A 144,179-nucleotide genomic window follows, 5' to 3' on the forward strand; every position below is an offset into this window, starting at 1 on the left:
ATGATCCTGCAGTCCCACTCCAGGGCATGTATCTGGAGATAGCCGTAATTTGAATAGAAACACGCACCCCAAAGTCCATTGTAGCACTATTTACAATAGCCAAGACATGGAAGCAACCTAAATGTCCATTGACAGATGAATGGATAAAGAAAATGTGGTATTTATATACAATGGAATATTACTCAGCCATAAAAAAGAATGAAATTTTGCCACTTGCAGGAACATGGATGGATTTGGAGGGCATTATGCTAAGTGAAATAAGTCAGATAGAGAAAGAAAAATTCTGTATGATATCACTTGTATGTGGAATCTAAAAAATACAATAAAACAGTGAATATAACAAAAAGCAGCAGACTCACAGGTATAGAGAACAAAATAGTGGTTACCAGTGGGGGGTGGGATGCTGGGCAATACAGGGGTTGGGGGAGTAGGAGGTACAAGCTACTGGGTTTACGATAGGCTCAAGGATGTATTGTAAAACACGGGGAATATAGCCAATAATTTTGTAATAGCTATAAGTGGAAGTACCTTGAAAAATTGTATAAAAAATTTTTTTAATAAAAAAACATTAGTGATCCATGGAATACTGAATGTGGCAGACACCACAGAAATCATTAATTTCAATTCCTTTCTCTCTAGCCTTTAATGTTTTACTCACTTATTTTCTCACAGATGAGAAAAGGGAGCCCAGACAGGGTGATTCTCCCAAATCCACAGAGCCAGTTAGGGACACATCTTGATCAACAGCACAAGTCTTCTGTCTCCTGACACAGCTTTTTTTTTTTAAGGTGGTTTATCACTGCCCACAACAGTTTATGGGTATAACTTGAAAAGGCCAATTAAATTCTGAGTTGGAACTAAGTTAAGATGTAATTTCAGCATTTCAACAAGGGTTTCAAATGAAATAATGAGAAAATAAATTTAATCTCTCAGCTCTCATAAAATTAGGACCAATATTGTAGAATGGGGGCTATTCTGAATCCTTCCTAACTCTGACATATGTTATAGACTACACTTCAGGGTATACTTCACAGAGTTGAGGGGATCAATTGTTTAAGGGGACACCAGATTATAACCAATATGTTTTGGGCTGTTGCTTTCAAAATGGCTGTTGTGGAAGAGACTGAAAATACTCATGAATATTGATGAGCTCCCTATATTTCCCAGTCTTCTATTTGACTAGTTCTGGTCAATAAAATGTGAGTGAAAATTTTGGCTCTCACTTCTAGGCCTGGGTGATAGTGTATTCTGTGTATCCTCCTCAGGCCCTCTCTCTACATCCCCATCCCCCAACCCCCATCCATGTGGTGGGAAGCAAAGAATTCTAAGACAGTGGGTAAAAATACAAAAAGGAGCCAGGTAACAGTCATGGGTAAGAGAAGAGACACCCAGTAAAACTGCCCAGCTCCAGTGGATTTCATGTGAAGGAGAAGTTCTGTGATTGTGCTCTCCAGGTTGGGGAGTGTTTGTTACAGTGGCTCATATTAATTACCTAGACACATCCAACTGTCTTTTAAATTTTAGTTATGTATTCATTTGACTATGATGACCTAGGAATTAATATGAAGTGGTGGCTTTAGAGGATATGAGAAAATTTCTCTAATATAATTCTCTTTTGTCATATTAAATGCAGATTTCCAGACTATTGTGTAGTTTGTAATGTAATATTGCACATCTAAAGTTTAAGTCCACAGTTTTTTTCCTCAGTAGCTATTATTCCCACATAGACTGCACAGTCCCTGAGGTTGTATGATATAGTTTCTCTGGTCATTCAAATACAGATATTTAAACCTTTGTGTCTTCCTTCCAGAGGCTGATGACTTTATAATGACTCCTTGTATTTGTTTGCACACAGACTAACCTGCTGTAACAGAGTCCTCTTCTTCACCCCCAAATGCTCTGATTCAAACAAGATAGGAGTTTATTTCTCTCTCATTAAATAGTCCAGAATAGGCCCAGAGTGAGGTTGCCCAGGGGCCCAGGCTCTATCCATCTTGTTACTTTTCCATCCTAGGTGGATTCTAGCTCATCAGCATCACGTCTGTATGTCTGAGTCTGCACCATGGAGTGCAAGCAATCTCCTTCCTAAACTACATGACCCAGAAATTGTATATATGGCTTCTGTTCACATTCTATTTGCTGAAAAATAGTCATATGTCCACCCCTGGCTGGAAAGTGTGTCTCAAGATGAGTAGCCATGTGCCCAGACAAAACTCAGAAATTCTTTTATGAAAAGGAAGAAGAGGAGAAGGGACATGGGAACACAGCAGCTTTTACCTAACCACATTGGGACCTTTGGCCATGTTTCAGTATCAGAAGGGATCTGTTTGCCATATTTTGTACTGTTCTATAGTAAATACCCTTACAAATGAGAAGCATTGACGTTCCCTGAAATTAATCAATACCTTTATCATACAGCAATCTTATATTTTTTTCCCATTATTAAGGGATGAAGACATGGAAAATATACTTTCCTGTGATATTTTTTAAAGTGTCATTCTGTGAGCCTCCACTGTATTTTCCCTCGGATTTAAGCAGTTCTGGAAGCAGGAGACTAGCCAAAATATTTCTTACTAATCAATCAGGATGGGTGCCAGCTGTAAACAGACGGCACACCCATATAGACACCTATCAGCTGACTGTTAGCCCTGTCTAGGATGTGGAAAGCTCAACAGGAGTTTGTTTAGAGTGAAGTGAAGAGCCTCATAGAAATAATTTACCCTCAGGGAAGTGGGAGTCGAGATTCAAAAGTTTGGCTTGGAAGAAGGGAGATTGTGCATTGTCTGTCACTCAGAATGTTGTCATGAGTTCAAATTTTAAGTCCTAAGTCAAGGGGTCTGCAATAACAGGGCAAATACTATATAGATAGCAACTATATTATATGGCATCATTATATATATATATATGTGTATATATATATTTTTCCCTCTTCCCCAATAAAAATAAAAGTCTTTGTGGGATGTGGGAACACAAGATGTCAATAACATGGTAGTTGATGCAATGGAAAGGTTCCATGCTGGAGTCTTTGGCAGTAACAAGAGACAGAGCCCTTCAGTCAGATGACAATGTCCTCAGTGTCTGGCTCAACACTCTGAGAGCTGTATCACTGGGGACACGGCTGTGCCTTTGTGGGGGTTAGCAGCAGCAGCCCCCTCTGTGATCATAGGAGCATAGCTGCTGCATAAGGAATTGGCATTAACAGAAGCCTTTGCAGAAAAGTGGAGCCAGAGAGAATTCTTGAGTGGTCAAGAGTACTGAACTTGGTTTGACATGGTACATGTGTGAGGTCCCTATAGGACTCTCAGAAATATTTGAGAGGAAGTTGAGGGGATCAGGAATTTGTTCCTACATGATGGATGGGAGTGAAGACAGGGAGACTGTTTAGTGACACTTCCTGTGACACTTTCTCTACCATCTCTCCCTGTTTTATAAATAGGGACCTCACAGCTAATGTTCTTGATCTATTTGATCTAGGGCTTGAGGCCTTATCTGGTAGAGCTCCAAACCTTGCTACCCTACCACCCTTGGTCTTTGTTATTGATTTGCTTGGACTATCAGAAGAGGGAAGGGCTCCAGCCTAAAACACTTTCTATTCAAGGAACAAATGATCCTGAGGCTGAAATTAAATGATCCTGTTTACTAAAGTATCCTCCCATTTCATTGAATTCCATTGTTTCTTCTGTTGTCTTGGCCACTCTTTGAGTACCATTTTGCTGGTTCTGATTCAAGGCTCTAGTGACAGAATGAGGACCATACTAATAAGCAAGTCTCCCTCATTCTAGCTTTTTGTCACAATTTTCTATGCTAATTATGTCTCCTTATCATTAGTCTTGCATCTTAATTTTAACCTCTTAATTTTAATTTGGCAAAATACCTTACCAGAGGAAAGAATGTAAAAGTCACTTTATAAAATGACTTAAGAAATGGTTTAGTATTGGATTAGTTGGGATGTATTAAAAGTATTTTAACAAGTGTGTTTTGTGGTAGAAGAATTAAGGACAATGGCATAAACTCAGCTCATGGTACCCAAACAGAAAAAAATTTGAGTGCTGTGATGAACTGGGTGCTATACCAAGCCCTGAAAGTACAATGGTGAGTAAAACAGATGTGAATTCTCATGTTGTTTACTAGGTCTCTTGTTTCATGTTAGTACAACCCCCTTTCTGGCAGAAAATCAGGCTTTAAAAACACAAATGCACTTCCAAGTTTAAACTTCTTTGTTTGGAATTCTAGATCCCTACAATTAGACCACAAACTACCTTGAGAAGCGAATTTTCTTCTGGTTAGTTTGAGACAACCCAACTGGCTCTTTGAAGAACTGTCCCACCTACCAACCATGATCCAGGTTGTTCTATTCTCTTGGAATTCCTGTCTTGCTACTTTCCCTGAGGAAGGTCTCTCCATCTTTAAAACCTAGCTCAATGATGCATCTTCCTAAAGCCTTTGCAAATATTTGCAAATAGATGTGGTCTCCTCATTGGAACTCCTTCAGCATTTGTATCACGATTAAATCCTATACCACAGTTATTCTGACTTAACTCCCTTAAATGACCATTAGCCCACACATTGCCACTGGGTGAATTAGAAAAAAGTACCCCTTCCTCAAGATACTTTAGTTTCATCTATTAGAATATTGTTGTTACATGTTAGAATAAAAAAAATACAGCCATCTGTGGAAAAAGTTACCACTATACAAATCTACTATATCTAAGACATGTGAGAAGTCCCCTAGATAGTGTTGGCCTTTAGATGGTCACTCTGGTTTTACTTACTAGGTTGTGATTTGCCATTGGTCATGGTCAGTGGTGTGCTGGTAAATTTTGAATAGCTGGCTCTCTGGGAAAATCAACCAATCAACCAACCAACCAACTAACCAACCAAACAACCCTGATTTGTAGTGTTGGCTGATGTCAGACTACCAAGATGACATCAACTGGCTTGCAAAAGCCGTGCAAATTTAAAAATGGGCTCTCGGGCTTCCCTGGTGGCGCAGTGGTTGAGAGTCCACCTGCAGATGCAGGGGACACGGGTTCGTGCCCCCGGTCCGGGAAGATCCCACATGCTGCGGAGTGGCTGGGCCCGTGAGTCATGGCCGCTGAGCCTGCGCGTCCGGAGCCTGTGCTCCGCAACGGGATAGGCCACAACAGTGACAGGGCCGCATACCACAAAAACAAAACAAAACAAAACAAAAAAATAAATAAAAATGGGCTCTCATGAGCTAGTAAGAGCTGACTCCTGCACATCATGGGTTGGGCTTTGTTCATTCATTTTTGCTATCTACAGAACTCAATAAATATTGAAGAAGCCCTAAGTAACATAAATATGAAACTTACAGGTATTGTACATTAAAAAATTAGGAACATTCTTGGTATTGCTACCAAGGACAACAGCACTTGCCAGTGTAACTATTTCTTTAATATTTGAGCATTGGGGCAACATATCTTTTTTACGACACACTTCTGAGGCTGAAGTACAGAAGTTCCTGAGAATATAGCAATTCATTAGCTTGCCTAAGGTAAAAATAATACCTATAAATAATCATTCAGGAAAATGCAACGTGCCAAGTACAGTAAAATCTTAAGGTTGCTTTGTTAGTACTTCCATGGTCCTGGGTTTCTATTTTCTCAAAGCTTTGCCCAAACAATTTATATTTTAGCTACTTTAGTAGATAAAGCTATAAATATTTTCCTGGCATATTAATGCTTATACAAGTAAGGTCCTCTTTGGGGTTAATTAGTTTGCATGCTGAGATGAAAGGTGGGTGATAGGCAAGGCTCGTTAAGTGTCAAATACCTAACTTCTGTAAGATGGATTATGTTTATTTTATAAAGGCCAATGTTTTAGTCTTTGCATGAGTGAATCAATTATGTCTACTCACATTAGTTGAAAATACTGGTAACTCATATCTAGTTATCTCAAACTGGTGGTGTATCCATATACTTCACAATATAATAACAGATAAGTAAAGAATAATAAATATTTTTGACCAACTTTTTATAGTTGCATATATTTTACCATTAGAAGATAATATCTAAGCTTGGCATAATTTTCAAAAAGTTTAAATAATTCTGAAGTATTATGCAGTGAATATTTATTTATATCGTGTATTTTCTACAGCTGCTGCAACAAATTACCATGAAGTTAATGACTTAACATAAATTCATTACGTTACAGTTCTGTAGATCAGAAATCGGACAGTGGTCTCCTTTGGCCAAAATAAAGGTCTTGGCAGGGCTGGTTCCTTTCGGAGGCTTTAGGGAAGAATCTGCTCCCTCACCTTTTCCAGCTTCTAGAGGCTGCCTGCACTCTTTGGATTGTGACCTGCTTCTTTCATCTTCAAAATCAGCCACAGCTGGTTGTTTTCTCACATCACATGGCTCTGACTTCTACCTCTCTCTTCACTTTTAAGAACCCTTGTGATTACATTGGACCCACCTGGATAAGCTGGGATAATCTCACCTTAAGGTCAGCTGATCAGCAACCTTAATTGCATCTGCAAGCTTTAATCACCTTTTACCTCGTGCCCTAACATATTCACAGGTTCTGGGAATCAGGATGTGGATATCTTTGAGTGGGGAGGGGGGCATTATTCTACCTACTACATAATCACATGACAAAAATACATGTACATTTTTACACTTTACTTCTGAGCAAACTAAGTTTCAAAGGGGTTAAATAGCTTTCCCAAGATCTCTGGGCCAATGTCATTTTCTGAGCAAAGTAAAGGTACTTGCATAAACTGTTTTCCCCCAAATTGTCATCTCGCTGAAAACTTCACTTTTTTTTTTTTTTTTGCGGTACGCGGGCCTCTCACTGTTGTGGCCTCTCCCGTTGCGGAGCACAGGCCCTGGACACGCAGGCTCAGCAGCCATGGCTCACGGGCCCAGCCACTCCGCAGCATGTGGGATCTTCCCGGGCTGGGGCACGAACCCGTGTCCCCTGCATCGGCAGGCGGACACTCAACCACTGCGCCACCAGGGAAGCCCTCAATTTTGTTTTGAGTGTGCTGCTTTTGCTTTTTTTACTTTTGAAGAAATCCTCTGCTATTTAAAGGATTGCACATTTTGTGCCTTTTCTGTTTCAAGAGTGTCTAGTGAGAAAAATGATTCAACAGGGATTAAGTAAGCGACTCACCTAGAGCAACAGAACAGACAATATGGTAAAAAGAAAAAAATAAAATTCTAGTCTTTAAGCCAAAAGTCCTCATGTTTTTAAAGACCTACAGGCTTAATCAAGATATTAAACTTCAATGTGGTTGAAAATACAATTTGCTGGCAACTGGTACAATACCCTTTCCAGAGAGGTACAGTGATTATGACCATTCTGAAGAGGAGGAAATTGAAGCTTAGAGGAGTCAAATGCTTGCCATGTAGCCATGTGGCTGGTCTTTGCTTTGACCCTGCGTGTCCCTGGGTCTATATGGATCACTCCGGATTCAAGGTTTTCCATGACACTGTGCCCTAGTTCCACACTCTGATATCTTTCACCATCTCCAAAAGGTTCGATTTGCAAAACATTTCAACTGCCTGCCTTCTGGTTTGGAAAAGGGCTTGATCTTTACTCTGATTTTAATTCTGAGTCAATGAAAATGCAGAGAAATTAGTTATTTGCTCAATGCAGTGACTTAGCAACAGGACTGGAATAAGAGTAGTATTCTAAATTCCCAAGAATAGAAACAAACGTTATCCTATCACCCAACTCCTAGCAAATGCAAGAAATGCACAGAACTTCTTTCAAAGTAAAATGATAATGCATAAACTTTGAGAACAGCATAAGATACTTGAAAAAATTTAAAAAGCTTTTCTTGGTATAAGACATGTCAAGAGCCAACTGTGAATAATGAACAATTGTGTCAATCTCAGAGTGCATACTCCTCTTGGCTGTCTCCTACCAGAATTAGCATTTCTACCTAGACTAATTTGGTTCTTGCTCTTTAGTTGCCTAATTTTGTATATGAGGTGTACACAGCAATATTTCCTTATCTCCTTCTTCAATTGTCAAAACCCCATCCATACTGTCAAATGCAACGTGTTACTTCCATCGGATGTCTTTGCCATACTAGGAAATTCTCCTGAATTCTCAAATTGTGTTTTCTCTGTATCTCTTGACACATCACACATTCAGCTGTATAATGTGTCTGTGTACATTTTAATGTCTCTACTAAATTAAAAGCCCAGCTGTTTTCATTTATTTTTATCTTCCAATGACCCCAGTAGAATATAATCTTCTAAGGACTCTTTTATATGTGATATAGTGCATCACACATAAAAGGTGCCAAACATTTGGTCAATGAGTAAGTGAATGGGTATAGTGGACAATTGTAGTGCCAACCAAAAATATCAGTTTATCTTGTTTTTCTTTTCTAGCTATTTTTATTTTTCCTTTTAATATAGTACCTTGAACATAGCAGATGCTCAGTGTGTTCACTGTTATAATTGTTTAAAACACTAAACATCCTTTTAAAAATAACAAAGGCTTATGTAAAGTAATAAATTAGAAAATATATTGTTTCTTATAAAAGGTATGTTTTGGGAATTATTAGCTACAAATGAGTTGATTCTGATAGGCTAAAATGCATTTTTTAGTGACATAGAAAACTCTGACAGTAAATTTATATAGATTTTGGACTTCAACATACCTTGATTTGGTCCCTTGTCATTTACTATCTTTGTGAATCTGGGCAAATCAGTTAACCTCTCTGAAACTCAAATTCACCATCTGTAAAATAGGAGTACTAACATTAACTCACAGGAAAGTCACATTAAATGGAAACTTTATACAAACAACCTAAATCATGGGCCTTACTCACAATAAATAAAATGTATTATTTCCTTCCTTCCCACCCTTTATTATTTTTATTTTTTTTTTGCGGTACGCGGGCCTCTCACTGTTGTGGCCTCTCCCGTTGCCGTCTCCTCTGGACACGCAGGCTCAGCGGCCACGGCTCACGGGCCCAGTTGCTCCGTGGCATGTGGGATCCTCCCGGACCGGGGCACGAACCCGTGTCCCCTGCATCGGCAGGTGGACTCTCAACCACTGCGCCACCAGGGAAGCCCCACCCCTTTTTATTAAAAACTTTTTTTATTAAAAATTAAATCTAAGTAAAATGCATGATATCTTCATTTTGGTCAAACAAAATTAAAATTGACACATTTGAAATTTAATATGCACAGTGTAATCCAAACTGAGATGTTTTGCAAAGCTTTTAAGAAATATCTAGTATAACTTGGTGTTTTGGACATCTGTGTCTTTTCCTTTCTCTTCTAGGAATGGTGCTTTTCTTCTTCGGGGAAACTGCCCTTCTCCTACTCTGTAGGGGATCAATGATCATAATTTCTACAACCTTCTCACTTCCCCATGGCCTATTCACATGGGTAGGCATGTTTCCAAAATGGGCTAATTGGTTTTTCTCCAGGATTTGTCAAAGGTACTGCAGTTAGAGGCTGTGCTTCCCCTGGGAAGGAAGCAGAGAATCTTTGAGCCTGTCATGGTTGACCAGCATGGCTTCCTTTTGGAGAAAGTCAACCGGCAATCATAAAGTAGACCACATGGAAAGAAGGCCCAGTTACTCTTACTTGCCCCAAATTTAGTTATGGGGATCAACACAATCTCCAGTTTTGGCTAAACTAGCATGAGTTTGATTTTCACATTTGTAACCAAAGTCAAATATAAGCAGTGAATCGCCTAGAATTAGCTGTATCCTGCTCCCTCCTCCCTGATCCACCTCTAAACGTTAGCATCTGACCCCCAGGTAAATCATGGTGCCTACCAGGTGGAGCATTTAGGTCTGATCACTGTATAATTTACTGCTTTCTGTTTCACAGTCATAGACTGTATCCTTAAATTTTGTCAGTGTTTGGCAAATGCTAGGGTTTTGTATGGAGGGAGACCAATGGAAGAGTGTGGCTGGATCAGTTCAGCCCTTTAGCATTTTCAGGGGTAAAAGAACCCAAACAGACCCCTCTAGAGTACAGGCTCTGTTCTCATAGAACCACTTCGAGTAGTCAGTGGGAAGTCCGCCAAATCCCTCTGCCCTACGTTAAGCTGTGTGTATAAAAGCCACCCCATAAATCTGAGATCTGGCCTGTCGTGGGGTGGGGGGGAGGCTCCTGACCCAAATTCTCTGCCCTGAATTCCTTGAATCTAAGTAGACTGCGATACCAAAGTGAATAGCTTCTAAAATAAATCAACACAGCTTAAACCCAGGGGAATTCTATTTCTCTTTTTGGTCAACTTTTCCATCATTCCCTCCCTTCCATCTTTTCTCCCATGCTTCCTCTTTTCTTCCAAAATGACATTTTAAAAATGGTTCTAAAAATGTATTGTTTTCACATTATAGAAATATTTAAAATTCAGGAAAGAAGGGAAATAAGAATCACCTGTAATATCACCAGAGATATTCCCTATTAATTTTTTGCATATATTCTTCCAACTCTTTTCCTATGCAACAGTATTTTAACATGATTGAAATCATTATGCATACTCAGCACTATGTCCTTTTCATACTTTCTTTGAACAAATCTGAACATTTTCTGCTGTTTAGTTTTTTCTTTGATATCATGGATAAAGCTGCTGTGACCATCTTGCCATTACATCTTTGACGACGTACTGTAGGGAACATAGAGCTTGGATAGCATATGTGTTGAAGGATTAACACCAAGGTAATTGATAATATAGGTGACCCCATTTTTGTCTTCTGGATGTAGAGTAAACTTTCAGGATGCATTATAATTTGAGATGATCAAGTCAGAAATGACAGCGAGTGTACTTACAGAAGTGGAATCAGATGTTAATATGCCTGATAGACCTGAAAAAATTGTTAGTTTTGGCTAGAAAGGAAATCCAGAAGTATAAAAATTAGTCACAATGGCTGAACTTCGTCTTTCTTCACTGCCCAGGATGAGAGCTCAACCTTGTTTCCAGCAAGAGCCAATGCTCATTCTTCTGCCAGACTTCACTTGCACAACCTAGAGGATCTGCTTTATCAAACAAAATAGAAGCAGTTTGGCTATGAGGATGAAAACGCTAGTGGAGTTTCTCACTGTTTTAGAGGAAATGCAAAAAAAAAAAAAAAGGAGTTGAAATTAAGAAAACACTGTTAAAGAATAGAATGCAATAAACATGTGCCACTTGGACACCAGTCACATGTGGCTCCTCTCTTCACCTGATCAACCAAAAGTCCCCAGGCACAGTGCACAAAAACAGTTTTGGCTCCCGCCTAAGTCATGTGATTATGCCTGTAATTTCCTATAGCTTTTGGCCACCTTTTTTTCTTAACTTTTGAAAACAAATCAGATCAGAAAACTGTGGTATCTTTGCAAGAATGGGGTGGTGAAAACAAGAAAATATTGGTCAAATAGTTTCTATCATTCTTTTTTTTTAAATAAATTTATTTATTTTATTTTTGGCTGTGTTGGGTCTTTGTTGCTGCACATGGGCTTTCTCCAGTTGTAGCGAGCGGGGACTATTCTCTGTTGCAGTGCGCGGGCTTCTCATTGTGGTGGCTTCTCTTGTTGCAGAGCATGGGCTCTGGGCATACAGGCTCAGTAGTTGTGGCACATGAGCTTAGTTGCTCCGTGGCATGTGGGATCTTCCCAGACCAGGGCTCAAACCCGTGTCCCCTGCATTGGCAGGAGGATTCTTAACTGCTGCACCACCAGGGAAGCCCTATCATTCATTTTTAAAAGATTCAATTTGAAGCTAGCAGGAAGTGTAAGGTTACAGAGATAAAAGCTCCATTTGGCCTTAACATTTTTCAAGACATAAATGCTGTGAGGATTTACATGGGGGGTGGTGGGGTGGGAGGGATGGTGGTGGGGAGGCTGGAACAGAGCCGACTAGGAATAAAAGCAATAGTATGAAAAATATTTGATTTTATTTTGCATTTTTAGACTGGAACCTGATAAAACTTCCTGATTTTCCATCTTTGGCAGGGTGGAGTCTTATTTCCAAACTAACAGTTATTGTCTACTTGGAGAACTACATCTGGGACAACAGGAATGATAAAGGTTTTTGAGGAAAACCTAACAAGAGCACAGACCCAAACTCGATGAAACTTTGGTCTTTGTTCTTTGGATTATAATGTGGTTTAATTGGACTCAGACATTTACATGGGAGTTTTGAGATTATTTTATCCAATGGGTCTTAACTGGGGAATAGATTAATACAGCACTGGACGTATTCTCCTTCTTTTACTAAGAACTACTAACAAAACTTAATTCTCTTTATTGCAAGTGGGGAAAGCAGAGGCCCAAGAGAAGAGATCAAATGTCCAAGGTCACTCTGTCATTAGTGGCAGAATCAGATTAGAATAAGAAAAGACTCTTCTCCCAGGATAGCGTCCTTTCCACCTTGCATCTAGAATTTACATAGACGGTGCAGCATGGAGCAGACACCTTACCAGTGATGTTGCCAAGAACTTTTTCTATCTTCATCCCTGAGTGACATCAGCTCCCAACCCTTGGGGTCTCAGCTCATTAACTCTTTTCTTGACCCAGAGTCGGGCATGGTTAGACTTAACGTGTGAGATCATTACAGATAGGTTTTAACTGATGGGATAACACCAAGTGATTGGGAGTGGTTATGAGAGACCATAACATCCCATACAACTCTACAACTGTGCCGCGTATACTTAGTGATGTCCGCACGCTTGAGGGCTGGGGAGGTATTGGTATTCTGACTTTGGTCTAGCCCTTGGCCTAAGAAAGTCTTATATTTCTGGAGATAAAAGATCCAGGCCCTGGAGAAACTGTTTTTTCCAGAAAACTTCACTCAGATTATTTCATAAGGATGGGAGCCAGATGTTTTATAGAGCTGGCAGTGGGGAGTCTAGTGTCTTTTTCTAATCTGTACTAGTCACTCTACAGTTCTGGTTCTTCAGCTGCTCTGACAGGATGGAAATTAAATAATTCAGAGATAGCTTTTCTCTTCAGCACTGGATGCTCCAACTATTAATACTACTTAGGAATGTCTTAAGTTTACTTTAAGGAAATAGACACATAAGTATACTTTGAATTATCCACAATAAAGGTGGTAGTGATAAAGGGGAAAAAGATAGTTTTATCCATGAATAGCTTGAAAGTGTATTTTCAATATTTATAATAATTTTAGGAAGGATTTGTGGAAATGAGTCCATTAAAATCTCAAGTACATAAAGATGATAATACACAAGGATGTTCATAACTGCACTATTTGTAACAGCCCCAAACTGGAAACTTCTCAAGTGGATCAACAGTGGAAGGGATGAATTGTAGTGTAGTCACACAACAGAATATTGTTCAGCAATGAGAACAAAGAATCCACAATCACATGCAACGATACAGATGAATCTCACAAACGGAAAGCTGAGTGAAAGAAGCCAGACACAAAAGAATACGTGCTGAATGATTCTATTTACATAAAAGACAAAAACAGGCAAAACTAATGGATGATATTAGAAGTCAGGACAGTAGCTGTCTTTGGAAGAGTGAAGTGGTAGTTGGGAGAAGGGGCTTCTATGGCGCTACTAATGTGCTGTTTCTCAGAAGTCCTGGCTACAGGGACATGTTCAGTGGGAGAAAGTTCATTGAGCTGTACACTTATGCTTTTAAATTTTGGTATATATGTTATATTTTATACCATTTTTAAAAAAAACATGTAAATGGACATTTTTCAAGAGGCAGGAAAGCCAACACTCATATTTTGGATGTTCCTTCATTTTCATGTTTTGTTAGGAAAAATAAGGATTTTGGACTCCTTTTGTAAAATATTAATCAAATAATGAAATGAACTAAACTTGCATACAGGACAGGAAAACAGAACATAAAAGCCTTAAGAGCTGAGTTGCTATTAGGGACTAGACCTCCCCCTCCCAGAACTCTAGATGAGTTAGAATTTTAGAAGCAAGTCCATTGGATGTGTAGAAGCCTCTCATTTCTGTTCAGAAATGTGGTTTCCAAAGCTAGACGGCTGGCACAATAAGCTTAGTGAGTAATGGCTTCACAATTTCAATTTATTATCAAAATATTTCCATCAGATGACAAACCTGAAAAGATAAGGAGATGCAGAGCTACATAGATGCAGTTTTGCCCTTTTATCATGGCCACCTTCAGGGACAGATTTAATTTTGAAAATCCTGCTTGTAAACCACAACTCTTAGGTATCTTTAGACCACTGTCCAATGGCAATTTTTAACCCAAAGTTTGTGCTTAAAGCTTTTCATCAATATGATTTATAAGTTTAAAAAGTCTCAAATCTTCATCTGTACATCACTTTACAGATCTTGGTTTATAACTATTTATCTTGGTCTGAAGCTTCAATATTCAATGATTACCTATAATAACAATTCCTTAGTCATAAGTGTAATTAATAATTAAATATAAAAATTATTATTTACACATTACTACAAATCCCTTAAAAAGACAAAGTTTTGAGAGACAGAGAACAAGAAATTGCTTAGAAAATTGCAGGGAGCCTCAAGAATCTCATTATCAGTCAAAGCAGGTACAACAAAAAACAGTTTTAGACACTCATTTTTGCCCTAAGAGTGCTTAAAATACAATGCGTTCAGAATGAATAACTGATGATTGGCAAAATTAGATTAAAACTACGTTAAGTCCCAAGGCCCCAATATGTATAAGAATTCTTTGGAAGAGTTTTGAAGGAGCATAAATTTTGCAAATAAGAGTAAAAATAAGTACATCGGCAACATGTTTTTAACTCTCACGTCACTGCTGTGCTTTTGGTGCCAACTGAATTCTTCCACCTCTTCTTTCTCCCTTTGATTAGAAATGCCAGTCTACACCAAGAGAAAACGTCAAACTGGCAGATCATATGAGAAACAGAAATGATTGGCAATATTCTCTTTAGAGATTAAGCATTATATACACAGTGAGAAGTGATTGATTTGACAGACGTTAGACCTCTCCTCCCTCCACATTTTTCCAGAGTAACCTAGCTTCATTTTTATTGCTCTCATCCCCATGAACTACCTCCACGTAATCAGTGACCTCTCTGGCCCTTTTTCTCTCAGACAGAGTTCCCCACTTCTGTGATGTGGGCAAGTCTAGCCAAGGACTGCACCGCTTCTTCAGAAGATTACCAAACCCGGCATTTATTTTCTGGATTCATGTATGAGTCCTTGCGGCAATGAAAGGCTTCTGAAAACTCAGGAGAGTTCTGCAAAGTCCCAATAATCCTGTGAAACAAACAAAAGTCACCATCAGCATTTGATACTCATGTCCATACCATGCAGGAGCTCTACAGAATTTTTTTATGTAGGCCAGCTGTGTGGGTTTGGAACTTTCAGTTTAAAAAAAACAAAAACAAAAAAACTGGTAGAATGAGCCCATTCCTTTTCATTAACAGAATGTTTAAATGGAGAGGTAGCAAACTACAGGAGTTAAAAGCAGATTTTGAAGACAGATTGCATGGTTTGAACCCTGGTTATGAGTTGTATTTATTTAGCTTCTCTGTGCCTCGGTTTCCTTTTTGGTAAAATGCATATAATAATATTACCTGCATCTTAGGCTTGGTATGGGGAGTCAATTTATAAACACTCATATGTGTTTGTAAGATAAGTGAATAATTCATATTTGGAATTGCAGTTATTTTAAGAAGAATTTGGTTAAAGAATAAAATTATGATTTCTTACTGTATCTTGAAAGGCTTCAAACAATACCTTTCAATATAATAGACTTTAAATAGATATTTGATTGAATAGGGAAGCTAACAATTATTTTCGTTTTTCCCAAAAGAACCCCATAGATATCAGAAACTGGATTCAGCCTGAAAGCGTTGGCAAAATGTCAATTTCCTCTTAACTCTAACCCCAGTAGGCAAAAACAACACTGTCCAGCCCATTACTGGCACCAAGCAGCATTTGAGGGGCGGACAGGTCAGTACAGTGATGCAGAGGTGATGTTTTCCCATCAACCCTGAACCAGCTCCTTCCCTTCTCTTCCCACTGGGACCATCCCACCTCAGCCACCTTGGGCTTACTGAGATCTCCCTACATGGTAGATGTGTGGACATGTATATGTCCTAGCGCTTCTCTCCCCTCTGACCCCTTCTCCACACAGCAGTCAGAGTGAGCTTTAAAATTTAAATCAAGTTCAGTCATTCTCTTACTTAAAACCCTCCAGGGGCTTGAAGGATATTCAAACTCCTCTCCATGGTCTCCAGCGTCCTTATGGCTCGAGCCTACCTTCCAGGCCTCCTCATGGTCTGTCTCTCCTCCTGTTCCTCATGAAGCTGAAACTACACAGATTCACTTTCCATTATGCAAACTCACCAAGCTCTTGCCCTCTTCTGGACCTGCTGTTCCTGCCAAGCACACTCCCTGCAAAGTTACTCCCTAGTGCCTACATGGCTAACTCTTTCTCAGCCTTCATGCCCCTGCTTCAACACACTTCCTCAGAGGTCTTCTTGGAATACAGTCCACGTGAGTCTCTCCCACCTGTGCTAGCCTGTCACAGCACTTATCACGATGTGCAATGATTTTTCTCTCCTTCTTTACTTCCTGACATACTCTCTACACTATAATCTCTATGAGGACAAAATACTGTGTATACCTTGCTCCCGGCTGCACCACCAAAGACCAGCACAGTGCTTTGCTTATTGCAGGACTCCGGAAGTAACGAATGAGCCCGTCACCTGGCCATGGTGATTATAGGCAGAGAGTAACAGGGCATTATGAAGAAAAACACTGCTCAGTGTTTTTGGTTTATTTGCTACTATGGACCAACCAGAGAGAGGAAGAAAGCATTTGCTTTCCCTATCTCCATTCCATGTCGAATTTCTAGAAGTTCTCCTTCCTACTGTGTCACCCATCACCACATCAGCTCTTTCTCAACTCCCCTATCCTTCAGGGAGGAAAACTTTTTTGGTTGTATGTTTTTGAGGACTCCTAGAGGAGTCTTAAAGATGGAAAGGAATCTCTCTGGTATGAAGGGCTGGGGGGTTGAGGTTGGGGAGGGTAGAGCAGAGGAATTTACATCTATTCGTCCACTGGCTGGAGAGGGAGAAGACTGGCCTCCCCAAGACTGAAGAGGGGCCCAGTAAAGGCAGGTTATATGAATTACAAGGACGTGCCTGTCACTCTGAGCAGGGCCCTGAGAGGACTTCTGATAGGATGGTACGTGGCTGTCGAGGAGGCTGAACGTCCAGAGGGGAGGTTCTTGCCTCCCTTGACCATGACCAATGGAAGGAAATGGAGCCACCCAACTTCCGATAGGGCGATCAGACTGCAAGGATGTCAGCACCCATCGCAGGCTGGGAAAGGAGGTTATTCCCTAATTTCTAGGCTCATGAGATACCTTTGGATTCCAGTATAACCCTAGAAAGGAGTACACTGAAAATGACTGAAATTAAATTTCTCACCTCTTGGCTTAGGGTGGGAGCCTAGAGTTTGAATTAATTTGATTAATAATAATAATAATAATAATGTGTCATTTCTTACACCTGAAAGTTCGAACAAGTTCACTTGATACATGGTCAAAGTGATCATATATGTAAGAATATAAAGATTTTAGACATCGGGGATTTATATTAGTACCTAGTCTTTAAGGTTCTAGGCTCACAGACTCTGAGTTACAGAGGTGCTTTGATTCATTTAATCTAATCCTCTTCCTAATTTAGGAAGCCCTATACACTGGCTGAGGGACAGTATTCTGGTGGTCTGACTGTTCCTCTAGCTGGGGAGCAAGCTCCCTGATGGACAGGGTAAGCATTTGAGGGTCATTGGCTGAAAGAGCTGCTCTTTTTTTTTTTTTTACTTTAATAACATTTTTTCAAGGGATTGTTGTCTTAGGTATCACCATATGGAGATAAATACTTCAGTAAAAATGTCCAAACCCAAGACTTAATTCTACATTTCTCTTAAAAATATTAAAGAAATTTAAAAAAAAACACACACAAACCTTAAAACAAGAAAGTCTTCACAAGACACCACTGGGATTTGGCCGTGCAGCAACACCCAAACTAATGCACACTCAGCCCTCTGTCTCCATTCCAGCTCCTCTCTTTCCATCCAAAAGCTTCCATTTAGATAATATGATTCTGAATAATTAGGTCAACAATGTACCAGGGCTTCACTTATTTTCCTAGGACTCTAATTAGTGTTTGGTTGTTTATAACATCAAATCTTTGGATGGATGACATAATCTATTTCAAAATGTGGATACATTACTAAAGTGAATCCCTTCACTAAGAGTGGGATCATATTTCATTAACATTTTTACATGAATTTCATGCTATATGAAAGCTATGTAGTTTTTGTGTTGTGTTTATAATAACAGAAGATAATAAAGGTTTTTATTGATTATTTCCTAAAGTAGGTTACTTGAAAATTTTACTTTAATATATAAAATATATACTGCTGCTGTTTTATCATACTACTGCTATTTATTCCCATGGCAAATAATCACTTGTATTGAAAATACCTAAGATATGTGGAGTTGAACATCATGTAACCAACAATGAACTTTATATCTGACAACTCCTGCTTGAATTTAACTGTTTTTTTTTTCTTTTTCATTACCGAATGAGCTTTTTACAATGAATGAGTTCTCTGACAATCTTTTGCTACGTCTCTTAAATAAACAACTGGGCTACAAGGTTAACCAGCTTCATTCATGAGTAAACTGTCCAATTTTTATCATTAACTGATGTTCAGGATTCTTTTAAAGTAAGGTCACATTGGTCTACACATGTTCCTCTAAAGATTCATGAAGAAATAAATGCCTGAATAGATTCCCAGGTATGGGCTAAAGATTAATAAGTGCTAATAGAAATTCTACAAGGCCCACCAAAATCCACACCATTTATAAAATATCAGAAACTAATGCTAATATTTAAGGAAAATGGAGGAAACATCAGTGTTTCAAAGAGGGTTTAGCTTAGGCATGCTAAATCATAGAATAATAAGGAACAAAATAGCCATATTACTTTAAAATGTCTAAATAAAACACTAGAAAGAATATTTTTTAAAAGTATTAGATATTAAGCTGTGGAAAACATTTCTAGCATTATTAGTGGTGTAGGTTCTATAAAGTGTCCTTTATTCTGACTGGAAGATGATCTCAAGCAATATAGGTATCTAAATTAGCACCATTACTATTCAGGTAGCAGACATTGATATCATTTTGTCTATTTGGACTTACTTTAAAAAATTATCAGGGACTTCCCTGGTGGCGCAGTGGGTAAGAATCTGCCTGCCAATGCAAGAGACATGGGTTTGAACCCTAGTCCAGGAAGATCCCACATGCCACAGAGCAACTATGCCTGTGAGCCACAACTACTAAGCTTGTGCTCTAGAGCCCATGAGCCACAGCTATTGAGCCCTCATGCCACAACTATGGAACACCGCGTGAGTAGAGCTCGTGCTCCGCAACAAGAGAAGCCAGAATGATGAGAAGCCTGCACACCTCAACGAAGAGCAGCCCGCACACCGCAACGAAGAGCAGCCCCCACTCACCACAACTAGAGAAAGCCTGCACACAGCAACAAACACCCAATGCAGCCAAAAATAAATAAATAAATAAATAAATTTATTTATTTTAAAAAATGATCAGACCCTTACATCTTATACAGAAATATTATATCTATACACCATGATCAAGTGGGGTTTATCCCAGGAATGCAAGCATTCTTCAATATATACAAACCAGTCAGTGATACACCATATTAACAAACTGAAGGAGAAAGACCATATGATCATCTCAATAGATGCAGAAAAATCTTTCGACAAAATTCAACACCCATTTATGATAAGAACCCTCCAGAAAGTAGGCATAGAGGGAACTTACCTCAACATAATAAAGGCCGTATATGACAAACCCACAGCCAACATTGTCCTCAATGGTGAAAAGCTGAAACCATTTCCTCTAAGATCAGAAACAAGACAAGGTTGTCCACTCTCACCACTATTATTCAACATACTTTTGGAAGTTTTAGCCACAGCAATCAGAGAAGAAAAAGAAATAAAACGAATCCAAATCAGTAAAGAAGAAGTTAAGCTGTCACTGCTTGCAGATGACATGATACTATACATAGAGAATCCTAAAGATGCTACCAGAAAACTCCTAGAACTAACCAATGAATTTGTTAAAGTAGCAGGATACAAAATTAATGCACAGAAATCTCTTGCATTTCTATACACTAATGATGAAAAATCTGAAAGAGAAATTAAGGAAACACTCCCATTTACCATTGCAACAAAAAGAATAAAATACCCAGGAATAAGCCTACCTAAGGAGCCAAAATACCTGTATGCAGAAAACTATAAGACCGTGATGAAGGAAACTAAAGATGATACAAACAGATGGAGAGACGTGCCATGTTCTTGGATTGGAAGAATCAATATTGTGAAAATGACTATACAATCCAAAGCAATCTACAGATTCAATGCAATCCCTATCAAACTACCAATGGCATTTTTCACAGAACTAGAACGAAAAATTTCACAATTTGTATGGAAACACAAAGGACTCCAGATAGCCAAAGCAGTCTTGAGGAAGAAAAACGGAGCTGGAGGAATCAGGTTCCTGGACTTCAGACTATACTACAAAGCTACAGTAGTCAAGACAGTATGGTACTGGCACAAAACCAGAAATATAGATGAAGGGAACAGGATAGAAAGGCCAGAGATAAACCCACGCACCTATGGTCACCTTATTTTTGATAAAGGAGGCAAGAATATACAATGGAGAAAAGACAGTCTCTTCAATAAGTGGTGCTGGGAAAACTGGACAGCTACATGTAAAAGAATGAAATTAGAACACTCCCTAACACCATACACAAAAATAAACTCAAAATGGATTGAAGACCTGAATGTAAGGCCAGAAACTATCAAACTCTTAGAGGAAAACACAGGCAGAACACTCTATGACATAAATTACAGCAAGATCCTTTTTGACCCACCTCCTAGAGAAACGGAAGTAAAAACAAAAATAAACAAATAGGACCTAATGCAATGTAAAAGCTTTTGCACAGCAAAGGAAAGCATAAACAAAATGAAAAGACAACCTACAGAATGGGAGAAAATATTTGCAAATGAAGCAACTGACAGAGGATTAATCTCCAAAATTTACAAGCAGGTCATGCAGCTCAATATCAAAAAAACAAAAAACCCAGTCCAAAAATGGGCAGAAGACCTAAACAGACATTTTTCCAAAGAAGATATACAGATTGCCAACAAACCCATGAAAGAATGTTCAACATCATTAATCATTAGAGAAATGCAAATCAAAACTACAATGAGGTATCACCTCACACCAGTCAGAATGGCCATCATCAAAAATTCTACAAACAATAAATGCTGGAGAGGGTGTGGAGAAAAGGGAACCCTTTTGCACTGTTGGTGGGAATGTAAATTGATACAGCCACTATGGAGAACAGTATGGAGGCTCCTTAAAAAAGTACAAATAGAACTACCATACCACCCAGCAATCCCACTACTGGTCATATGCCCTGAGAAAACCATAATTCAAAAAGAGTCATGTACCACTATGTTCATTGCAGCTCTATTTACAATAGCCAGGACATGGAAGCAACCTCAGTGTCCATCGACAGATGAATGGATAAACAAGATGTGGCACATATATACAATGGAATATTACTCAGCCATAAAATGAAATGAAATTGAGTTATCTGTAGTGAGGTGGATGGACCTAGAGTCTGTCATACAGAGTGAAGTAAGTCAGAAAGAGAAAAACAAATACTGTATGCTAACACATATATATGGAATTAAAAAAATGGTTATGAGGAACCTGGGGCCGTAAAGGAATAAAGACGCAGACATAGAAAATGGACTTGAGGACGTGGGGAGGGGGAAGGGTAAGGTGGGATGAAGTGAGAGAGTGGCATGGACATATATACACTACCAAATGTAAAATAGATAGCTACTGGGAAGCAGCCACATAGCACAGGGAGATCAGCTCGGTGCTTTGTGACCACCTAGAGGGGTGGGATAGGGAGGGTGGGAGGGAGACGCAAGAGGGAGGAGATATGGAGATATATGTATATGTACAGCTAATTCACTTGTTATAAAGCAGAAACTAACACACCATTGTAAAGCAATTATACTCCAATAAAGATGTTAAAAAAAGAAATATTATATCTAAATAACTTTAGAAACACATTTATAGATCACATAGTAAATATTATCATAACAACCGTTCCCTGAAGTGACTGTAGACAGCTAACAGAAGCTGGATTTCCAAAATGAAGTCGTTTAAATTTCTAGAATATGAGAGGGAAATGGTTTTGCTTTAAATACTAAAGTTTTAGAAGTTTAATTTTTTTTTTTTTTTTTTTTTTTTTTTTTTGCGTTATGTGGGTCTCTCACTGTTGTGGCCTCTCCCGTTGCGGAGCACAGGCTCCGGACGCACAGGTTCAGCGGCCATTGCTCATGGGCCTAGCCGCTCCAGGGCATGTGGGATCTTCCCGGACCGGGGCACGAACCTGTGTCCCCTGCATCGGCAGGCGGACTCTCAACCACTGCGCCACCAGGGAAGCCCTAGAAGTTTATTTTAAAGTACAGAAAACTTTAGTTAGGAAGAATAAAATAATTATAGCTTAGACCTAACATGGTTTTATAGATTCAGCTTTATATGGTTTTATAGATTCTTTATAGTTATACTTTGCCTTTTGCTTTTGATACTGTGGTTATTTAAGCATAAGGTTACAAAATCGCCCTTTGTTTCAGAAATGTTTCTACAGAAACCACCATGCACAATTTTTCAATAGCAACTCAATGTCTATTAGTTTTTAGTGTTCTTTAAAAAAATGTGTTTTACTTTGTACAGCCAGGAAGCAGCCTTTTTCAAAAACTACGTGTGACCTCAACCTTTTGCCAAGGAAATCCTTTTACATCCAGAGAAAATAATAATTTCCTTGACAAAACGTTGGCATTCCATTTACCCTTTTAAAAAATCAACACATACTTCTCTTATTATGAATGAAAAATAGTCGAAGAGGCATCTTTTGGACCAGAACAAAGAAAATAAAAGTTACAAATAATTCTACATTTTTCTAATAAAATACTTTTTTCAATTTAAAATTGGGGGTAGAGAACAATTACATATTTACCTACATGATCACTTAACCAGTGATCAGTTACTGACATTTTGAGCTATGCAGACATAAGAAATGAGGAAAAAAAAATCCCTTAACTGTCAGCTAATATGGAATGTTGCAAAATCCATATACTTTATCCACAGGAACTCTTATTCTGTTCATATCTCTCTCATGTAAAAGTAATTCAAGTACTAATTTTCAAACACATATATGTAATAAGCACTTCATATATATTAACATTAATCCTCCTAGCAGCTCTCAGGATAATTTAATCCTCACTTTATATATCAAGAAATTGAGACCCAGAGGTTAAGGAATATCTCATAAACGGGAGAGCCATTGATGGAACTCAAGGGTTTCTTACTTCAAAGCTTGCATTCATTTTTTACCATAAAGTATAATGATATGTTTTCTGAGATAATTGGAATGGAGGAGTGGCACAGCTGAATGCAGGCAATACCTTAACAAGAAAGAGAACTAGGGAAGAGACAAATAGAAAAACTCTAATAAAAAACTAAACTGAAAAGTCAAGAAAATCACCATTAATGGCTCGGTAGTGTAGGAATAAATAACTCCACATGTTATAGCTTCTGAGGCTTTCACTAACCTAATAAAACAGTGAAACCATAAGTAAGAGTCATAACAGAAGTCTGTGTCATCAAAAAAAGAAAACTTAGGTTTTCTTCAGGATACTGTGTTAATAAGGCAGGAAGTTAGAAATGTTATTTTAAACAGAGAAATTTTAATCCACGGGTTAAGATAAAAATGTTAATACTCAAGAGACAAATGTTAGCTGTCAAAAATTAATGTGCCACCTCTTGTTCTCTGAGGATGCCAGATGTAGAAGGTACTATATTAATATCACTTAAATTCACCTAGGCTTTTTATGGATATATGCTTTGGTTCATGAGGATATGTAGGGCAGACCTTTGACAAATTGTTATGGTCATTTGTGTGAGCTTATAAATACTCTGTTATCCTCAGATTGTTAGATCTTAACCTCTGAAACTTTAGTAAGGAAAAAGACAACTTTAAAAAATTAAAGCTATTGAATCATTGTTGTACACCAGGAATTAACATGGTGTTGTAAGTCAATTATACTCAAAAACAAACAAACAAGCAAATACACTCAGAGAAAACGGTATCAGATTTGTGGTTACCAGAGGTGGGAGGTGGGGAGGAGGGGAATTGGCTAAAGGTAGTCAAAAGGTACAAACTTAAGGTACAAACTTCCAGTTATAAGATAAATAAGTACCAGGGATGTAATGTACGACATGATACATATAATTAACACTGCTGTATGTTATATATGACAGTTAACAGAGTAAAACCTATGAGTTCTCATTACAAAGAAAAAATGTTTTTTTCGTCTAATTTTGTATCTGTATGAGATGATGGATGTTCAATAAAGTTATTATGGTAATCAATTCATGATGTATGCAAGTCAAACCCTTATACTCTACCTCTTAAACTTATACAGTGCTGTATGTTAATTATCTCAATAAAACTGGAAGAAAAATTTTAAAAAGAAAAGAAAAATTAAAACGAAAAGTTACAAAACCATAATGACAATTGATCCAGGGACTTTCGTTGCTCATTACCGAAAAAGAAGCTAATTTGTATATCCTAGCAAGACTAAATTTAGCTTGCATTATACATATAATAGGCGTACAATAATCAATTGTTGAGTGAATGAATTTTGAAAAAACTCTTAAGGCAAACACCAAATGATGATGATGATGATGATGATACTAGAACAAGCTGAGTAAATTCTTTAATTTTAAATGTGCTATTTTATTGTTTCACAATTGCATGAGTTCTTTCCCCAGGAGTGAATGATCTGGCCAGTATGTTCATATCTATTTTAGGAAGATCTTTTAAAATTGGCCCATTAGTTTTCTTTTGTTCTCAAACTCTGTTTTCCAACAAACCTACAAAATTGTTAACTTGTTTTTCACACACTCATGACTGAGAGGTGCTGCTGTTGATCAGTGAATCGGTGATGAAGATTTTAGTGCCTGCAGAAGAGGTAGGAATTAGGAATTCAGTCCTAAAATAGATATATGGGGGTCTAGAATTTGACATTCAAATGCTGGCTGGTTGATTCTCTTTCAATCCAGTGTTCTCTTAGGTTTTTTGATTTGGGATGGATTTTAAATATCTTATAACTCAACTTTCCACTCTGCACAGAATTTTTCTCTGGCATCCCTAGCAGATTGTTCTCTGACCTCTTCTTCATGGTACTCTCTCCTGGAGCTTTGGGGATAACTTTGCTCCAAAGTTATTAGAGGTTGGGACCTCTAATTACTGGAAAGTTTCCCTCTGTGTTGAATGGAAATCTTTCTTTGGAACAGCTACTCATTGGTTCTAGGCCTAAGCCTTTTGCAACCTCTTAGAAATGTCTCTCTAGCTTTAAATAGAGCCACTCTTCTGAGGTGACATCTTTGTTGGAATTCATCAAGCACTGGGCCTAGGTCACATACATTCTGAGGATAACAGCAGTCACAGCTATGCTTGTGTAAACATGACATTTATCCTGAAGTGTTTTGTTACTCCTTTCTGAGACACTCAAAAAGAAAAAAGAAAAAAAAAAAAAGAAGGAAAAAGAAAAGTACTGGATTTCCAAATTTTACAGAATCAGAGTTAGAAAAAACCCTCCAAATTTGGAATAATGGAGCCAGTATTGGAGCACCTCAACAGATATTCATAACCACGCACCTAAAATTGCCTGGACTGTGCACATCTGTTTTAATGGAGTTGACTGCATACTCTGGCCTATAGGTCCCACACCACACCTAGGGACAGAAATAGAAAAAAGAAAGCAGCATACTTAGGTTCCATCAAGGATTATTGGTTTGGGCAATCTGGAGGAAAAGCAAACTTTCTATTGCAAAAATTAAATTGGAATTCTGCATTCCTCAACCAATTACTCTTCAAATAATGTTCAATAATAGGCAGCCAGGAACATAATTATCATTAATACGGTCTGACAGTCTGTTACACACAGTGAAAGTTAGTCAATCAAATGCTCTGCCACAATTGATTAAGACAAGAAAACTCAGCATGCAATACCTAACTTACTATGAAATTATAACTCAAGATGATTTTCATATCTATCAATCAAGAAAGGTACAATACCTGGGCAAAATTCAAGAAGAACAGTTGTTTGTGATTTAGGTCAAGTCCAGGAAGTAATTTTTCTTCACCATGCTTTTTAACATAATTTTGATAGGCCTAGGCAGTTAATGAAAGAGAAACATGATGTTTATAATTTCCAAATTTATATATAAATCTATGCAAAGATCATATAACCAAGTAATTAACCTTTTATATCAGAATCACCATAATGATATATTTAGTTATGGCAACCTACAATTATTTAATGGATTAGAAAGAAAACTAGAATTTACTTACAAATGCTCTGAAAAGAACAAGATTAATGATTAACAGATGATAAAAAGCCTAGCATATGTCAGATGATCAGCAAATGTTAGCTGAATGAATGGATGACTTAAATAGTGATGAAAAACTTATCTAAATGTTGTTGTATAGATGGGTGAGTCTAGCCAGTTGGAAGAAAAGATTGCCAAGGGAGTCTGTAATTGCTGTACTTGGCTTGGTTACTACTCTCAGCAAAAGAGACTCACACCAGACTTCATATGAGTGATTCCTGACAAAAGTCAAAGGAGTCTCTTAACAGCCCTTAGAGGCCTAGCACCCTATGATTCTAAGAATAAGGATGTGCAATTATTATGGCCCCCTGAAGACAGGGCAAAATAGATTGAACCTCAGTCACATTAAGAAGAAGGAATTTAGATTACTTGAACATCAGGAAATTTTCTTAATTCTTAAGGATCTATAGACACTGTTGAAAAATGTAGTTTTCCTCTACTAAATACACTTAAGAAATGGATTGACAACAAACTTTCTGAGATGTGTTAGTTTCAGTTTAATACAAAGAAAGGTGATATTAGATACACAGAAGATATATTTCTTTTCTTCTTACTTGCCATCAACATAGATTTATTGAGTCTGTAATGTGTAAAGATGCTGGGGATATGGGAAAGACTTGAGCCTACTCCTCTTAGGGAGCTCATAATCTAGCAGGGAGCGTTACAAGTCAAGATTTCATGTATAATAACATATTTGTACAATTGTAATTTGCTTCATTATTATAAATCTGTACTTGTTCTACATGAGGATCTCCATGCAAGTACCCTTAACCCAGACTTTGGCCGAATTTTTACAGCAGTGATTCTCAATCTGGTTGTGTATTAGAATCACCATGGAGTTTAAAAGACCCAATGCCTTCCACTTCCAGGCAAGATGGAGTGACAGGGACTGAATTTACCCTACCACTGAAATGACCAAATGATAGACAAAATATATTAAACAATGGTTTGCATGACACTAGACATCAGGCAAAAAGGAAATTCATCTCTGGGAGATGGTAAACAAATAGGAGGAGCCTTACGATTGCCCCAGCTTTTTGACTTGAGCATTTCCAGGCCAACAAAATAGAGCAGGAAACCCCAGTGGGAGCCTGGCAGACTCCTTGAGAGGGTGAGAAGGTGCTGAGAAATCAGGGACACCAAGGAAAGGGTAATGAAGAGGAGAAAGCTGCAGAGAAAGAGACTCTCAGAGATCAGTGGCCCCTCAGCTATTCAGCTGAGTACCTGAGTATGCATGTGAGCAAACTACCCAAGGCTAGGGAAGGAACTACAGAAAAGGATTAGAGATAAAAATGTCTGGTATCACACAAGATAAGAATGAAAGACCTCAAGATTCACACTGTAGGTTTTTGCCTCAGCAGTGAAGAATAATTATCCCTAGACTGAGCACTATCCCAGACATGCCTAACAAATTGTAAAAGCAAGATCTAAAAGGACCAAGCCATTTCTGAGGAATTTAATGGCATCCTAGAATAAAGCTCAAGAATATTTAGAGGAAAACAAAAGTATCCACCACCCAAAAAGGTAAAATGCACAATGTCTGGCATCCCGTAAAAAAATTTCCAAGTATTCAAAGAAGCAGTAATCTACCATCTCCCAGGACTTGGCTGGAACTCATTCTTTTGGAAACTTTGCAGCCAGATTAATCTCCCAAGCCTCACACTTTGATCATCCAGGGTCACTGCCAAGTCACAGGCCCCACCAGTCAACTCTCCCGCATTGTTCTGATAATTCCCTCCTTCCCTCCAACCCAAACATCTCGATGGAGAATAACCTTATATCCTCCCCCACTCCAATGAATATTCCATCCGTCTTTATGTCAGTAGCCTGATTCTATCCTGTGGACACCTTGTCCCCTGTACCCTCTCAAGTAGACTCTGTTTTTTCTCCCACATGTGGGCTACCTCAGTGTTGGGAAAACAACTCAAAATCATGCTCACTCCTTGCTGCTTCCAAGACCATTATTCCTCCACTGTTATGTGAAAACCCCTACTTTTTCTTGTGCACATAGTATCCACTAGACCATCTTTAATCCTTGTTCAAATCATCAAATAATGGCATATTTTATGGAGGATGCGAAGCTGGATCTCCAGTACCAAGTGCCAAACACATAGTTAAGCCCTCAGAAAGTATCGTCGAATGCTAAGAATGAAGGGAAGTCCAAATGAGATTCTAAGGGATGCTCCAACACTACACTCCTCTGAGTCTAATGGTTTAGACCATTACAAGGCTACATGCTGGGACCATATCACTTCAGTCCCTCACTATCATTGTAATGGACTGTAGTTTAATATTATGCCTGTGGTTTATGTTGATTATTGTTCCCAAATACTGCTTCATCTGCCATGAAACTGAGGGTCATGCTCAGTACATCAATCAATGACTGTGAAATAAACCTTTCTATATACTATCTTTTCTAAAAAAAACTATTTCAGAGGTTATTTCTTAGAAAACTATCGCCTCCTCTGTGGAACTTGCTTATCTCAATTCTATCATTAAAATATTCTGTGTTTCCTTTTCTCCTTGGCTTCTTCAAAGTTTAGAGACTGGTATTCAGCTCAATCATATCAACTGTATTGCCCCTTCTGGTTAGCATATTTACAATCCCCTTTCTCCTTGTGAATTTTCCATTTTCTAGTCATCCATTTATTGCTTACATTATATGTCTTTTGCAAAAGGCTTTAAATGAGTGATTAAATATGATCAATATACACTCCAATCACTAAAAGGGGAAGAAAATATTATTACTCACTCTGTATGCTTGGCCAATACCACCATTATCAGCAATGTTTTCTCCTAGTGTGTTAATTCCATTGAGCTGTTCAAAAAAAAGACACTTAAAGACCCTTAATTGGATTGTTAAGAAAGCTTTAATAATTCACTTAAGACTGAATATAACTTTTCAAGAGAATGCTGATGACATACATGCTCTCCATTTGCTAGGTCCCAGGAGAAGTTTCCATACTGGTACACCATGCATTGGGATAGGTCTTTAAAATTATTTGCAGATTGTTGAGTCCACCAGTCAACAAGGTCTCCATCCTTGTTAAAGTTTCTGCCTGGAATATATATTTATTTAACTAAAATGGGAACTTACTACAATTGCAATAAGATATCTTTAATTCAAAGTGCAAGGACTGAAATACCAGTATGTGAGAGAACATTAAACTGGACAGATGATGAAATAAACTGTTCTGCTTTCTGATCCAGAATTGATGAAACCCAGGCTGCTGGGACTCTCTTTGCTGATATGCCTTAGTATTAATCCAGGTATTTCACCCACTTGGCTGCTGATGTCTCAGCCGAGGCCACCAGACAAACATGACTTGCTTCTGTTGGATGGTTTTCACCTGAACCAAATCTGTTTAATTTGGTGTTCTGAGATTGTAAAGATGAAAATATTTCACTCTGGCATTCATTTCATATCTCAAACCCTTCATTAGACATTGCAGGTTCATAGTTTTGCTATACTTCAAGTACAAAGAAAAAGTCACCTTTTCTCCTGGAGCTTTCTTGCTAATTTTTTTTTTTTACTTTTTATTTTATATTGGAGTATAGTTGATTAACAATGTTGTGATAGTTTCAGGTATACAGCAAAGTGATCCAGTTATACATGTATCTATTCTTTTTCAGATTCATTTCCTATTTAGGTTGTTACATAATATTGAGCAGAATTCCCTGTGCTATACAGTAGGTTCTTGTTGGTTATCTGTTCTAAATATAGCAGTGTGTACATGTGAATCCCAAACTCCCTAACTATCCCTTCCGCCCAACCCTTCCCCGATGCTAATCTTAACTACACTGATCTTTCTCCTTTTGAGCTTTAGCAGCGTTTATATATGTCATATGTTTGATACTTGATTTTATTATCTTTTAAACAGTTATCTATGATGTAATGAATAAGAAAAGGGCTATAAAGACAAGCTACCTGAACCCACATCCTGGTTCCACCAATTCCCAGTTTTGTAATTTGGAGCAAGTCTTATGTGCATCTATATTTTTCTGTTTGAAAAATGGAAATAGTATTAATACCTACCTGTGAAGTTTGTTGTATAGTTTGAGTTAACAGAAGCTTAGTTAAGTCCTTCCTGTCTCCTTTTCTTCCTCTGGCTCTCTAAAGTTGGATTAAGGCTTCATTATTTTTCCTCTACTCTTGTTATTTTCTTTCCACTTGTGAATCGATCTTTGTTATAACTTCAACTATTACCTCTTTACATATTTCACATCCTTACTTCTATTCCTCTCAAATTTCATTTCTAAAACTATTTTGCATTTTGGGCAGCATGTAAACATTTAATTGCCTACTGTTTTCAAGGCCCTGAACTAGGTAGTAGGTGTAAGATGAAGCAAAAAAATATGTCTCTGACCACAAGCAGTTAAAAGTCCTGTGGGCACCTTACTTTCTGAGTTTACGTCTGATTTTTAAGACACGGACTCTGCCCTCTAAAAGTCTAGAGAGATAAGACATAAACAATCATGAAATAAGACCAAACATTATCATTGGTGTTGACAAATATCACAATGTTTTCTCAATGTGAATATTTGTTTTATTCTGTTAGAGTAACAAGCACACATTGCTAACCTCACTAATAGAAAATTCTGATCTTCTTAAGCAATAATTTAAAAGGAACACTAAAAGTGTGGTGATTATTAGATCAATGATATGCTGATGAATAAATGTGTTTTTGTATTGATAAGTTATAATAACTCCTAATGAGGTTTACTAGGGTATATCTCAGCCAAAGAAAAGCATCAGTTGCACTTTACCATTGTCATCGAAGCCATGGGTGATTTCGTGTCCTATGACCATGCCGATGCCCCCATAGTTCAATGAGTTAGACTGCTGGGCACTGAAGAACGGGGGCTGCAGAATGCCAGCTGGGAAGACTATGAGGAAAGAAGACAGTTAAGACTACTTGTGGTTTTATTCTGTGATGACAGGCCTGGGGCTGGCTTCTTGCCTGCTAAGCTGTTTTCCAGTATGTCAGTTTCACTTAATTGTGTACAAAAATCTTCTGTGATAGAAACAAATGCAGGTCTTTTATTGTTGATGACAGTAAAGAGTTCATCCCAGAGTGGCACCACATCTGTGATTTATAATCATAATTGACTTTGTAACATCTATTAAGATTGTTTTCCCACTGTAAGGAGTTTAGAGCAAAGGAAAATTATCATCTTCATTCAGAAGGTCTTTTCCCCACTGCAAATATTTGGGAGAAATAGTTACTTAATAATGGAAGTATTACTTTTAACGTGTCTAACATTTTATCCAACTACAATAGCTTAGTAAATAAACAGAGCCACTCAATCGAAAGTATCCCCCAATTACACCACCCTTATTTATTTTCATCAAGGCATGTGTGACTGTTTATTTATTTATTTATGGTTGTTTGGTCCTTCTTTTTCTTGTCTGTCCCCGTGGCACCTCAAATATTAGCTCCTTGAGAGCAGAGATTTGTTTGTACATACATGTGTTTGCTTGTTTTTGAGTCCATTTGAATTCTCAGTTCATTATCTCCAGCACCTAAAACTGGATGGTGCCTGGAACATAACAGGTGCTCAGGAAATGTGCTGAATAAATGAATAATCAATGATGATGAATGAATGAATGAGTGAGTGAATTTCCTACGGTGTCCTAAAGACTTTGCAAATAAATAAACTGTAATTTTTATGTCTACCCTGACATCTGTCTTAACTTGCTAACTTTCTACACTTAGGTGTCTCACACTATTTAAATTTCATGTGTCAAACATCAAACTCATCATTTTCCCTTCGAAGCCATCACTCTGACTTTATTATTTTTGCTAATAGCGTGTGAAGGTTCTCAGTCACCCAAACTGAACATTTTTCTGTCTATCTTCAATGTCTCCTTTCTTTTACAAAGTCTCGTATGATCTATTTAGGAAAAGATCAGGTCATGTACCTTCTTTCCAGTATCATCTCTTCTGTTTATCTCCTCCTATCAGTCCTACTGCCACCTTCCTAGTTTACACTCTCATTCCTTGCCTCAAGAACTTAATTTCCTAATCGGTCTTCTTACTAGCAGTCTCACCCTACTACAATCTATCCTAAATCCAACCTATCTTGTCTGCCAATTAAAGTGCCACTGTAGTCATTATCTCTCCTCTGCTAAAATACCATTGATGGCTTATCATTGCTCCCTAACTAGATACAGCCTCTTCTTCCTGGCCTTTGTCTCTATGGTCTTCTATTTCTCCGCCTCCCCCAAACTCTCCCCTTCCCTCATAACGTCCATGGTTTTGTAATTTTATCTTTCATGTTCTACAATTCTAGTATCCACTGAAGCATTATGTTCTGTAATCGAAAAAAAAATCATTAGTTTCAACACCTACTATGCATGCAAAGCCCCGGGCCATTGCTACATGGGATATCAAGAATACAAGAGAAAGGCCCTGACCTTAAGAAATTTAAGACCTAGTTAATACAGAGTAGCAAATGTTGTTTCTTTGTCATTCAGGTGGGGTGAGTATGACATAACCTTGGCAAGGGTTTCAGGGATAAATATTAGATATTTACAGAGGAGACTTTAAAATACACTGGGCAATTTAAGGGCTCTCCAGATCTTTAAAAAAAATCTGGAGAGTTGCCATAACATTCAAAATGACAAAATTACAAAAAAAAATACTTTTGTCCTTGGAGAATTTTGATGAACGTTATACCTCACATGTAGCTGCCTGAGCTATCAACAGTGCCAAGAAATTATTTTTAGCTTGAAGTATAAAAATTATGTGCAGTACTTTATTAACTTAAAGTGAACACTATCTCCCACACTATGTACTTTGACGAAAATCCATCCATTATATAAAATGCTCTTATGAAATGTGCTATCAAGACTAAACATTAACTGTAAAGATCCTGCTGCTTTAATTATACCCTGATATGCCATTCTTCAGGTAAGTGATAAGATTTTTATGGCTCATATTAAATACTAGTCTTCAAGTTCAACTTTGCAAATTATGATTTCTCCTTTTACTCTGTCAGCTAAATGTCTATGATGAGGATTTTCCCCATTAGCCTTATCACAGTTACTAGTAGATATCACAACTCTTGATAATAACCAACTGCTTAGTTGTGCCCTTTTTATGTTCATGATTGTCAACAAGTTAGTTAATTAAATAAGTCATTGGTCCATGAAACAAAAGGCTGTTTCTCCCCACCCCCAGCCCCTCACTGCCCTGTTTTTTAAGGCTGCAAGCAATTCGACTTTAGATTCTTTGATATAAAGCTCAAGAGTGCATTCAGATAAACTCAATTTTGGTGGAAAAAATTAAACATTGTTTTTTATATTAAATGAAATAGCAATATGTTCAGAAACATTTACTCTTAATTCTCAAGTCTGAAAATAAGACTCCTAAGAGTGACTAAGACAAGTTTAGAAAATTTAATTATGTCAAGGTAGTCATAGATCACCCAGACTGAATACACTAAATAATCCATAAATTTCCTAAAATTGAAAAAAATTTTCTTGTTAATGGAAAAGGAGAATGCAGCAGTAGTAAGACTTCCCAAATGACTTGATCATTTCCTTGGAAACGACTTGAAAGTTTAATAGCATGATTGAGTGGTGTCTGAAACTTACAGAGAAACATTTGACAAAACTTTCAAGCACAGCTTTCTTAAGGGCATGAAAGATTCCTAAAGCTCCATGGAGTAACTATGCAAGGAATAGGAACCAGTGAATTTAACACTTTCAGCATGCCTTCCTGTCCTGGAGGTTGGCTTTTTTTATTTATGTGAAGTGGTGAGGGTACATAAAAATTGGAATGTAGCCTACATGTGTGAGTTATGACAAAAGTGGTGGGAATTGAATTAAACAGTAGAAATTACTAATATGAATAACTCCCTACACAATAATAAAACAGGTTATCTTTCACCATAACATAAAAAGACCAATCCCATTAGAAATTGTATGTAATCTAGCTTAGGGTATTTGTGTGAAGGTAGGAGGATCACTTATGAGACATGTTATTCTATACCAATTCTAATTCTGTAATGCACATCATATCAAGTTCATTAAGATAGTGCTGCAAAAGTTATATCTCTAGGTATAGATAGACACACAAATACACTTTTATCAAGAAGAAAGATACAGATCTGGATCTTCAATTGTTTTTAGTTAAGACAATCCCCACTCTGGAGATTTAAATGAATCGTTAAGGAGAAAACGTACACATGTCAAATATTTCTCCTCTTGCATGACACTTTCCCTTTCTCTGAACTGCTTTTATTAGCAGATAAGCATATGAAAAGCATATAAAAAGAGGTTAGCAATTTTTCGGATTTCTTATTTCCATCATATGAATTTATCTTGAGTATCTTTAAAAGGTCTTTCTTATATATTAAGAATGCTTATCAGAGCCATTTCTTGACTATTCAGAGGATATTTGTCTACTTTGTGAAATGTTGGCACATTTTTACCTTCTTTTTCCTTTTGCTGGATGCTTGTTTGGTTTGAGGGTATTAAATTCAAAATGAGAACATTCCCAGGTCTTCTCAGATCAGGGAATCTCTGAGGTGGGCCAATTTTGATCCAGCCTCAGGGATATGGGGTAATTCAAAGCCAAACTAGGCCCATCTTGACCTAAACTGGGTGGACCTGCTCTAGAGAAGAAATGAAAGGATGAACATGCCAGAACGGTCCCACAGAAGGTCCGTATGGCTCTTCTTATGGGGATGAATCAGTGTCAGGTCTGATAGGATCCTGAGCTGGATTAAAATAAAGCAATATCCCTTAGTCTGCCCTAATGCAGAATTCAAGTCAAGGCCACCTCAATTTGCCCTGGGATTCCATTAAAAGTCAATTAGCCTGTTCTGTCCAAGTCTACAATGAACTAGATCTTACACTGACAGACCTCAAGAGGTTTTCAAAGTGAAAACTCTCCCGAGATAATGGCGCTTCTAAGAAAAGGTCTGAATGCTGTCTTATAATACATTATAAAGGATAGACTGCATGGGTTCTGAGTTGATCATTAAACAGGCTCTGATCTAGGTTTAGGTAATCATTTCACTAGCTGGGAGATGTATTACCCTAGACTTTGAACTAACTGACTTTAAGCCAGTACACATGCCTTAATTATTACCTATTTGTTATGTAAAGAAAACTTCTCTGATCATAATTCATTTGCATCTCATGTACCAAAATAAGCTCCAGATAGACTAAAGATCTGCTCCAAAAATAAAAATCTATAAAAATACTAGAAGAGGGGCTTCCCTGGTGGCGCAGTGGTTGAGAGTCCACCTGCCGATGCAAGGGACACGGGTTCGTGCCCCGGTCCGGGAAGATCCCACATGCCGCGGAGTAACTGGGCCCGTGAGCCACGGCCGCTGAGCCTGCGCGTCCGGAGCCTGTGCTCCGCAACGGGAGAGGCCACAGCAGTGAGAGGCCCGCGTACCGCAAAAAAAAAAAAAAACTAGAAGAAAATGTGGATGATTTCTTAATTTAACACTTCCTAGGTTTAAAAGCAATGGGGGTGGGGGGGGAATTCCCTGGTGGTCCAGTGGTCAGGACCCAACAGCTTTCACTGCCAAGGGCCCAGATTCAATCCCTTGTCGGGGAACTTAGATTCCACAAGCTGCATGGCGTGGCCAAATAAATAAATTAATTAAATAAAAATAAAATAAAAGCAACGGGGAAAAGTGTCATCGAATTTTATCTTCCCTCTTGATTCTTGACTACACTGAGAAATGAAGGGCTGGACTGAGTACACCTGGAGAAGCTGGTTGTACTGTTTGTTTAGAATACTCCCACTGAAGTACTGAATCAGTTGGTTGCCTTTCTACATACTAAAAACCCTTGGGAAAAAATGGGTCAATCTGTGAGATACTTAAGAGAGAGTTTCAAGATGTCGCAGTATTCCCAGGAAGAGAAAAAAATATATCTTTGTTATATTAAGCCATTTCATTATTCATTATATTACTCACTCATGTATTAATTTCTATGCATATTTCTGTGATACTACTACTAGGGAACATACAAAAGTTTTTTGATCAAAAGTGGTTAATAAATAAAATTTCATATGGTTCAACCTAGTATAATTGACTTTTCAACTTTCTGAGCCTCTTGGAATCTTCTAGAAAAAAGATGATACCGAACAGGACCATCTCTACCAGTGCCAGTGTACAAAATCGACAGAAAAATTGGATTTCTGAAAATTTGGTTCTTGGAGTTTTAAACCACCTAAGATGCTGACGCTTAGGAAGTCCTAAAGTTAATATAACTTTATGGCGATATAAGGGACTTTTAAAAAGTATTTAAAAATAAAATAAAAGTAGTTAGAAATAAGATAAACCATTCAACTATAAATGAGAATATTGTAAAAGAAACAAAACTACTTAATGTGATTTATACTGATTTAAATTTTGCTATTATAGTGAAAAGAAGTACATGGATGCATTTACTTTCAAGGAGGATATTCAATAAATCCGTAACTCAGCCTCGCTGTGCTTTTACGGGGAGTATAATAAATTGGTCACGCAAAGCACTACCGCTTGGGAACAACAGAGAAATATTAAATAATTATTTAGGAGTAGACCTTACCTATCTGATTTCTGCCTGAAGAATAAAACGCATTGACTACAGCTGCTCCGCTTATCCACCTATAGAAAACATAAGAACTTGTTACAAACGATACTGCATTATCTGATTTAATCTGCTCACCACAATAAAAGCACTATCACTCTTCCTAAATGAATCTTAACTTTCTGTTTGAAATATGATCAACAAATTAAAATTAGCTCACTAGGTGAGAGAGTTCATTGAAAGTATTTCCACTTCTTGAAATATAGGAATATATCCAGGTCTGCAATCTGTTTTTTAATTTGCATAAAGTTTTAATGGAGGCAATTGACAGTACAAAACCCATTCTAATGTATCTCTTTGGAAACTGCAATGGATTAAAATTATATTGAAATGTGTTTAGCTCCATGTTCCTGATACTAGGTAAACTATGCCAACAATTCTGGAGCAGTTGACAGAATATCGAAATGCAGGTTGCTAAAATTTCAGACTCTTTGTAAACTATGAATTAAATTTTTTTAAATTCATAGTTTACGAGGAGCCTTTTTGGGGACTAAGAGGTCCCTTTGGCAGGTATTTAGTTTTGGGTAATGTGCCTCCTCTGATTATTGCCATTTAAAATTATTTCTTTAAAATATGGCATACCAGCTACCAGAGCAAAGGTATTATTTTTGTATAATGACTGTAAAATGAAATCCAGGTGGCTCTTAAGTAGATTTGTCTGTGTATGCCATAAATTAGGCTCTATATTGAATCTAAAGATTTTATAAAATACAATTCCTGACTTTAGAAAACTCTAGTTGAGGAGATAATAAAGAGGCATAAATAACTATAATACAAGACAGAATGAGGGGGACCCTGGGAAGATGGCGGAAGAGTAAGACGCGGAGATCACCTTCCTCCCCACAGATACATCAGAAATTCATCTACACGTGGAACAACTCCTACAGAACACCTACTGAACGCTGACAGAAGACCTCAGACCCCCCAAAAGGCAAGAAACTCCCCACATACCTGGGTAGGACAAAAGAAAAAAGAATAAACAGAGACAAAAGGATAGGGACGGGACCTGCACCAGTGGGAGGGAGCCGTGAAGGAGGAAAGGTTTCCACATACTACAAGCCCCTTCGCGGGCGGAGACTGCAGGTGGCGGAGGGGGAAAGCTTCGGAGTAGCGGAGGAGAGCACAGCAACAGGGGCGTGGAGGGCAAAGCGGAGAGATTCCGAAACAGAGGATCAGTGCCCTCAGGCACACACCAGCCCGAGAGGCTTGTCTGCTCGGCCGCCGGGGCGGGCGGGGCTGGGAGCTGAGGCTCGGGTATCGGCTTTCAGTCGGAGCGCAGGGAGAGGACTGGGGCTGGCGGCAGGAAGAGAGCCTGAAGGGGTTAGTGCACCACGGCTAGCCCGGAGGGAGTCCGGGGAAAGGGTCTGGAGCTGCCGAAGAGGCAAGAGGCTTTTTCTTCCCTTTTGTTTCCTGGTGCGCGAGGAGAGGGCATTAAGAGGGCTGCTTTGGGAAGCGCCGGAGACGGGCGCGAGCCGCGGCTAAAGGCGCGGACCCCGGAGACGGGCGTGGGACGCTGGGGCTGCTGCTGCTGCCGCCGCCACGGGGCCTGTGTGCGAGCGTGGGTCACTGTCCGCCCCGCCTTCCGGGGGGCCTATGCACCCGGCCACTGCCGGGGTCCCGGAACCCGGGGACGGCTTTCCCGGGAAAGCGCACGGAGCGCCTCGGTCTGGTGCAACGTCACGCTGGCCTCTGCCGCCGCAGGCCCGCCCCACTCTGCGCACCCCTCCCTCCCCTCTGCCTGAGTGAGCCAGAGCCCCCGAATCAGCGGCTCCTTTAAACCCGTCCTGTCTGAGCGAAGAACGGACGCCCTCCGGCGACCTACGCGCAGAGGCGGGGCCAGGTCCAAGGCTGAGACCCGGGAGCTGTGAGAGCAGAGAAGACAGGGAAATCTCTCTGTGCAGCCTCGGAGGCAGCGGATTAAAGCTCCACGGTCCACTTGATGTGCCCTGCGTCTGTGGAGTGCATGAATGGACAGCGAATCATCCCAAATTGAGGAAGTGGACTTTGAGGACAAGATTTAAGACTTTCCCCCTTTTCTTCTTTTTACAACGAATTATCCCAAATTAAGGAGGTGGACTTAGCAAGATTTCAGACTTCTCGCCCTTTTCCTCTTTTTACAACGAAGTATCCCAAATTGAGGAGGTGGACTTGGAGAGCAAGATTTTTGATTTTTCCCCCTGCTCTCTTTTTGTGAATCTGTATGTGTATTCTTCTGTGTAAGATTCTCTCTGCATAGCTTTGCTTCCACCATATGTCCCAGGGTTCTATTTGTCCGTTTTTTTTTTCAATAATTACTTTTCAATTTTAATAACGATACTATATTTCATACTTTATTCTATTTTACTTTACCTGCTCTTTCTTTTTTTCCTACCTTCCCTTCCTCCCTCCCTCCATCCCTCCTTTCCTTCTTTCTCTCTCTTTCCTTCCTCCCTCCCTTCTTCCTTTCACTCTTTCTTTTTCTTTCCTTCCTCCCTCCCTCCCTCCTGTCTTTCTTTCCTTCCTCCCTCCCTCCCACCCCTCTTCCTTTCACTTTCTTTTTCTTTCCTTCCTCCCTCCCTCCCTGCTTCCTTTCACTCTTTCTTTTTCTTTCCTTCCTCCCTCCCTCCTGTCTTTCTTTCCTTCCTCCCTCCCTCCCACCCCTCTTCCTTTCACTTTCTTTTTCTTTCCTTCCTCCCTCCCTCCCTCCTGTCTTTCTTTCCTTCCTTCCTCCCTCCCTCCCTCCCTTCTTCCATTCACTCTTCCTTTTTCTTTCATTCCTCCCTCTCTCCCTCCTTTCTTTCTTTCTTCCTTCCTTCCTTTCTTGCCTTCTTCCTTTCTTTCTCTCTCTCTTTCTTTCTTCTACTAATTCTTTCTTTCTACTTTTTCTCCCTTTTATTCTGAGCCGGGTAGATGAAAGGCTCTTGGTGCTGCAGCCAGGAGTCAGTGCTGTGCCTCTGAAGTGGGAGAGCCAACTTCAGGACACGGGTGCACAAGAGACCTCCCAGCTCCACATAATATCAAGCGGCGAAAATCTCCCAGAGATCTCCATCTCAACACCAGCACCCAGCTTCAGTCAACGACCAGCAAACTACAGTGCTGGTCACCCTATGCCAAGCAACTAGCAAGGCAGGAACACAACCCCACCCATTAACAGAGAGGCTGCCTAAAAACATAATAAGGCCACAGGCACCCCAAAACACACCACCAGACGTGGACCTGTCCACCAGAAAGACAAGATCGAGCCTCAACCACCAGAACACAGGCTCTAGTCCCCCCCACCAGGAAGCCTACACAACCTACTGAAACAACCTTGGCCACTGGGGACAGACACCAAAAACAACAGGAACTACGAATCTGCAGCCTGCAAAAAGGAGACCCCAAACACAGTAACATAAGCAAAATGAGAAGACACAAAAACACACAGCAGGAGAAGGAGCAAGATAAAAACCTACCAGACCTAACAAATGAAGAGGTAATAAGTACTCTGCCTGAAAAAGAATTCAGAATAATGATAGTAAAGATGATCCAAGATTCTATTTCCAAGATCCAAAATCTTGGAAATAGAATAGACAAAATGCAAGAAACAGTTAACAAGGACCTAGAAGAACTAAAGATGAATCAAGCATCGATTAAAAACACAATAAATGAAATGAAAAATACTCTAGATGGGATCAATAGCAGAATAACTGAGGCAGAAGAATGGATAAGTGAGGTGGAAGATAAAATAGTGGAAATAACTGATGCAGAGCAAAATAAAGAAAAGAGAATGAAAAGAACAGAGGACAGTCTCAGAGACCTCTGGGACAACATTAAACGCACCAACATTCGAATTATAGGGGTTCCAGAAGAAGAAGAGAAAAAGAAAGGGACTGAGAAAATATTTGAAGAGATTATAGTTGAAAACTTCCCTAATATGGGAAAGGAAATAGTTAATCAAGTCCAGGAGGCACAGAGAGTCCTATACAGAATAAATCCAAGGAGAAATACGCCAAGACACATATTAATCAAACTGTCAAAAATTAAACACAAAGAAATCATATTAAAAGCAGCAAGGGAAAAACAACAAATAACACACAAGGGAATCCCCATCAGGTTAACAGCTGATCTCTCAGCAGAAACTCTACAAGCCAGAAGGGAGTGGCAGGACATAATTAAAGTGATGAAGGAGAGAAACCTGCAACCAAGATTACTCTACCCAGCAAGGATCTCATTCAGATTTGATGGAGAAATTAAAACCTTTACAGACAAGCAAAAGCTGAGAGAGTTCAGCACCACCAAACCAGCTTTACAACAAATGCTAAAGGAACTTCTCTAGGCAAGAAACACAACAGAAGGAATATACCTACAATAACGAACCCAAAGCAATGAAGGAAATGGGAATAGGAACATACATATCAATAATTACCTTAAATGTAAATGGACTAAATGCTCCCACCAAAAGACACAGATTGGCTGAATGGATACAAAAACAAGACCCATATATATGCTGTCTACAAGAGACTCACTTCAGACCTAGAGACACATACAGATTGAAAGTAAGGGGATGGAAAAAGATATTCCATGCAAATGGAAATCAAAAGAAAGCTGGAGTAGCAATTCTTATATCAGACAAAATAGACTTTAAAATAAAGACTATTAGAAGAGACAAAGAAGGACACTACATAATGATCAAGGGATCGATCCAAGAAGAAGATATAACAATTGTAAATATTTATGCACCCAACATAGGAGCACCTCAATACATAAGGCAAACACTAACAGCCATAAAAGGGGAAATCGACAGTAACACAATCATAGTAGGGGACTTTAACACCCCACTTTCACCAATGGACAGATCATCCAAAATGAAAATAAATAAGGAAACACAAGCTTTAAATGATACATTAAACAAGACGGACTTAATTGATATTTATAGGACATTCCATCCAAAAACAACAGAATACACTTATTTCTCAAGTGCTCATGGAACATTCTCCAGGATAGATCATATCTTGGGTCACAAATCAAGCCTTGGTAAATTTAAGAAAATTGAAATTGTATCAAGTATCTTTTCTGACCACAATGCTATGAGACTAGACATCAATTACAGGAAAAGATCTGTAAAAAATACAAACACATGGAGGCTAAACAATACACTACTCAATAACGAAGTGATCACTGAAGAAATCGAAGAGGAAATTGAAAAATACCTAGAAACAAATGGCAATGGAGACACGACGACCCAAAACCTATGGGATGCAGCAAAAGCAGTTCTAAGGGGGAAGTTTATAGCAATACAATCCCACCTTAAGAAACAGGAAACATCTCGAGCAAACAACCTGACCCTGCACCTAAAGCAATTAGAGAAAGAAGAACAAAAAACCCCCAAAGCTAGCAGAAGGAAAGAAATCATAAAGATCAGATCAGAAATAAATGAAAAAGAAGTGAAGGAAACGATAGCAAAGATGAATAAAACTAAAAGCTGGTTCTTTGAGAAGATAAACAAAATAGACAAACCATTAGCCAGACTCATCAAGAAAAAAAGGGAGAAGACTCAAATCAATAGAATTAGAAATGAAAAAGGAGAAGTAACAACTGACACTGCAGAAATACAAAAGATCTTGAGAGATTACTACAAGCAACTCTATGCCAATAAAATGGACAACCTGGAAGAAATGAACAAATTCTTAGAAATGCACAACCTGCCAAGACTGAATCAGGAAGAAATAGAAAATATGAATAGACCAATCACAAGCACTGAAATTGAAACTGTGATAAAAAGTCTTCCAAGAAACAAAAGCCCAGGACCAGATGGCTTCACAGGCGAATTCTATCAAACATTTAGAGAAGAGCTAACACCCATCCTTCTCAAACTCTTCCAAACAATTTCAGAGGAAGGAACACTCCCAAACTCATTCTATGAGGCCACCATCACCTTGATACCAAAACCAGGCAAGGATGTCACAAAGAAAGAAAACTACAGGCCAATATCACTGATGAACATAGATGCAAAAATCCTCAACAAAATACTAGCAAACAGAATCCAACAGCACATTAAAAGGATCATACACCATGATCAAGTGGGGTTTATTCCAGGAATGCAAGGATTCTTCAATATACACAAATCAATCAATGTGATACACCATATTAACAAGTTGAAGGAGAAAAACCATATGGTCATCTCAATAGATGCAGAGAAAGCTTTTGACAAAATTCAACACCCATTTATGATAAAAGCCCTGCAGAAAGTAGGCATAGAGGGAACTTTCCTCAACATAATAAAGGCCATATATGACAAACCCACAGCCAACATCGTCCTCAGTGGTGAAAAACTGAAACCATTTCCACTAAGATCAGGAACAAGACAAGGCTGCCCACTCTCACCACTCTTATTCAACTTAGTTTTGGAAGTTTTAGCCACAGCCATCAGAGAAGAAAAGGAAATAAAAGGAATCCAAATCGGAAAAGAAGAAGTAAAGCTGTCACTGTTTGCAGATGACATACTATACATAGAGAATCCTAAAGATGCTACCAGAAAACTACTAGAGCTAATCAATGAATTTGGTAAAGTAGCAGGATACAAAATTAATGCACTGAAATCTCTGGCATTCCTGTACACTAATGGTGAAAAATCTGAAAATGAAATCAAGAAAACACTCCCATTTACCATTGCAACAAAAAGAATAAAATATCTAGGAATAAACCTAGCTAAGGAGACAAAAGACCTGTATGAAGAAAATTATAAGACACTGATGAAAGAAACTAAAGATGATACAAATAGATGGAGAGATATACCATGCTCCTGGATTGGAAGAATCAATATTGTGAAAATGACTCTACTACCCAAAGCAATCTACAGATTCAATGCAATCCCTATCAAACTACCACTGGCATTTTTCACAGAACTGGAACAAAAAATTTCAAAATTTGTTTGGAAAAACAAAGGACCCCGAATAGCCAAAGCAATCTTGAGAATGAAAAACGGAGCTGGAGGAATCAGGCTCCCTGACTTCAGACTATACTACAAAGCTACAGTAATCAAGACAGTGTGGTACTGGCACAAAAACAGAAATATAGATCAATGGAACAGGATGGAAAGCCCAGAGATAAACCCACGCACATATGGTTAACTTATCTTTGATAAAGGAGGCAGGAATGTACAGTGGAGAAAGGACAGCCTCTTCAATAAGTGGTGCTGGGAAAACTGGACGGGGACATGTAAAAGTATGAGATTAGATCATTCCCTAACACCATACACAAAAATAAGCTCAAAATGGATTAAAGACCTAAATGTAAGGCCAGAAACTATCAAACTCTTAGAGGAAAACATAGGCAGAACACTCTATGACATAAATCACAGCAATATCCTTTTGGACCCACCTCCTAGAGAAATGGAAATAAAAACAGATAAACAAATGGGACCTAATGAAACTTCAAAGCTTTTGCACAGCAAAGGAAACCATAAAGAAGACCAAAAGACAACCCTCAGAATGGGAGAAAATATTTGCAAATGAAGCAACTGACAAAGGGTTAATCTCCAAAATTTATAAACAGCTCATGCAGCTCAATAGCCAAAAAACAAACAACCCAATCCAAAAATGGGCAGAAGACTTAAATAGGCATTTCTCCAAAGAAGATATACAGACTGCCAACAAACACATGAAAGAATGCTCAACATCATTAATCATTAGAGAAATGCAAATCAAAACTACAATGAGATATCATCTCCCACCCGTCAGAATGGCCATCATCAAGAAATCTAGAAACAATAAATGCTGGAGAGGGTGTGGAGAAAAGGGAACACTCTTGCACTGCTGGTGGGAATGTGAATTGGTACAGCCACTATGGAGAACAGTATGGAGGTTCCTTAAAAAACTAAAAATAGAACTACCATATGATCCAGCAATCCCACTACTAGGCATATACCCTGAGAAAACCATAATTCAAAAAGAGACATGTACCAAAATGTTCATTTCAGCTCTATTCACAATAGCCCAGAGCTGGAAACAACCTAAGTGTCCATCATCGGATGAATGGATAAAGAAGATGTGGCACGTATATACAATGGAATATTACTCAGCCATAAAAAGAAACGAAACTGAGCTATTTGTAATGAGGTGGATAGACCTAGCGTCTGTCATACAGAGTGAAGTAAGTCAGAAAGAGAAAGACAAATACCGTATGCTAACACATATATATGGAATTAAAAAAAAATGTCATGAAGAACCTAGGGGTAAAACGGGAGTAAAGACACAGACCTACTTGAGAATGGACTTGAGGATATGGGGAGGGGGAAGGGTAAGCTGTGACAAAGCGAAAGAGAGGCATGGACATATATACACTACCAAACGTAAGGTAGATAGATAGTGGGAAGCAGCCGCAGAGCACAGGGAGATCAGCTCGGTGCTTTGTGACCGCCTGGAGGGGTGGGACGGGGAGGGTGGGAGGGAGGGAGATGCATGAGGGAAGGGATGTGGGAACAGATGTATATGTATGACTGATTTACTTTGTTATAAGGCAGAAACTAAAAAAAAAAAAAAAAAAGACAGAATGAGAAAAACAACAACAGCAACCCAGCCAGCATTAAGCTAAAGGACGGTGCCAGTGTTCCCATGTCTTTCTGCTCAGATGTTATGAAGACCGCACATCAATAATTACTGTTAAACACTTCTGTGCAACAGGAGTAATATTACAATCTTAATAGACTATTACACATATCCTTATATACTCATTGAAAAATGGGTACTGCTTGACTTCAGATACCTCCTTAAATGTCAGCACACATGCATACACTTAAGACAATCATATATTATTATGTAATAGCGGCATTGTAGTTATTCCACTTTTAGGGCAACAATTAGAATGGCAATTATTATCCTACTCATGGAAGGAGTTTATAGTAATTAGTGCAATGAGGTTAAATCAGAACTGTTTCCAGACCCTGCTTTGCAAGGTAAGCAATACAAAGTCAGCACCCCTAAATCAGCATTTTAGCTACAATTTCAATAACTACTGTCGGATTTCATATGTGAGTCCTATTTTGATCTCTTAAAAATAACTCAGGGAGGGCCACATATAACAACTATCTGATAAATTCTAATTAAGCATGAATTCTGTCTCCAATAACATGACTAAGATATTCATATAAAGGATTTGGGACTTGAAAAGAAAATCCAGATATAATTTCTGTGGATTTTTCTTTAGGAAGAAAATAACTTTGAAGATGGAGGGTGCGGGTGGGGGAATAGTTGATCAATGTGTTTCTTCGTTGGTTTGATTTTGTTGTTGCAAACAGAAAACATTTTCAGACAGGATGGTGTGACAGATAGCTCAGTTCTCCCTAATTTCATCACAGCTGAGTCATCAATATTTTAATTTCTTGCAGGTTGTTGAGTATAAGCATATAATTTAATTTATTTTAATTAAACTCCACCTTTTCCCACATGCTTTGTGGTGACTCACAACAAAAACATATACTTGTAATCCCAGGGGTGTTAGACTAAAATCTAGAGATCAGAAACTACATAGGACAGGTAGATTTTGTTTGTGTGACCCAAAAGATTATGAAAGAAAATATCTGTATAAATAAAACTCAGGATCAGGGGAAATGATGTATTAGGACTCTGTTTATATATATTCACACAGTTATTATGACTCAAGTATGGTTCAAGGTTGTCTGGCAGGAGGGGCAAAATAGGAAATGTGCTCATACGACTCCTGAGGAGAAACGCTGTTCCTTGCAGTGACTTTAGAAATATTTCTGATGTGTCCTCGACATTCTGATAGTGTAGGAGAGCAACACTTGCCACCCCAAAATGTCTCTTTGGTATGAGGATTATTTTGACCTGAAAAGAAATCAAAGCCCAAAAGACTCAGGAAGAGACTTTGATCTGCCCTCTAACTGCCTAAAAATTTTTTAGATAGAGGTCCTGTTCCCGGAATAGAGCCATCACCAGAGGTAAGTTCAAAGAATATGGGCCAGGTGTGGTGGGAGAAACTTGACAGAGCCCAGAGATCAGAGTCCACTCTGTATTCCATTGTCTCAGCATGACCCAGAGAACAAGTATTTACCAAACATTTGCTTTTCCATCTCCGTGTGAATGGCCCTCCTGCCCTTTGAAGTCTCCAGCCACTACCCCAACCTCCTTTTGTCTTTAGCTGAAGATGGTATTTAAGGTGAGGGATTCAGCCATCTTGGCAAGTTACTCAGTTTTCCTGGGTCTCTCCCATGTATACCTGTTATTAAACTTTGTTTGACTTTTCTCCTGTTAATCTGTCTCATGTCAATTTAATTCTTAGACCAGCCAGAAGATCCTAGAAGGGTAGAGGAAAATTTCTTCCTCCCTTGTAATAGCAAATATGGCAGTAAATTTTATGCATTAACAGCTTATAATTATTAAAATTATTAAGTTTCAATTGTTATAAAAATTAACATATTTTCAGGTCTCATTTGTTCAATTATGAACTTCTGATTTAGTGATGGTATACTCGCATGGACTTTAATGGGTAATAACAAATAATATGCAAATTGCTGGTTCTGGACTCAGGCACAATGCTAATAATGAAATACAAAAGGTGCCAATTCAAAATGTTCTTTTAAAATTATTATATTACAGAGGAAAGGAACTAGATACAGGAAACTAATGTTTCAGATAGCAACAGATCTCAGAAGTAGGACACAGACGAATGAAGTTTATATTACCCATCTCATGTTTATTGCTTTTGTAAAAATAAATGTCACACCTTTTGTTTTAGTGATTTTTCTGCTCTTCTGTTACATTACTTTGAGGGGGTTTAAGATTGCACTTTGATTAATGTTTGTAACTTTCCAGCAGAGAGGGTTTTACATATTAAAATGTCCACTGTGAATTACACCTTCACGAAAATAGGTAGCTATTTATGACCACAGGACACTCAAATAAAATTAGAATTATGGTGGTTAGGTTCACAGAGCACTAGTGTGTAGTGTTTGCCTTTTCTTCCTTGAGATCTTTCACAGTGCGTCCTCAGACTACCCCTGGGTAATTACCCAGATTCAAAAGTACAGGGCACTTTGTCCCTGGGAATGATCAGAACTTGAGATACTGTGATTGGATCATTACATCTTAAAGTGATGATAACAGCTACAGACTCAATGTCTAATATTTGTGGTCAATCATGAAATATTTCACTATGTTACTATAAAAGCTAAATTAATAGGACAAAGAAACTATTTTTCAAAGTAAATGGTGATGTAACAAAATATGTAAGTTCTTTTGATTTGGATGCAGCCTCAAAGTTTCAGGAGAAGCTTTCATTTATGGAAAACAGACAAATCTGACCCTGAATAGCAGAATAGAAAAGAGAAATTGCACAACTAAAGAGAAAACCAAGTAGCCACTAACATAATGGATAGTGCAGGTTATCTGAAGATACCTTTAAAGTATGGAGGCCAGACACGAGCATCTCCTAGAGCAGGTATTGAACCTGAGAGATGGAGTAGATATCACCCTGTTTTTTGAATTCTCTTCCTGCCTCCGGTATGTGTGTAGGAGTATGGGTGTGTGTGGTATGAAGTGAAGGGTGGGGAAGCAAGAAGTAAGCAAACTTTATTTTAACTTTCTGAGACATAATTTTGTCAGGTAATCTTATTCTTGTTTTGGGGCACTTACAGTAGGACAAAGGGCCACTATAAGCAGCATGGCCCTCGAAGCTGAACTAACAATGTAGCTGGGAAATATAAATGAAATACCCTTGAGAGGGGGACCAGGTGTGTTTCTCTTCTATCTCTTATTACCCTGAAGAACCTAAGTGGTGATGAGATGAAAGCACAGAGACATCATTTTTACTGCAGAAGCCTACAGACTGATCCGATAGCCTTATGGATATAATAAACTCACTGGATTGCAAAGGCACCTGGAATAAAACTTCTTTTGCTCACTCATGTGCAACTTTAAAAATTTAAGCAACAAAATCATTAATGCCCCTTTCCCTGAAAGCATTCAATTTCTTAGCATCTTGTGGCCTCGAAGCAACTCCTTTGAAATCAGCAGTACAATACATTGGTTTTCTCTGTCTTCCTCAAGTACTTCTGGAAAGGAGAATTCTCATTTTGTAATTGCAGTTGCCACTGTAATGCTTTACATTTATTAATATTCCCTCATCAAAACTTCAAGGTTTTCTATATATTTTCATTCACCTTTCAAACCATACGAATAAGATAGATGAGACCTCCAATTTTCAGGTGTAGAAACTAAGGCACATCATAGCTCAAACTCTTTCCTATTTACAGACTTAGCAATACAACTGGGAAAAAGATATATAAACTAGGGAGAACGAGGACCCTCTCATCTTCCAATCAAATCCCCTATTTCTAACATGTTGATCTGCATCAAACATAAAATTTCATCACAAAAATGAATGCCATTTCCTTGCCATCCTCTTTTAAAATGAAAGTGCTCATTTTTAGACTGCTTCACATTTAGGGCTGCCCCTTTCCCTAACAAACTTTAGGATGCTGGCCTCTACGGCACCCTGAAGTCTCATCGTGACCAGATCGGAACAACAATAGCTACTGTTTAATGAACACCTAAGTTACGTGGCAAGCACATTACACAATACACAACACAATGACCCACAAGGCAAAAGTAAATGCTATTATCATCAGTTTATAAAGGAATCATTGAGGCTCAGAGGTATTATGTAGGTTGTCTAAGTTCACACAGCAAATAAGTGGCAGAGGAAGAATCTTACCTCAGGACTGCACACTCCCTCTAGCCCCCACCTCCCATCACCGCCCCCGACTCCAGAGCACAAGCTCTTTCCACTGCTGCCTAAGGTACAATATTTTACCCAAAGGCGAAAGCATGGTAGGACCAAAGAGCCTATTCCACTGTTCATTGTTGTTGCATAAGAGTTGTTTACATGACTGAAGTACTCTGACTCACCTGATCCTCTGAGAGGTGAGAGCCAGGACTCCAATGCTGACATGACATTTCAACAGAAAGCAACACAAATCACTACTCTAATTTTCTTCCTAGAAGTCATCAGTTGGTTGTGTGTGGTTCTAAGTTTGGCAGCAAGACTCCATCTTTTTAGTCTTCAATAACTCTATATGGGTGTACATGCACGCACGTGTGTCCTCATGTGGGTCACGGGCCAAATTCAGAGAAATGCCCAATTTGGAACATATATGGGTGGATGGATTTTTTCTATCAGAATTTTCTTTTGGTACTTGTTCTCCTGGTTAAGAATAACCTTGTGATCTTTCAGGAAAGAATTGAAAGCTCTTACATCCTGTATAACCCTTAGCAATGATATAACGTGATGTTATAAGTCCATTGTTGTCTATCTCATTAGACAGTGACTCCATGAAGGCAGGGATGTTCCATGTTTTGTTCTTTTTTAAAATTTTGGTAAGAACATTCACCATGAGGTCTATCCTCTTGACACATTTTAAGTGTACAATACATTATTGTTGACTTTAGGTATGATGCTATACCTTATTAATCTTGCTTAACTGAATTTTTATGCCTGTTGATGAACAACTCCTCATTTCCTCCTCCCCTCAGCTCCCGGTAATCATGATTCTCTCCTTTGATTTTATGAATTTGGCTATTTTAGATACCTCATATAAGTGGAATCATGCAGTATTTATTTTTCTGTGTCCGGCTTATTTCACTTAGCATAATGTTCTTAAGTTCATCCATGTTGTTGCATACTGCAGAATCTCCTTCTTAAAGGCTGAGTAGTATTCCATTTCATATATAGACCACGTTTTCTTTCACCTTTCATCTGTCGATGGAAACAAGTTGTTGCCACATCCTAGCTAACATGAATGGTGCTGCAATGAACATGGGAGTGCTAATATCTCTCTGAGATCCTGATTTCAATTCTTTTGGCTATATGCCCAGAAGTGGGATTACTGGGTCATGTGGTTCTATATCTAAATTTTTGAAGAACTTCCATATTGTTCTCCATAGCTACTGCACCCTTTTGCATTCCCACCATTTGTGCAAGGGTTCAAATTTCTCGATATCATCACCAACACTTTTTGTCTTTTTTTTTTTTTTAAAAAAAAACAATATGCAATCCTAACGGTAGTGATGTGATAACTCATTGGGGTTTTGATTTGCATTTTCTTGATGATTAGTGATGTTGAGCATCTTTTCATATACCTGGTGGCCATTTGTATGTCTTCTTTGGAGAAACATCTATTCAAATTCTTAGCTCATTTTTTAATTGGGTTATTAGTTTTTTTGCTATTGAATTATAGGAGTGACATATATTTTGGAGATTAACCCCTTACCAGATATGCGATTTGCAAATATTTTCTACCATTCCTTAGGTTGCCTTTTCATTTCTTCTACTGTGCAGAAGCTTTTAATCTCAATGTAGTCCCAATTGTGTATTTCATATTTTGTTCTTAATAGTATCTCTAGGGCTTAGCACAGTGTTGAGAACATGATAGGCACTCAATACATATTTGGGTCTTGGCATATCAGTGGGTCCTTCCAAGCCCCAAGAGTACTGACCCTTCTCATCCTTGGGACCCTGGGAGGGTGGAGGGCACTAAGCCTAGGTGTTATGCAGGCTGTAGAGAGCCATGGAAACTGGAAGTCATGTACTATCTGGACATTGCCCTCTCAAGAGGGTTCACTGGTATAAAGTTCTAGACTTCTTTTGCAAAGTTCTTCCTGTTTAAACCTTTTAACTTTTATCTTCCCTCCCTACCTCTTCTTCCCCCTCTGAAAACAAAACCCTGCTTGGGTGCTAATTAAAATGCAGAAATGTTTTTACTGGTAAAATGTATTTTGCTTATAACCCAAAAACATGTTGAAAAATTGCATAGTCTGTTGGCCTAATGGGAATCTAAAAGATGGAACTCTAACATCTTAATCTATTATAATATGTGTAGAACATGGGCACACCAGGGCAGATACTGCCATAGGGAATTAGAGTGACTTGTCCAAGTTTAGTTTATCTGTTATTCTGCTTTCTGGCTGAGAGTACTTGATGAGCCGAATAATCTGTCTTGTGTATCTTCCCCATACATCTACATCATGAAGAGTCACTTGTGTCCCAAGTCTCCAGCAGTCTGCGTGCCCACTCTGGACAGGTCCTATCAACTCTCCACCTGTGTGCCATTTCATTTACCCACATAAGTCCTCTATAACTATTCTTCTTTAAGTCCAATGATACAGACTTAGTTACAAGATTGAGTCTAGAAACATTAGTGAAGGGTAAATATCAGAAGAGATATTTTAGAAAGAAGTGAGGTGCTTCCCTACCTACCAAGAATATGTTTTTTTCCTCTTGGGTCACTTGATGTGGAGAAGCCAGGGAGTAAAACATCCTGGCTCTTGTCAAAACTTCACAGTAAGAGCCAAAAAATTTTAGTGCTGGAAAGAACCTTAGAGATGTTATGAAGTCTAAATCAACCTGCTCATGTTAAAAATAAGGAAACTTCATGGCTTTTAAAAGGCCATAGATAGTAACTGGCAGAACTGAGACACGAAAAAGTGACAGTAACTCACGGCAGTGGCAAAACTATGGTGGTCCCAGCCACCCTGCTATTTTTGGTGGTGTTGGCCTTTCAGGAAGAACCACATAAAGCCACAGCTGTTGGGCTGCCAACCTCAGTACCACCACTTATTTCAGGGGCTTGCAAACATTCAATTAGTCCAGATTAGAAAAGACAGCAGACTTGAAGCAATGAGGGAGAAGACAGAAATGAACCAACCATTTTGTCTGGTTTTGTTTTAACTGAAACCTCTGTTCACCTCAATATTAATTTAAATGCTGACATGTTGTTTCCAGGGAATGTTTTACTAATAAGTAAAGGTTTAATTGTGGTTTAAAAAATAGTGTTATCTTAGCACTTTGTTGTCTTGTAATAGCACCAACCAACTCTGCTTTCTATCAGCTTTCATTGCTGGTCACCTGCCTCTTCTACTAGATTACAAGCTATGAGTCTTACTCATTACTTTATCCTTTTTATCCTTACTCATTACTTTACTGTGCCATATCCTTAGCACAGTGCTTTGCACACTGTAGCTGCTGGATAAAATGTTTATTGAGCTGGCTGCTGTTAATGTCAGCTTGTTTTTATTTTGATGTACAACAGCAGGAAAGAAGCAGCAATGAAATAAGTCTTCGTAGTTTACAAAATGCAACTCCACATGCTCAATGGTCATAATTTACAAACACTGGCACTATCTGTCCCAACTGTATTACAGAAAATTCTGTCCTGAGAAACTAACAAGATAATATCAAGTCTAAAAATAAGAAAAGGAATTCATTTTATTTTGTTCTTGTACATTGTTTCTTTTCAGAGCTTTACGTTTGTTCCATGGAGTCTAAGTGAATAATCATGTTACTGGAAGTAAATCATTTTAGATATATCACTAAGTAATTTTGCCAATGGATATTACAGTCTCAATTTAACATTATTACTGTTTGATAACATGATGTGTTTGAAACTCTTTACAAACTGTCATTAAGTCCCCAGAGAACATGATGTTTGAGATAATTTTGGAAACACAAGCTAGGCACTCAGAAACCACATGAGCCAAGAGCCTTTTAAATTTAAATCTTTGTCCTTTACAGTCGCCAGGGGCTCAAATGGGCAGAAGTCCTTTTAGCCAGATGATTAACTCAGGCATATCACATGCAGACTTCCTGACCTCCTTAAGTTTTTGAATTTTTAAGCAGAGAGAACAGCAGAGATCATGTTGGACATCTTCACCAACAGTGATGGTGAAATACTTGGATGTGTCAACATTTACTTTAGTAAATTTACTGAGTTCACTTTATAAGCATTATTACAAACTGGCAATTTTATCAATCATTCACTCCATCATCATTGAGGGAAGGTTGATATTCTGCTCATCAATGTTCAATCTCTGGTGACACAAATACACGGTTTCTGCTTTCAACAAGGCCTAGTCCAGCTAAATGTAATCAGATGTACTGGTGCTGTGACTAAAATGTGTGTAAGGGATAGCACAGGGACAAGATGAAGAGGATCATGTAAGGAGGTGCTATGAGTAAGGAGATAATGCTCAAGTTGAATCACACCATGTGTTGGTTTCTGTTAAATGAACAGGGCAGAAAGGGTGGCCCTGGTAAGGGATAAGGAGGAGGAAGAGATGCAGCGATGACTTTACAGTAATTCCTACGGGTGGAGATTTGGGGCAATGCTGTGGGGTAGGGTGACTCTAAAGGAATTCTGGAGTGCTGTTACAGGGAGGTATGCAGAGCCCTGTACACGCTTCATGAGATGGGCAAAACAAACGTATGGAAAGGTTTTCATCAGAAAATGACATGACTCAATTTGTGTCTGTAAAAGCTCTCTAAGGCAGTAGCATGGAGAGTTAGCTGAAGGACTGTGAGATGGTTGATGATAAGATTAGGAAAATATTATCATCACTCTGGTGAACAATGAGAAATGTCTGAATTAGGGCATGGCAATGGAGATGGTTAAGATGGAGATCCACACCCCCTCATGCCTATTAAATATTTAATTAGCAGCTGGTGGATGAAACTTTTTTTTTTTTTTGGATGGGATTTGAAGTAGGTATCACTGTAGATATCAGAGATGATAGAAAGGGATTGGTCTAGGATGATGAACCCCTGGTTTCTGTCTTGGTAGCAATAAGATAGAAGTTGGAAACTAGGGGGATCAAGGGAGAAAGATGGTAAGTTTTTGCTCAAAAAGGCAAATGCTGTGTTTGTAGGGTCAATGGAACACCTGCATGGAGATGTTTCATTGACAGCTAGACATTTGGATCTGGAGCGCAGCAAACAGACCTGGGCCAGATACATGTATTCAGTGGTCATAATGATAGTAGAAGATGCAAATAAGTATACGAGTTTGCCCGGTGAGAGCATGTGGAGTGAGAAAAGAAAAAGTCCTGAAGTTTACTATTTGGTTAATTGACTGAATTTATTTAAATTAATTGCTGCCTTGAAAATTTAAGGCATCATCATTTCTCTATAATACCCTACAATATAACCCTACTATAATCAATAGCTTTTCTCATCTCTGTCTCATCTACTGTGGATATGGACACCTGTTTGTCCTGCAAGACCCTAGGAGTGAGGACTTGAGCATCTGAAAATGTAATTCTCTGTGTTAACTGCAGGTTACATGAATAAAGTAGAAGCAATAGATGTTATCTGCCTGAACATACACAGTGAGGACTTGAACTTGATGCTATATAAAAAAGGAAAGAAAACATAGTGACTTTATTGCTATTAAGCAGGTACAAATTAAGTCAAAAACTTTCACTATAAGAAAACTCAATAAAATAGAAGAACTTTTATTATGTTGTAATCTACAGGGTACAGTCCTAATGATTTAATTGCAATCACTGTCAAAAGTACTTCCAATATTTTGGAAGACAAACACTAAATTTTAAAGCTAAATTGCCAAATTAAAGACATCACCTTGTAAAAAAATTTCACAAAATTGAATATGAGCAAGTATGAGTCAACACAAAAAGGAACAAACACTAAAGCAGGGGTTCTGACTTGAGAAGGGGGCGTGGGACTTAAAAAGAATACCAATACCTGGGTCCCCACCTACAGGTATGTACATCACAATCTAGGGTGGTGTAGAGCTGGGGAATCAGTACTATTTCTTTTTTTTGGAACTTTATTTATTTTTTATACAGCAGGTTCTTATTAGTTATCTATTTTATACATATTAGTGTATACATGTCAATCCTAATCTCCCAATTCATCCCACCACACCCCCGCCCTGCCACTTTCCCCCCTTGCTGTCCATACGTTTGTTCTCTATATCTGTGTCTCTGTTTCTGCCCCAGGTGACTCTAAAGTGCAGCCTGAGTTTTGAACTCTTGTACTCAGCATACAGGTAGAAGATGGGGAAGGAAGAAAATCTAGCCTGGTATGGCAGAGAAGACCTTATACATCATATTGCACTTGTGATTAACAGTACTACTGAGCTATGCATGCTACTGAGCAAATATTCATTTAAATATTGTATACAATTGTCACTTTCGATTATCTATAGTAAAGAGAAAAAGACTCAGAGAAAGTCAACACATATGGTAAAAAGGAATGAAAACTGCACACCATATTACAAAATGATTATGGGGCTGGGACTACATTAACTTCTAAAGAAAACATCAAGCAATAATTCAACAACTATTTTTAAAATTATGAAGACATCTTCTGGTGTCAGGTGGGTGCAGGTTATATCATCTATGTTCAGAAAGAATATTCGATGATATTTGTATGTAGACATTTTACTCAGTGCTAACAACCATTAAGTGTAACTATTTGTAGTTTTAAAGAAATAAAAATATTCAGACTTATAAGGATTCTCAGATTATAAATTTTCCCACAGGATATTATTTTTGATGACTTTTTGTTTGTTTCTAGAGATAGGACTGACAACCGATTATAACACAAACCATACGTGCCCATTCTCCATCTTTCTTTCCCACCTGGGACACTAAACATTCTGTGACATTTGCTGTCTCATTTTTAGCACCAGACAATGTAACATTTGCTCCAGTGTAAACATAGAGGTCAGCAAAAGAAATCAATCTCTATTTCAGGGTACCTTAAGGGCTCAAAATGTCGTACAGGGATTGAAATAAACTGCATTTCCATATTAGGAATTTTGTCCAACCTGGACTTGGTTTACTAATAGAAGAGTCCTGTTATCAAATAGTCCTTCTGCACTTTGTACCTTTCTTGGCACATTTTCCTCCTGGTGATACAGTTTATTATAACACGTCTTTCACACCCTCTGCTGTTGTCATGTAATGTAATATAATCAAAGTTCACCTTTGATTCTCCCAGTTCCCAGTGACACCTGGACTTGGTATGGTATTGTGTCAGTTACCACAAAAATCAAATTAGTATATTTACTTTTCACTTGCTCACTCATTCATTAATTTAGTTTTAACTGAAAACGTCCTATGTGTTCAGCACTGTGTTGAACGGTCCCTTGCTCTCTAGGAGCTAAAAGGACAAGCAATTCTAGGGATTTAAGTGCATAAACACCTATGTTGATAAATATGTTAGACACATCCATTTAACTGAAAAATGAACATTAAACTAATAGTTACTACAATGTACTAATGCCACTAGTAAGCAGAGATTAAGAGCATTTGTAAACTATGAATGAGAGTGATTCCTGATATCTTATATTTGGCTACCACAAGGTTGACAGAAGTGTTACCTGGAGCAATCTAGGAAGGGCATGGAGTTGCAGGATGATGGACTGATAGAAAACAGGTGGGGCTGAGGGCAGGTGATAATGCTGAGTACAGTAATACAGCCTCAGAGAAGGCTTGAAGGAGCTATGGATTACTTAGGCTAAGGTGTTCTTGAGAGCCCTGTCCACAAACAAAGTAGAGGGGATAGACAATAATATGGGAAGAAACCAAAGGTAGTCTAAGGACACCTTAATGAAAAAAGTTTAAATTTTGATTAAATCCCTGACTCATCTTTAGTATATTCTTAGATGCTCTTAGAAGTACTCAATAGAAAGAGAACATTACACCTTTTAACATTATTCTAAGTCAGGTTCTTTCTCTTAATCCAACAAAGGCCCTCTTCTGAATGAACATATTAGAAAACTGGAATATACATACTCATCCTTGTCCACCTTTTCTCGAAGCTTCTTTAGCTGTTTATTTTGGCTGAACTTCAAGTTTTGAATTATGTTCTCAAAGTATTCATCTTCCTTGTAGCTCAACTATATTAATTTAAAAGATTTGGGGAAAAATATTAAAACCGGTATCTTCAAAGTTTTTGCTAAATAACATTAAGAAGTATTTTCTTAAATTCTATCACTTAATAAAGTTAACAGAGAACATTAAAACTTGCCAAAGAAAAGTTAAGTTCCAACTAGCTTAGTTCTATATTACAGGTCACTGCTGCGCTGGCTGAATCACCACTTCAGTCTATTCTTTTGTAATTAATCAAATGAAACTAAATGTTAAACAAGCTTTTCTATATTCATATTAATCCTTACAGGACAGACAAGATAAAAGCATTCATATTTAGTACCTACTATGTTATAAGAACTTCATATATCACATTTTTTAATCCCCATAATAATCTTATGAAGATGGGCTGTTACCACCATTTTAAAGCTGAGGAGACTGAAGCACAATTAAGTCACTTGCCCAAGTTAATGAGTGATGGAGCTGAGATTTGAACCCTAGCAGTCTGACTTTGAGCTTATGCTCTTAGCCAGCTAGTGAGAGGTGTAGCTGAGATTTGAACCCAAGCAATTCAGCTGTGAGACTATGTGCTCAGCCACTAGACTCCTGCCACAAGGGCCCTGGGGACTCACATGCTACAGCCAGCTCATTTTATAAAAAGTCAAGCTTTTCTGCAAGTGGAAAAAGAAAAGAGGACGCTGTGCCTTGCAAACTCCCGTGTTACGCTAGTAATCAACAGATTAGGAATCGCTATCATCCCCAGATCTAGGCAAGGGTCACCTTGTCACCAGGGTTTCAAGTAGTTGTGGTGACTGCAAGGTTAACAACAGGACCTTTAGCTGAGTCTGAAATCAATACTGTAGTGACTTCAATCAACTCTGTTTTCTTTTCATTGTTACATTACCAAAGGGGAATAAAATAGTTCCCCATTCTCAAATAGTAGATTTTCTTTCAAATAGAGAAGGCATGACCTGGTTTACCCAGTGGAGGAATAATTAGAAAGTGGAAGGAAAGCTGAAGATTTGACTTTTCAGGCATGTATAAAATGAGATAAGAAGCCTGAGTACTGCCTGTTCATCACTTAAATGTCTATGTCTTAATGCTCTTTAAAAAACACCAGATTTTTATCACTACTCTTAAAATGGAATACATGGAAAGCAAAATAACAAAACCAAATACAGACCAGCCCATGAAACAATGGGTTAAAACTAAAACAAACATAGTTCTGGCTTCAGTGTTAAAGGCTTACTATCAACATAATAAGACCTCTGGGTGTAGGCTATTTCACATAATTTCTGGCCCCCCTCATAGCTAGAAATGACATTGCCACCAGCCCCAGGCATCATCAGTGCAGTCTTTATAAAGACTTACCTCAAGGTATTCATTATTCAGTTTGTTGTCATTTGAAATAATGTCATCAGGATAGCCGATCCTTTCTTTAATTGCTAAGGCCTATGAAAATTAGAATATTGAATGTGAGCATGATTATGAACTTTCAAATGCAAGCATTATAATTTGCCCTTGACAACAGTTGAATAACCTGATCCATATGTTTACAAGATGAGTATCTGACAACGTTTAAACAGAGATCTTTGCACTGGCTTTTCCCTGGAGTTCACAATAAACAAAAAATAGTTCTGAAATTTAGCTTCTAATACCCTATTCTCATAGGCTGCAGCTTTCCCAGGAAAACCAAAATGAAAACTGACAAGTCATTGTTCCACATGTATTGTACTTTTATGAACTTTTTCTCTGAAAGGCTTTTTTCTTCAATTTTACAGGAGGGGTAATATTTAGAACTTCCATTCTAGCAGCTTATAATTATCTTTCCACTTCACTGATTTGGCTGAGAAAACAGACGTAGGCTTACAGGTTTAATGCTAATATTCTTCCTAAATATTGGTTCCTGGAGTTTTTATGTTCTCCTTTGGTCTCCAGAGCTAGTGTACCTAACTTCCCGCAGTTAAATGAATGGCATTAGTTAAACAAACAGAAAACAGGGTTTTCCTTGTTATACCATCTCATATTTACCACTACCTTACTACTATTTCTATTTTTATTATTTTAAAATTGTTAGCTTATTGTAATTATTCATCAGTACCACTTGTTTACTACTTGCTATTTTTATCTCTCATTTTTCTCAAAGATAGTTGGCTTTTGATTTTATCATATCACATTGCTCTTAAACAATTTAACTAGTTTAATATTTTCATGGGATATTAAGCTTGCATCTCTGAATTATTTGTTTACCATCAAATGGATGTGGTTTTGTTACAAATCTGTTTCATAAGCCTAGGATTTCCCCAGTGGATCAGACAGATGTGTCACTAAATCAGTTTGGCCAAGCCCATTTCCTTTCCATACCATCAGCCCATAACGAATCATCTCCCTCTCAATGGCACTTTATTTTCTAGAAGATATTTCCCCAAAAGGTGTTCTAAGGGATACAAAATTTACAGAAATAGGAAGTAATACATGAAAAGGATATATTGTCAAATATTTGGCGTAAATACTGTGACAAAGACGTTAAGCAGGCTTCTTCATTGAAAGACTACTTAGAGTTTAAAATTAAGTAATTGTAAGCGTCCAATGGGATGAATTAATTTGTCTATTTATTCATTCAATTTGTCTTCAAGGGTATACAACAAGCCACGTACTTTGTAAGGGGCTGAGGATACAATGCTAGGCAAAAATTTCTACCCCTGGAGAGTTTACTATAAAGGTCAATGGTAGGCAATAAAATGAATATTAACTCTCAAGTGTGATGTATGGTGCCATAAGATCACACCCTATAGGTATATAACCTAGTCGAGGGTGGGATCAGAGAAGCCTTCCTGCAGGAAATGTTTCCTGAACTCTTTTTGACCATGAGAATCTTTCATAGAGCTACTTGGCAGGTCCAGAGTTTCATGACACCACCTTGTGAAATGATTACCTAGAACAATTTGATTGGCTACATCAAATAGTACCATGTTGTGATAGCTAGAACATGAAAGGAGCAAATCCAGCCTGAACTTCTGAGGACCTACAGAATGATGGAAAGACAGCTATACTGGGGTGCCAAATTCTAGACCTGACCCACTCAGGGCTCTGTGATAGCTGAAAAAGATAATCCTTCCATGTGATCTAATCCTGAAAGAGAACTAGACTACAGCTTGATTCTCTTATTATAATAGATTTATGGACTCTTTCTGTGTTAGTTCAAAGAATGGTCTGTTCTTCCTGTTACCCTAACTACAGAGGAATAATCAGGCTGCATGTGAATACTGCTCATAAAAACATACAGTTTTCATTGGACATGTTCCTTTTAGGTTTATATAGTTATCAACACAATGACATAGTAAATTTAAACCTGAGATTTCCTTAGACATCTCACTTTTATTCTAATGCAAGATACTAAGAGTCCCAATAAAAGGTGCACAATGGGGGTAAATAAGAATAGTTATAAAAAGCTCCTTTAACATCCCTCTAACTGTAGGTCACCTTATAGTACTCAAATAATGCACTACCTTACATTTGCTTGAATAGAAATTTAGTATTTTTCTCCCTAGGTCATTAAAAAAAAAAACTAAATAGTGCATGCTTAAAAAAATTTAGCTAGAAATTTACATGAAAGATTAGGGGATATTTTTACATATTGGTAGAGGTCTTTTAAATATTTTTCATAAAAGGAGGAAAAATATGAACCACTGATAATATCTTTTAATGCTTTCTGGTTCACACAAGATTTTCCTCTTGTTTTGTGAAGACTTCCTTTAAAAAAAAAAAAAAAAAGGAAAATTGGAGATCTTTCAAAGTTTGGAGCCAAACATGGAGAGCAGGAGCTAGTTACAAAGAGATAATAAAAGATGAAAATCATAGAAAAAAAATCTTCATCCATGAAAAGTGTTCCTGGAAACATTACATCTTGAAGGAGCTTGCTTTTATTTTATGCAATCTTTGAATACTATGTTTTTCCCAAATTTCTTAAAAGCTAATCCTTTCCTATAGATTTTTCTTTGATAATTCACCCGGCCTTGCTCTTTACCTTTTCTTCAGCTTTCTTTTTCGTTTCAGCATCCATCCAAGTAAGGTCATCTAAAGTCTGAATAAAAACTTTCCGGATCTGTGCAATTAAATCCTCAACCTTAAACCAAAAGAGCAGAAGGCAAATTTAGGCCATGAATTAATTTTTTCTAAAACAAATTAAAAAAAAATAGAGCTATAAGCTGTCTTTATGTGATTCAATGATATGTTAATAAATGTAAATTTATAAACAAACTGGTGATCTAAACAAATGGATATATGTGGGTAATTATATTTTTAAAGCAACACTGCTACTATCAACACTAATGATTAAATAGGTCTTAATGCATACATTAATAAAAATCATCTTCAGAATGTATGGTTTCCATTATCATGAAAGACGAACTAACATGAAATACTGTCATTACCATTAGTAGTTTAGTTAAGCATGAGGTAGCATTTCAATAGATTCTTTCACCATGTCTTTAAGTTCCCTTGTCTTCATTTCAGTAACAATAAAAAATAAAGTACATGTCTTACACTTCAAATAAACCCTGGTTTACTTTCTGTTTTTTAAGAAAATACTAATTCTTAGTCAATTTTGATAACAGAAGAGATTACAAATGACTATATCATTAGAACATGTGACTGGGTATTGTGAATACATTGCTTCTGGAAAATGCACAATTGGTTTTGGGTTAAACAATATTAGGATCAGAAACATAACCAGACCCGTGGGGGAGGGAGAATAAGACTTATTGGGAAATAATGGCAAATTGTGATTCAGAAGTTCTCTGCCAATTAATAAAATTTTAACGAAATGATGGACTATTGTAATTGCCCATCAGTGCAAACACATGCTGATAGAGTATTGTGCAGAAAACATTACCACATGTTTACTGTCTCCAGAAAATGCTGCTTCCACATAGAGCCTTCCCACAGCGTTTTCCATATTCCCATTGACATAGTTTGCACAACGTCTCCAAGTCGCTGTTTCTGATGTTGTGCCATAAAGAGCCTATGGGAGAGAAAAAGTAAAGGAAATGGCATTTGACCAGGAGTAGATGGCCGAAGCGTGGTAAGAGCACAAATTTCATAGGACTCTGTTCTTTATGTCTCCTAAATTCTTGCAATATTCATTGCTTCTCCTCACATGTCAGGATGTCCTTGCATAGGATAAAATGTAATCCAATTGAATTATTACTTACTATGATCTGGAAATAAGGTATATTTTCAGTAGCATGTCCTAGAAAAACTGTTGGCTATTGCAAGTTAATATCTTTCTAGACAGGGTTAGAAAAAACAACCCTCTCCACCAAACAAACAAAATAACACTGTTGTCACTGTATAAACATAAATGTGAAGTAATATTCAATAAATGTAATGGGAGAGATCTGGTATACAAGAAAACACATTCCTGTTTTCTAAAGTTTTTGCTGAAGTTCCAGTACTTAGAAGAACTGCATGTGTACAAATTTAAGAACCAATAAAGGGATTAACTTACGGAAGGGAAATTTAGCAAAACACCATTTTTACATTCTCTAATTTAAAAAATATGTCTACATTTTCTTTTAAAGGGTAAAAACTAAAAATTTCAATCAATCAGGGAGTTATTTCCTTTCCAGGACACCAACCAATACATTTGTGAGAATTTCTCCTTCCTCAATCCCTCCTGCCCTCTCCCCTCACAACAGGACGAAAATGATGATTCTTTAAATAATGCAGGTACAGTCTAATAAACGGTCTTAAGGCTATCTCCAGGTAGGTATATTCTCAGGGGATTGTCCACATCAATGTAGTCCAACTGTCTCAATATCTAGTATCTTATAATCACCAGAAAAATCAAATTAATTGAGATAGATACCCCTGAGATTACTTTGAACACAACAAAAAACCAAGCTAGTATTCTTCCATGAAATGCTCAAATAACCAATACATGCCCTTCCCGGGCAATTCAATCACGGTGCCAGAGTAGACAATCATAGGACCACAGAGCACCCGAAAACTGGCTTTCCTAGGCAACATGGCTTAAATACAGGCAGCATACCAAGCATTTGGCATTTTGTCTCTTGGCAAAGTTTACCACTTCTAGTAATGTACATGGCAAGCCTTCATAACCATGGATAGCTTTATGCTTTAAGTCTTAAGAAAAGAGAGATTTTTTCTTCACCTTGCGGAAAGCATTTCTGGACTCCTTGTAGGTTCGGCTGAGGCTGCTTACAAGATCCATTATGAACCGCCAGGACATTAAATTTTGAAGATCTCTGCATAAAAAAACCCACCACCCAGCAACAGAAAAGATGAGGCTGCAAAGCTTCTAAAGAGTGATATTAAATGTAAACTTTAGGGACATGGGCACTCTGACATACCTACCTGGCAGAATATTTGGTAAGAATGAATTTAAGTTTGGTTAAATATTCTGGAGCATAAACAATCACATCTTCCTCATTTGGAATATTAATATTCACAGTTGACATGATTTCGTTTGTGAAATTTGACCAGCTGAATGGCTGGAAAAAAGCAGGCACAAAAACATTCAGTAATTATGGATTTCTCTTCTCGGTTCCAAGACTCAGTTATGGTTACAGGGTCAGACATGGTTACAGTGTCAGTTGCATCACTATATAATTATCACAATGGTCAGTTTGATATCTGTTTGGGCTTTTTCTCTAATTGCTTCAATCAATTTTTGAATAAAAATTAATTCTGTAGCATAATTATTTAAATAAAAGAATTAAACCAACCATTTAAGAGCAAAAGCTAAGCTTCTAAGTGTAGTGAACATATGCTAGAAATTAGGCTCAGTGTCAAATTCTTGGTCTAACCAATATGAAAGAAAAAGAAAAAGAAATTTAGCTGTAAACATAAAGTTTCCTAGGTTTATGCAAAAATTTAAATGGGTATAAAATGTTTATCTCTTAAAGGTGGATATTAATAAACAATCCATTTGAACACAGTAATACATCTCAGTGGAGCTCGTGTTGTAAACGAAAGCACACTGTTGTCCTAGCAGAGGTACAGTAAATGTATAGGTACAACACAGATGGTCCAATGAAGATGAACAAAATGTACTTTAAGCTATCAGTATCAGGTCTACAGGCATGCAGTTCTCACACTTCGGAAGCTGGATTTGGAGTTGCCAGAAGATGGAGTCTTATCTATTATTCTTTAAATGGGAATTGTGGTATTCAACCACCAATGGATATAAGAAAAAACAGCAGAAGTGGAGATTATGCAGATCTTGCTGAAATGCCACATTTCAATGTTTGAGAATGTTTAAGATTACCAATATCTTAGACTCTGTAATTTTATATATATATGCCTAGAAGTATATAAATACACTGATCACTTACTAAGTGTGAGACGCTATGTACTTTTCTTGGTTTCCTTTGGCAGTTTGGCCCATTATTTCAAAACATATTTATTAAACACTTATTATATTAAAAAGCTCTATGTAAGAAATTCCTAACTCAGTAGGTTATGCCTTTAAAAAGTCCTTGTTTTCAGCAATTAGTGCCAAAGAGAATTCCATCACTGAATGTGGTGGTTTGTAGATTTTTCCATGAATGTTGCTTCATTACCTGACTGTGTGCATCAACTAATACACAGAATACATTCATAGCCTTAAAAGAGATTATTAAATACTAGCTAAGGAATTACAACTAAGCAAAAAGATGTCAATTGATGTTTATAAATGGAACCTATAGATTTTTCTGTTTCTTGTGTTCTATTTCTCCATTATTGCTCTGAACACTTCCATAGATGGCCTTGATGAGAACATGGCAAGTTCTATGAATAAATTATCCTTTTTCAGAGTTAAAAAGAAATCTGGTACTTATATTATTTGACTGTCCAAGTCCAATGGCTATATAATGATCTTTCAGAAGGATTTTTGCTTTTAATGTTTCCAAACCCTTTTCTATGATAATTTCTAATATTATTACATAGCTGCCTTGAAAGGACTTTTACCTTTGAAATTCACTCTAAGTAAATATAAATATAATTATGTCAAATAGTTTTTTTCAAGTCTTTTCATGAAGTCAAATGGTTGATGTCTAAATCCATTTTGATGTTCAATTTATTTCAATAAATAAAAAAATCATTAAATTTTAACAAACTGCATTTTAATATTATAATTTTAGAAATGGCACAATAAGAGAGTACATAAAACTGCTACTTACCTTCCCACCGATCTCTAGTGAAAAGTTATTTTGGATCTGGGCTAATGTCATTTTGTTATAAAGAAGCATTGGATCATTTCGATCTTCAGATTTAGTTGTAGCCTATGGATTTAATTTCTTATCATTATTTTAGGTCAAGAACTCTTTAGAAAAATATAACTATATACAAGGGAAAAAGAAATATGGCATAGGTACAACATAATTATATTTAAGTTCTATTCTGTATTTGTGTTATAATTTATTTTGTCCTATCAAGAAGAAGAGAGAAATATAAGAGATTTTAAGTATATTCAGTAACAATTATCAAGATTTGGCTGCAGTGTCAAGCATAAAATTTTTCGAAAATCTTTTTATATTTTTATAACTGCCAAACCACATCAGCAATATTTACAGGCCTCTTTCCTTCTATGGCTAAATGCGCAAATCAGTTGTGTCTGTGGCTATTTCATATGATAATGACTTTCTTAAATATAGTCATTTCCAGTTTATCTCTCAAATACTCTTTCTCTCACCTACCACCATTCAGTGTCCCAGTTAAAATTCAGACAGGAAAAAGAGTAGAAAAAAGCACAATGATTTCTACAAGAATTTAAAGCAAGTAAGACTTTAGTACATAACACAGGTAGGTGGCAAATTATCTGAAGAGAGTTCTAGCATCTACTTCTGTGACTGTCCGCTCATCTGGCCTAACGAGTTCAGTGTTATCAACAGCATCCAGTATTATTTTTTCCATTGAATCAAAAAAGAAAATTTCAATAACAACTGCCCAACTAGTGGTTGAAAGGAGTAAAAGCAATTTTAAGTGAAAAGAAACAAAATGTAAAAATGGGAATTATTTCTCAAGTGACAACAGCTCCAATTTCCCCTTTAGGTCACTTATTTATTCATTTAAAAATTATGTTTGTAACATCTGCACGCAATAATGTGCTGGACCCTGTTAGAGACACATAGGTGATTCAGGGAGCACTGAGACCCCACTACAATCTCAGAGTGTCAGAGGGGAGAGAAAATGTAGACACAAAGAGTTCTGAGGTAAGATACAACTACTACAGAAGCTGAGGCTGATCAAAGGAGAACACGGTCTTGGAAGGTGCCAGAGGTAAAAACCCAGGGTAATAAACTGTTCTCCTCTAAAAATTCTGTTTCCAACACAGAACCACATGTAACCCATCAAACTGCCATTCATCCAGCTGTAACTCCAAGCAAAGTCTGGTTCTGATTCTAGACTTTTGGTCTCATGTAGCCCCAGGAAAGCCAAAATTGCCCTTCAGTCTTCAAGATTCTGATGATAAAGTGACAAGCAGACGGGGATTTAGGAGTGCAGGTTGCTGTCTGCAATGTCAGAGAGCTCTGTGGATCCTAGACTGAAACTGACCGTGAGTTCAATCAATAACCCGGATGCTGTTTACAGAGTTCGCTCGCTTGAGACTGCAGACCCCGTCAGAGAAACTTCAGACAAGAATGTGCCAACTCAGACTCTAAGGATTGACCTGGAACTAGAGGAAACTCAGGAACACACCCTTGGGCTTTGCTGATAAACTCCTCCTCTTGGATCTCCCCTGAGCTAATAAGCAGCCTGACAGTTTGAACTCAGTGATATCGTACTGTAGTGTGGCCATGTTCAGAGGCTAATACTTCTTAGCAAAGGGATAGAGACAATTTCTGTGGTCACCTTAAACTTTAAAATAAAGTAAAATTGTACATATCAAAACTAAAACAGCTTTGCTGAATAGCTAGCAATCAAGTGTGTCCTGAATCTCAAGGGCATCTCAACAACAGTTTGACTGTAAATAGTTAGGATATTGATGTAATCCACTTATAATAGGTCATTAAGTACATCTAGTTTAATATTTGTCAAATTAAGTATGTCTCCTGGATGTCTGGAACCTGGTTTACTGTAAAATTCCAGTTTTAGAGGTCCTCTTGAAGTCAATGATCCATTACCGAGCTATGCATTTTTATCACTTGGTTAAGGAAATGTACCTTTTACCCTTAAAATACGATAGAGAAGAGAAAGAAATAAAAAGTGGTTGACATTGTTCAGTGTATCAGAGAAAATGTGTTTTACATTGGCAATTTCTTTTTCCAATTCCATAACTTTATTCATTTCCAAAGAAAGCTGTTTTTCATTGACAGGCAGTCCCTTTTCCTGACGAATCAATTTGGCCACAGAAATCATAAAATCCACATATGCTGTACAAGCCTGCAAGAAATAAATGACAGTACATTGTTGAAGAACCTTCTAAATATTCATCACGGCGCTTTAACTTAAAACTTATTTTCAGTTCAGTATTAATTTTTGGTGACAGATAAAGCACAACAAAATAGAAATCCATTCCTGAATCCTAAAAGAAATGAACTGTACAGATTCTCAGAAAGTCAATGTGTCTTTGAATTATAGCAGAACAATAAATGATCACTCTGAAAGTACTAAGTAACTTATAACCATTTGGTTACGGAGATTTTATAACTTTCAACTTTTAATCAAACAAATTGCTTTAATAAGAATGCAGATGCAAAACATTTGGTAAGCAATAACCTAGTATTTTTTTCTTAAATAATAATAAATTCTTTTGCCAAATTTCCTTTTAACAGGTTTTCTCTGCACACACATATATATATTTTTCAACTATCCATGAAGAGATGGCCACAAACATATTACATGATCAGAACATCTTTTATTTGTCTTCTCTGGCCAATCAGTATTTTTTTTTTTTTAATGAGAATGCGTTCTCATGAACTCCTCCAACACAAATCTGTGGGTTTTAGTTAATTCCAAAGCTGGCTGTCATTACTGTGAAATTTCTAAGATACCATAGATTTGAATATCAGCTTTCTTCTGAGAACTCAAATTCTTTCCATTTTATCTTCATACACATTTTAACTTTATGAAGATAAGCTATAAACTAGTTTTATTATTGACCTTTTATAGAATATGTAAATATCTTATTCAAGTTCAGAGTGGCACTGAACCCAGGAAATTTAATACCACTTTCATAATATTGCTATTTAGCTATTATTTTCTATCAGCAGTTAAAATAAATTACGATCCCACCACATTCAAATTTATTCAAAATTCAAGTCCCAGCACCCGTTTGGTGACACGCAGACAACCACAATTAGGAAAGCCATACCACACAAGTTTGGGATTGATGGGTAGTTCTATGCTTCAAAGACTTGTCCACACAGGGTAAATATGAAGGAAAGCTGTAGAGTGCTTAACAATTCCACACTTTCAAGGGGCTTTTACAACCCTACTAATTGATTATCAGTGAAAGGGGTACCCTTCTAGTCACTGTGAGTGCAAAGGCACATCTAAATTCACAGTGACTCATTAAGAGGATCAAACATAAAACTTATAGGGAAATGAAAATATTTTATCAAGCAAGAACCTAAGCAAAATGTACAAAGTCATTATTAACTTGAAATTCAAGAGGACACCTTTAGATACTGGCATTCCATGACCTTTACTAAATGCTAAGTAAACAATTTCCCAGGGAGAGGGCTCTCTCTTTCAAGGATACCCAGCGACTGTGAGCCTGTCTCGCTGGCATCTCTATCCCTGGATCTGCTACTCAATAGAACAAACTATTTTTCAGCCATGTGTCTGTATTAAAAACCAAATCACTAAGGTAACAGGGATAAAAGGATGTTTTTATGTATATTCTTGCCAACTCCATTCTTTTCCTATTAAAAAGTAATCAGAATTCTTGTTTCACTTTGAAGAAAACAAATATGTCTGAGTTCATACCTCATGGGACCAACTATTCCAAAGTACAAGCATGCAGTGTTTTGAATTAACTGCATTTCAAATCATATAAATTCATCTGCATTCAGCAGGGAATTACTACTGCATATGAAGGAAATGGTAATTTAAATTTTCCAGTATCAATCTACTGAGATATTTTTTTTACTCTATGGGATGCTTTTTCATTAATGAGGTGAGAAAACAATAATAAAGAGTGTTCTCCTCCATTTCGTTGACTCTGCAAACTGGTTTTAACTCCAGTATCTTTATCCTTACAGATCTGTTTAAAGACTATAGAATTTGGCAAGCAGAAGAACTTTGGAAAATGCTTCTAGTCTACTGAGCTGGTAAAGTTTCCCAGAAAACTGGAAGCATATTATACCATGAACTTCTGAGATGCTTGAATATTTAATACACTTACATGGAATACACTACTTCCTTTAATGAGCTCCACTACCTGGCAACCTATTACAATGTGACTGATTAAAACATGTCTTAGTATCTTGATTATCTTTCCTGGCTTCCAAATTTATCTAGTAGCTATCAGAACCCAGGCTTACTGCTGCTGTTAAATCCTTTCTACAAGATATGATTCTACCTTAAGGTAATGATTTTCTTCTTTGAGATACTTCTAGATTTGTAAAATGCCAAATAATAGCAATTGTCATAATTTGGGGAGAAAGTAATCAACACATATTTTAACATTTAAAAAAGTACATTGGCCAGGATATTTTAAAAATCAGATGTCAATTTTTCTTTTCTGTCAGTAAGAGAGCAACTAGTTATTACGACAAGGGTCAGAGGTAGCTACCTTTTTTGACAGTCATAAGGTAGCCTAGTTGAAGCTTTGATACAGTGAATCCTTTATGTGACAAAACAAAAACAAAAACAAATGAAAAAAACCCCAAACCTAAATGTCTATGTAGTCCTTCCTTTAAAAATAAAACACTGCAAATCCTAATGCTTATAATAGCAGGTTCAAAGATGCTAATGGTTTTAAATGGTTGGGTAAAATCCCTAATTGCAGTTTTGTGAGCTCTTAAATTACACACTATTGGTGAGATGATATTTTTCAATACCCAACACCATGAATTGTTACTCTAATTAGGACTATCTTCATATTGCAGGACCAGGCAATAATATTTATATATTGGCTCTGTTCAGAAATTGGACTTCTCCTGCTTAGAAAAAAGCTGATATTTGTTAGAGTTGCCAAAAAGCAAGAGAGCGATGCCATTCCACTACTGTCCTTCACACTTGGCATCTTTGTTAATAAGTAACAGCAAGTCCGAAGGAGGAACAGATAGCTCTCTGGACAGGTTGGCCGATATTTGTGTACCTTGGTGTGCCAACAACTATGGACCAGGGGTTTCACTTTGAAAGATTCTGTTCTGGGACACCTAGCTCTTACCAATTTTCTGCCCTTCCCTTTCCAAGACATAATGTGGAGCATGAAGTGACTGAAAAGTCACAGAACTGTCTTATTCCTAGCCACTGATGCTGTTGGTGTTATTTAATAGTGTTACACAGAAAAGTTTCCTGAGGGAACACACAGGGGCCCCCAGCAGGAGAGAGATGTTTCCTCTCAGAAGGTTTGGAATTTTTTCCCACTTGAAGCAGCATGTCAGGGATCATGCAGCTGCCAGAACTCAGAGGCTTACTCCCCAAAGATGGGCACAGACACAGAGAATCACGCAGCCATTCCTGGGGACAGGAAGTGAGAAACAGCCCCCAATCCTAGCAGGGCTCTGGAGTAGGAGAAACACAGGATACAAGAGGATCCACTATGGGCCAGCATGGGGACTGGTGGGGGCTTTCATCAAGTTATTAATGGGAGAGCCTGCAGATTCACATGAGAGAACTTATTGTGTAACTTCTAAGGTTTGTTGCATATGTTTGGGAAGGTGCATGTAGTTCTTTGTACAAACTGAGTTCAGTTGATCTAAAAAACTTCTTTTGTCATATCCAGGAAGTCCCAAGTTCAAAAGCTCCTTTATGTTTTGTGGACTGGGTGAAACCTCCTGACTATTAGTCACCTGGTGCCCAGAAAGTACAAAATGAGGTCAGCCGTTTCCTTTGCAGAATCCATTTTACCAAGTCAACCAAGCAGCAGTCATAGCAATCTTTTTAAAAACCAAATCAAATCACATCTAAATTATCCACCGACCCCTACCCCCAGTCATTCACCTTGTATCATATCATCCAGTTTTATTTCTTTTATAACACTATCTCCATTTATCTTATTTCTTTAATTTATTTACTTGTTTCTTTATCATCTATCTCCTCCAGTTAGAACATGAGTTCCATGTGAATAAGGACCATTTCTGCCTTGTTTCCTTGGTATCCTTACTGCCTAGAAAAGTGTCTGTCACATAGTAGAAGCTCAATAAAAATAAAGTTAAATTGTAAGTATATTGAGTAAGTTTCCCTCACCTCCTATGTCATCAGGCTTCTAATCGCAGTCCAAGTCCAGAGCAGTTTCTCTGAGCTTGTATTTTGGGTAAGTGGGCAAACAAAATCCTCTCTAGGTTTACCCTCAGTTCCAATACCTGCTCATCTAAAGGACTGCAAAACTCAGCTTGTGTTCTTTCCAGAGCAGGTACAGCATAGAGAATTTCCCTGGACTGTTTTATTTAGGACACAGGCCCCGGATCACCATCCTGGCCATATTCCAAGTCCTCTATCTTCATCCCTGAAATGTTTCCCTTTTTTTTTTTTTTTTTAAATGAACATCAAATTTTTCTAAGCGCTCTAAATTTCTTCATGACTCTGGCCTCCTCCACCCCTGACAGGCCCCATAGCATTATACTATATAGCTTCTAATCTTCAACTCCTTTGTTACCTCCTAGGGCTCTCATTTGCTAGATCAGTGGTTTCCTCACTTTTCTTTTAGCTCTGAAATGCTCTGTTCAAATAATGTTTTGTTAATGTATAAATAAGTAAAATGAACCTTGAAGAATGTAAACATGAAGGTGTGGCTACACAGAGCACTGTCAAAGTAGTCCTTAGGTTCAGAAACCACTACCCTGGCTAATTCTACCTTTTCAGACAGACACAGAACATAAACATATCTATAATCCAATTATGCTCAAATATTTTGGGTACCTAACCTGCAGATTCCTTATGAAGGAGGACAAGGCAGCAATCAGCCTTGAAAAGCTAAAGAGGTAGAGAAAGGGAAACTTTGAGACCAATTCCAATTCATCCCAATAGAGTTCAGAGACTCTTCTGGAGGTGGTGATTTTTAAAGAAAATTAAGGTTGTCATTCCTTTCAGTGAATCAGTAAGCAAGAGCTTTCTCACATGAAGTAGTTTGTTGGTTCCATTTTAAAATTCCATGAATGGGATGATTATTTTTTATGGGCAATATGTATCTTTCATATTGTTTTCCTAGCATAGAAATGTATACTCTTGTATGGGATAGAACTGTTTCAAATCTCACTACTTCTGTCCTTGAGGTAGCAATGTATCATCAAGTGATCTCTACAGATAATCAGAATACCTCAGAAATAAGGTTCTATCTCTTTAACAAGAGACATCCAGCATGAGTGGCTCCTTGATGAACCCATTTTGAGAACAGTTTCTTCTGCCACGACATTTAGGAAATTCTATTTATTTCCTGGGAAAAGACACTTTACACAACAACGTGCCACACAGATAAATCCCAATTTTTAAAATAAATGTATGTATTTGTTCAGTATTTATACAGATGGCTATGTGGCCTTCTGCCTAATATTTGGCCTATAGAACACTGTGCTTTGTTTTGTTTTTTAACATCTTTATTGGAGTATAGTTGCTTTACAATGGTGTGTTAGTTTCTGCTATATAGCAAAATGAATCAGCTATGCATATACATATATCACCATATCTCCTCCCTCTTGCGTCTCCCTCCCACCCTCCCTATCCCACCCCTCTAGGTGGTCACAAAGCACCGAGCTGATCTCCCTGTGCTATGCGGCTGCTTCCCACTAGCTATCGATTTTACGTTTGGTAGGAACACTGTGTTATTAAATTTACATTATAAACTCCTGTAAAAAGAGTGTTTATGGAGTCTTGTTTGGCACCTTGTGTCATCCACATGAGCCAGCTTAATTCATAATTTTAAATGAGATTTGCTCTCTAGGTTTTTCTGTAGAAATAGTAACACCTAGAAGGAAAGATAGATTTGGAACCAGGAGACAGGATCATGATGAGGAGGGCTACAGTAGCTATTTCTCCTCACCTGCTCATAACAGAACCCTCTATTCTCTTTCCTCTTGGTGGAACTATTGATCAAGGGGTCTCCCTTCCTGAGCTGCAGAGATGGGTTGGCAGTACCAACTACCTAATCAGAGAGCCCAGTTCCCTGGACACAGTGATTGGGCAAGAGAAGGGCAGGTGGCTCAAGCAGGAACAATCAGAGCCCTTTCCTCAGAAACTGATAGGAATAAGAGAGATAGAATTTCTTTTTTCTGGATTGTAAGGCTACCAGGGATCATCTCTGATGCTACAATGGAGAAAGCCTGCTAGAGAAGGACTCCAACACAGAAGAAAGTAGCACCTTGAGAACAGGAAAAGAGCTAAGATGGTTCAGTTGAACCCCTGGGACCAACCATGCCTGATTCATCCCTAGAACTTTACATTTATGTGTGACAAACAGAAAACATTTTTTTTTTTTTACAGAATTTAAGTTACAGTAGGTTTCCACTGCTTACAATTAATGTTCCTGACACATGGATCTTCTAATCCATGACTTAAGCAAATCATTTTACTTATTTGGGTCTCTGTTTTCTCATTTGTAAAATGAGGGGTTGAACTAAATTCTCTAATGCCCCATTTAGCTCTTAAAGTCTGTGCATAAGTAACTTTAATTAGTAAGAAAACATACCATTCTGCCATGTAAAAAATATAAGAATATATATCTTTGAGTTTCTATTGCCTTAAGGCCTGTTCTCTCTTTAGGAAGGAAAGTACAGAAAACAAAAAGGAACTGAGGTATTCAAGTTTAAAACAATAACCAGAGGAATATAATATGCATTTCTCAAAATATAATCTAATCTAAAATTAAAAAAAAGAAAAAACAGCCACAGGTTAGACAAAATGCTTCCATATGACCCAAGCCTATGAAAGACAGCTCTAGGTTATACCTTTTCTCGATTATGAGATAGTGTTGAACATAAAATGCACAAATACACCATCATCTTAACAACAGGATCCTTTCCAAAAGAAAAAAACAAAAAAGAAACTTTACCACATTAAATGTACACACTAACTGCCGGGTATATTTTGATATCAGGAATGTTAAAATACAAAAAAAAAAAAAAATAGGGCTTCCCTGGTGGCGCAGTGGTTGAGAGTCCGCCTGCCGATGTAGGAGACGTGGGTTCGTGCCCCAGTCCGGGAAGAGCCCACATGCCGCAGAGCAGCTGGGCCCGTGAGCCATGGCCGCTGGGCCTGCGCGTCCGGAGCCTGTGCTCCGCAACGGAAGAGGCCACAACAGTGAGAGGCCCGCATACCGCAAAAACAAAACAAAACAAACAAAACACATCTTTTTAGGATTGGACAAATTTGCTATGTTTTTAGGACAAAATCCTAAATTTGAAAAACATTCTAGTTGATGACAATGAAAATGTAGTATAATGAGCCAAAACTCTTCAATCACCCTCAACTCTGCAATAGGAAGCAGCTAGACAGCTCATAAAGCCAATAGTTGCAACCCACACAATACCTGTAATGAACTCAAATATCCCATACCCCTTTGATTGTCTGTGCTATTAACTGTGGACTTTTACAATATATCTTTTTCTTCATTTCAATGTTGTGTAGCCACTCAAAAAAATACTTTACAGTGAATTTATTCCATGCTACTTTGAATTTAATAATGAGGCAAAAGGCACACTCAGTATAAACATATAAAGCTAATAATTTTAATTAAGAAGTAATTTCAGCCACACCACCATTGTGACCCATTAGAATAATCAAAGGTAAACTTAACTTACTTCTGAGCTCAAAATAATGAGGAAAACATTTATGGAACCAACACCTTCCCCAAATACCTAATAATATATTACACTGCTAAGTTTATCATCTATGGTTCCTTTATATCAAGAAGCAAAAGCACATCAACACCAGTTTGAAGGAGGCAAGGCTGTGAGGCAAAGCGAAGCAGTTCTGTGGGATATGATGAATGTTAGAATCAGAAGGTGACTGCAAAGGTTTGTCTGAACCCAATGCCCCTATCTGGGTAGTCCTCTGAAAGTCAAATCAGAAGGCTCTAGAAGAGTGCTGCAGAGTATGATGTGTCTGATACTGGACCATTCCCTGGTCTTCATTGACACTGACTTAGTCCATGATTAACCTGTTAATTTTTTAAATGACCAAACTTATAGAGAAAATAAAACATTTAAAATTGACTTTTCAAAATGGGTCACGTGACTTAAGTACTAAGATCAAGACACGAACAAGGAATTTGAAGTTTGTTTCTTAGTTTAGAATATTCATTCAATCAAAGGAAGCTCACTATTATGTGTGATTTTCAGTATCTGCCTGAGTGAGGGACATAGAGGGTTAAGTTTAAATTCTGTAGTTTCATTTTATTTTGTTGGATTTTTGTTTTTGTTTTTACCTCTTTATACATTCCAGTGCATTCATAGTAGTCTCTGGAAGGCAGGCCAAGTCGAGGCTGGTCAATCTATACAAAAATATGCGAAGAAGAAAATAAAGTATTCAGTTGATATAGAACAGTTGGACAAATTACAAGCATGCTTATCTATGTATGAGCAAGATCCTAGTGTTCTTCTAGCAAATGTAAAATCGATAGCTAGTGGGAAGCAGCCGCATAGCACAGGGAGATCAGCTCGGTGCTTTGTGACCATCTAGAGGGGTGGGATAGGACGGGTAGGAGGGAGGGAGACGCAAGAGGGAGGGCATATGGGGATATATGTATATGTATAGCTGATTCACTTTGTTATACAGCAGAAACTAACACACCACTGTGAAGCAATTATACTCCAATAAAGATGTTTAAAAAAAAAAAAGATCCTAGTGTTCTTGTTCTTTATAAGGGTAACAAGCAGATACTGAGTGAATACATAGTTAGGAAATGGTTTCCACACTACTGCTTCCAAGTGTTAAACTGATGGGTAGCTAGATAATCTGGAAGTCTGTACTGCAGATATTTGAGAAAAACCAAAGAAATCTTGAACCAAAAAAAACACACGGGGAAGGATTTTTAATGCATAATAAAGGGGGAGGTGAACAAGTACATGTTAGAATCTAGGACTAGGGAGCATTATACTTTTACAGGACACTTTGGCTTCCTGAGATTCCAATATGCTCCCCTGAGGGACATTCTCTTCTACTCCCACCCTTAATTGGGACAGAAAAAAAAAAAAAGGTGGAAAACCTCTATGGTAACTCAAGAAATTCTAAGCTAGCGGAAATCTTGATTTTTTTGAGATCCTCTACCCTAAGGGGATAGAGCAGATTCCTCCTCAGTTCTCTCCAAAGCTGTCCTGCTCAGGAAGCCAGCAGACCCAGGTGCCAGCTGAGTGTGTGAAAGAGGTAACTCATCTCGGTTCTAGTGTGTCCAGCCCACCTTGGATACCTAGCAAAAACTTCTAGACATACTCGCGGCTTTGTGAGAGTCCCTCTTACGCGCCGCATGGTAAGATGGATAAGGTAAACTAGAGTATTTAGGGGTGAGAGTGAGAATCCTGGCAGCTGTAAAGAGCCAGGCCAATACAAAAGAAACAGAACCCAGAGGACTGGTAAGGAAAGAGCCAGAAGGCATCCCCACGGGAAGATCCCCGCCCCGTCTTCCACCTCCTGACCCTCCTTAGGAAACCCCCTCGTGGTGATCGTGCAGGACACTGGCACTTGAGAGCCAAAGGAGAGAATGTAGGAAGAGAGAAAGGGGTCCAAGAGTTGGGTTCAATCTCTTTCACGATTTTAATAAAAATGACTATAAAGATTTTTGCAACAGTGACATGATTAGGCTTCTGTGACCTGCAACTTTTGGTTAGTTTCTTTTACAGGAGACTAAATAAAAGTCCCTAAATGTTTCACTCTATTCCGAACATACTCGTTAAGTCAATCTCGTCCCAGGTAAACCTAAATGAATGGCTTACACTTAAAAAAAATCAAATAAAGCCATTTAAAAAGAATGGGATTCTGTTTACCTTAATTGAGAAAAAAGTACAGACATTCTTTAGCAAGAACCAAAACTGTGTTAAAAATCCCATTTCCATGATCTTTTTGGAATCCATTAGGAATTTCTGATTTCTGACCTGTATTGCTTATGTAAACCAGACCATGCTCCTTTCATGAAAATACAGAGAAATCAGGTGCTTTTTCTCAACAGGAGAGACCTGAAGTCTTTCCTTTCTTATCATTTGTTTTTATAAAGGGAGAGGTATCTAAAACAAAGGTAGCAGGAAGGAGAGTTGAATGTCTAAAACACAGCATCAAGAAAACACTTTCAAAATTGAGAATCCAGGCATCTGTCCTTGAACTTAGTACCACCTTGCTCATGCAATTCAAATGAGAGTATGCATTATTTCTAAATATCAATAACAACAATGTGTGTGGAAGTTTTACAGCAATTTAAAGTAACTTTGGCTGTTGGCCACACAAACTTACATGAATTACATGGTTCATAGAGTTTTTATCATCAGTGCCAACAAAAAAATTAATAATGATTTTCTTCCCATATTTAGAATTCAGCCGTGCAATAGATTTCTCAGCTGTCCAAGAAGAATCTAAAGCAATGAAAGGTGAAGTATATCATTAGATGCTTTAGTGCATTAATATGATACTATAATAATAGCAGATTTTATATGGAAATAATTTTTTTTTAAAAGAAGGAAAATTGCCTTACCATATGTTTGCTCCCAGTTTTCTGTCACCACTGGCCAATCATATATATCTGGTAACAGTCTGAGTAGAGGAGCTCCACCTCTGCTATCAATAGCAGCTTTTGAAAATAATGAATATAAATATATTATGAAGACTATGCATATTTTGGCACACTCCTAATAAAATAAACTACAGAGCACTTACATTCATTTATACAAGATCTATACAATGTTTTTGCTTTCTGCACTGCTACTATATCTTCAGTTTTGGGTTCCTGAAGGACATCTGAAATAGGGTATTGATAAAACACATCAGTATAATTGCTTATTTGCAGCTGCAATTAACATTTTCAATGCAGGTTTGGTAAAAAAAAAAACTTTTGTACATAGGTTCACATACTTCCCATTCCAAAACCCTATAGGAAAAACCAAACCCCTTACACCAGATCATTATTCCTGGTGCAGCACTGGGAGTTAGTTTCATTACCCAGCTTAGATGAACGTCTTTTTGACTAGCTTAGCTTTTTGGGTGTGTGTGTGTGTGTGAACAGTGATATGTACTGCTCTACCATAGAGAAGTTACATTTTTTGAAATTGAGATTAAAAAGAAAACAAATACTACAGAGGAATTTGGAATTTAATGTGATAGTCTTCTTGATGGTTGGAAAATAACTATCTTTGTGTGATTGTACTGTTCATGCTCCAGATGAAACGAATGTACTTTTCTTCTTGTTTGGATATTAGAAAATAGCAAAATTTTTTTTTTACAAAGTAACTTCTACAAGAGGAGAACAGATTTTCAATAGAGAAACGTATATAATAAATTGAGAAGCTAAAAAATAAAGAATTAATTATGTTGGTCAGGAAACTAGATGACAGTAGCTGGATCAGAGTGGGATAGGTAGAAATGGCAAAAAAATAAACAAAAAACCTACAACCCAATACTTGAGATAGCTTTTGATTCATAAAGGCAAAGTTTCCACCCATTAACCAAGATTACCAGGCAAAGTAAAGTGGAAATAAAATGGAAAGGGCAAAATCAGTTGAATAAAGGATACAAATATATCTTTATTGGCTTGTACACTTCCTTTTAAATAAGCATGGTAAACAAAACTAAACTAGAATACACATTAGTTAGTCCACCATTGTCACCTAGAAAATAGTATTACAATTAGGAAGGAAGTTAAGACAAAGCTGGGAATCCTCACTGATGGGGGATATTATGTATATTTTCTATTTTGTTTAAACCAATACTCTTTCCTTTAATGTAGGATTTTTTTTTAACCATTTCTATCCTTCCCATCCTGATCCAGTATCATTATCTGGTCTACTGACTAATATAATGTCTTAAGTGTGTCTTTTAAGATTATGAGTTAATACCTTAAAAGTGCAGAACATAAAATCATATCTTAAACTTAGTAAATTTTCAATAATGTTTGATAAATGAATGCATAAATAAATATGATACTTGTTTGATGTGAAAAAAAATAAATAAATAAAAGAGGAGAACAGAGAATGGAGGATAGCAAAGGACCAGACAGTGCTTTCTCAACTTCCCAGGGAGAGTGCCTTAACTGGGTTAGAACAGATATACCTACTCTGGGAAGGCAAATCTCAGTAACATCTCACAGTGACCTCAACACAGGGCCAGGGTAGAAAGAATATGGAGGTGGTGTTTACTGGCAATAATTTAATTTCTTCTGTAAAATGGCATAAAGATGCCATCTCCAGGGATAATAGAGCTTTATCGTGTGTACCTACAAATGAAAGCAGGAATGCTAAGAGATGCCAATATATCCATTTCAGCGTCTACCACCCTCAGAGTGACTGACTCAGCGGTGGTCCACAAAACTGGGAGGGATGATTGACTTTAGTCTTTTGCGATCCTCCCTGTAATCGCTAAGAGCTGTATCTTAAGAAATGGATATATTAAGAGAGAAATCTTTGATGCATAGACACAAACTCCACTAACCTTTCAAAATGACTTCTAATTCATCCCTTAGAATGTCAAAGTTACTGTAACGGGAGCTGGTCTCAGGAATGACGTTGCGTTTCAACCAGCCTCCGCAGGCGTATTTGAAAAAGTCCGCACAAGGCTCAGCAGTGGCATCCATGTTCTGGATCAGTCGAGCGGCTGAAAGACCAGAGAAAGGATGAGATAAAATGAAGTGTGTATTTTTGTAAGTTTGGAAGGGGAAAAAAGAGACACATTGCTTCTTTATGATCTAGTCAACCAGACTGATGCTCCTGTTTTTCCTTGTGTAACTGTGGATTCAGGTAGAATGACGAATATTATCTGTGTATAGTCCTCCTTCCTTTACTGTAGTTGGTTGGTTTTATTCTTGAGAGGTCTGGGTCCCCCTATCCTATATCTCACCCCCTCCTTTAAATAACTGAGGTTCTTGCTAGTTCCTATGTCAGATGCAAAAATGAATGCAGGTCTGCCTTAGCCGTCCTGGGCCTGGAGTCACACTCTTCACTCTGATAACTTCGGTTGTTGACTCTGCTCTTCAAGGTGCTGTGACCTTTGAATGTCTAGGAGGCTGGCTACAAGGCATGTGGGACTGTTAATGGATTTTATCTTTTTAGTAAAGATCTGAAGCTACAGTTATTGCTTCTTGTACTTCGCTTACAAAATTTTTGCAATTCAAATTTGATATCCGCTCTGCATTTGTCTATGTAGAGTCTGTCATTATAAGATTAGCTGTAAGCTTGTTAGTTTTTCTTATGTCCACTATTTTATCTTTGAGATTTATGATGAAAGTGCAAATCAACCAGCACTGAGTATTTACAGTGTGCAAAACACTGACTGTGGTGGGTGTGGCAATTGATAGAAAGATGTATAAAATTTTCATAAAGTATTATCACTGAAGAGAAGAATATTACGTACAGGAGGCTCAATGCCCACAATTTCTACACCTGGAATAGTGAGGAAACCCTTCCACTGCCCTCCCCACGTTCTTTCTCATACAAGTTGAACTGTTTTGCGAGGAAAACAAAAGAGCAATTGAGAATTCATCTGCATCAAGAGAGTATAAATTCTCAAGTGAGCTTCTGAAAATACTTCACTTTCTGAATAAATAAGTTAATTAAACACTTTTAAGAATTGCTGAGCTCTGTGGATTTTTCCAACTTGGAATGGTAAATCTGTCTTTCAGCTGAGCCTCAAGCCCCTGCTTCTAACCGCTTCTGGACACGTTTGCCTGGCTGTAGTCTCAGGTTCCATCTCTTTAAGACTAAACTCTCTGGGCTGCCTCCAAACCAGCCCTCTCTGGATGTTTATACTTTGGTCTACAGCACAATTGTTATCACAGCCTTCCATGTTTGAAATCTCGAGTAAAATTCTGTATTTCTTGTTCTCATCAGTAACTCTTTTGCCTCTTTTCTATACTCTTTAGATGATCAGTGTTAACCTACTTTACATTTTCATCCCTTTTGACCAGAAGTCACCTAACTACTCCTCTTGCTAGTATTATCTCCCTACTTTTATACACATGTCGTGAATCTTTCACAGATTAAACTTCACCAAATACCCTTTTGCTCTGGCCACTCCCTTGCTCAAAAATGTCAGTGGCTTGACGTCGCCCAGGTTAAATTACAAACTCTTTAACTTGGCTAATCAAAAGTCTCTACCTTCTCTTTTTTTTCCTCTCTGAGTTTTCATACAAACTCTGCTCCAGCCAGATGGGCTAACTCCACGTGCCACAAACACTCCTGTGCTTCTCTACCTCATGCCTTTGTTTCTCTCCCCAACACCCCACCCTTTTAACTCCTCCTCCCATTCTTTCCAAATTCTACCCACTATTCAAGGTTCATCGTATGTCCCATCTCTTCCTGAAGCTCCCATGACTCCAAACTTTAGGGAAACTTTCTTTCTCTGAACTCCTGAGAGCTCACTGCCTCACTCAGTCTTAAAAGAGGCTTTAGATGAGGCTACTTCGAATTTCTCAGGTGAATACCTACTGTGTCTTCCAACCATTCTGTTGATGAACTTAACCTCTTTGTAATCCCATCACCTAGCACTTCAGTAAAAGTCATGCAGTTAAGTTTATGTGTGATGACATTACTGAATCATCATCAGTGAGCCCTCTTCTTCCCTCCTCCTACGCGCCCCCCCCTCCTCAGCTCCTGCAGGTCAGACCAGCTCTCATTTCACAGCCTCCAGAGTCCATCCATCCTTCGAGGTCCCAGTTTCTATTCTTTCTTGGGCCCTCCTCTCTCAGGCTCTATTCATGCCCTTTCAACCAAACTATGGCCCCAGGTCTCTCCCCACCCCATTCATCCTGTGTGTGAGTCAGATTCACATTGTCCTGTCATTTCGGCACGCCATTTTCCACTCCAAAGTTTTCAGTGTAATCCTCTTGCATTCATAATAAAATCCAGAGTCACAGCACATTCTAACCCTAATATACCTAGTGAAGCTTCTTTCACTACTTTCTAACATGAGCCATCTGCCCCAATTTAATGAATGTATTCATTTTCTGCTACGAAACACCTTACAGTTCTCTGCTTCTGTAACTTTGACCATAGTTCAGGCATATTCAAGGCCCAGTTCAAATTCTCCTTCTTCATGAAGGACCGTCCTTACAAAGCCCATATCGGCTGACATCATATTCATTTGTTTGTTGGAAAATCCATTGTCTCTTCACCTGGACTGTGGTTCCCGTAAAGGAGGAGATACATTTTCCAGTTTTCTCTCAGGGCCTAACGTTGTGCTCAGTAAAGACTTGTCAGTAAAATTTCTAACTTGAAACCTCAAGTAAAGATTAAGAAATTGACCTTAAAAAGGTAGAGAGAAAATGCAAATCCCTTGCACTTTGAAGGAAATGAAGATTTGATGACAGGGGAGGTAAAAATAAAGACCCTGAAGAACAGAAGATTACTGTGTAAAGTGAAAAACCAGAAAATTGGAGCCTGAAAGAACTGCTACTTAAAGACATTCTAAGCACACATTTTTAGCAATTTTATATAACTCTTGTCTTTTAACATACTTAAAAAAATGTAAGCTGAGGGCTTCCCTGGTGGTGCAGTGGTTGAGAGTCCGCCTGCCGATGCAGGGGACACAGGTTCATGCCCCAGTCTGGGAAGATCCCACATGCCGCAGAGCGGCTGGGCCCGTGAGCCATGGCCACTGAGCCTGCACGTCCAGAGCCTGTGCTCTGCAATGGGAGAGGCCACAACAGTGAGAGGCCCGCGTACCGCAAAAAAAAATTAAAAAAAAAATGTAAGCTGAATGTTGTAAAGGCAACTGCCATTTTGGGAGCACTTCTGTTTTCTCCTCTTCTCTGAGGAAATGGGTGGTTTATGTCCTAACACCACAAAGAGTCAAAAACTCCTATTTGGGAGAGCAGCGAACAAGTAACGAGCAAGCAGAATGAACAGGGAGAGTAATGAACAAGTCTCACTGCCTCTCTGGAAGTACCACCTGCCTTGCCTGTAAAGGACGAGCAGTGGCTGCAGTTCCATGCTCATGAGCGCAAATCCACTGCCATGTTCTTGCAGCCCTCCTTCCCACATCTCCCATAATGGAAAAAGATGATCCTTTCCCCTCTTAGGCTGAATTGCTCACTTGATACCCAGTTACACTACTTATATCTGGACAACAAACCAAAGAAGCAGCATTCAAGCAATTTGTGAGGGATGTGAAGACAAGAGAGGGAGAGGCAACTCTGCCAACCCCTTCTCTGTGCCACTTTTAAAACGGCCCTTTGACCAGAGAGCTCATCTGAGCACAGGAGCTTCCAATCACTTCAAAGAGAGCTCTGCTCTGATGAATATTTTGGGGCCATGGGCCAAGGCAAGTCATGGGCTAGCACTTTTTTATGCTGGGGCTTTGACCAACCTTCCTTTAATCTCTTATCATGGGTTTGATTCTCGTTTTGCACCTTATCCTCTGGACCCCCTCTGTGCTGACTTTTCTTTGAAGTCGGCCGTAGACTCATGGGTAGAAGGGCCATAGGAAACAGACGCATCACTGTCAAACTGGTTAAAATTGTTTTTATATTTTGCACTTTGAATTACTCAACCTCTCCACATAGTCACACCTGGGCTCTTCAGATGTTTCCTTATCTGTGGGTTTCTGACATCTGAGTAAACAAATGTGGTTTAAAAACAAATAGAATTATTTCACCTTAGTAAGCAGACATAAAAATGATGTAGTAAAGGCCAATGTACTGATGTGGAATGCTGTTGACCAGATGTTTATAAAGTGAAAGAAAGTGTATATTACGATTTTTGAAAATCTGTATAAAAGCAAAGAAAGTCTAAAAGGCCTTTACAGCAGTTATATCCGGGTGGAGGGATTATGAGTGTGTTTAATTTTGTTTTATTTGCTTATCTTTATTTTCCAATTTGTATTAGATGAACATGTGTTGCTTTTGCAATAAGAAAAAAGTTTATTTTTAATTCAATAGTCACATAAAGACAAGAAAAGTTATCTATTAATAATGAGCTTACTTCTTATGAATGACAATTCTGAATGTTCTATGCTGATAATAAATGGCACACCATTTTTTTCCCAACTAATCTTCTTGTAACATTTCCCCAACTTATTTGATCATAGGAATTTAAAAACAAGCTCAACTACCATCTGGGATGTTATTAATTACTGTATTCATTACCAGGGTCTATTGTGAGGGTATGGATTAGGACATGCTGTATAAGCTGAGAAAATGTTTGGAGTGCTTAAATCAGGCAGACTTGTTTTGAATCCCTGAGCTCCCCCACTTTTTTGTTGTACAAGAATAAATAGTTTCCCCAAGATCAAGCAGCTAGTAAATGATGGAGACCCAGGACTTGCACTTAGGTGTGTGTGGCTCCAAGCTCACCCTCTCGCCTCCACACTTTGGCTACATCAGGGGGGAGTGTGTGAGAAGCAGTGAGCATGCTCCATCGCTTTCTCCTCCTCCACTCTTTCCCAATTAGCCTTTATTCTCCCCTTGCCATGCCCCCTTCTTTACTTTGTCTGCTCCCTGCCTTTCTGTCGCCACAGCGTCCCTCCCTCCTCAGTGTCAGCCTTATCACCAGCAACTAGTGCTGAGTCCAGGGAAGGAGAAAGCATCAGAATTTGGAGTCTGTAGTGGCTGGGAAGAAAGGGTAAAAAACAGGTGAATTCTTCACAGTGGGGCAAACAGACAGGAAAGTGGCATGGAGGCCTTTCGTACTCAAAGGCACACCCCGAAGTGCATCTTCTTGAGGTGGACACGTAGCAGGGTTCTTGCCTAACCTTCCTCTGGATAGAACAGGATGGATGACAGAGGGTGAAAATTCTCATGATATGTTGTACAGCAGTATTTTTCAACCCTGACTAACCATGTGAATCACCTTAGAAGCCTTTAAACATACAGATGCCAAGGATAGATCCCTGATCAATTAAATCAGAATCTTTGAGGTGGTCCAGGCATTTTTTAAGGCTTCCTGAGTGATTCTAATGTCCATCCAGGGGAGAACTATCAGATTAGACAAGAGACAAACATGGAAAATGAAAACAAGGGAATCTAATGTCAGGAAGTAAAGACGGTCCCATACTTAGATGAATCAGGCCTATTTCTTCTTGCCTTTCCAGTCTGTAAGTACAAATGGGCCCATGTCATGACAACCCATATTTCTAAGTACAATTGTCCCTTCTGAGTCCCTGGAACAACAGGGAGCCCACACGTGTCTCCTGTACAAGTCCACTCTCCTCAGGTCTCCACTCTCTATACTGGCTTTACCTCTACGACCTCCTGCCCCAGACCTCATCCATAACCTCTGGGGTTGGAGCCGTGTGATACAGGGAGAATGCCTCTCTTCTGTCATCATTGTCCTAGAGGAGTTACCAGGAGGGCTCATGGTGCCTCCAGGTGAAGAGCTCTCTTAGATTTTATGTCCATGCCTCCCTCTCCCAAGAACCACAAGGACCAATGGGCCTGGTTTGGGGAAAGACTGCAACAGCAAAAGCTGAACTATATTCAGAATCACTTCTCTGATGGGAAAGGCTTTATTCAAGGGACAGTTTTGTTGAGCTTGACTTTTTATTCCTCTGAGATGACCTCTCTCTATCTTAGGAGGCTCCTGGCCCTCTCAGGCAACAGACCAGAGGCATAACCACTCTACTCATTGCCAGACATGATTAGACATGGCAGAATTCCAGATACACTGGAAACCTGCTACATGTCTACCTCAAGAAGGGGCAATCCTTGGTCTGTCTTTGAATGCCAATGGCTTCCAATGTCACATGATCCCCCTTTCTTATCTATATGCCATGCTTTCCAAAAGCATCAATAGCTTGCTAACTGAAAATAGAATTTTAGGCACTATACACAAGAAATATTTCTATGTTTATACATGTACGTTCCATAGAGGCTACTTTTCTGGTGCTGTGTGTGTGAATGTTCATGTGTGTTTTAAAGAGATTTCTGCATGTGTCAAGTAATCCTGGGGAAACTCTCAGTAAAATAATGAAGATCTCAAATAAATATGATTGCCACAAGCAGCAAATGAATAAACTGGATAGCATGAAGCTCTCTGCTGGCACTTAATTGTGGGTTTAATTTTATTTAACGTGGATCCCTACTTAGTAGATCACTGATGCTTTCCTATGTGAATGAACTAACAGGAATTATGAATAGGGCTGATTCTCGTTATTTGATGGGGTTTTGTTCTAAAGTCAACACTAACATTGAATTAACAAATACTGAATCATTGACCTTTGGAAAATAGCGTTAGGTTCCTATGAGCCTCTGATCACACAGTATTTTCATCAACTGATCAATACATAATCTTGTTTTATGTGTGTTTCTATTTAATTTCTGATTTAATATATATCATTGACTCATTAACATTGAAGTCACAGCCAATAGCACTACAACTCATACCTGAATGACGCTTATTCAACACATGTCTTTTCTCTGTAAGGCACATCACAGCCTTCTTGCACTTAGGAACACTAGACAGCACTTCAGCACTAGGCTTGGGGGCCATTTTAAACAGTTAGATCACTAACAAAAAGCACAGAATATGTGAAAAACATGGCACTAAACAGACTGAGAGAAGGACCCTTGTTTACAATCTCCTTGTTGGACCTCAGCTGGGTACATGTGTGCAGAGTGATGGAAATCTTTCATCAATCTGTGTATGTCTGTAAATGACCTCGAAAGCACCATGAGTATTGATTTGGGGGTAACAAATAAATTTTAGCTAGTAGGTGAGTTAGCAAATAGGAAATTTGTAAATGATTAGGATTGACTACACTTTTGTTCATTTTTTCTTTGAGGCTTTTAAGAAATATCCAGGAAAATGTGCACAACAAGCAACAATATTAAGTGGGAATGGTTTCAAATCACTTCTTTCTCAATTACTACTGTATTTTTTAAAACATCCTGGCCACTATATATTTTGGTGTTGAACATTTTAAATAGGCTAGGCATATATTTATAACATATATGCCACATATCTGGCTTGGTGGCAAAATTTCTTCACTGATTGTTCTAGCCCTGCATAAGTAAGGTTTAAGGAAGCCTTTATGAGCAAAACTGTTTTCAGCTTGTTCTCTCCCAATCGGCCTATGCCCTTGGTTTTTTGCTCCCAAAACATTTTCACACAACATTTTCATTTTGGTATCTTAAAAATCACTGTAATCATCAGCCTGGCTTATGACTGCTATGGAGGTGTCCAGAAGAGGTCAGAGAAATGCTGGGGCACCCAGGAGCAAATGCCTTAGGACATTCATTTCTGACCCAAACTCCTATCCTAAATGTTTGCTTTATTAATAGATAACAAGCTTGATATGACTTACTAGGCAATTTTTGACAATTTAAAAATCTCCTTTGACAACATTCTGAAAGTACTGCTGACCTCATTCCCCTGCTGCCACCCTCCTCCCACCATCCCCTGACCAAAATTAAGGCAGAGTCAGAACGTTTTGAAAAAATACAAGGAAAATGCAATGTAATCACAATGGGTCACAAAGGACTCCATTCAGAAGGCAGCAATGTGGAAACTAGAATCTGGGGGACCATTCCTAAAGAGAAAATGACTGAAAATTAGCAAGCACACCAACTAGTACTAATAAAACCAAACAGTTTTCATTACAAACATTCTGGATTCTTGCAAAATCCAATCCTCCCTTTTAAACGAAATCCCTGTTTCAAATTGCTTTTGTGATACCTTGGTTGAAGAAAGGTTGGGGGGAAGAGTGGGAGGGAACACCCGATGCTGGATGTAATCAGGACTGCTAGTTAATCATCTAGTCAAACACTCCCTGTCAGCCACTGGGTAAGTTCCAGCTAAGCCAAGGTCAAGTCTTGCACTAGTCCAATTGGTCAGCACCAAGAAAAGTCATCTCTATATAACTGTCCAGAAATTATCTGTGTATTTACATAAGTAGATTTGAGGGAAGTCCCAAGATAGTGAATTTTTTCTGTAGAGCTGCAATTCTCAGGAAAGGAGACCTATTGTTTGTGTTTTAGCTTGAGGAGTAGTTTATAATTGTATTACATGTACACGTGACCAATTTACTTTGAATGCATAGGCACAAACGCAAACTCACACCCACATACACACAGGCACAAGCTATACATAGTTAACCTGGAATCCAGTTGCTATCAGATTTACAGATAAACTCACTGTCAGATTTATAGGCAAAATGTAAACTATAGGATTTTCATTAGGGTTCAGCCAAAGATGCTTATGTCATAATAATAATAACAAGTCAATGTTTGACCTGTGTCAGGCACCAAGTGCTTACTTCACGCTAGTCTATTTTCTAAATTCCTTGACGTTGTTTCTCATTTAACTGTATACGGTAACAATATTTTTGTCCCCACTTTCTAGCTATAGAAATTGATGTTAAGGAATCTGTACCCAAAGTCACACAGTTGGTAAGTAGCAAAACTGAAGTTTATCCTCAAGCAGTCTGGTGGCCAAAGCCTAGGCTCTTAACTATGATGTTAAACTGCTTCTCTGGTTTTAATTATATTTCTTCTTTATAATATCTTCCCATTGCTCTATAAATAGGACATGTTACCTCTGTTTTAAGGAAACCTAGGCATAGAGTGGTTACATGCCCAAAGCCACCAATATGAGTTTAGATAGAGCCTAGGTCTAATTTTAAACTGATGTTTTTCTGCAGTATCATCCTTCTGTAACTCCAAATAGCATTAAAAAAATTTTGGAAGCTCCACAGAGAGAGAGAATCCAAGTTAAATTATGTAGCAATCACTGTCTTTCTGATGCTCAATTAAGATTTTATTGCTCCATAACATGAGCATAGCTACATAAACTTTTTCACCTCATCTGACCCTAGATTTTTAGAACTTGTTGAGATAATTACAGAAATCTCAAGTCTAATGGACCTACAGTAATAATCCTTAGTTGGCTCTCCCCAAATTAGTGAAATTCTTCAGCTTTACCTCATAGCCCATTTAAATGAATGGCTCACAGCCAAGAGAGGACATTCAATAATTTTCCAGTAGGGATTCCTCCAAAATTCACAACCAAAAACATTCTGTTAACAAATGGAAGCCCTGAAACTGTGTTACAGTTAAGTTAAAGTGCCGTAAGTCTAAAAATAAATTTTCTTTTTCAAGTCCAATTTGCATTTTAAATCCAAAAAGAGTCTTCACTGGCAAAAAGCTATTAGAGATTATGCTGCAATTTAAATACAATATATTACTTAAAATAAGTTATCAAGGCTGTGTGTTGATTATAATGTTAATGAATAATAATGTTCCTTTTTTAAGGAAAGATATAGAAGGTTATGAAAAGGCTACACTGTTCCCTAAGTAACTCTCATCAGTTAGATCCCAAGCTTCCTGGACACTGGTGGATGTTTCTGAAGAGGAAGCAATGAAATTACATACCCATGTTTCTCCCATTTAAACATTTTGCAATTTTGGGTCACGCTGTTGAACAGAAATGATCAGTCCAACTTCAGTAATGTGTAATTACTGAGAGTAACTCAAAACATTCTGCCTTTGCATCAATTTTGGTTAGGGCATGATACAAAAAGATCACAGCAAAAGGATTAGCTGGGTCACTGGTGCTGTAGAATGCTACCTCAAGCGAAGTCAAAATTGTAAAAACAAAAACAAACCCAAAAAACTCTTTGGGCTTCCTTGGTGACGCAGTGGTTGAGAGTCTGCCTGCTGATGCAGGGGACACGGGTTCGTGCCCCGGTCAGGGAAGATCCCACATGCCGCGGAGCGGCTGGGCCCATGAGCCATGGCCGCTGAGCCTGCGCGTCCGGAGCCTGTGTTCCACAACGGGAGAGGCCACGGCAGTGAGAGGCCCGCGTACCACAAACAAAACAAAACAACAACAAAAAAACTCTTCTCCAGTGGGCATTATGAAATTTAGTATGTATTAACAAACTAGGCATTTAGTTGACACAAGGTGGTATTAGGCTCCACATGTTTATTTTTTTTTAATGAATACATATCTCTGTTCTATTATAGGAGATCCAGAGGGTTATGCTAAATCATTTGTCTTCTCCAAAAAGATTTTTTTTCCTTGTGGACCATGAAAAGACTCTGAAAGTTTTCATTTCATTTCAACAACTATTTTTGAGTACCCCGACATGTCTGACACTACTGGGATCTGAATATATGTCATGGCGAATAAACAGATATAATCCCTGCCCTCACAGAATTTGCAGGGCTTCATCTGACACAAGACTGTTTCTTTCATGATGCATATGAAGTCCTATAATGTAACTATATCTAGAAATGAAGGGTTGTTATGCTCTATTCTCATTTCCAATTCCTGAACTTATGTAGTATTCAGTTGACAAGCAAAGCTCCTATTTTATGTAACTTAGAGGTAAGGAGTCACTTGCAGCGTGTGTCTATAAATAAGCTCATTATGTGTGTATGTGTGAGCTGACCAGGAGTCTGAATGAGCGTACTATGAGTGAAGCAACCTGGGATAGAGGAACCTTCGAGGATGATGGTCAAACGCCTGCAGCACTTAGCCAAATAGAGACATTCAAGGGAAGGTGAGCACAGGGCCTCATTAAAGGAGAGCAGAGATGAGTTACTGAGAAGGAAGAAGCTCTGAGAGAACTGGAATTGGAAAAGAAAGGCCAGACTAGTGGAGATTTTGGTTGCAAGGAGCTGGAAATGCTTACCTGAGTAGGATATTAGTTGAAAAATCTCCCTGAAACAGGAAAATAGTGGGAAAGAGAAATGCATACAGAAACTGTTTCCTTGTGGACCCAGTTCTAGCTTAGGAGGGTAGAATTAACTAGGTAAATTAAACCACCAAGGAAGAGAGTAATTGACTTTACTGCTAGCAAAGGAGATAGATCAGACAGAAAAGAGTTTGAGAGGGAAAAACAGAAATGAGAAATCTGATTTACGTATGTGGGACAAAGCCCGAATGAGACCACTTCTTTGCTGCTGTATTTGTGTATCAGGTGCCCTAACAAACACCATGCCTAGACAACATTGGTTTTGTGACCAAGATAAGGAACCTGACAGAATAAATATAAAAAATAAATTAAATATTCATGTATGCAACCAATATTTATTGACAACTTATTATGTGCCATGCACCTTGCTAGCTGATGGAAACAGACTGATAAGTAAGATAGAAATAGTTATTACAGGGGGCAAAACTAGACATTGCACAACTAACTACAAGTGAGACGTGAGTTATGGGTAAGCATATAGGATGTGCTGGGAGCAAAACAGTTAGCTAGGCAAAGATGGAAGAGGGAAGGCATTTCATTCCTTCATTCATTCAACAGATATGTGAGTCAGGAACAGAGTTGTGGTCCAGGCAAAGAAGGTGAGTGACAGCCTTGATAAAAGAGGCAACCGAAAGAGGACTGGAGTGTAGAGCGGCTCTCTGTGAGTGTGGAAAGGTAGGCCATTCTCAGAAGGAAGGGTACAGGATGGATAAAGAATGAAGAGCTAGATCCCCAGGGCCTCAGCATCCCAGGAGGAACCCTACCTGTCTCTGATTGGTGGAAAGAGACCTGTGGGAACTAATAGTCAGGGGCTTGGCCTTTGTCACCCTGTCCAGTTTAGGAAAGAGATCTGATCATGGGAAGAAAGATTTACTATTGCTGAGCTTGCAGGAAACAGCCAGCCTTGTCCTAGAAGTCCTTATCTTGGGCATCTAATAGAAGCAGGCCCTTTCATCCTCAATCTATCTGTATGGCTGGTCAAAAAGTTCCAAATCATCTCTTCAACACATGCCCTGGCCAAGTCAACTTAGGCTTTCAGGAGCCCTAGCTTGGACAAGGTCTCCCCATGAATCTAGACAGAGTTCTCATGGACTGCAGATGTTAAGCTGCCGGACGACCTCTTCTGTAAGGTTCATACATCATGGCATCATTTGTATGACTATATGGCTAGGTGAGAGATGGAGCCTTAGACCAACAACCATGAAATAAGTTGTCAGTATGAGATGTGCAGTTTCTAAGAAATAATTCAAAGTATATTTCCAGGTAATCCACAGATAAATAAACAATGATAATTATAGGTACACCCTTTACCCGCAGCAACGATTCTAATTCCAACACCTTGCACAATGACTAGTTCATAATAGACACTCCAAAAGAATCCTTCATTCTCAATTAAGTCTTCTGTTAGGAAATTATCACCACCTGTTATTTAAAAGCCATACTTTTACTTTATCAGATCTTAAAATATTTTGATACTGGTTTCTTTTGCCTGTTACTGCACTCAAATAAAAATGGCTTTTATTGTTCTTTTAAAGTTGGATAGGCAGTATCTGAAAAATTTTGAACTTTCAACACTTAGTTAGATTTTCTTATATTTAAATAAAACAAGACAAAGAACTGATTCCTCCCTCCTTAAGTTTTTAAAATTAATAGGTGTGGTTGGCTGATGGTTGAGGGAAAAGCCAGATCCTTGGCTTTCTGTGTTGGCATACAACATTAGTGAGTTGTTTCTTCTTCAGCAAATGAAGAAACATTTTTCTTCCATATAAAATGTGTGTCATGTACATAAACTGGGCTCAGATAGAAGTAGTCTGAGCCGATCCAGTGAGACTGAATCCTATTTTAGATAGACCACAAGGAATCAGCAACAGAGGAAGTTCCTGGCTCAGAGCAATGGAGAGAAGCTACACAGGGACAAGGAACAGCAGGCAGCTGTGATGAGGGAGCTGTACCCAGCAGACAGTGTGGTGATCCAAGAAAGTTCTTCAGGCAAAAGGCAATGAGGTTAAGAACTAAGCTGGGTTTCAGTCCCAGAAGATGGGGAAGAAAAAGCAGAAACTCAATTTCCATAGCTAGGGAATGAGCCAGCAGTGAGGTCCCAGGAGACAAGGTAGGAACCCACTCACTAGAGCTGGGGTCAGAGGCAGCTCACCAGACGTGAGACTGACTGGAGATGGAACCAGAGTCGCTGACCTTGTTCTTAGTAAGGGCCTGGGCCTGCAATGGGGCTGATCCTGCAACACGGGCCTTCATGGAACTCAATCAGTTTGTCAGCTTTGCAGATCCTCCCACTTCTTTTCTTTGTTTTAATTTTATTCCATAGTTGTTGAAATACATTATGTAAAGTTTCATAGCATCTATAGCTGCTAACTTATATTCTCTTTTAAAGATTCATATTTGCATGGATACAAGTTTAAGGGGACTTTCAAGGTTTCACTTGTGCCATTTCTTCTCAACACATTATCATTGCCTTGCTACAGAATATTATATACACAGGGTTTTGAGAGATATTCTGTTCAGTTAATGACTTTTCATATATTGCTTTTTTATTTGATTCACTTAAATATAATTAAATTATTTCTCTGAACAAATACAATTATTAACACTTTGTTTCTTGGCTTCTAAGTTAGTGAAATCATTAATTGCTATATACATGTGTTCAGGAGTAATGAATTCATTTTGGCTTCAGACTGGCAGAGGTATCAGAAACATCCTAATTTCACTCAATTAATTTCATTATACCAGAAAATTAAGCCCCTAGATTTTACAAAAACTTTCTTTTCTGGAAGTATTTTTAAATAACTACTAGATCCTGAAGCATATCTTATTATAAGTCTTTAATGATTTGGGAGTTCTTTAAATAAGAATTTCTTTGAAGTTCAAGAAAGCCTTGATTAACAAAGGGAACTACTTAAAAGATATGGCCTAAGCCATCTTCACCATTTTATAGTTGGCTTGCTTGTTTTTGCTTTAAGCATCAAGCACAAAGAAACAGATGCACTGCTAGCTACTGGTTACCTGCTAATTGATTTCAGTTTGACTTCCTAATCCTTTAGTCTGTGCTGTGGACCAAACCCCTCTGTATTAGTTTCAAGCTAAGGTACCTACTGTCAGACTTCTCTGGATTGAAAAGTTTTTTTAAAAGAACATGTGGGGCTTCCCTGGTGGCGCAGTGGTTGAGAGTCCGCCTGCCGATGCAGGGGATACGGTCCAGGAAGAATCCACATGCCGCGGAGCGGCTGGGCCCGTGAGTCATGGCCGCTGAGCCTGCGCGTCCGGAGCCTGTGCTCGGCAAAGGGAGAGGCCACAACAGTGAGAGGCCCGCGTACCGCAAAAAAAAAAGAACATGTGGTATCTGAAATGTGATAATTCCGTTTGGACATTTTTTTCTTTTAATTTTGAAGGAAGATCGTGCCTCTGAAAAATGTTTAAACAAACATTTTGTTTTGAGAAAAGAACTCACTGATTCACTTTGAGTTTTTATCTAGGTTGGTGAAACAATAAATAAAAATGAATTCATGAGTAATTCTAATTCAATCAAACGGAGTTCCCGCACAACATGCAAGACAGGCAGCCCTCCAGTGTCACCTATTACCGGCTGCTGTTGATTCACTGGAGTGATATTATCACATATGACAACAAAGAAGTCGAAAACCCTACCCCGTGTGGACTAATTTCTAGATCAGGTGGCACATACTATGATTCTAGAATCTGACTCTTGTCAGCAAACATTTCCCTCCATTCAGAAGGGTATCTCCTACAAACCTACCTCTAGAGAATCAAAGAAAGGGAAGCTCTCTCTCCCTCAGCACTCCGCACACTGAAAAACAAAACCACTCTTCTTCTATCACTCTCTGAAGTCTCCAAATCATTCCTCTCCACTGTGTTTATTTAGGCTTCTGCCAGCTGACCATCCCCACCCACCTCATCTACTTTATCTCTGTCATCCACTAACTTCCTAGACATTCAACTTTGTTTATGAAAGACTCAACACCTCGCTCAGTCTTCCCTTCCACAAATGTTCTACCATCTTCCCAAGTAACATCAGGGACTATGTGGACAATCTCTGCTACTCTCTGGCTTAAGAATTTCTTAACCTTAGAAACTCTCATGACCTTCACCTCCATTCCATATCTGTACCTGCATTTTTATGGTCCTAATGTTATCACCAAGAATAGTTCTACCTTTGAAATCTTCAACTTGAGTAACCTACACTTTGGCCTTCCCATCCTTAGAAGTTCTTTCATTTCTTTATTGCCTCTGCACCTGCTCTGCTACTTTACTGAGAATTCTCACTTCATGCTCACTCTGTTCTTCCTTTGCCTTTCTTTCACTTTCTATCCAGCCTACATCCTGTGGTGTCATCATTTAAACCATCAACTCAGCAAAGTATTTCATTTCCTCGCCCCTGCACAGGAGCCTACCCTGAATCTTCCCAGCTGCCTACCTTTTCCCTTCCAACTCTAGGCTAAGATATTTAAGAATGTTTTTTGCAGATTTATTGATTGACTTTTTTATTGCAAGCTCCTTATGAGCAGGGACTTTGTGTTGTTCACCTCTGCATCTGCAGCAACTAGAACAGTACTCAATAAATATCTGTGGAAGATATTACCTGTGATGCTGGGAAAACCCCATAACTTCCTGGTTTAATGCCATTTCAAATTATGGTCTTCAGCTTCAACAGGGCCATCAATTCTGTGCACAGCCTTTCTACGTGGTCCTGCTTAGTCTTCCCTTCCACTCCATACACTGGCCCTTTCCAGCCTTCAATACCCTTACTTCCTCTTACACAGAGAAAACTGAAGTAACTGGATGAGCCACATGGCTTCCCATCCTTCTCAGCCTCTAACCGTACTTGCATGCACACTATCATTGCTGCTTTTCCCCTGGTAAGAGAGGAAGAGGGGGTCCTCCTCTGTTTAAGAGTGGTCCTGCCATCTTTTCTCTGGATATATCCTCTCTTACATCCCCAGGAACAAGATCCATCACCTTTCCCATCTTCAATGGAATCTTCAACCTCTTCCTTTCTGCCTTCATTTCTTGTCCTACTCAACCTCTCAGCTGCATTTAACTCCAGTGATCAGACTCTGATTTTTAACGTACCCTCTCACTTTTGCTTCAGTGATTTTACACTTTACTGATTTTCCTTGTACCTCCCTGGCTCCTCCTCTTCAGTTTCTTTTAAAAAATCTCCATTCCTTCCCGGGAAATCTCAACCACCTCTCCCCTACGCTGAAGACTCCTGAATCCTTATCTCCAACCTTGACTTTCCTGAACTTCGCCATACAGAAGACTCACCAGTATCTCAAATCTACACTGCCTCAAAGGGACCTTTTCGCTGCATGGGCCCCAGCCTATTATCCAACCAGCTCTTCCTCCGTGTTCCCTGGCTCAGTGACTGGCAACACTTACCACCTAGTTTCTCAAGCCAGAAACTTGAGTTACATTTTACTCACTTCTTTTTCACAACCTCACATATTTACATAAACACTATGCCTTAAAAATTCTACCTCCTAAATATTTCTCAAATCCATCTATTCTCTCCACCCTGTTACCATCAAATCCAGGCAACCCTTAGCTCTCATCCAGATTAAGTGCGCAGTAGCCCAATTCCTTGCCCCATCCAGATTAAGTGCACAGTAGCCCAATTCCTTGCCCAGAGTAGTTCTTTAGGTACAGTCAGTGATCCTCCTCAACAATTCTGATCAAGTCATGTTTCACTGAAAACCCTTCCTTCTGTAACTTCCCATTGCTATTAGGAAGACTCAAACACTTTACCACAGACTACAAGATTCAGTTTCTGCCTATCTCTTGTGCCAGCACTCAAACACCCTTCTCACCCCCACTCTCACATCCACATTCATGCCCGCTGTGACTCAGCCCTATAGCCATTCTTCCAGTTCTTCAACCTTGCTAAGCTCTCCCTCATCCCTGGGACCTGGAAATAGTATTCCCTTGTGTGGGTAAATCTTTGTCTCCACTTCACCAAGTCTGCGCTAGCCAGCAGGCAAGCTTGAATACGTTCCACCTCTGCTTAAAATCCTTCAGATGCTCCCCATAACATATTTATTCATTTTCTATAGACTTGAAGAGGAATTACAACGCAGTGCATTTCACATTACACTCCAGCCATCATGAACCACTTGCAGATCCTACACCCACCCAGCCTTTGCATGCATCTTGCATCCAGCCTGTGCACATGCTGCCCTCCGCTCCACTGGCCTGGCAACCTCTGAGTGGCCTTCTGAACTAGCAGGTGACATTTCCTCTTGTGAATGCTTTCCTGGCCCTGTTCATTACAATCACTCTAGCTGCCAGTCTATAATGACTGATGTGGTTTAGGCGCCCTGTTCTCAGAGTGCCTGTAGCACTGCTTCTCTCTGCCTTAGCACTTACCCAAACCGTATGGTAATTTTGTTTATTGGTCTGTCATGCTGACCAGACTGTCACTTTCCTGAGGGCAGGGTTTATCTTAGTTCATACTCCCAGTGTCTAGAAAAGTGCTCAACGTTTAGAAGGTGCACAATTAATGATTTTGAGAAACATAAAAAAATGACCGAATGAATAGATGAATGGATGAGGAAAGACATTGTTCTGAAGTCTCTATGAAAACATCCGTGCCCGCATTCTACTGGGGAAATTCAGGGGGACAGTCCAGGTTCAGCTTCTCCATTATTAGTAGAAAAACAGGCACAGTGACTTAGTTTTTACTGAGCGGCACAGTCTGAAATCGCACCTGTTAAATCAACCAGTTGGTTAACATATACTTTCTTTTAAAAATGTAAATGTAAATGTAAATGTCCAGGGAATTCCTACATATCTTTTTTTTTTTTTTTTTTTGCGGTACGCGGGCCTCTCACTGCTGTGGCCTCTCCCGCCGCGGAGCACAGGCTCCGGACGCGCAGGCCCAGCGGCCACGGCACACGGGCCCAGCCGCTCAGCGGCATGCGGGATCCTCCCACACCGGGGCACGAACCCACGTCCCCTGCATCGGCAGGCGGACCCCCAACCACTGCGCCACCAGGGAAGCCCCCTACATATCTTAATGTCTATTTATTTACTTAAATTCCTTTCCCCCAACACTTATCAGAGACCACTCCGCTGAAGGAATTGGAACTCTGTGTGTCAGAGAGGAGGGAGGTCTGGCATGGGTATATTTTAAAAGCTTCCCCAATTATCCTAATAAGCAGCCACAGTTGAGAATCACGAGTCTTCAGCACTTTTCAAACTTTACTGTGCACTCTCCTCTCCTGGGGACTTGACTAAAAATGCAGCTGCAGATTCAATAGGTCTGAGGTGGGGCCTGAGAATTTGCATTTTTGCAAGTTCCCAGCTGATGCTGATGGTACAGTGGACCACGCTTTGAATAGCAAGAATCTAGTTATTCTCCTCTTACCACAGGCCTCTGGCTTATTCACTTTTAGGGGTTAGTCATTGGTGAGGGAAGGGCTGACAGTGAATGTCTGCAAGGGTGACCACAGAATAGCTACGTGTTCAAATCAAGTTGTGCTTGACTGGCTTTACAGAAAACAAACAAACAAAAAGCATTTTGCTTTACAGGCAACATGGATCCAAGTGCCCATTTCTGATTGTGTTCATTTTACAGTTCATTCACAGGCTGAACTGTCACTCCCTGTGCTAACATAGAGCACAGTAGTCAAGGAAAATGTTAATAAGAGATGAGACATTTTTACCCGAGACTATCTAAAATGTACTACTCTCTCTCTCTCTCTCTCTCTCCCTCCACCCACTACACTCTCTCTATTTTTGGCTACACCTTCCACTTAAAAAATATATTGACTGCCTTCTTTTGATTCTCACTAAATAGCTTTTTTTTTTCTCAATAAATAACTTTAAATAGTGCATCTGTAAACTTTCATGAAAGAACACATTAAATGGGATATATCTGTGCATTATACCTGTGGTGCATCTCCTTGAAGGATGCATAACATGAAATGGGCTGTCATTAATCTTTGCTGTTTCTCTGTAAAATAAGACACTTTTAATTTCAATTTTGTAGGTAAGGAAAATGAAATGCAGAGAGCTAAACTGACAATTAAGATCGCATACTAACAACACAGAATGTGACCTGAACTTACATCTTAGTTCTACTATGCTGTTGGCTTAGTGGAAAAAGAAGCTGTAATCTTTCAAAAGATTGTGCCTTAATTATTCATAACACTTGCAACTCTTTGAAATAAAATTTACTATTTAACAGCCTTGCTCCTGCACGTATCTATTGTTGGAATTTATCTATATTCTAGTCATCTTATTATTAACATACATTGTTCATAAAAGAATTCAAAGTGGCCTTACAGGGATACAGGAAATAAAATCAAATACATTAGTTGAGAAAGAAAGAGGAGGGCAGGAATAATGCTAATGAATCAAATGTATACAAAGATTATAATTATAGGTTAAAAACAAATCTCTTGACACCTAGTAGTCAAGGTGAAAAGGGAAACATTTCATAGAACCCTTATGAAAAACCAACACATTTTCCCAGAAGCATGATTATCCCCAGTAACCACTTTGTGGTAGACCCAGTATTCTGCCTTTGACTGAGAGATGATGGGTCCACCTGGCCCTACCATACCACATATATCTCTCACTTCCTCTGAAAGTGAAACTCCAGCACATGCAAACAATGCTTCCAATGTCTAATTCCGAAATAATTTCAACTTCCTAGTTGATTTACAATTTCCACAGACTTTTCATCAATATAACACGAATATGATCAAATAATAGGTACTCACTCAAACTGAGAAGCTTAAGTTATTTAGTGATTTGGTAGGCATTGAAAACTACACATAATCACTTTGAATTGTGGAAATAGGAATCAACGGACTCAACATTTAATTACAATAACAAGCATAAGATCAAAACAGAAGATAATTACTTACAAATGGACACTGGAGAGATGGGAAAAAAGGGATAAGGGTGATTTTGTTGCTTTTTATCCACATACCATAAAATTCACACAATGACTTTTTTTTTTTTTTTTTGCGGTACGCGGGCCTCTCACTGTTGTGGCCTCTCCCGTTGCGGAGCACAGGCTCTGGACGCGCAGGCTGAGCGACCATGGCTCACGGGCCTAGCCGCTCCGCGGCACATGGGATCTTCCCGGACCGGGGCATGAACCCGGGTCCCCTACATCGGCAGGCGGACTCTCAACCACTGCACCACCAGGGAAGCCCCACACAATGACTTTTAATACATTTATACAGCTGTGCAATGATCACCACAATCCAATTTAGAAAAATTCCATCACCCCAAAAGGTTTCCTTGTGCCCATTTGCAGGAATCCCTGCTCCACTCCCAGGCCCTAGGCAATAGCTATTCTACTTTCTGCCTCTATAGTTTTGTCTTTTCTGTAAATTCATATAAATGAAATTATATAATATGCAGGTTTTATTATTATCTGACTTATTTTACTTAGTATAACATTCTTGAGGTTCCTTATTGTTGCATGTATCATAGTTTGTTCCTTTTTGATGTTGTGTAGTATTCCCATTTATAGCCATACCATATTTTGTTTATTCACCTATTGATGGGTATTTGGGTTGTTTCCATGTTTTGGCTACTATGAATAATGCTGTAATTTAAAAATCACATGAAATCCTTTTGAGGACATGTATTTTCATTTTTCTTAGGTAAATACCTAGGAGTGAAATTGTTGGGTTGTATGGAAAGTGTATGTTTAATTTTCCACATAAACTGCCAAATGTTTTCCAAAATGGTTTTTGTATATCGCATTGGGATGTACTGAAATATTTTACATTCCCACTAGCTATGTATGACAGTTCTAATCTCCACATCCTCACCAACACTTGGTATTGTCTATCTTTTTTATTATAGCTCTTCTAGTGGGTATGGGGTGAGGGTGTTTTGAACAAAGAGAATTTATTCCAGTTTTCAGTCAGTCAGAAATCGGATCAAAACCACCACCCCCTACCCCAGAATTTCTTTTTCTGAATGATCTCAGAGAACAAAAATTTTCAAGATTCAAGGGCTTGCGTAACTTTCCCCTTACAGACTTTTTAACTCTTTATTTTTCAATTCCCCTTTAAAAATCTATCAATATTATTAACTGGAGCTTCATATTATATCAAAAGCTTATTGGGAAGCACCTTGCTACACCATGGATTTTGGTGAGCAGGACAAAGCAAGACACTTCAACTGCAGAGGGATCTTCCCATATTTCTCACTCTACAATGTTGAACATAAAGCTGGGGTCCTCACCCCACCCCTCCGCAAGCTAGAGTTTATATCCACTCCTTTACGCACAGGTAATGTTTGCAGCTGTAAAATAAGCCTTAAGATTCCAAATAAGCTTATCAGGCATTGCTAATTTTCTTTCCCTTTAACCACTTAGTCCAACTTATCTATGTTTTCAATACCTTGACCTTGCACTAAAAAAAAAAGATGGTGCACTACTGCTTAAAATCTACCCAGAAGGTAAAAAAAAAAAAAAAAAAAAAAGTTACATGTGTGTGTATTTATCACATCACTGACTCCCTTTCTTGGAAAGGATGTGATTGACAGATGCTAATTTTGACTGGAGAATTTTTGAAGCAAGTATTGCTACACAATTGTCAGGAGAATGGTGTCAGGGAAGCCGCCCAAAGCAAATTGCCACATGCCACATTTAAATTAACAAAGGTGTGCTTCAGCAGCCTTTCCACTAAGATGCTGGCTGCGTTCTTATTGCCTGAAGGATTTTTTCAAGCTAAATTACATAATGAAGTAGCCTCATCTCCCACTCTGAAAGGCTGTTACATGCCTGGCAGCCCTCAAGAGTCTGTCTGCGGTCTTTCCTGTACTCATCTAGTTGTGTCATTTTTCTTCGTGGAGGCTTCTGAGGTGTTAACAGGCAAGAAAGGAGGGACCATGGCCCACAGCAATGCAGAGATTCCTTGTTGCTGCCATGAAAAGGCCAGCTGGTAACAAGATACTTCACTTAGGGCACTACCAGGATCTGGTCCTTGAAGAAATGATCAGATATTTGGAAGGTTCATTTACTTCAAGGGTTATAGCTCAAGCCACACAAAAGTGATTATAAATCAGAATATGAGTACATAATCTCATCAAGCTTAACATATCTTTCAAGTGAACAGAATGCCTCCTTTCCTTGTATTAATATTTAAATACTCATCAAAAGTTTGCTTGATGAGTAGAGAATTAAAGTAAAGGAAATGGATAGTTATGAGGAGTTTCATCCAGGTCCTGACGCTCCACAAACCTGTCCCTCAGGGCTGCCACAATTGTGCAGTGTACAACCTGCACAACTGTACAGATGGTCTTGCTCTCTCTTGAGAACTGTATTGCTCATGTATCTTAACTTGGTTTCTCTATCCCCTGGAGAGTTTAGGACTACACTGCTAATGTTTGCCTCTTTAAACCCCTCAATTCCATGTTGTGTTTGATGTACTAAAATCACTGATAAAGCTGATCGCTGTTCTCAGTAAAGTAGCCTGTTTCTTGGTCAGAGAGATATTCATTCTCCTTCTTAGTCTGTATTTAATTATTTCAACTCTCTGTCATCTTATGTCCTTTAGTTCCAAGTTCTAGCATGAGCAGAGGCAATCTGCTCTCAAATACTGTACGTACAGGCATACAGTATTAAAAGTTTGATAGATTCCTGGTGTCCTTTGAGGCAACAGGGAAAGTTGGTCATGAATACAGGTTCTGGAGTCAGGCTGCCTGGAGTGCAATCCTAGCTCAAGTTTGTTCATCTGTAAAAGGAATGTATAATGGTACCTACCTCACAAGGTCACTATGAGGATCAAATGTAAACTGCTTACAATGGTGTCAGACACATAAACATTCAGTAAGTGCTAGCTATTATTATTCTATTTTATCTCCTATTTTTACTTTTTTATATTCTATTAATATCCTCCTGTATTGTTATAGCCCTCTATTAACCTATTTAACATTTCTTCCTTATCATTGTATGTTACATACCTCAATTTAGTAATAAAACACTAGTTTAGCAAGAAACACTGTGTGTGTGTTTTAACACTTCAAAGACAGCCCCCAAATAAAAGAAATACAGAAGGGTGTATTATTAGTTCCCTATTGCTGCTACAACACATTGCCACAAACGCAGTGACTTAAAACAACACAAATTTATTATCTTATGGCTCTAGGGGTCAACAGGGCTGCATTCCTTCTGGATGCTCTAGGGAAGAACCATTCCTTTCCCTTTCCAGCTTCAAGAGACTGCACACATTCCCTGGCTCATGGCTGTATTACTCCAAACTTGGCTTCCTCTGCTTCTGTTGTTACATTTTTCCCTCTGATTCTGACCCTCCTGTTCCCTTCCCCTTATAAGGACCTTGTGATCACATAAGACCATCCAGATCATTCAGGATAATCTCCCCAATATCCTTAACTTAATAACCACCTTGGCAAAGTACCTTTGGCCTTATAAGATAACATATTCATAAGATCCAGGGATAGGAAGTGGACATCTTTAGGGAGGCATTATTCTGTCTACCACAAAGGGAAAAGCATTAGATGATCTCTTGAGATTATCTAAGCCAGTGGTACCCAAGTGGAGATGATTCTGCTGCCCCAAGGAGACATTTGTCAACATCTGGAGATACTTTTTGGTTGTCACAGCTGGGAGAAGGTGCTGATAGTCACCTAGTGGGTAGAGGCCAAGGATGTTGTTAAACATCCTACCATGCACAGAACAGCCCCCTTCCCCATAACAAAGAATTATCCAGCCCAAAATGTCAACAGTGATGAAGCTGAGAAACCCTGATTTAAAGTATATGATTCCTTGAAATCTTACTAAGGTTGCAATGCAATGGAAGCCAGTTTCAGGATTTAGATTTACACAGAGACGTTTGAGAAATCACATCCAAGCTCTATAATTCTATGTTTTTAACAATCTTATATAGTAAATAAGAGATGAATAGTATTACTCATACTTTAATAGTATGGTTTTGAACACTGCCTTAACTTGTTATTTGTTAAGAAGTGTTTGTTTCATTTTAGGTCCAGTGTAATCTTTCAGAGGGATGCATTTCTTATACAGGCAAGTTAACTTAAAGTATGTATTGTAAACAGCATTTTATGTAATTACAAATATTTAAATTTATAGAGGCTCAGATTTAAAGGACCCAACACCAAACAAATTTCAAGCTGATCCACAGCTTTCTGCAATATTTTATTTTTGCCTTGGTGTGGCTTGACCTCCATCCCTTGACTTCAAAGGATCAAAGAGAGAAGTACACTTGCCATGACTTTCCCTTCCATGAGGAGAAAGATTTCAGCTAAAACCAACTTTCACTTGAAATAAGCACCTTGGGTATCAATACCTAACTTTTCCAATTCTCAACAATTTCTGTGCTCAGGTTTGAATTCTCCCAATCTTTTAAAGTAATCTATAGAATTGCTGGTAGGAGACTTTATATTTTTTTCAACATCTTTTATTCCATCTTTCTTTTCTTTCCATCCACTCCACTCTTTCACTCTCTCCCTTTTTTTTCTGTCCAAGATTTCCCCTAGAGTTTTCTTAATCTGAAGCAACTTCTAAAAGCAATAGTTATGGTTTCTGTGGCAGAAAATATTTTCTAACCAGTAGAGGATTCTGTGTGTGTGTGTGTGTGTGTGTGTGTGTATGTATGTGTAGGGCATGAAAACTTTATCCATAAGAGTGAGTTTCATCATTTTCCCCCCAGGGAGGAAGAGTAACTACGAATATGAAAGTATTGTAGCAGCTTGTGAACCAACAGAGCAGAATGAAGAAAAACACACAGCTATTCAGCAACCTTGTTTACCACTGAAGCTATTTCTATTGTACACATTTCTCTGCCAAGATATAGTTCTGTGAGGTGCTTTTTACGTTTGGTATGATTTCTAAACTACAATTAAAGGATACAGTTTAAATACATTTTACTGAGTTAAGCCTTGCCAAACAGTATTAAAAAAAGCCAAAGTCATATCTCTAAACATTAAGTCACATGTAAGATTCCAGATTCCAAATGTCATATTGCTCCTTGGATGGGTACCACTAAAGGAACCTGCTCAGATCTCTGGGGTACAATCACCTGTAGGATTTTACAAAGATATGCCTACCTAGTCAAAGGATCTAGTTTCTTCAAAAATAAAATCCAAGAAAAAAGAGTGAGAGGGAGAAAAATCTGAGAGAACCTACAGATTAAGAGACTTAATAGATGCATCAAGTATACTGAGGACTGAGAAACTTAGAGATAATTGGAGGGCAACACATAAGTGGGAGTTACTCAAAACAGAATAGCATGAGCATATAATAGGGCAGCTGGTAGAGAGAAAGGAGAGATAGGATTTAGGGAGAAGCAAATGGTAACTTTGACAACTTGGGCACATACCAACTCTGGCACAGAGACCCTGGACATCTCCCAGTCAAGGCACCTGTGCAGCCATTTCCCTGAGGAATAAAGAAACTTCTTTTGTTTCTGGGAAGGCCCTTGGATGGGAAAGTGCATGTTATTACACTCAGGAGCAAATGGCTAGTATCCCAATCAGGTCTCCCTCAAGCTACCCACATCATGTCCCAGAGTGTACATGTGGCCATTGCACTTGAGGTGCAGTGGCGGGGGGGGGAAGGCAAAAAGCAATACAGAAAAACAAAGAGCACATACATACTAAGGACATTAGACAATAACCTAGAATCCCACAATATTTTCCCATTACTATTTTGCAAAGTTCAGTGAATAACAAAAACCCAGATAAGACAATCCAACAGAAAGTGGTTAAAAATCATTTGGGACAGATTATTTCTTGGAAGAAATGTAGACATCAGAAAGGAAGTTTAGAATCTCTTCTCAAAGGGCATAAATACTGTGTTCATATCCAAGGTGCTATGCCAGCTACCACCTTTCTTCTCCTTGTCAAAATGTTCTTCTTTTTTTCACCACATTCTAATTGATGTGACTTCTATAGCTCCATACACTTCTCTGTTCCCTTCTCTGACTTTTCTTTTCCTTCTACTCTAATTCTTGATGTCCTCTTAAGTTCAGCTCTTACACTTCTACTTTTAGGAACTCAAATATTCCCAAGGCTTCAGCTATCACCCCTTGGCTGACAGATCCTAAATTCACTCGATCTCTACTTTCTTACTGTCTATCTCCACTTAGATGTTACCCCTGACTTACACGCAATAGGTCTAAATCCACATTAATCACATCCCTCCCTAAAACAAACTTACCTCATAACTTTGCTATTTCAGTATGAGCTGCCACAGTCTCCCGAGTCCCTTGAGGTTTCAAAGTTGGTGTCATTTTCAAAGTATTCATATCTTTCATTTAGCAAGTCAGTGCTATTAAGCCATCCAATTGTCCCTCAGGTTGTCTCATAGCTCTTTCATCCCACCGCAGGCAGCCCTCCTAAGCTCACACCTGGATTACAGAAGCAGCCCCTACCTGCCCTCCCTCCCTAGCTTTTCACTCAATCCACCCAGCCTAGCATTCCCAGAATCATCTTCCAACTTTTGCCTTAACAAGTAATCTGTTCAGGAAAATATCCTTTTCTCTTTTACTACAAAATCAAGGCTAAACATGAATTTTCAAAGCTCTCCATAACATGTCCCTATCTATCATGCCTACATTTTCACTGCTTCTCAACACGATTTATTCCTGTTCTTTCTCCTAGTTTGGAATTCCCTCTTCTGTACCTCCACTTCCAAATCCTAGCCCTGCTTCAAGACCCCTCCCAAATCTAACTTCTCCACCTTGCTTTACAGGACTATATGTCACTCCCTTTTTCATTCTTACCCCTCTAATGATCTGCATTGAGAAATTTAGCACTTAATGATATGATGCATGCCATTTCAAGTGCTGATTTTTTTTCTCCAATTACATGGCAAGCTCCATAAAGTTACAGATATAGTTCTCCATCTCTACCCTACCATATACTCTGGGGTTGAAAGGAGTGAATTCTTTTTTGGAATGAATAAATTAACAAATCTACTACTTAAGTATATTTTGATGTTCTTTGACTATTAAATAATGACCTAAAACAAATAAAAACATACACAAAGCAAATATAGAGATCTATTAGCATTTGATTTTTAAATGTTATAAATTAATTGTAAAACTATTAAATTTAAAAACTATCTTCTTACCTGATTGTATGCAGTCTGATGACTTGCAAATACCATCTAGAAAAAGGAAGATATATGCATAAATATTTTCAATACACATATTCTTTCTCCCTACCTTTCGTTCTTTTATAAACGGCCAATTAAATAATCAATTCCTTAAAGCAAGAACTAAAACCTAAGTATTATATATCATTGACAGTAGTTAGAAGAAAATATACAGGAATAAAATAAGCAAATCCTAAATTTAAAATTTTTCAAATGAAGGAAAAAAATGTATTTCTTATATCATCCCTGACCACTAAGCCCTAGGTCTATTAAGTTAAAACATCAGTTGTTTTAGTCTGGTAATCATTTTTTTTCCATTAATGAACCAATCTTTTCTAATCCTTATTGTGAAAAACTTCTAAGGATCAAATTAGACCTCTTAAATTCTTGTAAAGCCGTTTTGAATTTCAATGACACAACAAAAGTTGCCTAATTGAAGTTGGCCATAAAATTGTGAATACTTTCATCAAGTAAAATTATACATTAGAATCTTCATAAAATACAAACAAGTGCATGAAACATACTTGGCAATTAATAACTTACCTCAAGCATAAAAGACATTGTACTTTAGTCAAAGTTAGTTGTTTTGGCATACTGATGTTACATTTTATAAATGAATCTTTATATCACCATCTTTAAGTGTCTCTTTCCTTAACACATTGTTTAATAGATGGGAAAAACCTAAGATGAAGGCTTCACTGTCTTCTGCATGTTTGTGGGCACAGGTGTGTGAGTAACTCACCATCATAGGTTGCATAGAGAGCTATCATTGTCACTGCAATGATGGCAAGGAGCAGGACAAGGACGGAGAGACTGATCTCCAGTGGGGTCCATCGCTGTTTCTTCTTTGGCTTTGGAGTGTTGATATCAGTTATATCCATCTGACTTTCTGACCTGCCCATTACCTAAAGTCTGAAAAAAAAAAAAACACATTAAAAAATATTTTTCAGGGCCTCCCTGGTGGCGCAGTGGTTGAGAGTCCGCCTGCTGATGCAGGGGATACGGGTTCGTGCCCCGGTCTGGGAGGATCCCATATGCCGCGGAGCGGCTGGGCCCGTGAGCCATGGCCGCTGAGCCTGCGCATCCGGAGCCTGTGCCCCGCAACGGGAGAGGCCACAACAGTGAGAGGCCCGCGTACCGCAAAAAAAAAAAAAAAAAAAAAAAAAAAAAAAATATTTTTCAGGGCTTCCCTGGTGGCGCAGTGGTTGAGAGTCCGCCTGCCAATGCAGGGGACACGGGTTCGTGCCCCAGTCTGGGAGGATCCCACATGCTGCGGAGCGGCTGGGCCCGTGAGCCATGGCCGCTGAGCCTGCGCATCCGGAGCCTGTGCTCCGCAATGGGAGAGGCCACAACAGTGAGAGGCCCACATACTGAAAAAAAAAAAAAAAAAAAATATTTTTCAAACTAATCATAATAAATTAATCAATAGATAAAAAGAAGAGATCTATATACAATTTTCTAAATGCTTAATGTGGCTGAATAAGTAAAAGTTTAACTCATTTTAAATTAGAAATAAAAGTTTTTTGCTGAAAGTCAAAATTTTGATTCTGAAAGCAAAGAGTATATAGTCACATAAGTTAGACAGATCCTGGTCACAATCTTTTGGATTTTTTTGACATATCACTGAAGATCCAAGCAAAATCAGACAAGGAGACTCAGTTAAATACTCACGGAGGATTCCTTCAGCAGTTCATAAGCAAATAACTTCTGTACCATCATTAAGGAAAGTTTTAAAGTTTTAAACTCACCCTTCTGAACTTTAAACTCACCCTTCTGAACAACATCAAAGGTGAATTTTATAGCTTGTTCCACTGGCTTCCTTTATAAGCTTAGATATCAATGACTAATACTTCGAGGTTTTGACTAAGCAATAATTTTAACTATGAATACAGATAAAAACAAAAAGGAATAAACACTTATAGTAGTTTTTTTTAATCTTAAAAACATCTTTTATTTTACAGTTCAAAATTACAACAACTGCTAATATGGGTATCTATTAACTGGTTAGACAACATTTTGAAAATGGTCACTCACTGGACCAAAAGTCATGGTTTACAATCTGGGATGAAAGGTACTAACTGTAAGTACTGTTTCTTTGTGCAACTGAAGAAGAAGAAAATATGATTTAAAAAATTCAACCTTGCAGGTCAGGATAACAATTAAGATAATTAACTTGTTTTTAAATTAATAATATTAATACTTCTGCTAATAATAGCTGATATTTATTGAGTACTTCCCATGTGTCACTCGCAGTTCTTGGTGCTTTGCATGCACTAATTCACTGAATCTTTGTAAGGTGGATTTGAATATTCCAGTTCTATACCTTAGGATAGTGGGGCACAGAAAAGCCGGGTAACTTGCCCAAAGCTACACAAGTAAGAACACATTTACAATGAACACATTTCAAAGAATACAATTACAAAGAACACATTTTGAAAGAAAATTGCATCATCATACAATGATAGCTACTTTAAACCTTATTGCAGAAGTCTAGGAGGTAAAATTAAGGGGATATTAGCCTAAATATTAGATTTCATTATGTTTCTTTTAGAGGCCTAGTGACTCTTTATCAGACATTCACCGAAGCTTAGAACACACAAGTTCAACTTTTCTGCCTGACTGTAGAAAAGAGCATTGTAAACTAACAGATTAGCTCTTTATAGCTTGATGCAAATTAAGCATATAATTTAGTTCCTAGATGAAGTGACTGCTCAGAGATGCTCTCATAGTTAGAAATCTTTGTTGAATACACATAATTTTCTGACAGTGTGTTCTGTGGAAACTGAGGCATAGGATAAAGTAGAAACGGATTCTACATTTGAAGTATGGCCTGGGTGATCAGGCCATCAGTTATCAGCAGATAACTAGGAATTTAATTTCCCCAGTGAGTTATTAATAAGTGAGCCACAACTGGACTTTAAAGTTCTGGATACAAAGTCTTAAGCATGCTGTCCCCGGGATTACATGAGGCTATAACCAAGGACAGACTATCAAATAAGAATATTTTATTAGACCATGAAAACCATATCTGCTCAATAAAAGTGGAATGTAGTATACCTGAATGTTAAAATGTTTTAATGGTTATATGACTCATGTTGGCTTAGTCTCACAGCCTCTTTCTTGGGTTATGATATGGAATTGCATTGATAGTAGCCCTTGGATTTTTAATAGGGGAGGTGGGTGGGGAAAGAAAAGATGGAAACACACTTAACGCTTGGACACCATACAGAGAGGTAAACAATAAAGAATAATTTTCCTGCTTCTCCCAGATGAATTCAAGACTGACTTCAAGAACATCTGAATATTAATCACATTTGCTTGAGTATTTCCATTTCCTGAGTATTTCTCCCCCTGCTCTGAAGATATTTCAGAAAACAATCTAGAGGAACGTTCTCCTGATATATTATAATATGACCCACTTCTCTTTTTAGTTCTTTCTTAGAAAAAACAATTAGTTTCTCTAGTAAAATCTAGGGCCAGGAACCAGGACAGCCATGGGTTAAATTGAAGCTGCTTATTGGTGCCACCAGGTTTTCACCATGCAGGAAAACTAGTAGGCAGGTATGTCTTTCTCCCTTCTGGGTTACTTTTCCCTGGGCTCTACTTCTTACCCTTGAGATTGGGGTACTGGGGCAGCTGGGCTCTTAATGGTTCCGCACCTTAGACAGCAGAAATTGTTACAGGGGGAAATGAAGGCAGTGACTGAAGCTGTTTAGTCCTTATACCTGAATCAAAATAATACCATCTTTGAATCACTTGCAAACTATCCATCTGCCCCTCCTATAAACATCCTGCAAATTTTCAGTCTTTTGCTCCTAAGAAGCACTTTTCAACAGCACTGACCAAAGCAGAAATGAGGCAAGTTTAACCTCCTAATTAAGTTTGTCATTCATTTCCAGTAATTCCAATTGATTCGCTATTTTCTTTTAAGAAAATAGGGGTCAGAATCTTGAACCTCAGGAAAAAACATATCACCATCCCTCAGATACTTGGATGTCCAATGCAACCACACCCAACCCCATTTTAGAGAGGGGGGAAAGGAGGCAATTATACAAAAGAATACAAAAATTATAAAGTCGATACTTGTAGTCTCATATAAAGCAGGATATGTCCAAACATACCTACATCCTTAAAGTATTCCACCTCAATTGGAGATATGTTGGAAAGTTCAAGCCAAAAAGTAGACACTTCCGCAAGAGAGGATAGAGGATTAGGACATCTACCCTAACAAGAATACTGCAAACTTCAGCTTGACAACATCTCCAAAAGAATAAAAGATTATTTTGCCTAAATAGAAACTGAGCTCAAAGCAATAAACAGCAGCAATTTTTATACCAGTTGAGTGTACACATTACTTTATCACATCGTCAAATCCAAGAACCCAGAGGATAACTGGTTTGTTGAAAAGTCTATAAACCAAAGCAATGTTCATCTTCACAACACATTAGTACATTAACATTTCTGCAAGTCTCTGAGGTTACACTACGCAATTACAGTTTGTATTATGGAAACTGAGGCACAGGAAGCAAGAGAAACAGGTTCCACCTATAATGGAGTACAATCTACAAAAACACTGAATCACTATGCTATACACCTGAAACTAACACAATATTGTAAATCAACTGTACTTCAATTCAAAAAATACAGAGAGAAAGAGGTTCCATATTTAGACGATAGCTGCAGATTTGAGGAGGCACATATGGTAGGGGAATCACCTTCTTGTTTCCCCGGACAAGGGAAACTTGTAGGTGTTTCCCGGATCTGATATACGGAGTTCTGAACGCAAAGCCCCAAACATATTACTCCCATGTACAGTGTTTCTATACAACAAAAGACACAGCGTGGAGTCCAAGAAACTGTCGGATAGTTTTTTTTTTAAAGTGCTGGAAGCCAGCAATAATGCCAGCTAGATGCCTTCATAGCCGGTTTGCGGACCTAGTAGCTTCCAAATGCTGTCACTGCAAATCGAGGTACTTCTTTTCAGTTTAATAAAATTACCATTTGCATCGTATATGGGAGAGGAGTAAACTTGATCAAGCGGCTAAAGAGAACAGTTTGGGATTTCCCTGGTGGTGCAGTGGTTAAAAATCCGCCTGCCAATGCAGTGGACAGGGGTTCAAGCTCTGGTCCGGGAAGATCCCACATGCCGCGAAGCAACTAAGCCCGTTCTGTACAATTACTGAGCCTGCGCTCTAGAGCCCTCAAGCCACAACTACTGAGCCCACGAGCCTGTGCTCCACAACAAGAGAAAGCCTGCGCGTAGTAAGCAAAACCCAACTCAGCCAAAAATAAATAAATTTATTAAAAAATAAATAAATGAAGAGAACCCTTCAGTTGCAATTACTCTTTTGTTCAAATAATACAAATAGGTTAAGACCGATTAAGGAAACTTTCATCTGCAAAAGAACTCCCACCACCACTCCCACCAACCAACCCTCGAGATTTAAGCACTCTATCAGCATAAATTATGTAAGAGGAAACTAAGGTTTAAAGCTAGATGAAGAGGTAGGATAATGAAAAGATCTTCAGGGTAGGGAAAGTAAAAATAGGCAAGTGAGTTACAAATGAGAAGAAAATCTGACAGGAACCAAAATGAAAACAAACCTTACTTTAAAAAACAAAAACAAACAAACAAACAGAAACAGTGTCTTTACAGAGGAATGGCAAATTCCCAGCCCCCAAATCAGCCAGGCTGCAGTTTCGTAGCGCTGATCTCAGTAACCGGACGTAACTCTCCGAGGCAGAGGCTGCAGGAAGCTATGGAAATGAACCTGAAGAGTCGACCTGACATCACTTGCAGATCCCTCGTCCAGGTCACCCTCTCTAACCCCACTCCCTCACTCTTCAAGTCTCAGTTGCAGCTTCTTCCCAGGGCACGCCTCCCTCGCCCACGGCCGCGGGGTCCCGGGCGCTCTGATCTCGCCGGACCTGAGCCGCGGACCCTGCTCCGTGCGCCTTCCAGGCAGCCGCTCCGCGCGGCCGCCGCTCCCCTCCGGCTCCCGTCCCAACGGCTCCCACCGCCCCCGGGGGAGATCTCGAGCCCTTTGGACCCATCTCCCCCCAGCTCCCAGGTGCCAGCTCGCTTTCTCGGGACTCACCCGTGGGATTCGGGAGAAGTTGGAGGCTGCTGAGCAGACACATCCCGACCAATGAGCGCACGGGTTCTGCGGGCGGCGGGGAGCGCCGCAGCGCGCTGGTCGGTCGGTGGGTCCGCCCAGGCGCGTCCGGAGCAGCGCGGGCTCCTGGCGGCGGGCGGCGGCGCCGAGCCCAGGCCGGACCCCGGGGAGGTTCCGGGCCCGCCTCGGCCCGGGCCCGGAGGCGACTGGGAACCCGGGCATCCCTCGGACCCGCACCCGGAGAGACTCACCGTGGTCTCTCAGCAGATCCCGCGCCGCGAGTCGGGCGGCTTCTCCCGCCTGCGCTGGGTCCAGCTTCTCCACTTGCACATCTCCGCGCCCCGCGCGTCTCGGCGCTCTCACCCCCCTCACCCCGCCTCGCCACTGCAGGACCAGCGAGAGGAGCAGTTCCCTGGGTGACCTGAAGGTTTCCTCTAGGTCTCCCAAATCCTGTCACATCCTGTGAGGGGGCAGGGGGTGGGGGGGGTGAGAAAGCCCCCCCCACGCCCGTCCCCCACCTCACCCTTCCCCAAAGGGCTTTGCCAAACATTCTTGGAATTACTTAGCTTCGGGGCTTTCAAGAAAATACACGGCCTCTTCGAGATTCTGTAGTGCTGATAAGGGTTCTATTTCTCCCTCTAATGGACCTCAGACAAAAACATTTCGCACACTCTTCCTTCCCCTCTTCCTCGCTCCTTTTCCTCCCTTCAGCGAAGCTTCCTTCGTTTCTCAGTTTTTCTTTATTTTTTTTCTCTCCTTGCTTTGTTTTTATTTCTTTCATTCTTTTCTTGCGCCCCCTCCCTCCTTTTTTCCTTCTCTCCTTCCGTTCCTTTCCCCCCTCCCTTTTGCTTACCCTCTCTTCTCTTTCTTCCCTTCCTTTCTTTTTCTTGGTGATGTCCAGAGATACATTCTGTACTGAAACTCTCCACTCCCATCTTCTGACTCTAGGGAATCGTGTAACGTGAGTACCCGAGGGGCTGGAATGGGGAGTAAGAAAGTCAGAGAAAAATAAGCTCAAGTGTGTCTGCTCTACCTACTAAAATTAGCTATAATGTGTCTGCTGGACCCTTGTCATTTTAATGCAGTCAAGCAGCGCACCATTTTCATGTAAGACATGTGATGCCTTTTCAAGGGTGTAAAAAATAAGAAAATACTTTTTGCACAAAGGCGATTCCTTTATAAAAGCTGTTTTTAGCAGCTATAAACTCAGAAGAACTAAACCTCTTCTAATTTTTTTTTTTGCTTCCATGATTTTTGGTTCAATGAATCAATGCCAAGTATATAAGTAGCTTTAACATTGATCCCCTTTTCCTTATATATTTGCAAACACACACACACACACACACACACACACACCCTGGGGAATTCATACGGAAATACAGGTGGGTTTTCCTGAACATGCAATTGCTATTTTTAACATCAAAATGATGCAGTGCTTGAAAGGAGTCCCTTTGCACTGACAAATTTTGCATCCTTTTTATAGTAGAGAAATTTGAAAAGCAAGGAGAAAAAGTGGTACTTGCTAATGAAAGGGTAAATGGAATACAGTGGAGAAACATTAAGAAAAAGTTAAAACAATCATTAAATAATTAGATTAATATAGCAAAATCAAAAATGAAACAGGAGGGAAGGGGGCAGGGCACAACCTTTAAAAGAATGACATAGCCACAGTACATGACGAAAACTAGTGAGAACCAACTGGATCCAAGATGGCAGAAGATTTGACTTTCAGTAGACCTTGAGCCTCATCATATGTTCATTGTAATCCATTAGCATAAGCTAAATGACACACCCAGCAGTGCCATGACAGTTTTGAGGTCAACCATAAAAGGTCAAAAAGTGGGCAATGGCCCAATTCCTGGAAATCCCCGCCCTTTCCCCAAAATAGTTGGAATAATCCTACTCATTAGCCTATGAAATTATCCAGCCCATTAAAAACTAACCACCCCATATTTCAAGGCCTCTTGCTTCTTGCCTTCCTAGATGGCCCACACTCTGTCTGTGGAATGTGTTTCCCCCAAGGCTTCTCGCCGTCTGAGATGGCCCACGCTCGGTCTGTGGTGTCTCTAAATAAATCCACTTTTTACCTATCACTTCGTCTCTGAATTCTTTCGCGACAAGGAAAGAACCTTAAATTCACCGGCAACAAAAGTACTCTCCTCATATCTCTATTCTTTACTCTTGGTGCATGGTGCAGACACTACTTAATCCTTACAGTATTACAGTATGGATATAATTACCCCACAAATAAGCATAAGGAGCTCTTCTAAGTTAAAACTGCCAGGAATTTGAATCCAGTTCATTTTGACTCAAATTCTGAGTTACTGTTATCCTCACTTTATAGAAAATATTGAAGCATAGAATGGTGATTTACTCAAATTCAATCTGTGAGATATCTAGATTTTCTAACACTCCAGTACTTAACTTTTATTACTTTTCAGCTAAATCACAAAATGTTATTTCAAACTTACATAATTAACGTAAATTAAAATAAGCTAGAAAAGCCTTTTCTTTTTTTCATGTAGCCAGTCCTTAGTTTCTTCATAAGGAGCCATGTTCATTAAAAATTTAATACATTTCTTCTGATTAACATAACGATGAAAGTTTGTGTGCCTTGGCCAGAATAAGCACCAAATTTGCGTATCAGCAGGAAATGCAAGTAAAACTTATAGGCTTGGTCTTAACATTTCTGTTTAAACTTTTCAAGCTAGGTTCTGTTTTCAAATTTGCACAAAATTTTTTTTTTTTTTTTTTGCGGTACGCGGGCCTCTCACTGTTGTGGCCTCTCCCCTTGTGGAGCACAGGCTCTGGATGCGCAGGCTCAGCGGCCATGTCTCACGGGCCCAGCTGCTCTGTGGCATGTGGGATCTTCCCGGACCGGGGCACGAACCCATGTCCCCTGCTTCGGCAGGTGGGCTCTCAACCACTGTGCCACCAGGGAAGCCCTGCACAAAATTTTTAAACAGAAAAAGTTCCTTTGGAAGGTAATATTTATCTTTGCAGTTCAGGAATATCTTATTTCCAGTAGAAACTAAGATAGTCTGATTTGTTTATAGTGCCTCTAAACTTAGAGTTGAAAGATGAAAACAAAAGTAATTCATTTAAGGGCCTCCCTGGTGGCGCAGTGGTTGAGAGTCCGCCTGCCGATGCAGGGGATACGGGTTCGTGCCCCGGTCTGGGAGGATCCCATATGCCGCGGAGCGGCTGGGCCCGTGAGCCATGGCCGCTGGGCCTGCGCATCCGGAGCCTGTGCTTCGCAACGGGAGAGGCCACAACAGTGAGAGGCCCGCATACTGCAAAAAGAAAAAAAAAAAAAAAAAAAAAAAAAAGTAATTCATTTAAATTTTCTTAAAAATTAAAGATTAGCTAATAAAAACTTTTCAGACTATTCAGTTATGAGCATATATCATATTTTTAGGTCTATCTTATTGTAAAATTAAAAAAAAAAACCCTGCAGGAATCCAATTCAAAGATTCACTCTTGATAAGGTATTTCATAGGGGAAAAGAATGGATATAGAGTATACAGCTAATGAAAATCAAAGTGTAAAGTTATTTTTAGACTGAGACTTTCACTTGTTAGCAAGTGTATGTTTCCTACAAGAAGTCTTAATCTTATTAAAGGTCCCCAGAAATTTAAGGGTTTTATCAAAAATGCTAAATCTCTTCCCAGAAGGAGGTTATGTAAACTGAAAAAATTTCTCTTTTAACGGATCTAATAAGGAGGCACCAGATAAGGAAACTCAGAAAACTGGGCTTTGCGGAGGTTGTCCAAAGGCATGCAGTTTGGTGAGTTACAGGGATGGAGGAAAAAATGTTAGGGAACTGCTGACTGAAACTGCCCGCCTTGGCCTGAATGGTAATAACCACTTGCGTAAGTTGTTTTACAACAGGAGGTCACAATAAGGAACACAGTGCTGCCGCTGAAAACTAACTTGGAGAATTCGGGAGAGGCCAAAAGGAGGAAGAAGATGTCAGCCCATAATATGTCCCACTGACGTCCCAGAAATCCTTGTGCTGGAAACCATCCTGTCTGAGAAATTCTCGCGCACTGCCAGGGAGGGCATTGAATCAGGTTAAATATGGGCACGGGGAAGATGATTGGCCAGAGACAACCCAGAACGTAACCCCATTACCATAAAACGTGAGACTGCAAGCCACGTGGCAGAGCAGTTCTCCTGGGTTCCCTTACCCTGCTGCTCTCCACCTGGGTGCCCCTTCCCAATAAAGTCTTTTGCTTTGTCAGCACATGTTTCTCCTCAGACAATTCATTTCCAAGTGTTAGACGAGATCTCACTCTCGGGCCCTGGAAGGGGTCCCCCTTTTGGTAACAACAGTAGTCCTCCTGGCTGCCATGCATAAGTTATTAAGAGTGGAATGCATTGATTCTAGAAAGATGCAGAGTAGATCCTTAAAAGCTGTACTTGTATGCAACACTTACAAATGCTTGATAAAGTATTTTTTAAAGCCCCTTTAAATGCACCATTGAGCCAGCAAGAAAGGGAAGGAAAACATGAGAAGCCAAAAAATGGAGAGCTAGGAATCCAGAAGGGCATTTGAGTGATGAAGATGGTGCTGCCCTAGGGACATTTACCTATCTCAGGAGGCCTTGTCAAACCTAGGTGACCTAGAGCTTCAATTTTAACACAACTTGTGACTTCTTACAAAACCTAGTGCAGAACAAGGTGAAAGTCAGGTCAGAAATTTCTACATAAAGCAGAGACTACTGAAAAGAAACATCTGCAGTGAAGAGGTGAACTAGAAAAAAGAAAAAACTCAAATCCCATTTCCACTCTTTCCCACTCCCCAAACATAAATATATTAGCTTTTTTAGCCTCTACTTCAGGCAGGTAAATTTATACCAAAAAGCTTCCGGTGAAAATTCATGATCAGATCAGACTTCAGATGGATGTAGGGCTGAGATTTATATTAATTGTGTGACCTGAAAATTCCCAAGTTAAAAAATTATAGTAAAGTGGTCCCATCTAGACTGTGCCAAACAAAAATTGAGAGAATTATCGCCACCTGACTCTCACTAACGGAACTTGTTGAGAATGAATTTGTGAAACAAAATAATACTAGATAGAAGATCTGACATGCAAGAAGGAATGGTAAGCAAACAGTAACAATATAGGTAAATCTAAGAAAACATTGACTAAGAAAAATGTATGGGGGAGAAAAGGTCAACTAAAATACTGGACAATGGTGATTGTAACTTGGGAAAGTGTTAATTAAGTTAAAGCACTCTAAAGTGCTTACTTATGTTGTTGCAAAGGAGGATAATGATACTGATTAATTTTAGACTTTATTAAATTAATTACACATGTAAAAATTACTAGTTTAACCGCCCAAAAAATAGGAATAGAGTGTATAAGGTCAAATTTTGCATAAGGAAAAAAACTAGAATTAAGTAAAAAGCAATCTAAATGAAGATAAGGAAAGAGAAAAAATGAAATATTAGAAATAAGATGGTAGAAATAAATCCAAATATATTAATCACAATAAATATAATTGGATCCAATTCTCCAGTTAGAGGACAAAGATTGTGATACAACAAATAAACAAAATCCAGCTATCTTCTGTTTAAGAGACACCCCTATAACATAATAATATAGAATGGTTGAAGCAAAATGATGGGAAAAAGATATGTCAAATAAATATGAACCAAAAGAGAGCTGGTGTAGTGTAGCTATATTGTAATCAGACAAAATAAACTTAAAATTTACCAAAAAAGACAGTAATCAGTTCAGAAGGGTGATACAATTCTAAACTTGGTTACATCCAATAGCATAAAGTTGAACTGTGTACTATAAAAAATAACAGAAGAACTGCAAGAGGAAACTGATAATTCACCATGATAATGGGTGATTTTAATACAATGTTCACAATATTTGATAAAGCATGTGCACAAATCAGTAATGATACAGAAGATCTGAATAACAATACTAAAAGCTTGTCTAATGGAAATGTATTGAACATTTTACCCAAGAATTGGAGAACACACGTTTTCAAAGCATCCATCGAATATTTATAAACATTGATTATACACCAAGCCATTAAACAAGGTCCAATGAATTTCAAATACTTTTCATTATAAATAACACATCTTTGGAACTTAACACAACTAAGGAAAGCTAAATCAAAACCACAGGTACATTTAGAAACTGTTAAATGATGCACACAGACACTTTTAAATATGTTAAAGACAAGATAACAGGCCCCAAATGGAGTTTAGCTTATGTTAAGCCCTACAACACCAAAGTGAGACTGAACTTAATTACAGGTTTGGCTATTCCCAAAATGGAATTTTAAACTAGCCAATCAGGATTGCCTGATCAGCACTAGTTAGGTAATCTGCCTGGTGGACCGCTGCCATCCTCCAAAGGAATAACTAATCTGCTTTTCTTCCCCTAGTTCAACTGCCATATTCCTGCTCCCTATGTCTATAAAATCTCTTGCCCTGTATAGCTCTTCAGAGCTCCAATCTACCTGCTAGGTTGAATGCTGCCTCTTTCCTGAATCGTTGGATAAATACCATTAGGTCTTTATATTTTACTCAATTGAACTGTGTTTTAAAATAAATAACACATGAATGAAAGACGAAATCATAGCGAAAGTTAAAAAAAACATAACTGGATGACAAAGAAAATACTGCATATCAATAACAATTGACTTATCTAGAAGGAGATTTATAGCCTTAAAAGTTTTTATTTTAGAAGAAAAATGCTGAAAGTTCATGAGGTGAGCATCTAACTTAAGGAGTTAGAAGAAGAACAACAGAATAAATCCTAAGAAAATGGAAGGAAAGAAATAATTACCTTAGAATAATAAATTCATGAAATATATATAATAGGGAAGAGCAACAAATCCAAAGTTGGATCTTTGAAAAGACAAATAAAACTGGCAAGGCTAAATAAGATGGATGAGTCAGGAGGTCGTAACTGAACATTATATGGCAAGAATAAAAGAAAAAATAAAGCAGAAATTAAAAGATAATGAAAATGTTATATTCTGCTATATCCAATATATTTAAGAAGTTGGATAAAATGAACGGTTGCATAGGAAATTACAAAAACTGTTTCAAGAAGAAATAGAGGACCTAAATAATCTTATAATCATTAAATAAAATTAACTAACAGTTAAGAATCTTCCCATAAAGAAAGAAAAAAGAAACGGGCCTAGACTTTTTTTTTTAGGCAAATTCTACCTTATTAATGGACAATTCCATACTCATACAAACTTTCCTGAAGAATATAATAAGGAAGAATATTTCCTAATTCATTTTATGGGTTAATATAACCTTGACACCAATAACAGAAGAGTATCTGAAGGGAAAATTAAGATCAGACTCACTCATGAGTTTCAAAGCAAAAACAAAATAATAGCAAACTGAATGCAGGCAATGTATAAGAATGACCCAAAAACTAGGAATACAAGTTTGGTTCAACATTAAGTACAGTATTTAGAGGACTGAGACGATACAGTTAGAAAGTAAACAAAGAAAGAAAGAGAGGAGGCAGGGAAAGGAAGGCAGGAGGAAGGAGAAAAGAATAAAGAAGGAAAGAACTAAGCAAATGATGGCAAAACTTTCATTGTTTGAAAACAGTATGATTGTCAATACTGGAAAATGAAAGCAATCAATAAAAAAATTAGTATTTTTAAGAGAGTAATATGATCATTGAATATAAGGTCAGTATTAAAAAGTTAATTGCACTTTTCTACAACAGAAATAAAAATTTAGAAAATGTAACCTTAAAAAGACCTGTCTACAGTAACAAATACATATATTTGTATAGATAGATATAAATATAATTATAGATACAGAAAGATATTTCCTAGAAATAAATCTCATAAAAGACATGCAAGTTATAAATCTTCACTGAAAGTTACTGAAGAAAACCAGGTAAACTGAGGGACAAACCAAGAACTCAGAGTTGAATATTCAATATCATAGAAATATCAGTTATTCTTAATTTATAGATTAAATTAGATGTCAATCAAATACCCAAAACATTTTTTTGAAAGATGATAAGCTGATTATAAAATGTTCATGAAAGAACAAAGAGAAAATTATAGCCAAGACAACCCTGAAAAAGAAGAACCACTAGAAAGGATTTGACCTTCTAGATGACAAGACTTACAAAGTAATTTTAATAGTAATTTACTAATTTACTAATTAGCAGTAGTTTATTGGTTCAAAGAAAATATATCAGTGGAATAAAATAGGGATAGAAAAAGTAGACTCATGTATTTAAGAAAACTTGATATATGCGGAGTTGATATTACAGATAGAGAAAGGATTTAAAATTCTTTAAATTGTGATAAGACCTCAGCTGGAAAAATACTGCATTTCTACACATTACAAAAACTTAGTTATACATGAGTTAGAAATTTAAATGTGGTAAGCAAAATTTTTTAAAGTGTTAGAAATATATATGAGAATATCTTTATGACCTTGTGATATGGAGTGATTTTAAAGCCCCAAAAGTTCAAAACATAAAGAGACTGATAAATTTAATTACAAATTAAATTCTATTTGCTTGCCAAAAAAACTTTGCAAAGAAAATACAAAGACAAGCGATGCACTAGGGAAAGATATCTCCAACACATAAAAGTGGAAAATTATTAGAGTATATAAAGAATCGCAAATGGAGGCCAAATAATCATCCCAAATGAATAAGAGACATAATCAGGCATTAAAATGAATATTAAATAGAAATGACCATAGCATATAAGATACACAATCTCACTAATTAATAGGCAAATGCCAATTAAAATTCCAACATAAAACCAAATTTTACTCACCTGACTTCTTACACACCACTGGTAAGAATATTAATTTGTACAATCTGCCTGGAAGAAAAAAAATTGTCCGTATAAAGGACAAAAGAGATCCCACAAGGACTCAGAGGCAAAAAATATACAAATCAATTTTCACTGCAAAGTAAAGGAGCTGTTACAGTGGAGGATTACTGGACTTAATGTCAATATTATGACATAGTATGAGTGTGTTTCGTGTTTTGTAATTGCAATCATTGTTGCTTTTGTTGTGGTCATCCATTTACAATGCTTGGTGTCAGTTTAGTTATCTCTTGTAAAAATAAAATACAGTGTGTGTGTTAAAAAAATAAAATTAAAAAATGGGGAAACTGAGAAAAATAAATAAATAAATTACAAAAAAAAAAGATTATTTTTAATGGAATTTGGGGAATTGGCTAGCACAAAGGTAGGAAAACTTACTCTGTTAAGGGCCAGATAGAATGTTTTAGGCTTTGTCCACATATGTTTGTTGCTTTTTTTTTTTTTTTACAACTCTTTAAAAATGTAAAAAAAAGAAAATCTTAGTATGTTGGGCCTAAAAAGCAGGCTACTACTGGATTTGGCCAGCCAGCTATAGTGTGCAGATCCCTGGCTAGCAGATCCTCCAGGATTAACTGATTCTATTGGTCTATATAGCAGTTGACTCTCTATGGGCCATGCTATTTTACAACTCTGAAAAGGTATCCCTTTCTGGAAATCAAAAGTAATGTAAATGTATTCAAAGATTTAGTAATTTGTAGGAAACTGATAGCAATAGAAATGATTGTTTTTAAAACAATGCAAATAAACTTTTTCTGACAGAGATTCTTCTGATTTCCATTGAAAAGATAACCCCAAACATAACATTTAACTGGCATTGGCCAATAAAATTTTGACTGGCCAATATAGTTTTGGAAAAAACCAAAACTACACTTTAGCAAATTGCTTTGGAAAATACTTGCATTATCTAGAAAAATTGAAGAAGTACATGATTCAATCCAGCAAGTCTACCTTCAAATACATACTTGTGTACATGTGCATCTGGAGATGTGTGCAAGGCTTCATAGCAGCATTGTCTATAAAAATAAGAAAAAAAACTAGAAAGAACACAAAAGTCCATTGATGGAAGAATGGATAAAATATTGTCATACGTTCATAAAATGGAATACTAGAATACTACCCAGAATGCAAAATAACCAACTGCAGCTAAACGAATCAATATGGATGACTCAGAAAGATAATGTTGAGTCAAAAAGCAAGCAAATCCTTTGCAAGATTGAGTAGATACAAAGAAAACAAAAGATAAGATGATTAGGTAATCAAGGAAGCCATAGTTTAGTGGGTAAGAGAAATGCAAACAAGCATTTACAATAGAACATGGCTATTTTAATAATTGAGTAATATATACGAAGTTCATTTGAAATATGTGAGAGGGCAACTTTTTACCACTGGGTACATCAGAACGCTCCATCACTTAACACATTTCTTATTTGATTTAAGGTATTTGGCAGAAAAAGGAGAGGATAAGAACGTTCAAGACAGAGAGAACATAGAGAACCTTCTCTATGTCTTGAATATTGTATGAGGTACATTGCAAACTTTTGCTGACTTTGAGCAGTTTGGTACTGCTGAAGTAGAAAAGGCATGGGGAGGGAGGAGAGAGGGGAGCAGTTTCTCAAGAGAAGACTGAAGAGGTAGAAACCAGATAATGAAGGAATTTGTATGCTCTGTAAATTGCTTACATTTGGATGCATGCAATAGAAAGCATGGTAAATTTGTGCAAGGGAGCAATAAGGTCGGAGTTGTATATGAGAATACCTATGCCGCACTGATGGTAATGAGAAGCATGGCCAGAGGAGGCAAAAATGAAGGCAGAGAGATCTGTTAGAAAGCGAGCGCAGTAATTCTTATGAGAGGTGTCTTAAAAACACATGATGAAGGCAATCAAAGGAGAGATTTTTGAGGTGGAAACCATAGGCCTTAGGATTTTTTAATATTGCAGGTACAGAAGAAGGAATCTAGAATGTCTCCTGTAGTTTGGGGCAAGTAGTTGGATCTAACACTTCACTGAGACAGGGAATATTTGGTGCTGGTGGTGGTGACTTGTAGATAGAATGTTGAACAAATTGTTGAAATTGTAGCATTTCTGTCATATGACAGAACATAACAATGGGATGCTTGTTGTTTCTGACAATCTGGCAAAAGATCTAAATATTTGTTATGTGCCAAAGGCAATACTTAATTGTGATGATGGACAAATAAGGCTCAGAAATATTGTAACTTCAAGCTTCACCCATCAAACAGTTTTTTGATTGACTATAACTGACTGAAAATTACATTTTAAAACGTGGAATTGAGCCTATTCTCTGGCTAAACTGTTCCATGTGCTCTGATATTGCGGGGCAGGAAAGTCCCTCTGGGGACAGCCTACACTCCCCCCTCACATGAGGACGTGACTAAGCTCAATTGCAAAGATGTGCTCATCCCTCCACATCCCAAGATGATTACACGTTTCATCACAGCAACTCTCCAAAGTTCCGTAACTGGTCATGTACAGAGAAGGGGAAGGAGAGGTGGTTTTACAGCAAACTTGTGTGGACGCTTGGCATTCACAAGCATGGAACCTAAATTCACAAATTCTGGCCTGGAGGGAGTACTGCCTGTGACAGGCACTTTGAGGATGCCTATCATCACATACCAAGAAACATATGCATCTGATTCACTCCCATCAGACCTCTCTGATGCATTTCCTGTGGACATCTGTGGCTCTGACTCTGGGGGTAGGAGCAGGGAGTTGAGTACTACACAGAAGCAGCCACAGGAAGAACCCAGATTGGGGACAGCTGTTTAGCCTTGGCACAGTGTACATTTAAATCTCTGGTACTTTCTGACTCTGACTGCGGAGCGGGGAGAGGGCTGTTTACAAATAGTCAAAACTAGGACAAGTAAGATAAAGGAAAGAAATGTGGCTTCTAAGAAACCCCTGAAGGGGGAAGTTTGCATCTTACCTTGATACACTCATATTTTAAATATAATTGATTCCCAACTTCTCCTGAATCCCTAATATTTCCAGGAAAAGTGCCAAGTGAAATAGAAATATCTTTATTTTAGACTCTTATGTTTTCTGCTTTATGCTATACTAATTCATTTGCAAAGATAAAGCTTATTTTAACCCCATCAATCTTTATCCTTTCCACCAGACAGTCATTCTTACCGACTCAGATTATTGCATTTACCTACATCCTTTAAATTCAACTGTAAAGAAAACTTTTTAAAATTCAATCTGATCTGTACATGCAGATGTATGTACGTAGTGGCTTTTAGTGCATGTATTATTTAAGAATGTTTAAAATATTTGAATGGCAGTTCCTAAGTAAAACTAACAGCTCATTACTGCAAGATGCTTTTTTTTCCGTAGGCGGGCCTCTCACTGTTGTGGCCTCTCCCATTGTGGAGCACAGGCTCCGGACGTGCAAGCTCAGCGGCCATGGCTCACGGGTCCAGCCGCTCCGCGGCATGTGGGATCTTCTCGGACCAGGGCACAAACTCGTGTCCCATGCATCCGCAGGCGGACTCTTAACCACTGCGCCACCAGGGAAGCCCCAAGATGCTTTTTAAAGTAAAAAATCTTTTCAAGTATAGTGATTTGGGAATGCTACTTCACAATAGTTTGTTCAATACACATTAATACATTGTAACTTTCAAAACTAGGCCAGGAAAATTAAAGAAATTTGACTAGGACAAAACTGATGTACTTGAAAGATTCAAAACTATTAAACAATGTGGTTTGTCATGTTTTCTGTCCTATCAAACAAATTGTATTTTTATAGAAGAGTTATTGCCTGTTCCCCTAGTCCAACTGTGATACCTGTTGGCCTTGGGTAGAGGTGGCAGTTACATTCCCAAAGGAAAATAATCTCTTCCTGATCTCTCCAGTTATGCCCACTTCCGGCTGCTTCTGGAGCTGGGTAGGAAGGCAGATCTCAGTAAGGTGTTTTTGCTAGGATTGCCTGACGTCACAAGATAAGGGATAAGTTCAGTCACATTCTTGCTAAATTGAGCCAATATCTGGGTATTAAAATAGCTGAAGGTAATGGAGCCTCTTCCCAGTCCATTAAGCTGATGGTACTGCTTTTTACTCATTTGAAACTCAGTGAGTTTCTTTCTGCTAAGGAATCCAGGGCCAGATTAATTTCTCCAGTAACTCTTTGAAGTAGGTGTTAATATAAAAGTAAAAAAGATTTCTCCATAAAGTACAATTTTTCTCCTCCTCCAATATCTTCAATAAATTGCTAGGGCACCATTTCACATTCTAGCAAGAAATGATTAATATTCTTCTAAAGTGCCTCAAAAAAAAAAAAGTGTCAGGTTAGTGCTCTTCTGTTACAGGGATGCTCATGTTCCCTCCAACCTTATCCTGGGCCTGGACAAACCTCTCTTAACTCTGAGCTGTCCACTCTCACCCTTCTTACTGAAAACCTTCTTTAATTTTCTCCATTATTTCTAGTCCTGAAATCTTTAACACATATATTTCTTGAACTTTCAGTTCTCAGCTTCTGCAACACTATGCTATCATTGTGCCTACACTAGCCCTCCCGTCCTCTTTTCCCTCTCTGTGTCCAGTAAATTAAGCATCTTTTCTTCTCTTTTCATCTCTCTACCATTTCTTTTCTTTTTTCTTATTTTTTTCTTTTGTTTTGTTGAATTATATTTATTTTTTTATACAGCAGGTTCTTATTAATTATCTATTTGACACATATTAGTGTATACATGTCAATCCCAATCTCCCAATTCATCCCACCACCACCTCCCCACCCCACTTTCTCCCCTTGGTGTCCATACATCTGTTCTCTACAACTGCGTCTCTATTTCTGCCTTGCAAACTGGTTCATCTGTACCATTTTTCTAGATTCCATATATATGCGTTAATATACAATATCTGTTTTTCTCTTTCTGACTTAGTTCACTCTGTATGACAGTCTCTAGGTCCATCCACGTCTCTACAAATGACCCAATTTAGTTCCTTTCAATGGCTGAGTAATATTCCATTGTATATATGAACCACAACTTCTTTATCCATTCATCTGTTGATGGGCATTTAGGTTGCTTCCATCTCCTGGCTATTGTAAATAGAGCTCCAATGAACATTGGGGTACATGTGTCTTTATGAATTATGGTTTTCTCTGGGTATATGCCCAGTGGTGGGATTGCTGGGTCTTATGGTAATTCTATTCTTACTTTTTTAAGGAACCTCCATACTGTTCTCCATAGTGGCTGCATCAATTTACATTCCCACCAACAGTGAAAGAGGGTTCCCTTTTCTCCACACCCTCTCCAGCATTTGTTGTTTGTAGATTTTCTGATGATGCCCATTCTAACTGGTGTGAAGTGGTGATACCTCATTTTAGTTTTGATTTGCATTTCTCTAATAATTAGTGATGTTGAGCAGCTTTTCATGTGCTTCTTGGCCATCTGTATGTCTTCTTTGGAGAAATGTCTATTTAGGTCTTCTGCCCATGTCTGATTGGGTTGTTTGTTTTTTAAATATTGAGCTGCATGAGCTGTTTATATATTTTGAAGATTAATCCTTTGTCTGTTGATTCATTTGAAAATATTTTCTCCCATTCTGAGGGCTGTCTTTTCATCTTGTTTATAGTTTCCTTTGCTGTGCAAAAGCTTTTGTTTCATTAGGTCCCATTTGTTTATTTTTGTTTTTATTTCCATTACTCTAGGAGGTGGGTCAAAAAAGATCTTGCTGTGATTTATGTCAAAGAGTGTTCTTCCCTCTAAGAGTTTTATGGTGTCCCATCTTACATTTAGGTCATTAATCCATTTTGAGCTTATTTTTGTGTATGGTGTTAGGGATGCTCTAATTCCATTCTTTTACATGTAGCTGTCCAGTTTTCCCAGCACCACTTATTGAAGAGACTGTCTTTTCTCCAGTGTATATCCTTGCCTCTTTTGTCATGGATTAGTTGACCATAGGTGTGCGGGTTTATCTCTGGGCTTTCTATCCTGTTCCATTGATCTATATTTCTGTTCTTGTACCAGTATCATATTGTCTTGATTACTGTAGCTTTGTATTATCGTCTGAAGTCAGGGAGCCTTATTCCTCCAGCTCCATTTTTCTTTCTCAACATTGCTTTGGCTATTCGGGGTCTTTTGTGTCGCCATACAAACTTTAAGATTTTTTGTCTAGTTCTTTAAAAAATGCCATCGGCAATTTGATACGGATTGCACTGAACCTGTAGATTGCTTTGGGTAGTATAGTCATTTTGACATATTGATTCTTCCAATCCAAGAACATGGTATATCTCTCCATCTGTTTGTATCAACTTTACTTTCCTTCATCAGTGTCTTATAGTTTTCTGCATACAGGTCTTTTGTCTCCCTAGGTAGGTTTATTCCTAGGTATTTATTCTTTTTGTTGCAATAGTAAATGGGAGTGTTTCCTTAATTTCTCTTTCAGACTTTTCATCATTAGTGTATAGGAATGCAAGAGATTTCTGTGCATTAATTTTGTATCCTGAAACTTTACCAGATTCATTGATTACCTGTAGTAGTTTTCTGGTGGCATATTTAGGATTCTCTATGGATAGTAGCATGTCATCTGGAAACAGTGACAGTTTTACTTCTTCTTTTCCAATTTGTATTCCTTTTATTTCTTTTTCCTCTCTTATTGCCGTGGCTGGGACTTCCAAAACTATGTTGAATAATAGTAACAAGAGTGGACATCCTTGCCTTGTTCCTGATCTTAGATGAAATGCTTTCAGTTTTTCACCATTAAGAATGATGTTCGCTGTGGGTTTATCATATATGACCTTTATTATGTTGAGGTAGGTTCCCTCTATGCCCACTTTCTGAAGAGTTTTTATCATAACTGGGTGTTGAATTTTTTCATAGGTTTTTTCTGCATATATTGAGATGATCACATGGTTTTTATTCTTCAGTTTGTTAATATGGTGTATCACATTGATTGATTTGCATATATTGAAGAATCCTTGCATTCCTGGGATAAATCCCACTTGATCACGGTGTATGATCCTTTTAATGTGTTGTTGGATTCTGTTTGCTAGTATTTTGTTGAGGATTTTTGCATCTATATTCATCAGTGATATTGGTCTATAATTTTCTTTTTTTGTAGTATGTTTGTCTGGTTTTGGTATCAGGGTGATGGCGGCCTCATAGAATGAGTTTGGGTGTTTCCCTTCCTCTGCAATTTTTTGGAAGAGTTTGAGAAGGATGGGTGTTAGCTCTTCTCTAAATGTTTGATAGAATTCACCTGTGAAGCCTTCTGGTCCTGGACTTCTGTTTGTTGTAAGATTTTTCATCACAGTTTCAATTTCAGTACTTGTGATTGGTCTGTTCATATTTTCTATTTCTTCCTGGCTCAGTCTTGGAAGGTTATGCCTTTCCATGAATTTGTCCATTTCTTCCAGGTTGTCCATATTATTGGCATAGAGTTGCTTGTAGTAGTCTCTTATGATGCTTTGTATTTCTGTGGTGTCTGTTGTAACTTCTCCATTTTTATTTCTAATTTTATTGATTTGAGTCCTCTCCCTCTTTTTCTTGATGAGTCTGGCTAATGGTTTATCAATTTTGTTTATCTTCTCAAAGAACTAGCTTTTAGTTTATTGATCTTTGCTATTGTTTTCTTTGTTTCTATTTCATTTATTTCTGCTCTGATCTTTATGATTTCTTTCTTTCTACTAACTTTAGGTTTTGTTTGTTCTTTCTCTAGTTCCTTTAGGTGTAAGGTTAGATTGTTTACTTGAGATTTTTCTTGTTTCTTGAGATAGGCTTGTATTGCTATAAACTTCCCTCTTAGAACTGCTTTTGCTGCATCCCATAGATGCAGCAAAAGCAGTTCTAAGATCGTCATGTTTTCATTGTCATTTGTCTCTAGGTATTTTTTCATTTCCTCTTTGATTTCTTCAGTAATCTCTTGGTTATTTAGTAACATACTGTTTAGCCGCCATGTGTTTGTGTTTTTTACATTTTTTTTCCTGTAATTGATTTCTAATCTCATAGCATTGTGGTCAGAAAAGATGCTTGATATGGACTCAATTTTCTTAAATTTACCAAGGCTTGAGTTTTGACCCAAGATGTGATCTATCCTGGAGAATGTTCCATGAGCACTTGAGAATAAAGTGTAATCTGCTGTTTTTGGATAGAATGTTTTATAAATATCAATTAAAACTATCTCGTCTATTGTGTCATTTAAAGCTGTGTTTCCTTATTAATTTTCTGTTTGGATGATCTGTCCATTGGTGTAAGTGAGGTGTTAAAGTCCCCCACTATTAATAATAATAGTCCCCCATTATTATTGTGTTACTGTCGATTTCCTCTTTTATAGCTGTTAGCAGTTGTCTTACGTATTGAGGTGCTCCTATGTTGCATGCATATATATTTATAATTGTTTATAATTGTTATATCTTCGTCTTGGATTGATCCCTTGATCATTATGCAGTGGCATTATGCTTGTAACAGTCCTTATTTTAAAGTCTATTTTATCTGATGTGAGTATTGCTACTAAGCTTTCTTTTGATTTCCATTTGCATCGAATATCTTTTTCCATCCCCTCATTTTCAGTCTGTATGTGTCCCTAGGTCTGAAGTGGGTCTCTTGTAAACAGCATATATATGGATCTTGTTTTTGTATCCATTCAGAGAGCCTGTGTCTTTTGGTTGGAGCATTTAATCCATTCACGTTTAAGGAAATTACTGATATGTATATTCCTATTAACGTTTTCTTAATTGTTATGGGTTTGTTTTTGAAGATCCTTTTCTTCTTTTGTGTTTCCCACTTAGAGAAGTTCCTTTAGCATTTGTTGTAGAGCTGGTTTTGTGGTGGTGAATTCTCTTAGGTTTTGCTTTTGATTTGTCTTTAGAATATGAATGAGATCCTTGCTGGGTAGAGTCATCTTGGTTGTAGGTTCTTCCCTTTCATCACTTTAAATATATCATGCCCCTCCCTTCTGGCTTGTAGAGTTTTTGCTGAGAAATCTGCTGTTAACCTTATGGGAGTTCCCTTGTATGTTTTTTTTTTTTGTTTGCTTATTTTTCCCTTGTTGCTTTCAATAATTTTTCTTTGTCTTTAATTTTTTTCAGTTTGACTACTATGTGTCTCAGCATATTTCTCCTTGCGTTTATCCTGCCTGGGACTCTCTTCACTTCTTGGACTTGGGTGGCTATTTCCTTTCCCATGTTAGGGAAGTTTTCGACTATAATCTCTTCAAATATTTTCTCTGGTCTTTTCTCTCCCTCTTCTCCTTCTGGGAACCCTATAATGTGAATGTTGTTGCCTTTAATGTTATCCCAGAGGTCTCTTAGGCTCTCTTCATTTATTTTCATTCTTTTTTCTTTATTCTGTTCCATGGCAGTGAATTCCACCATTCTGTCTTCCAGGTCACTCATCCATTTTTCTGCCTCAGTTATTCTGCTATTGATTTCTTCTAGTGTAACTTTCATTTCAGTTATTGTGTTGTTCATCTCTGTTTGTTTGTTCTTTAATTCTTCTAGGTCTTTGTTCTTTAATTCTTCTAGGTCTTTGTTAAACATTTCTTGCATCTTCTCGATCTTTGCCTCCATTCTTTTTCCAAGGTCTTGGATCATCTTCACTATCATTACTCTGAATTCTTTTTCTGGAAGGTTGCCTATCTCCATTTCATTTAGTTGTTTTTCTAGGATTTTATCTTCTTCCTTCAACTGGTACATAGCCCTCTGCCTTTTCATCTTGTCTATCTTTCCGTGAATGTGGTTTTTGTTCCATAGGATGCAGGATTGTAGTTCTTCTTGCTTCTGCTGTCTGCCCTCTGATGGATGATGCTATCTAATAGGCTTGTGCAAGTTTCCTGATGGAAGGGAGTGGTGGTGGGTAGAGCTGGGTGTTGCTCTGGCGGGCAGAGCTCAGTAAAACTTTAATCCACTTGTCTGCTGATGGGTGGGGCTGTGTTCCCTCCCTGTTGGTTGTTTGGTATGAGGCGACCCAACACTGGAGCCTACCTGGGCTCTTTGGTGGGGCTAATGGCAGACTCTGGGAGGGCTCATGCTGAGGAGTACTTCCCAGAACCTCTGCTGCCAGTATCCTGGTCCTCACAGTGAGACACAGCCAACCCCCGCTCTGCAGGAGACCCTCCAACACTAGCAGGTAGGTCTGGTTCAGTCTCCCCTGGGGTCACTGCTCTTTTTTGGTGAGTTCCAGTGTCTTCCTATCGATGACTGTTCAGAAGTTAGTTGTGATTCCGGTGCTCTCACAAGAGGGAGTGAGTGCACGTCCTTCTACTCCACCATCTTCTTCCCAGAACTTCTGCTGCCAGTGTCCTTGTCCCTGTTGTGAGCCACAGCCATCCTCTATCTCTGCAGGAGACCCTCCAACACTAGCAGGTAGGTCTACTTCAGTCTCCTGTGGGGTCACTGCTCCTTCCCCTGGGTTCTGATGCTCATACTACTTTGTGTGTGCCCTCCAAGAGTGGAGTCTCAAGTTTCCCCCAGTCCTGTTGAAGTCCTGCAATCAAATCCTGCTAGGCTTCCAAGTCTGATTCTCTGGGAGTTCCTCCTCCCATTGCCGGACCCCCAGGTTGGGAAGCCTGATGTGGGGCTCAGAACCTTCACTCCAGTTAGTGGACTTCTGTGGTATAATTTTTCTCCAGTTGTGAGTCACCCACCCAGTGGTTATAGGATTTGATTTTATTGTGATTGCGCCCCTCGTACCATCTCATTGCGGCTTCTCCTTTGTCTTTGGATGTGGTATATCTTTTCTGGTAGTTCCAGTGTCTTCCCTCGATGACTGTTAAGCAATTAACTGTGATTCCAATGCTCTCACAAGTGGGAGTGAGCGCACGTCCTTCTACTCCACCATCTTGAACCAATCTCTCTCTATCATTTCTTCCTTGATTATTTTTATCCATTCTCATTATCTCAGCTATGATCTCATGACAGACAACTATCAAGTCTACATCAGTTTGTCCAGTGTATTTCCTGAGTGGCAGACCCACCTATCCTTCCATCTGCAGGACACTTCACATACCCATGCTCTTGTGAACCCATACGTTTTATAGAATCAACATTGTCCAAGTTCATCTAGGCTTGACACATCCAAGTGATCTTTAATGACTTCTATGTTACTACCCATACAGTAAGTTTCCAGGTACTAACATTTTTATCTCCACAGGATCTCTTGAATTCTTCCCCTATGTGCCATTCCCAAAGCCAACATTAACCAGCATGAATGTTCTTATTTTTTTCTGAATTATTATACTAACATTTTAATCATTATCCTTACAAATGCACAATTTCATCTTTTCTTTATCCCAATTTATTGTTCACTTTACTCCCTGGTTGATTATTTTAAACAGAAGCTCAGATTATTTCACTCCTCAGCTGTTCAAAAACTTTCAATTACTCCCTACTGCTGTAAAATTCTGTGGTCTCAAATGTCACTCACGCTAAGCTAAATTTAGTAAAACTTGTTCTGTTAAGTGAGTGGTAGTCCAACTAGAATGGAAAAGGTGGTTATAAGTATAGAGAGTTCAAAAAAAGTAGCTGATTAATAACACCAAAGATACTGTATCAGACAAGCTTACAGTATCCAAGTTTGGGGGGGGAATTATTTTGGCTTCAACACCATGATAAATGTTAGTTGACATATAATTCATTGCACATACTTAAGTGTACAATTTGATAACTTTTGACATATGTACATATCCATGAAAGAATCACCACAATCAAGATAATAAATGTATCCATCCTTCTCCAAAAATTCCTCCTGCCCCTTGATAATATTTCTCTCCTGCCCTCCCCTAACTTTCTCTCATGGTCAGGCAACAATTTTTGGCTCTCTGTCACTATATGATAGTTTTCACTTTCTATAATTTTATGTAAATGTAATCATTACATATATATATATATATATACACATATATATGTAGTTAGTTAGATTTATAAAAGTATACTCTTTTTCGTATGGCTTTTTCACTTAATATAGTTATTCTTATATTCATCCATGTAATAGCAAAAGTTCATTCTTTTTTATTGTTGAGTAGTGTTCCATTGTATGGATACACCACAGTTTGTTTATCCATTAGCATTTGTGTTGTTTCCTACTTAGGCTATTACAAATAAAGCTGCTATGAAAATTAATGTACAAGTCTTTATGTGAACATATGCTTTCATTTCTCTTGGATAAATACCTAGGAGTCCAATGGCTGGATATGGTAGTCATATTTAACTTTTTAACAAACTGCCAAACTGTTTTCCAAAGTGGTTTGAGCTTTCTTTATTCTCACCAGTAATGTATGAGAGTTCCGTTTGGTTCATATCCTTGCCAGCACTGGTATGGTCAATCTTTTAATTTTAGCCATTGGAACAGGTGTGTAGTGTGTCTCATTGTGGTTTCAATTTACATTTCTTTAAGGACTAGTGACTTTGAATAACCTCTCATGTGCCTGTTTGGTATCCTTATATCTTGTTGCTAAAGTGTCTGTTCAAAAATAATTTTAAAAAACTTTCAATAAGGTAAGTAATATTCAGCTGGTACTCAGATATGTCAAACTCACTAACATGATATACAAATGACTGAAATTTGGGAAAAACTGCTTTAAAGTTTATCCTAATTACTTTAAAACTGTGCTCCACAGAAAACTAAGTTTTACATGGAGGTGCCTTCACTATTGGCAATGGGTGAGCAAGGAGAGGTGAGCAAACAACTTTAGGAAGCCCAGCCTTGGGATCAACCACAGCAGCTCATGTTATTTATTTATAGGAAATAGGAAACTTCACAAAATGTAAAGAAGACAATAATCATCTGTGTTTGTGTATCCTTTTACTATACATTCTCTACTCTTTTTCTATGTTCATATACATTATTTTATAAATGAGATTATGTCATAATTTTATATACTTCTTTAAGAAATAAATACTGGGAAATGTTTATTTTCCATCTTAAATAGTCTTTAAAAGTTGATTTTTGAGACTCAGATATTTATTTAAGCTGTGAGCCTCAGTTTCACTTCTACAAAATGAAAGTTGGACTATATGATATCTAACATACTTTCCTGGTCTAACAGTCCTTGATTCTGTTAAGTGAACCAGCTAGAGGCTCCCAAATGGCTTAAAAAAATCAATCCCTCCTTATTCATGCTGGAAGACACTATACGTACGTATGAAGCTGCCTGTGTGAAACCAGCTCCATATACAGCAACAACAGTAATTTCGAACATCAGCCCATATCAGTACAGTTTGGTTCAAATTTGAAAACACTGTTCTTTTATGACCACAGTGTCTTATTATGTACGGAATGCTTCTTCTAATTAGTCACTGCCCTCACTTTACCTCAGCTTTGGCTGCTCTGGACAATGACTGCCTGTCTATTTAAAGCACCTCCCAGGGGGCTTCCCTGGTGGCGCAGTGGTTGAGAGTCTGCCTGCCAATGCAGGACACACGGGTTCGAGCCCTGGCCTGGGAAGATCCCACATGCCACAGAGCAGCTGGCCCCGTGAGCCACAATTACTGAGCCTGCGCGTCTGGAGCCTGTGCTCCACAACAAGAGAGGCTGCGATAGTGAGAGGCCCACGATGAGGAGTGGCCCCCACTTGCCACAACTAGAGAAAGCCCTCGCATAGAAACGAAGACCCGACACAGCCATAAATAAATAAATAAAAATTTAAAAATTAATTAAAAAATTAAAAAATTAAATAAAACAAAAAAATAAATAAAGCACCTCCCAGGACTCTACAAAGTAGATTTTGTTTATGTCATATAGCTCATGTTAGACAATGCCCCTTCAAATTTTGTGAGACTCTGTTATGCTATTTTTTGTTATGTAGTAACAGATAAAGAGACAAAATTTCACTTTATTGACATAGATTTTATAATGAATTAAGGATAATTATAGTCTGTACTTTGTTGAAAGTTGTGTATTACTATATTCCATTCTACTTTACCTTAGCTGAGATTTAAAGGACAACAGTTCCACCTGTCTTTATATCTGGAGGGTCTTCAGGATCTAGGTGAAGGGTAATTCATTCATCTCATTTCACAAACATTTATTAAGGACATACATGTGCTAGTGTATATAGTAGGTGCTTAAGATATAAAAATAAACAGAATGTGTTCTCTCTCCTTAAGAGTCTCAGTCTGGTAGGGGAGAGAGTGATAATGAGAAACAGTTGCTGCAGCTACCTGAGTGTGCTGATGAAAGAAGGCCCAAAGTCGTCAAGTTAAAAAAACAAAAAGGAATTCACAGGGATTATCTTTGAGGAAACTGCCAAATGCTACTCTACTGTGCTTAATAGTGTTCCTCCCAAATTCATGTCTTTCTTGAAACCTCAGAATGTGAATTTATTTGGAAATAGGGTCATTGAAGGTACAATTAGTTAAGATGTGATCATATTAGAGTAGAGTGAGCCTTAATCTAATATGCTCGGTATCCTTATAAAAAGAGAAGAGACCCAGAGCAGAGTCACACAGGGAGAAGGCAACCATGCAACAAATCAAGGAAGAGAATGGAGTGGTGCATCTACAAGCCAAGGAATGCCAAGGGTTGCTAACAAATACCAGAAGTTAGAAGAGGCAAGAATGAATTCTCCCTTACAAGTTTTAGAGGGAGCCTGGCCCTACCTACACCTTGCTTTTGGACTTCTGCCCTCCAGAGCTGTGAGACAATAAACTTCTGATTGTTTTAAGCTGCCAGTGGTGGTACTTTGTTAAAGATGCCCTAGGAAACTAATCCAGATACGTAGAAGCTCACTAAGTAGACTGAGGAGAAAGATCTTCCAGGTAAAGGTAACAGTATGTTTAAAGGCAAAGGAATGGAAGAGTATTCAGAGTCCCATCAATACAACTGAGTTACTTAAATTCGACATGATATGTGTGGTTAAATGAATAATGAATACACAACCAGTGTGTGATGATCCTCATCATGCCATGCAATTGAGTATATCTGTCTCAGAATGAACAAGAGAAATGAGACACAAACTTTAGCCTGTTTTTTTTTTTTTTTCTTTAGCCTGTCGCTTATGCCTCCCATCATTGAGTGTTTTGCTAATTGGAGGGTTAATACAGTTGTTAAACATAGTTTAAAAAAAAATGTGCCTCTAAAATAAAAATGTGCCTCCAAACACTTCATCTGGTACTCAATTAAAGAAAAAGATATCTATTCCAATATGAACTAAACATTGGATATATTTTAATTACTAAGAGGTCATTAAAAGGTTTCCAATTTAGCACCTTTCTAATGGGTTTTCAAGGGTAATTTTGGCTCTTCCTAATTTTTGTCTACCCACTGAATTGACCTAACTTCTCAGTAAGATTCTACTTCACTGTAAAAGACAGGTGATGCCCAGTTTTCTGTTTCTATAAGTCTCAAAACTGGAGGTATGCAATTATCATTTTCTTCTTTACCAAGCTAATGAAATATTGAGAAAGTTTACAAAGCTATTTTTCACAGTTTGTTCATGTATGATCCTTTTAAGGATAAAAAGAACTGCCATGTATATTAAATAGCTACATATATTTGCACACATTTATATAACATATGAACATATATATGCATATGTGTGTATATAGAAACAGGGGGAAGCTCAGATGGAAGAAATTAAGGAATTTTCTGAAGTTCATAGATTAATGATGGGAAAATCTAGGATATTAATTCAGATACTCTAATTTCAAATTTAGCATTTTTCCCACTTAAATAGGATGACTAATTGTATATACATGATTTTCTAGCACAGAGGTTCTTAAACAGGAAATTTTTGTTTTCCAGGCAACATTTGACAATGTCTGGAGACATCTTTGGTTGTCCCACTGAGGGGATATTGCTGGCATCTGGTGAATAGAGGTCAAGATACCTCTGAAAATTTTACTATATATAGGACATCTGCACAGAAAAAGAGTTATCCAGCCCAAAATGTCAATAGAGCCAAGGTTGGAAAACTGTGATCTAGCATAATGGCTAATAATAAATATCTTTATTAAATATTTACCATATGCCAAGCACTATGCTAAATAATTCATTTCTAAATAGTGGTTTCTTTATCCTCAAGATATTCCTGATTTGGTACATAGCATTATGAATCCCATTTTACAAATAAGAAAATTAGGATTGGAGAAATTAATTTGCCCCAGCAAATGATGGGTCTAGAACTCAAACACAGGTGTTTTTGTTGCCAAAGGCTATACATTTAACTGCTACATTCTAAATATCTCACTGACAGAAAGGTCATCATATGATACAATGTGTTTCTAAATGACTTTCTGTTAAATATTATTTTGTAGTATAGTTGCCTTTGCCTGACAACAATTATTGTATCCCTTGTAAGAAGATGATACAGTGTAAAATTTGCTGAGATCAGTTGGCATAACAAAATCAATCTCATAATGAACACAGGGTCATGTTTTCCTGCCTGAAAAATAAATGTTTCTACCTGAATTATACTTTGGAGAACTAGAAATATAATTTTAAAATCCTTCTACCTCTTTTAATATAAAATGTATAAGGTACTTCTGTGATCACTCAGTCAGTAACTTTTATCCAGCTATATTATGGTTAAGAAAAATTTATCAATAAATTTATCAATAATAGCAGACTGCATAATTCAGAACAAAATTCCCACTGTGAACAACAGAAAAACAAAGGAAGATAATATAATAAAATAGTGAAAAGTCACAGGGTCAAGATCCAGGAGAAAAAGGTAACCTAGGAAGTGAGCCCTCAATTTGGAGCACTTTTCCTCTAGGGTCATATGTCAATTCTTGAAGAGATGTCTGAGAGCCTGAGACTGAGCAGTACTTTTAACAGTTTTGTACAGCTAGACAGAAAAAAATGGAGGCTAGTACCTGCCAAAAGAAAACAAACAAACAAAATAGTAAATGTCTCTGTGCTTTGGGCTGAGACCCAAAGGGCCACACCTTAAGAATCAGAGTGTACAAAAATAATCTGTTTTTATTCCAGGAACTGAAGTCCAGTGTAAAACACATCTATCTATCCCTTAAATTGGATTAAGGTAAACCAAGATTGTTATTCCCTCACCAGTAAAGAAGCAAATCTAAATCCTCTGTGGAGAAAAATAATATTATACTATGCTTCGAACTATTTCACAATTTTTTATATACAAATTTTCAGCACTCAATCAAAAATAACCAAGCACACGAGCGAAAAAGAGAACAGAAACAAAACTTTCCATAAACAATAGACCTCTAATAGAAGTGATTGAGAAGAAATAGATACTGGAATTATCAGAAATAGATTTTAAAATAATTATGCTTATTATGATACAAGACATAAAAGAGAAGCATGAGCATTTTGACACACAACTGGAAACTTAAAAAAATAAGGAACTAAGTTGAAGATAAGTATAGGATTAATGACCTTGAACCTAAGTCAGAAAAGTAAAATAAAACAAAACAAAGCAAAAACCAAAAAATACCCAGAATGAAACACCGGGAGACAAAGGGGTGGGCAATAAAGAAAAGGAAGTAAAAGGCAGGAGGGTACAGAATACATTGAGAGGATCTAACATACTTGTAACTGAAGTCCCAGAGGAGGAGAGCAAGTAGGGTAGAAACATTATTTGGAGATAGTGGCTGAGAATTTTCCCAAACTGATAAAAGATATCATTCACAGATTTAGAAAGCTGAAGCTAAATTTAAAAAGAAAAGATAAAAAGAAGAAAATCATAACCAGGTACGTCAGAGTGACCATGTTGAGAGCCAAAGTCAAGGAGAAAAATCTCAAAAGCAGTTAACAGAGGAGCAGTGGGGGCTGAGGAAGCAGGATTTTACCTGCAGTTTTGTCAGTTTTGTCCACTGTTTCTCCAAAGTTTTGTTTCTGTTCTCTTTTCTTCTCAGATGCCTGGTTAGTTTTGATTGAGTGCTGGAGACTGTATACAAAAATTTTGTGATATAATTCCAAGCCTGTAAATATATTATCTTTCTCCACAAAGATTTATGCTTGCTTCTCACAGGTAACTAGGGACTAACTCTCTTGACCAGTTAGGCTGAGAGCTAAATTTTCAACATGAAGAATGGAAGGGCTTCCCTGGTGAAGCAGTGGTTGAGAATCTGCCTGCTAATGCAGGGGACATGGGTTTGAGCCCTGGTCTGGGAGGATCCCACATGCCGTGGAGCAACTAGGCCCGTGAGCCACAACTACTGAGCCTGCGCGTCTGGAGTCTGTGCTCCGCAACAAGAGAGGCCGTGAGAGTGAGAGGCCCGTGCACCGTGATGAAGAGTGGCCCCTGCTTGCCACAACTGGAGAAAGTCCTTGCACAGAAACGAAGACCCAACACAGCAAAAATAAATAAATTAATTAATAAACTCCTACCCCCAACATCGTTAAAAAAAAAAAAGGAAGCCCAAAGGCAACAGAAAGATAGTCTTCAAAGTTTTGAAAGAATAGGTTCTTCAAAAAGGAAGAAAAACTAAAGGAATTTGTTACCAACAGATCCATACCAAAAGAAATGTTAAAGTATGGAAAAGTATGCAGGTGAAAGCTCAGAAAGGCAGGAAGGAATGTTGTGCAAGACAAAGGTAAGTAGGTAAATCTAAATAAATGCTAATTGTATAAAAATTAACTGTACAAAAGAATTACAGTATATGACAAGGATGCCACCATCTACCACCATTTCAATTTAACATGAAACAAAAAAATCCTAACTAGGACAATAAGGCAGAATGAAGAAATAAAAATGTTATAAGTTTTAGAAAGCAACAAATATAGCTGTTGTTATTCTCAAATGTAATGATATGTACCTAGAAAATCTAAAAGAACCTACAGATAAATTGTTAGAATTAATAAATGTGTTTAGTAAGGATAAGACACATAAAAAGTAAATATTAAAAAATCAACTGCATTTCTATATACCTGTAACAAATACAAGTTTGTAGTTGTGATATTCTGATTTTTTAGTAAGAAATACATATTTGATCTTTGTTTCTATCTGGCACAGAACTACTAAAACCCTCGGAATTTCCAAAGTGGGGAGCATAATAAAGGTATCTTTGTTAATGAGGTGACTTTTGGAAAGGCCCTAGTCACTGAAGGATGGAAGCTTGTTGCCTGAGAAACCAACTCTGGAGTTGGAACTTTCAGTCCCACTTCCACCCCTGACTTCTGGGGAAGCGGGTGATGCTGGAGACTGAGTTTAATAACCAATGGCCAAAGATTTCATTGATCATGCCTAGGTAATGAGGTCTCCATAAAAAACCCAAATAACAGGGTTTGGAGAGCTTCTGGGCTTGTGAACACATGGAGATTTGGGGAGAGTAGTGCTCAGAGAAGGCATCGAAGCTTCTCATCCTTTCCTCATACCTTGCCCTGTGGACCTCTTTCATCTGGCTCTTCCTGAATTATATCCTTTTAAAATAAACTAGTAATCTAGTGAGTAAACTGGTTTCCTGAGTTCTGTGAGTCACTGTAGCAAATTAGTTGAACACAAGGAGGGGGGTCATGGGAGACTCTGATTTATACCCAGTTCATTAGAAACACAGGTAATAATTTGGACTTGCTATTGGCACCTAAAATGGAGGGCAGTCTTGTGGGACTGAGCTCTTAACTATGGAATCTGATGCTATCTCCAGGTACACAATGTCAGAATTGAGTTAAATTTACAGACACCTAGCTGGTGCCAGGGAATTTCTTGGTGTGGGGGAAAAAACCCACACTAGAAATTAGTAACAGGATCTTAGAAATAAATGGTTGTTATAGTATTTAATAGAGTCACCTCCATGACTTCATATCTCAGAACAAAGCTGAATTAAGAATGCATGATACTTTTTACTTGTATGGCTGACACATCTATTTTTTTATATGTTACATGAAAAATTATCCTTTTATGAGGCATACCTTAGACAAAGTTCTGAAACACTTGGATTTGTCTTTAGCCCTCCTTGCGTCAAGTCCCCTCCCCATCCCACCCTTGTTTTGTTCTCTCTTAATATCATCAGGACCTCAGGACTTTCCTTCCATTACAGCCATCAGTACCTGCCCTCTGGGAAGGATCTGAGAGGGCTTTAGAATTATGGAATGTTAGGGCTGGAAAAAATCTTAGATTATCTTGTTCAACCCCTCTCATTTTACAAATGAGCAAACTGAAGACCAAAGAGGCCAACATACTTGCTCTAAATTACCTGCACTACGGTAGAAATGCCTTAGTAAACCATCATGACCATAGGCATTTCACTTAACACATTTTAAGAATGCTTCTAGCTAAAGAGAAGGATCTTTATAACGTGGTTTCAGCTTTTAGCTAGCCCAAAGGGACATTTGCAGATCAAAGAGGCTGTTTTACGTACACAAAATTACATACTTTTGCTGCAATCTCTCAGAACATTATTTTTGCCCCAGCTTCCAAAGGGCAAGTATGAATGAAGGTCTATTCCTAAAGTCAGTAACCTCTGACTGAGTGCCCAAAGTAATTTTAGGTGGCATATATTGTATTTATGGTCACCTTCTATCCTATCCTTATCATTCAAGAAAGTGATCAACTGATTAACAACTCCTGCTTTGAGACTCTGGGTCTAGTTGCCCCCTAGTCAAATCTACTCAACAACCTCTTTACTGAATTTTCATATTATTAACTTTTTTTCATTTTGTTTTCTTGTGTTCCCTATATTTTCTTTTAATAATGATAATTTTTGCTTCTTTCATATATGTGTGTGAAAGAACAAAAATAATTTTTGCTTCTTTCATATATGATTTATTTTGTTCTCTTTTCTGATTGAATGATTACATACAATTTTAATTTACCTAGAATTTAAGAATTATATAAATTGTTTTTATACTCTTGATCTTCTTTGATTTTCTTATATAAATCCTACTTTGGTCATGATATATGTTTGTTTTCTTCTTTTACCATTTAATATACTTTTGAATTAAACTTTCTAGTAATTTATCTCAGATGGTGGCATCTTCATTCATAAATGAGGTAGGGCTGTAGTTTGTTTTCTATGGAAGGCAGGAAGTGTAATGGTTAATAGCTTGTTTTCTAGAACCAAGTTACCTGGCTTGCATTCCAGTTCCACCATTTACTGATTGTGAGATCTTCGAGAAGTTACTTAACATCTCTGTGTCTAAGTTTTCTTATTTGCAAAGAGTGATAATATGCATCTATCTCATAAGCATTTTGTGAGAATTAAATGGATTTATCTTCCTAAAACAGTTAAATAGCGCTTGTTATACTAAAAGGTCGTTTTGAGTATTAGCTATTTTAATATCATTCTCTAGCCAGGTTTTGGTATCAATATGTTAACCTCATAAAATATACTTGGAAGTGATCGTTCTTTTTCTAGATCTGGAAACACTTAGAAAGCAGAAGAATTATTTATTCCTTGAGGATTTGAAATAACTCAGTTATGAAATCATCTGGAAGCTGTATCTTTTGGAGAGGGTAGTGCTTTGACAAATTCATATTTTCTTCCCCTTTTTGGAGTAATTTTGGAAAT

General features: G+C 38.2%; 1 protein-coding gene across 4 annotated transcripts; it reads right to left on the reverse strand.

Annotated features, from left to right (window-relative positions):
- Positions 1–13,545: 13,545 nt before the first annotated feature.
- MME (membrane metalloendopeptidase) lies at positions 13,546–114,314 on the reverse strand. Of its 4 annotated transcripts, XR_014015878.1 has the most exons (24): positions 114,194–114,314; positions 108,569–108,738; positions 107,803–107,838; positions 80,493–80,654; positions 78,726–78,806; positions 78,544–78,639; positions 78,306–78,424; positions 76,291–76,356; positions 68,007–68,141; positions 65,939–66,040; positions 64,131–64,267; positions 63,928–64,021; positions 62,647–62,775; positions 61,780–61,878; positions 59,124–59,204; positions 57,678–57,781; positions 37,066–37,124; positions 31,275–31,394; positions 29,433–29,566; positions 29,260–29,325; positions 26,194–26,289; positions 25,774–25,850; positions 16,108–16,236; positions 15,086–15,175 (listed from the first exon to the last, which is right to left on the reverse strand). XR_014015878.1 is itself a non-coding variant. In XM_081234600.1 (23 exons), exons 2-23 carry the CDS (start codon positions 108,726–108,728, stop codon positions 15,076–15,078), a joined length of 2,253 nt encoding a protein of 750 aa, XP_081090726.1. In that variant the 5' UTR covers positions 108,729–108,738; positions 113,925–114,009; the 3' UTR covers positions 13,546–15,075. The 4 variants fall into 4 exon arrangements, 3 of the variants coding, with proteins under 3 accessions (XP_081090726.1, XP_081090727.1, XP_081090725.1); XM_081234600.1 differs by lacking the exons at positions 16,108–16,236; positions 114,194–114,314 and adding an exon at positions 113,925–114,009 and having other exon boundaries at positions 13,546–15,175; XM_081234599.1 differs by lacking the exon at positions 16,108–16,236 and having other exon boundaries at positions 13,547–15,175.
- Between the last annotated feature and the right edge of the window lie 29,865 nt (positions 114,315–144,179).

The sequence above is a fragment of the Mesoplodon bidens genome (assembly GCF_964165515.1).
Source record: "Mesoplodon bidens genome assembly, chromosome: 5".
Classification (NCBI taxonomy): Eukaryota; Metazoa; Chordata; class Mammalia; order Artiodactyla; family Ziphiidae; genus Mesoplodon; species Mesoplodon bidens.

Excerpts from the sequence above, each read along its gene's own strand:
- MME (XM_081234600.1), bottom strand. The coding sequence starts at position 108,728 with ATGGGCAGGTCAGAAAGTCAGATGGATATAACTGATATCAACACTCCA. Across the intron at positions 107,839-108,568 it reads TCTCTATGCAACCTATGATG|ATGGTATTTGCAAGTCATCA; the intron begins GTGAGTTACTCA and ends TCCTTTTTCTAG. Across the intron at positions 57,782-59,123 it reads TGAATAATGAATACCTTGAG|TTGAGCTACAAGGAAGATGA; the intron begins GTAAGTCTTTAT and ends AAATTAATATAG.